Genomic DNA, 144,179 nt, shown 5'->3' with positions numbered 1-144,179 from the left:
CATATAGACAAGTATGTATGTCCTTACCTGTCAATAAGTAAAAGCTTCCTAGAGTGCAAACCAATCACAATTAGAAGACCTTCAGTAATGTCAGAGAACACCTAGTGTCACATCCCCCCAGCCGGTACCCTAACTGGCATACCCGGGAGTGTGATCCACAGCCCCGAAGATCAAGTATTGAGGAAATCATCCTCCCACATATACAATAACATAATCATAAACAAGAAATAATCATGGTTTAAATATTATAAACAAAAGATTTAAAGTCAAGAAATGAAAAATCAATATAATCAAAGTGCGGAAAATGATACCAGATGTAATCACATCAAAAGAAGTAGAGTGAGGCGGAAACTCACTCCACAGATACGGCGGAACGTAGCATAAGTCTAAAAGGAATAACAACTGAAAAAAAAGAAAATAAGAAAGACAACTAAACTAAGAGTCTTCTATCCTATAGATAACATCTTCAAAATAGTGGACTTCCTCAATCCAACAGAGATGCTCCAACTCCACGTTACGTCTAATCGTAGTACGCAACTTGATCACTTGAGGGATCATCAAAGTAATTTTGATTGTCGCCAACACATTGCGTGTAGTACGCTTCATCGGTTTGCGCTTCATCGTACTGTCCGTCATAGTAGTTAGTACCTGTAGAATAGTCTAACAAAAGATTGTACAAAAAGGAATGAGTTTCGAAAGAAACTCAGTAAGGCAAGTTAACTCATAACAACATAGATAACATATATCAAAAGATAACAAGATGCAATGCAGTATGAAACAAATAATGAATGTATGCATCTAAACTCTATGTATGCTGGTCTCTATTGGCAGACATGCTTTAAGTCGTAACACCATACTTCTTTGGGTAGGTCACGCGTATGGCTCTTGTTGGTAGTGGGTCCGGCATCCCTCTCGACATTCCATGGCTGGGGGTTAAGTCACCGCTCTTTCACATCACCATTTGGTCTAAGTACTGGCGCATGTCAAGGTAAAGCCTAGCCCAATGCAAGTCATCTACTCAGTTACATCAACTCATATTTAGATACCTCAATTCCTCCCCTCTCTAGATCCTTTCTGGTATCCTTCACACTAGAGTTAGCGTATCTGACTCTCTCAAATACGGACTTCAACCCTATTGGTTATCCACATATGGTAAACGGGAAGCTCTCATGTCCTCTCACGGATATAACTAACCGGTCTCGAGCGCCCATGAGCCCAAGTCTAGCCATATGCAACCCTCCAATAAATGGCCCCCACAATATGATTCCTGTCCTCTCACGGATATAACTCACCGGTCTTAAGCGCACGTGAATCACATTGCTACCACGGGTCGTTCGGTCTCAATACCCTTCCGTTTTAGGTCTGATATAACGGGGAGATCCTAGCCAAACACTGCTAGACAGCCCTAGGTATGACAACCAATGATTCGGGAAAGCGTCGATCGGCATCTTCGGAGAACATCCCATACTATTCCCTCCGATGTCCAAGGACAGAAGCTTCAAAAGGACACTTCCCAGTCCCAAACCATACTTAATCAAACACATTCTCAGATCAGTCATGACATACATAACCAACAATTCATCATATAAAAGGGAATGTAAAAGCATAATCTGATCAAGCAGTAATAACATCTCATATAATTGAATAATGAAAAGAATACATAAACAAGTGCTACTGTACTTACAGTAGTACATCAAAAGTATAAAGTACAAGAACAGTAAACAATCTCATAGTTTCATAAAGTAGAAACCAGAGAGTATGCGATCTATATCATTATGAAATAACTGTCCTTACCTTGATTATCGCCGAAGATAATCCAAAGATCAAAGAGAGCAACTCCAAACTTAGCAAATAAACTCCTAACAATCATAGATACAACATTAGGAAAGATGCCTAAAAGATCAGAGAGCAAACGAATCAAATCAGGCAAAAAATGAAGCTACTGACTCCTTTGATCGAGTGCTTGGTAGACTGGCCCAGTCGACCAATCAAGTCAGTACGGAATTGTATAGACTGCTTTGGCCATAACTTCCTCCTTTGAAGTCGGATTGATCCGAAATTTGAAGGGGAACTTCCTAGGACGTATTAGAATCATATGGGAAGGTAAAAACATCAAATCATGGTAAAAATATGGGTTCTTGATTTAACCCAAGAAATTAGGGTTTCAACCTTTATGGCTCCCCAGGAAAGGTTATGATCACTAGATGAAAGGGAATTAATGATTGACCAATTATAACAAGAAAATCATAGAAATTCTAGTTTAGGTTAATAGAAACATTACCCATGAGGTTTCCCTCGCATGGGAAGTCACCAAAGTTTTCCAAAAATCAAACAAGGGTTAGGGTTTCAAGAAAATAATTCGGCTAGGGTTGAGATCATGACGATGATCATAGATCTCAAAGAATAGGATGAGATCATGGAATAGATGGTTGCAAGGATGCAACATCTTCTTCCTGATCTCAATCAAGAACAAGATCGAAGAGAACAAATTCGCAATGTTGAAGCGATTACTAACCTGGAATTGTCAGAACAACGATGAGAGGCTTCAAATCTGCAGAGGAGTCTTCGAAATCACCAGAGAGAGTTTCGGAGAGGTGTTCTCATGTTCACAAAGTGTTTAGGAGGCAGCCGTAACAAAGAAACACGAAGTAGGGTTTAAATAAAAGTGAAAAACCCTAAAATTACAAATTGTCGGATTTCACACTCCTTTGGTCGATTGGTCAACTCGACCAAGGAGTCGACCAAGGTAGACAGTAAGGCCAAAATAGGGAATTGGAGGATCAATTGGGCTCTAAACCTTATGGGCTTTTGCACACACATCAAGTGACATGTCTAGTGTGAGGAAATACCTTCAAACCAAGTCAGATAATACTCCAAGTCCTTTAACTAATCTCATCTTCTTCAAGCTGCAGCTTCTTTTCCAAATCTGCATAGACATCCAAGTATGGAACTCCATCATCAACATCCATGGGTTCAGAGTCAAACACCATGTCTTCTACTGAGATGGCCCATAGTTGGCTTCTTCCTTTACTCTGGGTCTTTGGACCTAAAAACAACTGGGTTATCGGGTCAAGGTCAGGGTAAGGTTAGGGCTGGGTTTCACACCTAGACATAGGGTTACAAGATTATATAAAAGACATGAGTTAAATCGAGTAAAAGCCAAAAGTCACATTGCTACTGTGACCTAGCCGGTCGCTTGAGCCAAGCGACCGCCTTGAGCAACTGCCCCTAAAATAGACAAGCTTCAACTCCAAAATTCGACTTTTGATCATCCGATTTCAATCCGGTTTTGGGATGATCTCAATCCAAAATCCAAACTTAACAAGTCTATAACCAAGGACCAAAACAGAAACCCTAAATTTACAAAGATCCGTCACCCAAATCATCCCCCTTGATTAGATCCATCCTTTATTTGAATGCAGGGGTTCGTTTTCGGACAGGAGCTAATCAAGAACATTGAAAAGGGGACACAACCAATCATAATTAGGTTACCCCAACATGATGGAGATGGATCCAACACCAAACCAAAGTTGAAAGAAGAGAATGAGTGAATGGAGATTCACATACCTTAACCAGATTCACAGGACAAAGGGGGAATGGTTCTAGATCTCAATCTGCACTTCGTTCACCTTCCAACACGTCTCCACTGCTGCCAAATCATCCAAAATATCAATCTCAAATATAAGAATATGTTAATAGGGAGAGGGTTGCTATTTATAGAATAAAGGGGCAATTTCATGCAAGCAAGGACTGGCAGTCGCTTGGGGCGGTTGTTGGTCCAATCAACCGCCTTAAGCAACCACCCCCTGGTACATTGTTGTACTTGGGTTCTTTGCTCAAGGGGTTGACTCCCAACCTCAACCTAACCCTAATCATCACATAGGGGAGGTCTTACCTTCATTCTGAACATCTCCAAATGCCTCTTACCTTCCACCAGAGATCCAACTTCCCAGGAAGGCAGGTTCTTCATCAAGAGAATCCAGATCCATGGGTTTAGGGTATGGATCATGGACTTCTATCTAAACACTCCACAACTTAACCCAGCTTGACCTTCGGGTTATCAGACCTGGAATATGGATTCTAGGTTAGAATTATGGGGGTTGTTACAATGTCGACATCGATACCCACTGGTATCCACCAACATGAGTCCTCACTGTGTGGCACTTGGTGTCACACCCCACCTAGCCAGATCCGGTCATACCTGAATACCCATGGGGGTGATACACCGCAAGATTTAGGTTCAGTGAGAATTCCATACAATACATGATAAAGTAAAATTAAATGGATAGGAAGATAAATCAAGTTCAAGTATTTAATTATCAAATTGAAAAAGAAAGGATTACAATTACTGAAAACTTCTAATAAAAAACTGAACTCCAGAGTTCTAAGAAAAGAAAGAATGTCTAAAATCTGCAACGAAAAATCTAGGGAAACTCAAAGGAAAGGTAACTCCATAAAAGCAGTCCTGGCACGAACAAGAAGCATCATGTGCTTCCACTTCTTCTACGACTACGCCCTCCTGGTAGCCATTCGTTAAAGGATCCTCAACTTAAGTGAGGTCCTCATAACCTGTAGAGTAGTTTAAAGAACAAACAAAATAAAGGAATGAGTTCATAAAACTCAGTGAGGTAAACTAACATTCACATCATATATTCATCCATAGTCTATATCATAATTCATAAGACAATCATGTATTTAATAACATAAATAAATAGATGCATGGTGATGATATGGGGTTCCTAACTCTATAATGTAGTCTCTAAGGTAAACACACATTAAGTGTAAACACCAATCTTCTTTAGGCAGTCTCAGTCACTCTCCCTCAACAAGAGACGTCTATCGGGTTCTCTGCGGTTGTTGGGTAAAGTCTTATTGAGCCATGGTTGGGGATTTGGTCACCACTCTCTCACATCACCGTTGGTATAAGATCTAGCGCATGTCAAGGATAATCCTAAGCCTAGTGCAAGGTCATACGGTCTAGTACTACATATGGTCCGGATATCTCCCCTCACGCCTAGTGTTTTTTGGTTCAATACCTTCCCACCTATGAATGGAATACTCAACGAGAGGCATCGTTGGATCCCATTCCTTAACCTAGTAGTCATCCACATATAATGGGATGCTCTCCATGTCCTCTCACGGGTTGGTTACCGGTCTTAAGTGCACATGATCCCTTATCTATTATATGAACCCTACCTCTCTATGATGATAGTGGGCCTGCTCGATACTCAAGACCCAGCCACTAACATCATGGGTTAACTGGCTTCAATACCCCTACCAGAAGGGTAGTAGTACTCAAAGGGATTCCTAGCCCAACACTACTAGACACCTATCAATCATGCATTTGGGTTTAATGCCACCACATAGGGTTACTAGGGTAATGGGCGAACTCACAACCCTAGTAGAACAATACAAGGTAAGGAGAATAATATCATTTCACCTCTTTCATCTCCTATTTTATCATACCATTTCATATCAATAATTTAGGATTCAATAGTAAAGAGAAATATTCAACTATTAAACCTTACATTCCATTTGCACAAAGTCACACATAAGCATATCATGATAAATAGAAATTATAGCAATTTATATCCACAAGAGAAATTAAAATGGCAACAATTAATTAAATATAACATGGTTAGTTATTCCTCACCTTTCACTTGGATTCTCTTCTCCAAAGAGCAAAATTCACTCCCACAAGAAGGTGACAAAAAGATAATTAAACCTAATCATGCAAGAGGATTAACAAAAATAAAGTAAAAGTTAATTGGGGTTTAGAAAAATATCTCAAAATCTTCCCACAAAAACCCAAACTAAAAACTAAGTTAACAAAATGGAAGTTCCCAACCTCACTAGTGAATGGTCTCTATTTCGCCACCGATTCGAAGTTGAATTGAAACGAAACTTTGGGAAAGTCTAATTGGTAGTATAAGGATCATAAGGGTGCCTTCAATTTGGTACAATTCGATTTATATAAAAAAGCCCCAAATTGGCTCTCCTAAATCGCCCGTGGGCAACTCAGAGAGTTAAAATGCGAAAACCTTTGCAAGGGATCGCACAATTATCTCTTATACTAGGAAGGAATATTAAAACAAGAACTGAGGAATGAACAATGAACCTAACATGCTCCCACTACCACAATCTCATCAAAAAAGAGAAGAGAACTTCCCACAAAACTGTGTCTAAGAGAAGGGTTTAAGAATTCTAACATTCCCTAACATTTCTGCAAAGATCCGAGTCACAAAGCACCTTCAAATGGATGGGATCCGCTCTTCTCCTTGGTTTCTCCTCCTCCCATAGCCTCAACCACGCTATATCATTAAAAAATGCGTTTAGAGGTGAGTTAAAACATAAAATAGGGTTTTAAAACCTGAAATCCCAATTTTTGTCCCTGAGTAGAAAATCGGGTGGGGGGGTTGGTTCACCCAACCGGCCCAACTGACAGGTCCATGGTTGGACCCCCCCAAACGGACTCCGATTCTGGTAATTTTTGGTTTGATGGAAAGGTCTTTTGACGATTTTCGATTTGATACCTTAATCTCATCAATCAGATTCTCCGGTCTACAGACGTGCTTTTAAACCATCGTGATAGATCTTCTCTCTTCTCTTAAACTCTAGGAGAGTTGTCAAGTCATCACAAGGATCATCAACTATCATTAGGTCCTCTTTAGAAACTTTGGGTTCAACTCGAATAGCCCACAGTTGTTGCTGACTCGAGGCCTGGGTTCGCGGTCTTGATAACATGGGTTAACGGATTATAAATCCGAGGGATTGCACATTCCTCCCCAAAAAGAAATTTCGTCCTCGAAATTGACATACCTGAGGTACCAAAGAGGATAGGATACTTTGCCAACATTTCATCTTCTTTTTCCACGAGGTTTCTTCTACTGTGTGATTCTTCCACCTAATCTTCACCAAATGAATGGTTCGATTTCGGAGTTGCTTGTTCTTTCGGTCCAATATTGCAGCAGCCTCTTCTTCATAAGACAAAAATCTTCACTCAATCCTTCAAGGTCTTGTGGTAATAGGTGTTCTGGGTTCTCTATGCATTGATGAAGCATAGAAACATGAAACACATTATGTATTCCTGCCAAAGACGTCGGAAGTGCCAACCGATATGCAACCAGTCCAACTTTCTCTAGAATCTCAAAAGGACCAATATATCTTGGACTGAGCTTCCCCTTGATGTTGAACCTCATCAAACCTTTCATTGGTGAGACCGTCAAAAAAGCCCTTTCGCCTACCCGAAACTCAAAGTCTGTCCTTCTTTTTACTGCATAAGACTTCTGCCTAGACTAAGTTGCCTTGATTCTTTCAAATCAAGTCAACCATAGCTCCAATGTCTTCTATCAACTCAGGGCCCAAAACTCTTCATTCTCCAGCTTCATCCCAATAGAGGGGAGTTATACATGTTCGTCCATACAAATCCTTGAATGGTGCGATGTGAATAGTAGATTGATAGCTGTTGTTGTAGGTGAACTCCACCAGTGCTAAGTGTTCATCCTAGCTTCCACTCATGTCAACTACACAAGCACGTAGCATGTCTTCTAAGATCTCCAGATTGTGCATCCATTTGGGGATGATGAGTTGTACTCAAACTCAGCTGGGTACCCAAATCTTTTTGCAGACTCTTCCAAAATCTTGAAGTAAACCTTGGATCACGATCCGACACAATACTCACCGGCACACCATGTAATATCACCACGTTATCCACATATAACCTTGCCAATTTGTCCATGGCGAAAGTAATCTTCATAGGAATAAAGTGTGCCGACTTTGTCAATCTGTCAACTACTACCCACACTATGTCGTTTCCTTTATGGTTCGAGGCAAACCCGTGACAAAGTCCATCGTGATGTCCCCCCACTTCCAATTTGGCACATGAAGTAGTTGCAGAAGACCTGTAGATGGTTGTCGAACGGCTTTTACCCTTTGGCAAGTTCCACACTTTGCCACAAAGTCTTCCACATCATTTTTCAGACCAACCCACCAATAGTGCTCTTTCAAGTCTTTGTACATCTTGGTGCTACTGGGATGCACAGTGAACACAAAGTCATGTGCTTCACCCAAAATCTCTTTTCTAAGGTCTTTATTTGTCAGTACACATATTCTTCCTCTATATACTAGAGCATTTGTGAAATCCAGCCCAAACCTAGCCCGGGGCACCCTATTTGTTTTGGGTGAAGAAAGACTTGTTTGATGTTAGAACATAAAGTTGGACCTTGATTTCAATATTATTATCTTTGAAAACCTTAGGAAGCCATGCTAGACCTTTCCCTTAGGGTAGATCTGTAATATCCAGCATTACCCTAACCTTGACCCGGCCCAGAATCTGTTATGTTTGTGGGTCCAAAGACCTGAAGTGGGGGAAAAAGATACTTGTGGAACTTTTTGGTTGATGATTTGGTGTCGGAACCCAAGCCCTTGGACATTGACGATGATGCCCCTCACTTGAGAGCATTGTCAGTGTTAGTTTTGAATCTGCACACCGAAGAGGGGTGAATTAGTTGAAATACCTAATGAACTCATCTGCTCAATCCAAATATCTTTTCCGAAACTAGACTTCTTGATGGACTTTTAGGAGAAAACCCCACTCAATTTGACCCCATACAGCCCTCCAAATCCCTGTCCGAAGTTGCTGAACTATGTCTGGCCAACCCTGCCTGCACATCAATGAAGAATAAATTATTTAAAGTACCTAACGAGCTTCAATTCTTGATCAGAAGGTATTTCTGGAAACTAGACTTTTTCATTGACTTGTAGGAGAAAACCTTGCTCGATTTGACCTTGTATAGCCTCCTGAATCCACTCCTGAAGTTGTTGTCATGTCTTGGTCGACTGCATGGTCCACTGACAGTCAACCAGCCAGTCGACCAAGAGTAATGGAATTCTAATATTCACTAAATCACTTCCCATTTTTCCCCTACCTTTTTGGAACTCGTGAATGAGGACCTAAACTAAGCTTTGGCACTCCAGAGAACGAGGTTGGACACTCTCTTGAGCTTTTCTTTGTGTTTTTGAAGATCTTTGACTCTAATCATTAGTGTATACATTAATCATCAATCTAAGGTATGATTTCTTCTATTCTTCTTCTAATCTATTCATTTTCTATCATTTGATAATCTTGAAACCATGGCTGAAGTGCTGCAATCTTGCAAACACTCAACCATGAGTTCCCCTTTCCAATTCCTTAATCTTCCTCACTCATACTATGATTATGATTCAATTGAGATTAATTGCACTCCATCACTTTGATTCTCTTCAATTTAACCTATTTTGATTCAAATCTGATATGTAGATGCATGTTAAGCTTAGACTATAATGAAATTAAGATTCTAACTTGATTCTTAACATTCATTTGATTGATTCCCATCATCCTTTACAATTTCTATCAGTTCCATTTTGATTCTTGATAATTACCATATAGAACCTAAGATTTCGAATTGGGCATTTTTGATTGAACTGTTGGATCATCATGAAAATTAGTGTGTAGTATCCTCTTACTGTTATAAACTTGCCCTCCAAATTTTGTGATGATCGGAGTACCGGAAGGGCAGTTTCGGATCAAGTTTCCATTGTTGTCCTGAAGTTAACAAGTCGTGGTCGACTGCTTGGTCGACTGACAGTCGACCAAGCCAGTCAACCAAGAGTTGTTAATGCACTGTACTCAGCCGAATTGATCCGTTTGAACCCCGATTCGAATGTTTTCTTCTCTGATGTTACTTGTATGTTGTCTAGGGTACCAACACTGACTTTTGAGACTATTCTTGGTGATCATTGATTTTATTTACAACTTGATTAAGGTAAGGATGGTTATCTCCATAAACATATAAGTCTTCAACTTATGATTTGTGTTCTTATTTAAAAAATGAAATCTCTTGACTACTTTTAATCATTATAAGACTGTTATATATGTGTTAGGACAGTAGCATTGAAATATTTATACTCCTGTCATGTTACATTATTATTCTTGATTACTTATGTCTATGATGATTCATTTCAATATCATGATTTAACTTGTATTATGAAGATGTATTGGATACATGAAAGATGATGAATTTGAATATGTGATTGCCTACGTATAACTTGGGATTGGGGAGTGTCCTATTGACACTTCTGTCCTTGGGCACTGAAGGGAATAGTATGGGATGTTCTCCGAAGGTGCCTATCGACTCTTTTCTGGGTTATTGAATGACATACATAGGACTGTCTAGTTGTTTGGCTAGAATGTCCCTGTCGTATCAGACCCGAATCGGAAGGGCATTGAGACCGAACGACCCGTGGTAGCAGTGGAGATTTGTGGGCACTCAAGACCGGTAACCAATCCGTGAGAGGTCATAAATGTCATTGTGGGAGCCATTTTGTAAAACCCAGCCCTAACCTTGACCCGGAAACCTTGTTATTTGTAGGTCCAGTGACCCGAAGTAAAGTAAGAAGTCAGCTTTGGGCCATCCCAGTGGAGGACTTGGTGTCTGGCTTTGAATCCATGAGAGTTGATGATGAGGTTCTATTTATGGAAACTGAATCTTGATGAAGATCGGATTAGTTGATGGACTTGGAGTGCTCTCTATCATGGTTTGAAGGCATTTCTACCTATTAGGTAAGTCACTTGATATGTGTGCAAAACCCCTTTAGGTTTCAATTCCCTGTTTAGGAGTTGCTGAACTGATTGGTCGACTGGACCAGTCGACCAATCCACTCGACCAATGGGTGCTGTCTTTGGCAATTAGGTCTTGCTTGCTCTATTTAAGTCCAATCTCGAGTCTACTTCGTATTTGCTGCCTCCAAACTCTTTGGAACGAACCAGAGACCTCTTCAAGTCATCTCCCTTGCATCCTTGATGTTTTTCTTGACGGATCTTCGTCAAAACTCTTCCTTTTGCATCAAAGGTATGTCTACACTCTCTTCTTCTCCTCCATCTCTGTTTTTCTTTCTTTTTTGAGTTGAGACAGTAGAGGAGATGCTGCATTCTCTGTTGCAAACATCTCTGGACTTGTCTCTCATGATCTTCCTAAGGATTAATGGCTAATGCAATGATCTTAACCATGATCATTGCAAGCTTTTGAAGGAATCATGATCAAATCATGATCTTGTCTTTGTTTATCTTTTGATTTGAATTATGATCTCCTTAGATCTACTATATTGATCATGTTAGTAGACAATTGCTGTGTTTTCTTTTCATGATCCATGATCTATCAATCTCTAGTTGTTTCTCTTCTACCATACCATGTTTTTTTTATGAATCATGATAGTTACATATATGGTAGGTTTTGTTTCCTTATTTAGATTTATGCTCTTAGGTCTATTTTCTTGAAGATCTAAGTATGCCTTTCATGATACCTTTACCTGAATCAATGATTCATTCTCCTATTGTTCTTGTCTTTGATTTCTATCTTGAATTCTTCAAGAACCATGATTGATCTAATTATGGTAACTTTTTGTTTCCTAATTTGTATCTTGATGACTTGATTTGATTAGTGTTTTGAGATCCCCTATATGTTAGGATACTACTGATGTAGTTTACCCCTTGATTAGTACCCTTTTGAACCACCAAATTCGGATTTTATATCTTAAAACTCTGTTTTTTTTAGGCTACTGTCTGCATTGGTCGACTGATTGGTCGACTGGGGTAGTAGACCAATCCAATCGACCAATGAGTACAAAGAACTCCGAATGGTGGTCTGTTTTGGATGTTTTGGTATCTTTTCATTAGGGATCTTCCCTAATATGTTGTATACACTTGTTTAGGACCTTCTTCTCAAGTTTGTCAAGATCTTACTTGATTTCTTAGGATTCCTTTGCAAGTTATAAAAGGTAAGGATGGTTACTTCTTTAACAACATAAATTGCATATCTTAGTTTCTATATATGAATCTTGTTAATTTATTTCTTTAAATAGATTCTTATAATGTTATACTATCGTGGTACTGTCTTGATATCGTAGCATTACTTATTTATATTGAATTGACTCATGTATGATTTACTTACCAGTTATATACAAGTTGATTGTAATTATTGATTTCTTTCCATATATGAAGTTACCATATATGTGATGTTATGAATTGATGCTTGTGTATGCTTAAGTATGGTTTGGAAAGGAGAGGTGTCCTTTTGACACTTCTGTCCTTGGACAGCTACGGGAATATTATGGGATTTTTCCGGAGATGCCCTCTGGACACCTTCCTAAACTGTTGGATGACATATCTAGGACTGTCTAGTAGTGTTGGGCTAGGATGTCCCGTTATGTCAGACCCTAATTGGAGGGGTATTGAGACCGAACGACCCGTGGTAGCAATGGGGATTCATGGGCACTCAAGACCAGTAACCAACCCGTGAGAGGACAGGAATCACATTGTGGGGGCCATTTATTGGTAGGGTTGCATATGGATAGACTTGGGCTCACGGGCGCTCAAGACCGGTAACCAACCCGTGAGGGGACATGAGAGCTTCCCGTTTACCATATGTGGATAACCAGTAGGGTTGATGAGTCCGTAGTCAGGGACTATGAGGACTCTAGTGTGAAGGATACCGGAAAGGATCGTCAGGGACGAGGAATGGACGTATTTGGATCTGACTTAATGTAACTAAGTAGAAGACTTGCATTTGGCTAGGCTTTACCCTGACATGCGCCGGTACTTAGACCAATGGTGATGTGAGAGAGTGGTGACCTATACCCCCAGCCATGGAATGTCCCGAGGGATGCCAGACCCATTACCAACTGATGATGAGTGATTGAGACCTTCCTAAAGAAGTACGGTGCTATGACTTAAAGCATGTCTCGCCAATAGAGACCAAAGCATATGTAGAGTTAGATTCATACATTCATTGTTTGTTTCATACCATATTGCATTTACGTTTGTTCCGAAATCCTCGCCATTTATGTTATTATGGATTTAATCGCTTTACCGAGTTTCTTTGAAACTCATTCCTTTATTGTACAATATTTGTTAGACTATTCTACAGGTTCTGAATATCATGACGGCCCGTATGAAGAAGCGCAAGGAGAAGAGGCATATCTCCTGGAAGGTGATTGCGGTTACGACAATTACACTGAAGATCCCGCGAGTGGTTATGCTCCGTACGATGCTTAGTCCTACCATAGAGTGGAAGCGCCCTTGTGCCGTTTATGAGATTTATACTTATAGGGATATTGTCTATAAGATTGAGAACAATTTAGTTACCTATTGTACCTGCTATTGGGATTAGATCCTATCTTGCTTATTCTCTTTTAGAACTACTTTTCCGCTGGTTGTAGAGTGGGATTTCGCCTCACTTTACTAATCTGATTTAGACACTCTGATTATATCTAGTACTCTGATTTATATATGATTCATCCTTTTCTTATTTGGATCTATGGTTTATCTTCCGCACATTTATTATTATTGTTCATGATTATGTTATTGTTTATGTGGGAGGTTGATTACTCGATACCTGATCTTCGGGCTGTGGATCACACTCTCGGGTATGCCAGATAGGGTACCGGCTGGGAGGATGTGACACATTTATTGGTTGCAAATGGATAGACTTGGGCTTACGGGTGCTCAAGACCGTTAACCAACCCGTGAGAGGACGTGAGAGCTTCCCGTTTACTATTTGTGGATGACTAATAGGGTTGATGAGTCCGTAATCCGGGATTACGCTGACTCTAGTGTGAAGGATACCGGAAAGGATCGCCGGTGGTGAGGAATGGACGTATCTGGATCTGAGTTGATATGACTGAGTAGATGACTTGCATTGGGCTAGGCTTTACTGTGACATGCGCCAATACTCGTACCAAATGGTGATGTGAGAGAGCGGTGACCGATTCCCTTACCATGGTTTTTGAGATGACTTTACCAATATTCCCTGGGCATTCCCAAGATATGGAATGGGAGAGTGACAGACGACCCAGAGAAGTAAGGTGCTATGACTTAAAGCATGTCTACCTTAGAGACCAACATTCATAGAGTTAAACCATATTTGCATCATATGTTCCATATCATATTGCCTCATGTTATGGCTTGTATCATATGGTTTATATTTTATGGAATGACTACCTTGCTGAGTTCTTTTGAACTCACTCCTTTTTGCAACATATTTTGTTTTACTTTTCTACAGGTACTACCACCGTTGGATCGTGGCGATCCAACCCTCTAGAGGCCGAGTTGAAGAGTTGTATCATACTGGTGGTGATGAACCAGTTGATCAAGACGAGTAGACCGAGATCGGGACTTGTTTGTAGAAGTTCAGTATTAAAGTGTTAGGGATGGGATGTCGCCTCATCCCCTTTTTGACCTTTTATTTGAATTGTCGGGACTATAGCTTAATTGTTTCACTTGTTATTTGGTGAATCGGTTGTAACCTTTACTTTAGTCGTTTCATCTTCCGCTAATATTATAGGATGGGTTTTCTACCTCCTTTTCACACTTGATGGTTTATCCTAATTGAATCATTTCCGCACTTTGATGTTATTTGTGAATCTTTCTGAGATCTTTTATCAACTTTTATTATTAAATTAATTGAATACAAAGAATTGTTCTTGCTTACGATCATATTATTGTGCTAAGTGACTATGATCGTTCCTAAACTTGATCGACGGGACCGTAATTCACTCCCCAGGTAATCCAAATAGGGTACCCCCTTGGTGGATTTAGGTCGGGATGTGACAGATGGTATCAGAGCCCAAGTTTTCGGACAATCATAATCATGGAACATAGTGGTAAAGCATCCTTGAGTCATAGATCCAGAAGTGACTCAAACTTTCTTAGAATGGAATAATAGAAAACTTGGATTAGAAACTTGAATAAATGAAGCATAATACATCTTGGTCGAATAATACACAATAATTAAAAGTTTATGACTTGTACTTGGGTTGTAGTCATGGTTAGAGTTAAGTTGTCAGTTTTAAGTATTGTGTTTGTGTTGTGAGTCGTGAGTTGAGCCTTGAGTTGAAAGTTGTCGTTATGAGTCGTCCTTGTCAGTGAGTCATGTGTTGTCATGAGTCTGAGTTGTGTCATTGTCATGTGTTGTTATGAGTCTGAGTCGTATTGTCGTCATGTATTGTCATACGAGTCTAGTCGAGTGTTGTAGTTGGGAGAAATGGATGTGAGTAGTCGTCATGAGTCATAAGTCATAATTAAACATTAACAATTTCTAATGCAATAAAAGAAATGCGTAATGTACAATAACATAAGTGAAACCAACTTAATTTCATTAATCACATAAGAAATTTTTACAAGTCTAAAAAAGAAATACATCCAAGATAGCATAAAAGAAAATTCCTAGTACTATCTATATAGGTGATCGACTCCGATGATCTGTCTGATCCCTCCTAGATCTGAACTCCTCCTCCAGTCGTGTAAACCTCTCATCGAGGGTGCACATGTGTAATTCCATCCTCTCCTGTTGAGCCTCGATCCTCTCAAGTATAGAGTAAATCGATGACTGATGAGAAGCCACACCTGGAGCCTCAGAAGTCGTGTGAGATGGACCACCGACCTCAGTGAATCGTAGAGTGGGAACCTCCTCATGTCTCGGAGCCTCATCATGACCCTGATCCTCATCTCCTTGATTATCAATAACATCCTCATCCTGAACTGGAACCCCATCATGATCATCATTGTCTCCATGCTCATTCCCATCATCCCCATCATCATCCTCATCCTACTCATCACCATCGTCCTCTGCGCCATCAGCCTTGGCAATATTACCCTCATCCTCTAACCTAGCTGCATCACGAAGCCTCTGTGATGTCTTTACCAGCCAGAATCCACCAGCAGAAATCTCGTACAATCGGGACATCTAAGATGCGAGCCAGTGTCCTAGTAGTGAAACTGATCTCCCTACCTCCGACCATATAGTCCATGACAATCCTAGAACCATCCCGTGGATCATCCTCGATACGGTAAGTAGATTACTATAGAAGTACCTGACGAGACCTGGATAGACCGGATATGCTGTGGTGTATAAATAAAGTCAATCCATAGCCTCCAACCTCTCCTGAATGTGAAACGTCTCTAAATCATCCACAACAACCAACCGTCCATGCTCGATCGGTATATCATGAAAGTAGTACTCATGTAGAAACTCAGCCATAGGGGTAGTGAATTGCTCCTCGTCCATAACCTCTGACCAGGGAACATGTCCTCAACCTCTATCCACCCGTCGCCCTCCTCTAGGCATGATGAGTCTGTTGAAACAAAGAAAGAAATTCATTTAGATTAGTCCCAGTGTGTAATTGTTAGATGAAGGGCATTTTCGTAAATTTTTAGAAAATTTCGATCTGGGTAAAATTTTGATTTGATTATTCTAACATATTCATAAGACCTGTACAAACATGCTTAAATACTTCATTTGGTGAAAATCCATCTTTTAGACATATTCAAAGTAAAAATTCAGCAAGTAGGAGAGAGAAAATCCCTCCTTTGGCTTGCATTTGTGATTTTCGAAAAATTGGAGTTTGACCGAATGGAGAGTGGGAACACCTCCCCTATAGTAAATCAGTATTGTAGAAATTTATTTCATGTTAAAATTCATTTTGGTTTGAAAATGAGACAAGTTTTTGTAAAGTTGGGTTTTTGTGAAATGAATAGTGTTTTGGTAACCAAAATGAATGCAATCTTGTGTTTGGAGCTTAGTCTTACTTGAAAATTTTTGGAAACATGTTTCTAATCACTTACATGCATGATTCTAACCTTTAGCAACAAGCATTGTTCAGTTTTAATGAAAAACACATCAATGGTAAATGAAGTTTTCAAGAAAAGAGAAAAAAGAAAGAGAACCTACTTGTGTTGATGATCAAGAGAGGGTTGCAAGTGTTGTTGGAGCCTTGAATCAAGCTTGGAAACCCTTAGAAACCCTAGGGGGTCGTTTTCCCCAGAACTAAATTCGAAATGGTAGTGTGAGAAATGAAAATGAAATGAGAAGTGGGCCCTTTAAATTTGATTTTCGCGCAAACATTTTTGGTCGATCCTCTTTGGTCGATGCCATCGACCAAAGTGCATCGACCAAGAAAGTGAAAATTTGCTGCTTTGGCCTGTTTTGAAAAAAAAAAAAGAAAAGAACAAAAGAAAAAAAAAGTGATTGTCATTGCTTTGTTTGGTTTTTGATGACTTGTACAGTTGAAAGTAAGTATGTTTGTGATGTTGGAAGTATGATCTTTGAATTTGGACATTTTTCCTATAGATTTTTAATTTTTGTTTGGTTGTTAGAATGACCAGAAGAAGGAACTGCGGTGCTTCCTCAAGTCGGAAGGGGAAGAGAGTTGTCCCTAAAGTTGGAGCATCATCTGGAAATGTTGAAGTCCAAAACCCTCTGAAGGGTCAAGCTACCGGAAACCTATCCGGTGCTCCTCCAGTGGTCAACTACCAAGAAATCATTAATCTCATGGGGGATATGTTGCAACAGCAGAGTGTGCAGTTCAACCAAATTTTGACTGGGTTAATGGCCATGCACAGCGAGACCCGTGCTGCTACCCAGGCAGACCCTAACCTTGTTAATGTTGGAGAAGTGAAGTTAGGTCACCAGAAGTCCCTACCCAGCGGAAGTTCCAGCCACGCTAAAAGGACTGATAAAAAGTTCACTAGGCCTGCACCGTATCCCACTTCGACTTATCAGCCCCGAACTGTGGGACAAGGTGTTGGGGATGCAAACCTCAATTAAACTGCTGCAGACCCGAAGCCAGTGCATCAAAGACCTATAGAGCCGGTGCAACTTGTAGGACAGAGGGAACTCACTTGTTTCTACTGCCGTCAAAAAGGACACTTCGCCCGCTGCTGCCCTCACAAGCTAAGTCCTCAAGTTGCCTTGGCTGCAAAACCAGTTCAAGCCCCTCCTACCAATGAAGTAATTAGCATTGTTGAAAGTGAATTGGAACCACATCAGGATCTCCTAACCAGTACGTTACTCTTAACCTCAACTCTTGTTATTGACCTATTCTCTGATTTTTGCATTTGCATAAATACTACATGCACTATTGTGATTTATAGTTGCCTATGCATTGTATGAATACCACAGGCATTGTCCCGATTTATTCTTCACTTATGCATTACGTACATATCATATGTGTTGCTTGATTTAATCCTTACTGATTCATTGCATAAAGGCCATATGCATTATTTTTATTTATTCATGCTATATGAATTTGCCTAGTCCGTATGAAATACCTGTGAGTAGTGTTTGAATTCCTCTTAACTATTTAAGAAGTCAGCCAAGAATCCATGCTTCTCTACCTATTAGACCTATCTCCGGTTTGTTCTCCCCCCCCCCGGGGGAAGAGGGGGGGGGGCACCCCCCCCCCCGGAAAGGGTTCCCCTTTTTTGTGGGGGGCCCGCCCCGCCGGTACCCTATCCGGCATACCCGAGAGTGTGATCCACAGCCCGAAGATCAGGTATCGAGTGATCAACCTCCCACATAAACAATAACATAATCATGAACAATCATAACAAGAGTGCGGAAGATAAATCATAGATCCAATAATGAAAGAATGAATCATAAACGAATCAGAATAATAGATATAATCAGAGTATCAAACAGATAAGTAAAGTGAAGCAAAAATCCCACTTTACATCCAGCGGAAAAGTAGCTCTAAAGAATAAACTAGACAAAATCTAATCCCAGTAGCAAGTACATTGGGTAACTAAATTATTCTCCACTTTATAGACGACATCCTTGTATGTATAGATCTCATAGATAGCACAAGGACGCTTCCACTCAATGGTCGGACTAAGCATCGTACGGAGCATAACCACTCGCGGGATCTTCGGAGTAATTGTGGTAACCGCAATCACCTTCCCCGGAGATATGTCTCTTCGCCTTGCGCTTCTTCATAGGGACCGTCATAATACTCGCACTGCAGGATAGTCTAACAACATTGTACAATAAAGGAATGAGTTTCAAAGAAACCCAAGAAGGCAGTTAAAATCCATAATAACATAAATGGCAGATTCCGGAACAAACATAAATGCAATATGATATGAGACAAACAATGAATGAATGAATCTAACTCTATGGATGCTGGTCTCTATTGGCAGACATGCTTTAAGTCATAGCACCGTACTTCTTTAGGAAAGTCCACTCACATCCTCAACCATTTAAGATATCTTGGATTCTCTCACGGATCATTTCACCGGTCTTGAGCAGCCGATTGGTAATGGGTCCTTCATCCCTCAGGACAAACCTTGGCAGGGGGTTAAGTCAACACACTCTCTCACAACCATTTGGTATAAGTACTGGCGCATGTCAGGGTAAAACCTAGCCAAATGCAAGTCTTCTACTTGGTTACATCAAGTCAGATCCAGATACTTCCATTCCTCGTCCCTGACGATCCTTTCCGGTATCCTTCACACTAGAGTCAGCGTATCCTATGGCACCGACCAACTCGGACTACGGACTCATCAACCCTATTGATCATCCACATATGGTAAACGGGAAGCTCTCACGTCCTCTCACGGGTTGGTTACCGGTCTTAAGCGCCCGTGAGCCCAAGTCTAACCATATGCAACCCTACCAATAAATGGCCCCCACAATGTGATTCCTGTCCTCTCACGGGTTGGTTACCGGTCTTGAGCGCCCATGAATCCCCATTGCTACCACGGGTCGTTCGGTCTCAATACCCCTCCGATTAGGGTCGACATAACAGGACATCCTAGCCAAACACTACTAGACAATCCTAGATATGTCATCCAACAGTTTAGGAAGGTGTCCAGAGGGCATCTCCGGAAACATCCCATAATATTCCCGTAGTAGTCCAAGGACAGAAGTGTCGAAAGGACACCTCTCCTTTCCAAACCATACGTAAGCATACACATGCATCAATTCATATCATCACATATATGGTAACTACATATATGGAAAGAAATCAGTATTACAATCACTTGTATAACATTGGTAAGTAAATCATACATGAATCAATTCAATATGAATAAGTAATGCTACTGTAATCAAAGTTATGCAACAGTAGTATATCATTGTAAGAATCTAATTTAGGAAACATATTCATGATATTCAAATATAGAAACTAGATTCATGCTATCTATGTAATTAAGGAAATAACCATCCTTACCTTTTATAACTCGCAAAAGGATCCTAAGAAATCAAGTAAGATCTTGGCAAACTTGAGAAGAAGGTCCTAAACAAGTATATACAACATATTAGGAAAGATCCCTAACAGAAAATATATCAAAACATCCGAAAGCACCAATTCCGGAGTTGCTTTGTACTCATTGGTCGAGTGGATTGGTCGAGTGGTCCGATCGACCAATCAGTCGACCAATGCAGACGATAGCCTATAAAATCGGAGTTTTAAGATATGAAATCCGAATTTGGTGGTTCAAAAGGGTACTAATCAAGGGGTAGACTACATCAGTAGTATTCTAGCATATAGGGGACCTCAAAACACTAATCAAATCAAGGTATCAAGATCCAAATTAGGAAACAAAAAGTTACCATAATTAACTCAAACATGGATCTTGATGAATTTGAAATAGAAAACAAGGACAAGAACTATAGGAGGATGGATCATTGCTTTCGGTAATGAAAACATGAAAACATGCATAGGTCTTCATGGAATAAGGCTTAGAAGCATAAATCTAAATAAGGAAATAAAACCTACCATATATGTAACTATCATGCATCATGAAGAACACATAGTAAGGTAGAAGAGAACAACTAGAATTCTATGGATTATGGATCATGGAAAGAAAACACAACCATTAACCACTAACATGATCAATGAAAGAAGATCCAAAGAGATCAGAATTCAGATTAGAAGATTAATAGAGATTAAATCATGGTTTGATCATGAATCCTTCAAAAGCTTGCAATGATCATGGTTAAGATCATTGTTCTAGCCTTAAATCCTTAGGATGATCATGAGAACATGTTCAGAGATGTTTGCAACAGAGGATGCAGCATCTCTTCTACTGTCTCAACTCAAAAAGGAAAGAAAAACAAAGATGGAGGAGAAAAAGAGAGAGTAGACAAACCTTTTGATGCAAAAAGAAGAGTTCCGACGAAGATCCGTCAAGAAAACACCAAGGATGCAAGAGAGATGACTTGCAGAGGTCTTTGGTTCGTTCCGGAGGGTTTGGAGGCAGCAAATACGAAGTGGACTTGAGGTTGGACTTAAATAGAGCAAGAATCAACCTAATTGCCAAAGACAAGACTCATTGGTCGAGTGGATTGGTCGGCGGCCCGGATCGACCAATCGGTCGACCAATGCCGACAACAAGGCCAAAACAGGGGAATTGAAGGTCCAGATCAAATCCAAACCTAAAGGGGTTTTGCACACAAGTCAAGTGACTTACCTAATAGGTAGAAATGCCTTCAAACCAAGATAGAGAGCACTCCAAGTCCATCAACTAATTAGATCTTCATCAGGATTCAGTTTCCATAAATAGAACCTCATCATCAACTTTCATGGATTCAAAGCCAGACACCAAGTCCTCTACTGGGATGGCCCAAAGCTGACTTCTTACTTTACTTCAGGTCATCGGACCTACAAACAACAAGGTTTCCGGGTCAAGGTTAGGGCTGGGTTTCACATTGGAAGTCCAGGTATGCTTTCAATTTCGAGGACGAAATTATTTTAAGGAGGGGAGAATGTGAAATCCCGCCTAATCCTAACCTTGTTGTTGTACCAAATGCATACCTACTATATATATATATTGTTAAATTGATTCTCTGTTGTATGAGTTGCCTAGTTTCATTTGGTAGAAGTTTATCTCAAAGCTGATATTTTTCCCCTGCTAAATTCTTGCCTTTGATGAGAGGGTGATCTTAAGTCATTTCCATGATTGATTCTTCTATACATGTTGTTCTAAAGAGGATCTCCATACACTTTATAACCCTGTAAATTCCCCACATGATGATTTCGAAGAGAAATCGAGTGTGATATTCATGATTTGTTACTCCTTCTAATTGTTCCAAGACTTTAAGCCTTTCATCTCCTCTTCCTCAATCAAAGGTTAGTAGTCTCTCTTGTGTTGTATTGATTTGCTCTTACCATGTTTTATTCTTTGTGATTTAGATCTAGAAGAAGATGCCGCATTCTTGTAACCATTTGTTCTACAATCTCCTGTCATTCTTAAGGTTTTATGATCTTCATATTGGTCTTCGCCATGATCCTTGTGAAGTCTTCATGAAACCATAATCATACTTTTGATTTGATTTCAAAGCATGTTAGATTTATCCCTTGTTTCCTTACAAAAGACTTATTGTTATTTGTTTTCCGAAGACTTATTGTTATTTGTTTTCCGAAGATTTTGGGAGAAGAAAGTCAAGGTAAAAGCGATGTATCTCCATCTCTTTCGAAAGCCTAGTACTCTCCCAATTTCGAGGATGAAATTATTTTAAGGGGGGGGGGGAGAATGTGAAATCCAGCCCAAACCTAGCCCGGGGCACCCTATTTGTTTTGGGTGAAGAAAGACTTGTTTGATGTTAGAACATAAATTTGGACCTTGATTTCAATATTATTATCTTTGAAAACCTTAGGAAGCCATGCTAGACCTTTCCCTTAGGGTAGATCTGTAATATCCAGCATTACCCTAACCTTGACCCGGCCCGGAATCTGTTATGTTTGTGGGTCCAAAGACCTGAAGTGGGGGGAAAAGATACTTGTGGAACTTTTTGGTTGATGATTTGGTGTCGGAACCCAAGCCCTTGGACATTGACGATGATGCCCCTCACTTGAGAGCATTGTCAGTGTTAGTTTTGAATCTGCACACCGAAGAAGGGTGAATTAGTTGAAATACCTAATGAACTCATCTGCTCAATCCAAATATCTTTTCCGAAACTAGACTTCTTGATGGACTTTTAGGAGAAAACCCCACTCAATTTGACCCCATACAGCCCTCCAAATCCCTATCCGAAGTTGCTGAACTATGTCTGGCCAACCCTGCCTGCACATCGATGAAGAATAAATTATTTAAAGTACCTAACGAGCTTCAATTCTTGATCTAAAGGTATTTCTGGAAACTAGACTTTTTCATTGACTTGTAGGAGAAAACCTCGCTCGATTTGACCTTGTATAGCCTCCTGAATCCACTCCTGAAGTTGCTGTCATGTCTTGGTCGACTCCTTGGTCGTTGACGAGTCAACGACCCGATCGACCAAGAGTAATGGAATTCTAATATTCACTAAATCACTTCCCATTTTGCCCCTACCTTTTTGGAACTCGTGAATGAGGACCTAAACTAAGCTTTGGCACTCCAGAGAACGAGGTTGGACACTCTCTTGAGCGTTTCTTGGTGTTTTTGAAGATCTTTGACTCTAATCATTAGTGTATACATTAATCATCAATCCAAGGTATGATTTCTTCTATTCTACTTCTAATCTATTCATTTTCTATCATTTGATAATCTTGAGACCATGTCTGAAGTGCTGCATTCTTGCAAACACTCTACCATGAGTTTCCCCTTTCCAATTCCTTAATCTTCCTCACTCATACTATGATTATGATTCAATTGAGATTAATTGCACTCCATCACTTTGATTCTCTTCACTTTAACCTATTTTGATTCAAATCTGATATGTAGATGCATGTTAAGCTTAGACTATAATGAAATTAAGATTCTAACTTGATTCTTAACATTCATTTGATTGATTCCCATCATCCTTTACAATTTCTATCAATTCCATTTTGATTCTTGATAATTACCATATAGAACCTAAGATTTCGAATTGGGCATTTTTGATTGAACCGTTGGATCATCATGAAAATTAGTGTGTAGTATCCTCTTACTGTTATAAACTGGCCCTCCAAATTTTGTGATGATCGGAGTAACGGAAGGGCAGTTTCGGATAAAGTTTCCATTGCTGTCCTGAAGTTAACAAGTCTTGGTCGACTGCTTGGTCGATTGACAGTCGACCAAGCCAGTCAACCAAGAGTTGTTAATGCCCTGTACTCAGCCAAATTGATCCGTTTGAACCCCGATTCGAATGTTTTCTTCTCTGATGTTACTTGTATGTTGTCTAGGGTACCAACACTGACTTTTGAGACTATTCTTGGTGATCATTGATTTTATTTACAACTTGATTAAGGTAAGGATGGTTATCTCCATAAACATATAAGTCTTCAACTTATGATTTGTGTTCTTATTTAAAAAATGAAATCTCTTGACTACTTTTAATCATTATAAGACTGTTATATATGTGTTAGGACAGTAGCATTGAAATCTTTATACTCCTGTCATGTTACATTATTATTCTTGATTACTTATGTCTATGATGATTCATTTCAATATCATGATTTAACTTGTATTATGAAGATGTATTGGATACATGAAAGATGATGAATTTGAATATGTGATTGCCTACGTATAACTTGGGATTGGGGAGTGTCCTATTGACACTTCTGTCCTTGGGCACTGAAGGGAATAGTATGGGATGTTCTTCGAAGGTGCCTATCGACTCTTTTCTGGGTTATTGAATGACATACATAGGACTGTCTAGTTGTTTGGCTAGGATGTCCCTGTCGTATCAGACCCGAATCTGAAGGGCATTGAGGCCGAACGACCTGTGGTAGCAGGGGGGATTTGTGGGCACTCAAGACCGGTAACCAATGCATGAGAGGTCATAAATCTCATTGTGGGAGCCATTTATTGGTAGGGTTCCAAATGGATAGACTTGGGCTCACAGGCGCTCAAGACCGTTAACCAACCCGTGAGAGGACATGAGAGCTTCCCGTTTACTATTTGTGGATGACCAATAGGGTTGATGAGTCCGTAATCCGGGATTACGCTGACTCTAGTGTGAAGGATACCAGAAGGGATTGCCAGGGGTGAGGAATGGACGTATCTGGATCTGAGTTGATATGACTGAGTAGATGACTTGCATTGGGCTAGGCTTTACTGTGACATGCGCCAATAGTCATACTAAATGGTGATGTGAGAGAGCAGTGATCGATTCCCTTACCATGGTTTTTGAGATGACTTTACCGATATTCCCCGGGCATTCCCAAGATATGGAATGGGAGAGTGACAGACGACCCAAAGAAGTATGGTGCTATGACTTAAAGCATGTCTACCTTAGAGACCAGCATTCATAGAGTTAAACCATATTTGCATCATATGTTCCATATCATATTGCATCATGTTATGGCTTGTATCATATGGTTTATATTTTATGGAATGACTACCTTGCTGAATTCTTTTGAACTCACTCCTTTTTGCAACATATTTTGTTTGACACTTCTACAGGTACTACCACTGTTGATTGTGGTAGTCAACCCTCTGGAGGCCGAGTTGAAGACTTGTATCATACTGGTGGCGATGAACTAGTTGATCAAGACGAGTAGACCGAGATTGGGACTTGTTTGTAGAAGTTCAGTATTATATTAAAGTGTTAGGGATGGGATGTCGCCTCATTCCCTTTTTGACCTTTTATTTGAATTGTTGGGACTATAGCTTAGTTGTTTCACTTGTTATTTGGTGAATCGGTTGTAACCTTTACTTTAGTTGTTTCATCTTCCGCTAATATTATAGGATGGGTTTCCTCCCTCCTTTTCACACTTGATGGTTTATCCTAATTGAATCATTTTCGCACTCTGATGTTATTTGTGAATCTTTCTGAGATCTTTTATCGACTTTTATTATTAAATTAATTGAATACAAAGAATTGTTCTTGCTTACGATCACATTATTGTGCTAAGTGACTATGATCGTTCCTAAACTTGATGGACGGGACCGTAATTCACTCCCAAGGTAATCCAAATAGGGTACCCCCTTGGTGGATTTAGGTCGGGATGTGACAGCATTATCGGAGGATAAAGAAAAATCAGTCACCTCTTGAGGGTCTGAAGAAATCTTCTCTAACTTCTCTTGCAACAAAGGATCTGAAGGCTATAAGGTAATGATCCTATCTCTTAGGGTAGGCCTTGCTGTCAAAGCGGCAAGGATTACCTCAAAACCTTCCGGCAAAATCTCCAACTCCAACTTCATGATAGAGTTCAACAAAGGCTTGCTAAGAACCTTAAGAACAATCACTCCTTGAGTGCTCTTCCTACTCAAGGCATCGGCCACTGCATTTGCTTTACCCGAATGATAGTGGATATCGCAATCGTAGTCTGTTACTAACTCCAACCACCGACGTCGTCTCATATTCAACTCCTTCTGGGTGAAGAAATATTTCAAGCTCTTATGGTCGGTGAAAATGGCTATCTTCTCCGCATAAAGATAATGGCGCCTATCTGTGAAATTTTAAAAGTAACCGCAAGCGCACGGTATCATGTAGCTAACGGGTCGATCTCAAGGAGATATGCCACTTATAATTCAACTTCTTAATAGTAATGCGAGAGTGGAATGATTCAATTTTTGTTAACTAATTAACTAAACTAAACGATCCTAATCTATACATCTAATGCAATCAAATTGAAACGAACAATAAATTAAACACAATCAATGCATAAATAAAAGACAGGAAAATGCAGATGCAACACCACCCGTCACCAGAAGCAGAGGCACGATTGTAGGCTTGCTCGGTTATGTGGTCCGAGATTATGAATGAATAGGCAGAACAATAAATAATGCTGAAAGTAAATCCTAAATTAAGAATATGGAGGGGTAGATAGAAGCGGGAATGGAGGGAGGAGAGAAGATTAATAAAGAAGGTTACTTACTTGCGAATTGAACAAACGATTCGAATCTCAACCAACCGTAACAACTAGATCTAGATCTAGAATGATCTAAATCTGCAATTGCTAGACCCAGAGAAAAACGAATCTAAAAAAAATTGAAACTTGAACTTGAACTTGAAGCTTGAACTTGAATTGCATTACATAAAAAAATTAAACTTAAACATTTAATCTAGAAATTTAAATCTCACTAATGCAAGCAAAGAAAACTAAAGAAAACTTAAATAAACTGAAGAGAGAAGAAAGAATGCTTCTACTAAGCTCTAGAACATGTTCTCCTTTGATGGAATATGATCTCCTTTTATAGAGTTTACATGAGATATGAAGCACGGCTGAATTTGAATAAAACTCAGGGTTTCTATCAGACTCAGCCAATTAGGGTTTTGACGTAGTAATCGCGCCGACTTAGAGAGATCAGATGCATAATTCCACCGTTGGATTTGAGGTTTAAGTAGTCGTGAAGCTCTCCTCCAAAAATCAGCACGATCGGACATTGGATAACCGTTCGATGAAGGGTTTGATCGAAACTGGACAGAGGCATTCAAAAACGGGATTTTTCCTCTTTTTCTTTCTAAATATAATTCTTTTTCCTCTTTTTCTTTCTTTAATTAAATCCAAGATAGGAAATAAGATATTGAGGTATGCAAGGACTCTTTTCCATTTGGACTCTCTCAATAATATCTCTGTAGATTTGATTTAAAATCTCAGCCGTAGATCAGATTTGCCTTCTTTATCTCTTCAATATTTCGGAGTTGGCCCATAATCACACATTTCTAGCCCATCATGCTCCAGATCAGGCCCATTTTCGCATTTAAGAATTTGAATGAACTTCTTGACGTGTAAAATAGAATTATTCAAGCCCAAAACTCCAAATATTTGCTTAAATCTTGAAAAGTCCTAAAATCTGCAAAAACAACATAAAACCCAAGGTAACTCCACTCTAAGTGTAAAAAATGCATGCTTTATGCCCTAAGATTTCACACATAAATGTGCTCATCAGCGCCATATCTTCAAAGCAAAAACCACCGCAGCCAACTCAAGATCATGAGAGGGATATTTGTGTTCATAATCCTTGAGTTGCCATGATGCATAGGCTACCACTTTCCCATGTTGCATTAACACACAACCAAGACCAATCTTTGATGCATCTGTATAAACCATTAAGCCGCCAGAGTTATCAGGTACAGTTAGAACCAGTGCATTGGTCAATCTCTTCTTCAACTCTTGGAAGTTCTTTTCGCATGATCCACTCCACACAAACTTCATGCCTTTCTTTGTCAATCTTGTCATTGGGATGGATAACCTAGATAATTTTTCAATGAATCTCCTATAGTATCCGACAAGTCCCAAGAAACTTCGAATTTTAGTAACCAACTTGGGTTGATCCCAATCTACCACTGCCTTAACCTTATCTGGATCTACTTTGATTCCATCCGCAGATACAACATGACCCAAAAACACTACTTGTGAAAGCCAAAACTGACACTTAGAAAACTTCGCATACAACTTCTTTTCTCTTAACCTTTGCAAAGCAAACCTTAAGTGTTTGACATGCTCTTTCTCATCCTTAAGAGTAAATCAAGATGTCATCAATAAAAACTATGATAAATTTATCTAAGACATCATTAAATATCCTATTCATCAAATCCATGAAAGCTGTTGGTGCATTAGTCAGACAGAACGACATCACTTTGAATTCGTAATGGCCATATCGAGTTCTAAATGCCCTTTTGCATATGTCGTTGGCTTTCACTCTCAATGGATGATATCCTGACCGCAAATCAATTTTAGAGAAAATTGAGTCACCCTTCAATTGATTAAATAAAACGTCAATTCTTGGTAGAGATATCTATTCTTGTTGGTGAGCTTGTTTAACTCTCTATAGTTGATACACATTCTCATACTTCCATCCTTCTTCTTCACGAACAACACCGGAGCTCCACAAGTAGATACACTAGGTTGGATGAAACCTCTCCCTAGTAACTCATTTAGCTGGTCTTGAAGTTCTTTCAACTCCATGGGTGCCATCATGTACGGAGCTTTGGGCACAGGTGTAGCTCCAGGTAACAATTCAATGGCCAATTCCAACTCTCTTTTTGGGGGTATTCCGGGTAATTCATCAGGAAAAACATCCTTGAAGTTCCTCACTACTTCAAGGTCTTCAATGGACTTCACTTCCTTCCTTCCCTCTATAGAAGCACAAAGTTTAACACCTCCAACTAGTTCTTTGACTTGAAGTGCTGCCACTATAGTCTTCTCACATTGCTTTCCCAAATCACCTTGGAACTCAAAAACATGGATACCAACAGGATTAAATTGGACTTTATTCTTAGAACATAAGATGATTGCCTTGTGAGCTGTTAGCCAATATATGCCTAAGATTGCATCAAAGTCCTTCATGTTCAACTTCACCAGTTGAGCATCTAGGTCTTTTCCTTCCACAATAATAGGACAAGGTCCAACTACTTCGTCAAGTTTTACTAGAGACTGAGTAGGTGTTGTCACATCCACCCAGCCAGTACCCTATCTGGCACACCCAAGTGTGTGATCCACAGTCCACAAGATCCAGTATCGAGGAAATCAACCTCCCACATTCACAATAATATAATCAAGAACAAGACTAAATCAAGGTTAACAATATTATTTAGATGAATCAAAGCAAAGTAACGAAATAATCATCAGATTGCGGAAATAATCATCAGATTGCGGAAATGATACCAATATATATATATATATATATATATAATCAAAATGTAGAGTGAGGCGGAATCTCACTCCACGAGTACAGCAGAATGTAGATCGAAAGTCAAAAGGAGATTACAACTGATTCTAAAGATAAAAAAGAAAGATAAAATCAAACTAAGCTAAAGTCTATTCTACTTTATAAAGAACGTCTTCATAAACATAGACTTCATCAATCACGCTCAGACGCTCCCACTCCACGGTAGGGCTAATCATGGTATGAAGTATGATCACTAAAGGGATCATCAACGTAATCTTCATAGTTGCCAACAGCTTGCGTGTAGTACGCTTCTTCAGCTTGCGCTTCCTCATATTGGCCTTCATAGTCATCAATGCCTGTAGAGTAATCTAACAAAAGATATTGTACAAAAGGAGTGAGTTTCAAAAGAAACCCAGTAAGGCAAGTTATTCCATAATAGTATAAATAACATGAAAGCATAAACAAAGCATAATGTGATATGATATGAGACAGACAATGCATGTATGAATCTGACTCTATGTATGCTGGTCTCTATACGCACACATGCTTTAAGTCATAGCACCATACTTCTTTAGGAAGGTCAATCACTCCCCCTCAGCCATCTTGGCATCTTGGGTCTGCCGGTGGTAGTTGGGTCTTGCATCCCTCTTGGACATTCCTTGGTTGGGGGTTTAGGTCACCTCTCTCTCACATCACCATTGGTCTAAGTATTGGTGCATGTCAGGGTAAAGCCTAGCCCAATGCAAGTCATCTACTTAGTCATATCAACTCAGGTCCAGATACGTCCATTCCTCGCCCAGGCGATCCTTTCCGGTATCCTTTCCACTAGAGTCAGCATAGTCCCAGACTACGGACACATCAACCCTATTGGTCATCCACATATAGTAGATGGGAAACTCTCATGTCCTCTCACGGGTTGGTTACCGGTCTTGAGCGCCCATGAGCCCAAGTCTATCCATATGCAACTATTCCCGTAAATGGCCCCCACAATGTGATTCATGTCACCTCACGGGTTGGTTACCGGTCTTGAGCACCCATGAATCCCCATTGCTACCATGGGTGGTTCGGTCTCAATACCCTTCCGAATCGGGTATGATATAACAGGAAATATCCTAGCCAAACACTGCTAGACAAGTCCTTGGTATGACAACCAATAATCCGGGAAAGTGTCAAAGGGCAACATTGGAAATATCCCATACTATTCCCAATGATGTCCAAGGACAGAAATGTCAAAAGGACATTCCCCAATCCCAAGTCATACCTAAACAATCACAATCATAATTCAGTCATATCATCCACGACAGATATCTCATCGAATGAAAGAGTATAATAAGACAAGATCAAATGAATATGAAACATACATGAATAAGTATTCATACATGATCAAGTACATAAAGTAAATAAGGAAATAAGATCATACTGTACTTACATCATTCATATCGTAATAGAAACTATCATAATAGTAACAAATCTAAGTAGTTTCCAAATTAGAAACTAAATCTATGCAATCTATGTTAATATGGTAACAATTGTCTTTAGCTTAAATAGATTTGAATATATTCTAGACGGACAAGAGGATGAATCCAAAGTTAGCAAACAAACCCTAGAATAGCATCATACAGTCATTAGGAAGTAGTCCTAAAAGAATGAGCATCAATCGAATCGAAATGGACAAAGAAATCCAATTCTGTCACTACGGGTTGATTGATTCAGTTGACCCAGACAATCTGCCCAAGAGTAATCCGAATACAAAAATAGTATTTTGATCCGAAATCTATTCTATACAATCCGGAATGCTACGAAACTTGGAGAGAATATCAAACACAGTAGTCTAAGACTAAAAAGCATATTTTAGACATCAAACAACGATTAAAACCATTACTTACTAATTTGAAATCATACTTTCTATTTTGGTAAAAATCATGGTTTTCATTGAAAACATGCTATGAATGAAAGAGATGAACTAGAGATGATGAGATCTCATTCTAGTACAAGAACACAGTAAATCAGATGTATGAATAATCATGGAGAGGCATCTATAATGTTAGAAGAAATCAAAATAAGAATATGATCATGGATGCATGTAGAAAACATAAGAATCATGGTAAGAATTGATTATGATGATCATGGTATGAGAATGAATGGAGATTGTAGAAGATACAATTGCAGAGATGCAACATCTTCTTAATAATCTCAGATTAAAGAAGAGAAATATCATGGAAAGAATAAATCAAAATCATAGAAGGAAGATTACTAACCTTTGATTGAAGAACAAGAGAGAGAACTTGCAAGTTTGCAAGGTTTGGTCTTCTTCAACAATTTTGGAGGCTTGGAGATGAGTTCCCTTCGTTCTCTAAGTGTTTTGGAGGCTAGGGATACTAAAATCATGAAGTCATGAGGTATATATAGCAATATAACCTAAACGAAGATTCTGCTCGAGTTTAGCATCTTTGGGTCGATTGGCTGGGTAGACTGGCCCAGTCAACCCAAGCAGTCGACACAGGCTGACAGCAAAGCCTAAGTCAGGGATTTGAGGGCCTTTCGCTACTCAGAATCAAACGAAACTTTAAACACATATACTATAACTTACCTAGCATGGAAAAATGGCTTCAAATCATATCCCACCAAGCTCTAAGGTCGTCAACCAATCTTCTCTTCATCAAGGCATAGTCTCTTTTCTAAATCCAACACTGTCTTCAAGTATGGGGCATCATCTTCAATCTCCATAGGTTCGGAGTCGAACACTATGTCTTCTACTGATGTGGCCCATAGTTGACTTTCACTTCTACTTCGGGTCTTTGGACCTACAGACAATAGAGTATCCGGGTTAAGGTTAGGGCCGGGTTTCACAAGTGTACTAATCACTAATTCATGACACAATTTACTAAATGGTAAGAAGTATGCCTCACAAATGATGATGTAATGAATGAGTGTGAGGCTCCAGTGTCAAATAATAAAAATGTAGGAATTGAAACAATAAGAAGGGTACCTGTCACTACATCATGACTCTGGTCTATCTCAATCCTAGTCAAACTATATATCTTTCCCGCTTGAGGTTGCTGAGGTGGCCTAAAATAAGTATTAGGCTGATTTCCTTTCTGCAACTAGATCAAGTGCTAGAAGAATGCCCTATCCTTGTTTGTGGAAGAAATCTGAAATCCAATTTGGTGCTTCTTGATATGAAAGACTTCGATGTTATTCTGGGAATAGATTCGTTGACATCCCATAAAGCTGTAATTCTTTGTTCTATGAGAAGAGTTTAGTTCCAGACTAAAGGGAATTCAACTTTTGAATTTCAAGGAGACCATGGAAGAGTTAGTAAGAAGACTTTAACTGCATTGATGCAAGTAAGTGCATTAGTGGAAGGTGCTTCATCTAGAAGCAAGGTCAACGAAGGGAAGAAGCTTGAGGAAGTCAAGGTAGTTTGTGACTTCAAGGATGTCTTTTCGGAAGACTTGCCGGGTTTGCCTCCTGATAGGGAATTGGAGTTTTCCATTGAGTTAATTCCAGGAGCTGCTCCAGTATCAAAAGCCCTGTATAGAATGGCACCTACTGAATTGAAAGAACTACAAAACCAGTAGAATGAGCACTTAGACAAAGGTTACATACAGCCTAGTATCTCACCATGGGGAGCCCTGATTTTGTTTGTGAAGAAGAAAGACAGTAATATGCATCTATGCATTGATTACTGAGAGTTGAACAAATTGACCATCGAGAATAGATATCCGGTGCCCAGGATTGATGTTCTCTTCGATTAGTTGAAAGGTGCAATAGTGTTCTTGAAGATTGATTTGAGGTCTGGATATCACCAGCTGAAAGTGAAGCCTAGTGATATTTGCAAGACAGCTTTTAGAACACGCTATAGTCATTATGAGTTTAGAGTCATGCCCTTCGGTTTGACTAATGCTCCTGCTGCTTTCATGGACATCATGAATCAGGTATTTCATGATGTGCTTAAATTTGTGATTAGATTATTGATAACATATTGATTTACTCGAAGAATGAAGAAGAGCATGTGAAACATCTTCGTATCACCTTGAAAAGATTGAGAGAAAAACAACTTTTTGCTAAAATAACATACTAAGGCTATCTTTTGATGATCTAAACATCAAACAAGGCCAATGGAATAGAATTCCAATAAATCACCTAATAGGCTTGATTTGCAGATTCTCACGGAAAAGATAGAATGAATGGGGATTCATTCTAAGTATAAGAAAATAGTAGATCATGCTTAGAAAACAACCTAGGAATAGATCTAAGAATCAAATAATTACAGTAAGAGTAATTCATGGTCTCATGCTAGATCAAATCATTGAAAACACACCTTGTTGTCTAAGGAAAGAGTAGAGTGAATGGGGACTTACTCTAAGACTATGAGGATCAGAGACTAGGCCATTACAGTAGTGTAAGACCTTCCTCATAATCAAAACAACTAATAGATACAATAGAGAGAATAGATCAATGAAGTATAGGATTGAATACTAACCTTGTAGAAGAATAATCAATGGAGGACCTTTTCTTAGATGCTTGGAATCAACCTTGGGCTTGAAGAGGAGGCTCTAGGGTTCTCATGTTCTCCAAAAGTTAAGAGACAAAATGTTTAGGTTTCATCCGAAGTTACATATAAATAGGGCTACAAAACCTAAAACTTCCAAAAATATACAATTCTGCCCTGAACATGCTTTGGTCAATGCTCTTGGTCGATGGTATCAACCAAAGGGATCGACCAAAGGGTTCCCCCCTTGCAAATTGCTGAATTTTGGTCTCCAAAAGCCAAAATCACCACTTGGGTCCTCAACCAACTTCACTTCATAGGACCTTCCGAAAGGTATCCATACTGTACTCTAAGGCCACTTCCCAAGTCCAACTTCATTCAAGTCACCCCTTCTTCCAATCCATACGGGTTTCCACAATAGGATCTTTATTATAAAAAACTATGGGTTCTAGTTCAGACCTAATAGGTTCAAATTTGGATGGTCCTCAGTTGTCTTCTACCTTGACTTTGGGTTTTCGAATCTACACTATAGATTTCCGGATTAGGATTTTTTCGGGATTTCACAACCTCATTAGCATTAACCTCCACCAGTGTCAGGGAGGTAGGGCAATTCTCAGTCGAGTGGCCAAAGACATGATAGTGAGAACACAAGCGGGTGCCCACTCATATATAACTTTTTGGTAATGAATTTCACCTTCTTTTTCCCCAATAGCCATAGTCTTTGGCAAGCCATTCTCATTATCTACAAGGACATAACATTGGGCATAAAACACCCTCTTCCACCAAGTAGTACACCTGTCCATGCATATGGGAGTCCCAATGATATTGGCAATGGTGCATAACATCTTGTTGCCCCATAGGTCAAGGGGGAGGTTGTCAAGCCTGATCCAAATGGGTAGATACTTCTCATTGAGCTTATCTAGTGGTGTCGTGAGACCACGGGTGGAGGATGAGGTGGCTGGCATCAAAGCTCCAAGGTCCCTCATCAAGGACTTCCCTCCAAGCTCCCTCATCATGAATAACACTGTTGGTCCTAAAAACTTCAAGCTCACCACGATTTCCCTAGTTTTCCTTGACAAATTTCCTCATGCTGGTAAAGGAAGGTTGGGGACAAAGACGTACCCCACTGATGCAGCTTCGCATCTTTCCCCGTTGTCAATAATTTCAACCAGTTCATATTCAGCAATCCTCTCCCCCTAATCAACAACTAGAGGCATATAGTGCATTGCCGTGGAAGAATCCCTACTTCTATTATTTTGAGAAAGCCTGACCCATCAACTCCCTTGTGAGTTGCTATGTGTAAAAGAAGAAGGATCAAGACCTACCAGAGGAGGTCCATCGTGATCAATAGTACTATCATTGTTCCCTCTTAGCTTCTTTTCTTTTCTGACTGTAACTAAATCAATAAATTGCAAACCGACCGAATTACTTTCCTATGTGCTTCTTGAGATCTCAACTGCAACCATTGCTGCCTCATTTTAAACATCAAAAGTCAAGAGGTATGTTGGAAAAATGCCACATTAGCATTGCTACATTAACCTCTATTAGTTTTGGTGATAACAAGCACAAGGTACTAATATTCAAATTGAGTTGTGTCTATTTGGATCAAGCCAAGTTTAAAAAATCAAGAATATGGAATCAAGACACAATTGAAGGCCCAACCCAAAGTAGATGATCAAGATCCAATAAAAGGCCTAACTTAGACTTAATGCTTGAAGACAAAGTGAAGAATTTAATATTCAAGAGGAAGCATCAAGCTCAAGAAGAAGATAGAATGCACTTAGGACCTAGGACACCTTATACATGTATACATTGCAATTAGACTAACCTAGGACATGTTAGAAGAGTCATTTTGGACATCAAGGTGGTCAGGAGGACCAAAAACCCATGAAAAGACAAGTATTGACTTGTTGTCCAAAACGGCTCACCATTTCAGACATTACGGTGATCCATTTGGTAATGGCACAAGATATCAACCCAAATGGATCACCTTTGAGAATAGATTGCCAAATGTGCAATCGCAGCGGCCTAATAGATTGGTTCGATTTGGGTAATGGCCCACTGTCTTGGAATGGCAATCCGTTATGTCCAAGACAGCATGCCATTTGGTCCAATGGTTATGTTTCAATAGCTTTATTACCCAAACAGCCTGCCGTCTCACCATAACAGCTTGCGGTTTTAGTCAAAATTTGATTGTTTTCTAACTGTTGGTGTCACATCCACCCAGCCGGTACCCCATTTGGAATACCCGGGATGTGATCCACAGTCCAAGGATCAATGATCTGAGGTCCATGCCTCCCACATACACGGTAACACAATCATGAACAATAATAATCAATGGTAAAAACAGTTAATACTAAATATCATGAATAAGATAAGACTAAATAAATCAGAGTGCGGAAGGCAATAACATTAAAGCATAATCATAAGGGTGAGAGAAGGTATGACAACCACTCTCTCAGAACAGCGGAAAAGAAGTGTGATAACGTCAAATACATGTCTAAGTGTCAAAAGGGTAAACTCAAAGATAAGTTAGTTACAAGACCAATAGTTCCACAAATACACCAGGGGAATGGGGCACTATGCTAGGGTTTCTTCTATACTAATAGTAGTCTCCTCAACAGTACGGATGAAGTAAACCTAGTGCTGCCGCTCCCGCACAACTGTGGGGCTAACCCTGGTGCGAATAATAATCCTCCTCGGCTCCAATATACGAATCCTCACCGACGCCACTACCCGGAGGGTAGTATGTGGAATCATAGTCTGCCTCATAGGAGGTGCCATCGTAATCTTCGGTACCTGGAATGTAATCTAAAACATTTGCACAAAAGGAATGAGTTCGAAGAACTCAACAAGGAAGTTATTCCATAATTAGAAATCATACACATTCAGAACATATAATAATGCAATGTGATATGGAACATATGATGCAGATATGAGCCTAACTCTATGAATGCTGGTCTCTAAGGTAGACATGCTTTAAGTCATAGCACCGTACTTCTCTGGGTCGTCAGTCACTCTCCGATTTCCATATCTTGGGAATGCCTGGGGAAGATCGGTAAAGTCATCAAAACCATGGTAAGGGGAATCGGTCACCGCTCTCTCACATCACCATTTGGTCAAGTACTGGCGCATGTCACAGTAAAGCCTAGCCCAATGCAAGTCATCTACTCAGTCGGTCAAGTCAGATTCAGATACGTCCATTCCTCGCCCCCGGCGATCCTTTCCGATATCCTTCACACTAGAGTCAGCGAAATCCCGGATTTCGGACTCATCAACCCTATTGGTCATCCACATATAGTAAACGGGAAGCTCTCACGTCCTCTCACGGATTGGTTACTGGTCTTGAGCGCCCGTGAGCCCAAGTCTATCCATATGCAACCCTACCAATAAATGGCCCCTTTCAGGTATCCGTAGCATGGTTTATGTCCCCTACCGGATTGGCTACCGGCCTAGAGCGCCCATCCAACCATACACTACCACGGGTTGTTCAGTCTCAATGCCCTTCCGATTTGGGTCTCACACGACAAGGATGAACCTAGCCACACCACTAGACACTCCTATGTATGTCATCCAATAACTCGGGAGAGTGTCGATAGGCACCATCGGAGAATATCCCATACTATTCCCTCCGATGCCCAAGGACAGAAGTGTCAGTAGGACACCCTCCAATCCCAAGTCATACGTAAGCAATCACACATCAGATCTCATCATTTCTCATGCATCCAACGCATATTCATAATAGTACTCAAATCATGATATTGAAACGAATCATTATAAACATAAGCAAATCAAAATGATAGAGTAACACAACAATTGTATAATGATTTAAATATTACTGTTCTAACACATATGTATCAGTATCATAATGATTGAAAGAATTTAGGGACTTCATTCTTTGAATAAAGCATAGTTCAATATTTGATGATTTATATGTTTATGGATATAACCATCCTTACCTTGGATGAGTTGATGATGAATTGAGAATACCAAGAATAGTCCAATAGAAGTGTTGGGGCCCAAAAAAAAAAAAAAAAAAAAATAAAAAAAAAAGGGAGGAGAGGGAGGTCTTTTGGGCCAAAAGCGCCCGGGTTTTTTTTTTCAAGTTTATTTTTTTTTTGTTAAAAAAAAAAAAAAAATGTGACATCCAGCCCAAACCTAGCCCGATACCCTATTTGTTTTGGGATAAAGAAAGACTTGTTTAATGTTAGACCTTGAAGGTGGACCTTGATTTCAATGTTGTTATCCTTGAAAGCCTTAGGAGGCCATATCCGACCTTATCCTTACCCTGACCCGGCCCGGAATTTGTATTGTCTGTTGATCCAATGACCCGAAGTGGTGGGAAAAGTCCTTGTATACCCTTTTGGTTGATGATTTGGTGTCGGAGCCCAAGCCCATGGACATTGACGATGATGCCCCTCACTTGAGAGCGTTGTCAGTGTTAGTTTTGAATCTGCGCACCGAAGAGGGGTGAATTAGTTGGTAGACCTAATGAACACCTGTGCACAATCCAAAAGTATTTCCCGAAACTAGACTTCTTGATGGACTTGTAGGAGAAAACCCCACCCAATTTGACCCCATATAGCCCTCCAAATCCCTTTCCGAAGTTGCTGAACTATGTCTGGCAAATCCTGCTTGCGCATCGAAGAAGGTGAGCTTAGTTGGTAGACCTAATGAACTCCCATGCTTGATCCAAAGGTATTTCTGGAAACTAGACTTCTTTATTGACTTGTAGGAGAAAACCTCACTCAATTTGACCTTGTATAGCCTTCCGAATCCCTGTTCGAAGTTGCTGAACTATTCCTGAGAATTCTGTTGAAACTGCTGTTGGTCGATACTATTGGTCGATACTATCAACCAAAGGTATCGACCAAAACAAGCCCAGAATCGTGAAAAAGATGCTGTTTGGATATTCCTTTGTCCTTTTAAGTGAAACCTCGAACCTAAATCATTATTTCACTCATTTCAACATCTGAGAACGTGGGAAAGCTCCTCTAAGCCTCCTCCTTGGCTTGGGTGATGATCTTCTACAAGAATCATTGTTTCTCTTCTCTAATCTCTTCTCCAAGGTATGTAATCTCTCACTCTCTCTCTAATCTACTTCTACCTCATCTTGTTCTTGCTACTGAGTTCGTGGAGAAGGTGCTGCAACCTTGCAACCACCTCTTCTACAAGCTCTCTTGGGTTGATTAAACCTCTCTTCATTCCTTCCATGCTATGTTTCTTATACTTGATATTCTTGCTTTCTTATTTTGATTTCCTCTTCATGGAAACATGAGTTCATATTCTTAATCTGATTTTCTTTAGCAAATAGGTCTGATTATATGTTAGTAATTGTCTATATTTTGCTGCTCATCATTCTATTGATTAAATTCCTAAGTTCTCTTGCAATTTCAATTGATTCCATTGAAGAACATGATTCTTGCAAGTTTACACCTAGGACCTCAATTTGGGGGTTTTCAATTTGACCATTGGATCATGTTAATTCTTGCTACGTAGTCTCCTGCTACTATTCTTAAGCATCCCTCCAAGTTTCATACCGATCCGAGACCCGGAAGACCAATTTTGAGCCAAAACCCAAAGAAATAGCCAATGCCATGATTAACAACTCTTGAACTTGATATGCCAATTTGGGGATTTCTAATTTGACCATTGGATGATGTTAATTCTTTGATAATTAGTGTCTCCATATTGTGTTTGAACTGTTCCCCAAGTTTCGTATCGATCCGAGACCCGAAAGACCAATTTTGAACCAAAACCGAAAAAGCCAGCTTTTGTCCGAGAGTCTATTGGTCGATGCTTGTTGGTCGATACTATCGACCCAATGTATCGACCAACAAGGTTCTTTGTCGAAACTTTTTCCCAGTTTTGATCCATTCGATCTTCGATTGTTTTGATTTCTTCTCTAATCCTTCATGTATGTTTGTTTAGGGCTTTAAGACTATAATTGGACCATTCTCTTGTGACTTCGGATCATCTTCTTCACAATTTGAGGTAAGGATGGTTATTGCCATATAACATAGACTTGTATGACTTTTACATTGCTGTTGGTAACTTAGTAGACTTAACTTATTAATTGATTTTAGACATCATATGACTACTGTAGTTACCTTATGACAGGTAACACCATGCTTAGTTACTTGATTTATTATGTTTACTTATTCCTGTCATTTATTTATATCTTTGTATTATGAGATGTTATGACATGTTTTCAATATGATAATGTATTGTTGATATGTAATGGATGGAAATAAGCATGTGATTGCTTAGGTATGATTTGGGATTGGGGAGTGCCCTCTCGGTACTTCTGTCCTTGGACATCGGAGGGAATAGTATGGGATGTTCTCCGAAGATGCCCATCGACGCTTTCTGGATCATTGGATGACATACATAGGACTTGTCTAGATGTATGGCTAGGATGCCCTGTCATATCAGACCCGAATCGGAAGGGCATTGAGACCGAACGACCCGTGGTAGTAGTGTGGATTTGTGGGCGCTCAAGACCGGTAACCACTCCGTGAGAGGACATAAATTGCATTGCGGATACCCGGAAGGGGCCATTTATTGGTAGGGTTGCAAATGGCTAGACTTGGGCTCACGGGCACTCAAGACCGGTGAAATGATCCGTGAGGGGACGTGAGAGCTTCCCGTTTACCATTTGTGGATGACCAATAGGGTTGATGAGTCCGGTGAGTAATATCCGTGACTCTAGTGTGAAGGATACCGGAAAGGATCCCGAGAGGGGAGGAATGGACGTATCTGGAACTGACATGATATGATTAAGTAGATGACATGCATTGGGCTAGGTTATACCTTGACATGCGCCAATACTTAGACCAAATGGTGATGTGAGAGAGTGGTGACCGAAACCCCCAACCATGGATTTGTCCGAGAGGGATGCACGGGACCCAACTTCCCCCGGTGATGAGTGATCGAGACTACCTAAAGAAGTATGGTGCTATGACTTAAAGCATGTCTACCATAGAGACCAGCATACTTAGAGTTAGAATCATATTTGCATCTTATGTCTCATATCATCTGCATCAGTTCATGATTGATATCATATGGCTTATGTATTATGGAATAACTTTCCTTCTTTGAGTTCTTTTGAACTCACTCCTTTTTGCAACATATTTTGTTAGACTTTTCTGCAGGTACTCCTACTGTTGACTGTGACGGTCAACACTTTGAGGACTAAGTTGGTGACTCATACCACTTTGGCTACGGTGACTACATCGGTGAAGGCTATCGGTTCAAGACTCATATTTGTCGGGGAGTAGATCCGGCCTGGCTTAGTTTCTTATGATTATGTTATTGAGGAGACATTGTATAAGTTAGAAGAAAGCGTAACTTAGTTGCTTACCCTTTTTATTTTCCTTCTTTGGAGATTTGGTTGTAACCTTTACCTTATTTCGATCTACCTTCCGCATACAGTTGTCTTTTGATTTGGTACTTGTTATTCCGCACTCGATGTTCGTTGTGATCCTTCTGTGATCATTTCTTAACTTTTATTATTAGATTACTTGAATACTATAAATTGTTCTTGCTTTTGATTATATTATTGTGATAAGTGGATATGATCGTTCCTAAACTGGATCTGTTGGGCTGTGGATCACTCCCGAGTAGGGAGGGGAAGGGGGCCCCGGGGGGGGGGGGGGGGGGGGGGGGGGAGAAAAAAGAAGAGAGGAGGGAGGGGGGGGGAGGGGGGGGAGGGGGGGGGGGGGGGGAGGGGGGGGGGGGGGGGGAGGGGGAGAAGGGGGGAGGGGGGGAAAAAAAAGAAAGAGGGGAGGAAAAAAAAGAGAAAGAAAGGAAAAAAAAGGGGGGAAAAGAGGAGAAGAAAGAGAAAGGAAGGAGGAGGGGGAGAGAAAGAGAAGGGGGGGGGGGGGGGGGGGGGGGGGGGGGGGGGGGGGGGAGGGAGAGGGAGGGGAAGGGGAAGAAAAGGAAAGGAGGGGAGGGGGGGGGGAAGGAAAAAAAAAAAAAAAAAAAGAGGGGGGGGGGGGGATATCAAATGGTATGATGTTAATAGGTAAAGCATGGAATACATATGCTACGCATGAGATATAAGCATTAGCATCAATGAATGGCTAAGGGAATCATGGATTGAGCATGAGTAGGCACTTGGAGTGGTGGTTGCAAGGTTGCAGCACCATTCCAAATGTCCCATCAGCAAGATGACAATAGAAAGGAGTAGAAAATGGTAGGGTAGAGAGTGGAATGAAGAGTCTTACCTTAGTGTAGAAGATGAAGGCAAGAATCAATGATAAATTAAGTGTTATTGATGAGATACCTTTCACACTAACCAAGGAGCTGCTTTGGGAAGCTCTCCCCACGTTCCCAGGTGAGAAAAATGATTGCAAAAGGCTCAAGGCTCGAGGTCATATTAAATAGAAAAGGAATATTCCATGGAATCATTAACTTGGCAGACTGGGACATTTTGGTCGATGGTTTTGGTCGATGGTATTGACCAAAATGATCGACCAAGATGATTTCAGTAGAAAACTCAGGTTTAGAACAGCAACTTCAAGTAGGGATTTGAAAGGCTATACAAGGTCAAATTGAGCGAGGTTTTCTTCCACAATTCAATCAAGAAGTCTAGTTTCGGGGAATACCTTCGGATTGTGCACATGAGGTCATTTGGTACATCAACCATGTTAATCTTCTCCGATGCGCAGACTTTCCTTAAACACTGACAATGCATTTAAGCAAGGGGTATCATTGTCAATGTCCATGGACTCGGTCTCCAAATCATGATCATCAATCAGGATGGTCCATAGATCTCTTCTTCCACCGCTTCGGGTCCTCGGACCTGAATACAATAGTGGATCCGGGTCAGGGTCAAGGTTAGAATAGGGCTGGATATTATAGTTGGGACTTAACCAAGGGTTTCTTGGCATTCAAACCCAACCTCTCCACTCCCCCCACCCACCCACCACCGGAATTTGAGAGCCTCTACGAAGTGCAAACATTACATACTAATTGTATACTCTCAAGCTCTCAAATTTTACAAAACTTGTTGTATTATTGCCTCTCACCTATTACCCATTCCTTGAAGTTAATTCCAAGTAATAAAAGCAAGCATTTAGAATCAAGGCTGAGGTGATAGAAGGCATATTGAGGTTACAAACGTGGCACATTTGCTTCATTTGAGCATTCATTTCATTTGCATCACATTTACTCAAGGGGTAAGGTGTCACACTACTTGATAAGTAATATGTTACATTACTTCTTATAATATTGTTGTAATTTTAGTCTATGTAGATTAGAATTGTGAGGGTGCTCTTGCCCTAGGTAAACAAAGATTATAAAGGATGTGATGCGTCCAAAATCTGCTCAGCCCTTAGATCTCCTTATAATGACTTGCAAAACGAAAGCGTCAGATGTGGCCCGACTGCTGGGGTCAGGAGTCCACCTCCGAAGGCTAAGTCAATTGATGAACTTAATCACAAACGGCTCTGCTAGACGCACAGAGCTAAGGAATGAAAAACTGGGAATGTGATCTAGATCGTAAACATATGAGAGTTTACGTCCACCAGTGTGTGGATGGATCTGGTCCCCCTTACCTCGTAGGTAAGTAAGGTTTATATAGAGTGTACCTTCGAATCTTCTTCGTTGGATGCATTTGAGCCTTCTTCGGATAGTCGTTGGATTCTAACAGTTAGATCCGTTGAGCGATAGACTTCTACCAGTTTGAACTAGTAGAGGACTCCTGAGATAACCTCACGATTATCCGATGGTTATCCCTTCAATAGCGATAAGTGACAGCCGCCAAGTTGAGTTTGCCGTCAATAGGGTAATTAACCTAATCCATTAGCCAGATTAGGGCGTGCATGTGGCCGATTTAGTTTTCTTCCTCAGCAAGCTATCTCCTGGACTCGGCTCGCTCGGAAGCGAGTCGATTCCCTCCATCTCGACCGAGGTCGAGGGTCAAATCGATTACGAACCAGGTTCGATCATATTTCCTCCATATCACGAGCCCCCCAGACCAAGCGTTCGGTCGATCCCGAGGGCTTGGTTTTTAATTGGGTTCTTTGTCAGGCAATAGTCTCTGCGTATCCCACTAAATGTCATATCACATTTAATGCGGTGGTCACTTTTCCTCGAGTGTTATTAGGGCAATGCCACGTGTCCCATTACAGTTGAATGATCGTGGCTCACGTAACCCAAGCGACGGTTTCCGAACGCTTGTTTTGGATTCATGAGTTCAAAATTTCAAACCGACTCTAAATCTTGATCATCAACGCTGAATCAATCTCAATCGTTCACGTCTTCGAACACTCGTGCGGGTGCTTAAAAGCTGTTCATTGTCTTCGTAGGTTTCATTCTTCTTGTTTGGAATTTTGAAACTTCGTCGTCTGCTTCGCGCCTTCCTTTTCTCAAGCTTCTGCCTCACTGAATCAGTAAGTTTAATGATCCCTTTGCAAAAAACTCCTTGTCTCCAGTTTTTTTTTTTGTCTTACTAAAGCTAGTAATGGAGGATAGTAGGGTTTCTTCTTCCCTGGTGCCCAACATCAGTAATAGTAGTGGTAACGAAGCCTTTACTTCCCTTCCTTCTGAGCAGTCTGATAGTGATAATAAAACCCTAACCGTCCTCTGGCGTGAATTCGCAGAAGTTTCTCATAAAAGTTTAGAAAGGAAGGCCGAAACTCCTTCTGCCTTTCCTGAGGCTGGATCTTCCAAGACTCCTAGGGTGACCGCCGAGTCTTCTGGACAGTCAAAACAAACCTCCAGGTCCAAAGGTGGACCTGGCTCTGTTCCCTCCTCTTACAAGGAGAAAACCCTTCTTTCGGCCATCCAGGGTTTTGATTTTCCTTCTTCTTATCATCTTAGGGTTCCCCATCCTGATGAGAGGGTTGATTCGACCCTTCCGGGCGAATTTTCCCTATATATAGATGCATTGGAAAGCGGGGTTCGCTTTCCTTTTTTCAATCCTTTGTTTGCTGCCATCCTAAATCACTGGGACATTTGCCCTGGAATGCTCCTTCCCAATAGCTGGCATCTTATCGTCGGCTTCTTGGGTTTATGTTTTGAACTTGGCCTTACGCCCTCTTTGCTCTTTTTGTGCACTTTCATCTACTTTCTATTTCCCATCCTCCTGGCTGGGTTGTGCTCTCCAAGCGTAATAAGACTGAGCTTGACTGGAGGGGCAGCATTCTCGCCAGAGGAACTTGCCCTTCTAATCATAAACGATGGCGCGACTGATACTTTTTCTGTCGAGCGCCTCAGTCAGATCTCAACTTCCCGACCATCTGGAAACAATATACTTCATACTCTGAAAGTAACCGGGTCCTTCCTTTCTCCAAAGAAGACGAGACGGCTGTCAAGAAGATCAAATCAATTCCATGGTATCAGGAGATACATGGACTTGAGGTGGAGTACAACTCCATCCTTTAGTATTGGGGATTGGCTCATTGTGAGCTTCTTAACCATCATCCTTCAAATTAATAAGAGTGATATGTCTTTTCGCAATTCGATTCTTGTTCTTCTTTGCAGTGCCACCAAGAATGAATCTTGATCATCTTCGGGCAAAGGCTGCCAGGGCCGTTGTGACAGCTGAGCAACAGTCGCCCGAGCCTTAACTGTCGATCAAGAGGCTTCTGTTCCCTCTCCCGACCCTTCCTACAAGGGTATCAGGAACTTAAAGCCCGTGGTCGATGCTTCGGGAAAAGGGAAAAAGCCAATGGTGGAGAGGCCAAATATCTCCTCTGCCGCTCAAACCAAAAGGAAGCACGATGTAGTTGATGCTTCCTCCCATAAAAAATCCAAAAATATCGAAGATGGTGAGGAGGTCTTCATGGCTCAGTGGACACTGAAGCAAACTGATAGGGTGACTCAAGACCCTGAGAAAGCCGCAGAATGGAGTTCCCTCAGTCTTCTGCCTGCTGACTGTGGACTTTGAGGCCCTGAATGATGATACTCTTGTTAGTCAGTCCACCAGGTACCGGCCTTCTTGATCTTTCTCTAATTGTTTTTCATAATCTCTTATGATTTTTTCTGATAATCTCCTCGTCCCCAGGAATGCAGTGTTGAGCTTTTATCAACACATGGAAGCATTGAGCCGGGTTGGTCGTAATGGCTCCTTGCTGCAGACTTGTGAAGAGAATTTGGCCAAGGCCAATTCTGAAATAGACCGGCTGACGGCAGCTACCAAGGAGCTGCAGATGAAGCATGATGAGGAGGTGAACTCCTTAAAAAAGGCCCTCGACTCTTCAAAGGCTCGCGCTGTTGCTGCCGAGAGCAAGGCTAAGAAGCAGAAAGCAGCTGCCATGTTGTTCGGTGACAAACTTGAGCTTAAGTCCATGGAGAACGAAAATATTCTGAAGATGGCAGTCCCTAGCAAACCCGAGCATATCAAGCCGGAGCTTCGAAAGGATTGTGTTCGGAAATACCTGAACAGCATACCTTTCTCTAACCTGCTGAGTGCCTTCAACATCCAAGCTTACCGCTTGGGGCAGAATGACGTTTGGGAAAAGATCCTCTGTCACATCCACCCAGCCAATACCCCATTTGGAATACCCGAGAATGTGATCAATAGTCTAAGTATCAAGATTCATAGGTCCATGCCTCCCACATACACAATGACATAATCATGAACAATGATAATCAAGGTAAAAGCAACTAATACTAAGTATCATGAATAAGGTAAGATTAAATAAACCAGAGTGCGGAAGACAGATAATATCAAAGTGTGAACATAGTCATAAAGGTGAGAGAAGGTAAGATAACCACCCTCTCAGAGCAACGGAAAGAAGTGTGATAAAGTTAATTACATGTCCAAGTATTTAAAGATAATCCAAAAACAAGTTAATTACAGGTCCAAGTACTCCAAAAATACACCAAGGAAATGGGGTTCTAAGCTAGGGTTTCCTCTACTCTAATAATAGTCTCCTCAATGGTACGGATGAAGTAAACCCAGCTTTGCCGCTCCCGCACAACCGTGGGCTAACCCTGGTGCGAATAGTAATCCTCCTCGGCACCAACACTCGGATCTTCACAGACGCCACTACCCGAAGGGTAGTTTGCGGAATCATAGTCCGTCTCGAAGGGGGTGCCATCATAATCTTTGGTACTTGTAGGATAATCTAAAAACATTTGTACAATAGGAATGAGTTTGAAGAACTCAGCAAGGTAGTTATTCCATAATTAGAAATCATACACATACAGAACATACATAATGCAATGTGATATGGAACATATGATGTAGTATGATTCTAACTCTATGAATGCTAGTCTCTATGGTAGACATGCTTTAAGTCATAGCACCATACTCCTTTGGGTGGTCAGTCACTCCCCCTCAATCATACAAGATATCTTGGGTCTGCTAAGGAAGTTCGATAAAGTCATCTCAAAAACCATGGTAAGGGAATAGGTCACCGCTCTCTCAAATCACCGTTTGGTATAAGTACTAGTGCATGTCACAGTAAAGCCTAGCCCAATGCAAGTCATCTACTCAGTCGGTCAAGTTAGATCCAGATACTTCCATTCCTCGCCCTCGGCGATCCTTTCCGGTATCCTTCACACTAGAGTCAGCAAAATCTCGGATTTCGGACTCATCAACCCTATTGGTCATCTACAAATAGTAAACGGGAAGCTCTCACGTCCTCTCACGGATTGGTTACCGGTCTTGAGCGCTCGTGAGCCCAAGTCTAGCCATTTGCAACCCTACCAATAAATGGCCCCTTTCAGGTATCCGTAGTGTCACATCCCCCAGCCGGTACCCTAACTGGCATACCAGGGAGTGTGATCCACAGCCCCGAAGATCAAGTATCGAGGAATTCATCCTCCCACATATACAATAACATAATCATAAACAGGAAATAATCAAGGTTTAAATATTATAAACAAAAGGTTTAACTCAAGAAATGAATAAATAATATAATCAGAGTGCGGAAAAAAATACCAGATATCCGAAGATATCAAAAGAAGTAAAGTGAGGCGAAAACTCACTCCACAAACATAGCGGAACGCAGTATGAAAGTCAAAAAGGAAATTACAACTGAAACAAATGTACTAAGAAATAAACTAGGAACAAGAGTCTTCTGGTCTATAGATAACGTCTTCATAAGTGTGGACTTCATCAACCCAATGAATCTTTTCTAACTCTATGCTATTTTCAAAAGTAGTACGCAGCTTGATCCGCCGGGGGATCATCAGAGTAATCTTGATCGTCTCCAGTACCTTGCGTGTAATACACTTCATCGGCTTGCGCTTCATTGTCCTGCTCGTCATAATAATCTATACCTGCAGAATAATCTAACAAGAAAATATACAAAAAGGAATGAGTTTCGAAGAAACTTAGTAAGGCAAGTTAATCCATAACATCATAGATAACATGTTACAAAACATAACATGATGCAATGCAATATGAAACAGATAAAGTATGAATGCATCTAAACTCTATGTATGATGGTCTCTATGGTAGACATGCTTTAAGTCATTGCACCGTACTTCTTTGGGTAGGTCAGTCACTCCCCCTCAGCCATCCTGGCATCTTGGGTTTGCTGGGTAATTGGGTAAAGTCCTCATCAAACCATGGTATGGGATTTAGTCAACACACTCTCTCACAACCATTTGGCATAAGTACTGGCGCATGTCAGGGAAAAGCCTAGCCCAATGCAAGTCATCTAGTCAGTTATATCATCTCAGTTTCAGATACGTCCATTCCTCGTCCCTAACGATCCTTTTCGGTATCCTTCGCACTAGAGTCAGCGTATCCTATGGCACCGACCAACTCGGAATACGGACTCATCAACCCTATCGGTTATCCACATATGGTAAACGGGAAGCTCTCATGTCCTCTCACGGGTTGGTTACCGGTCTTGAGCGCCCATGAGCCCAAGTCTAGCCATATGCAACCTTCCAATAAATGGCCCCCACAATATGATTCCCGTCCTCTCACGGGTTGGTTACCGGTCTTGAGCACTCGTGAATCACATTGCTACCACGGGTCGTTCGGTCTCAATACCCTTCTGATTCGGGGGTATATCCTAGCCAAACACTGCTAGACATCCCTAGGTATGACAACCAATGATTCGGGAAAGCGTCGATGGGCATCTTCGGAGAACATCCCATACTATTCCCTCCGATGTCCAAGGACAGAAGTGTCAAAAGGACACTCCCCAATCCCAAACCAAACTTAAGCAAACACATTCTCAGATCAGTCATGACATATACAACCAACAGTTCATCATATACAAGAGAATTTAAAAGCAAAATCAGATTAGGTAATAATAAGTAATTCATATAACATGAATAATGAAAAAGATAATATAAACAAGCGCTACTGTTTCTCAAAAGAAGAGATCAGAATTAAATTACAATAATAAGAAGTAATCTCATAGTTTCATAAGGTAGAAACTAGAGAACAAGCAATCTATGTAGTTAAGGAAATAACTGTCCTTACCTTGATTATCGAAGAAGATGATCCAAAGATCAAAGTGAGCAACTCCAAACTTAGCAAATAAACTCCTAATAACCATAGATACAACATTAGGAAAAATGCCTAAAAGATCAGAGAGCAAACGAATCAAATCGGGCGAAAAACGAAGCTACTGACTCCTATGGTCGAGTGCTTGGTAGATCGCGCCCTGGCCGACTTAGCGATTGACCAAGCAAGTCAGTACGAAATTGTACAGACTGCTTTGGCCATAACTTCCTTGTTTGAAGTCGGATTGATCCGAAATTCGAAGGGGAACTTCCTAGGATGTATTAGAATCATATGGGAAGATAAAAACATCAAATCATGGTAAAAAAATTGGGTTCTTGATTTAATCCAAGAAATTAGGGTTTCAACCTTTATGGCTCCCTAGGAAAGGTTATGATCAAAGAATGAAAGGGAATTAATGATTTGCCAATTATAACAAGAAAATCATAGAAATTATAGTTTAGGTTAATAGAAACATTACCCATGAGGTTTCCCTCCATAGGAGGTCACCAATGTTTTCCAGAAATCAAGCAAGGGTTAGGGTTTCCAGAAAAATATACGGCCAGGGTTGAGATCATGATGGTGATCATAGATCTCAAAGAAACGAAGGAGATCACGAAGGGATGGTTGCAAGGATGCAGCATCTACTTCCTGATCTCAATCAAGAACAACATCGAAGAAAAGAAATTTGCAATGTTGAAGCGATTACTAACCTTGAATTGTAAGAACAGCGATGAGAGGCTTCAGATCTGCAGAGGAGTTTTCGAAATCACCAGAGAGAGTTTCGGAGATGTTCTCACGTTCACAAAGTGTTTAGGAGGCAGCCGTAACAAAGAAATAAGAAGTAGGGTTTAAATAAAAGTGAAAAACCCTAAAATTACAAATTCTCGGATTTCACACCCCTTTGGTCGAGTGGCCCACTCGACCAAGGCAGACAGTAAGGAATAATCAGGGATTTGGATGATCAAATGGGTTTTAAACCTTATGGGCTTTTGCATACACATCAAGTGACATGTCAAGTGTAAGGAAATACCTCCAAACCAAGTCAGATAATACTCCAAGTCCTTCAACTAATCTCATCTTCAGACAGCTGCAGCTTCCTTTCCAAATCTACACAGACATCCAAGTATGGAACTCCATCAACAACATCCATGGGTTCAAAGTCAAACACCAAGTCTTCTACTGAGATGGCCCATAGTTGGCTTCTTTCTTTACTCCGGGTCATCGGACCTAAAAACAACCGGGTTACCGGGTCAAGGTCAAGGTTAGGTTAGGGCTGGGTTTCACACGTAGTATGGTTTATGTCCCCTACCGGATTGGTTACCGGCCTAGAGCGCCCATCCAACCATACACTACCACGGGTTGTTCGGTCTCAATGCCCTTCCGATTTGGGTCTGACACGACAAGGATAAACCTAGCCACCCAACTAGACAGTCCTATGTATGTCATCCAATAACCTGGGAGAGTGTCGATAGGCACCATTGGAGAACATCCCATACTATTCCCTCCGATGCCTAAGGACAAAAGTGTCAATAGAACAGTCCCCAATCCCAAGTTGTACGTAAGCAATCACATATTCAAGTCCATCATCTTTCATGCATCCAATACATCTTATCATAAAAGTTAAATCATGATATTGAAATGAATCATCATAGACATAAGTAAACAAGAATAGTAATGTAACATGACGAGAGTATAAAGATTTCAACACTACTGTTCTAACACATATATAATAGTCTTATAAAGATTTAAGAGTAATCAAGAGATTCTATTCATAAACAAGAACATAAATCATAAGTTGGTGGTCTATATGTTTATGAAGATAACCATCCTTACCTTGTGTTAAATTGATGATGAATTGAGAATACCAAGAAATAGTCCAAAATAATTGTTAAGGCCCTAAACAAACATCAATAATAAGTTAGAGAAGAAATTGGGAAGATTGGATATTAATTGGATCAAAACTAGCCAAGGTTGCTGTCAGCAACAACTTTGGTTAATGGTATCAACCAAAAATCTCTTCGGGACAGAATAGTGAATTTTTGGGTGTTTTCATCAGAAATTGGTTTTCCGGTGTCCGGATCAATCTGACTTGGAGGAATGCTTAACAACAGTAGTAGGACACTATAAGTCAAGAAATTTACCCAATCCAATGGTCCAAACAAAAAGCCCCAAATTGAGCTAACAAGTTCAAGTGACAAACATCATGGCATGAGTTGGGATTGATTGCATTGACATGGAAATGGCATGTAGTAGCTAGGGGAACTAATAGAATTTCGTTTCGAATCATATAGTAGTGATAAACATGAACATAGCATGCCCTATAACTTAGTTTGGTATAAAATGGCATGATGTTAATAGAAAATTTAAGGAATACATATGCTAGGCATGAGATGGAGGCATAGCATCAATGGATGGTTAAGAAGATCATAGGTTAATCATGTGTAGACACTTGGAGTGGTGGTTGCAAGGTTGTAGCACCATTTCCAATGTCTCACCAGCAAGATAGGAATAGAAAAGAATAGAAAATGGTAGGATAGAGAGTGGAATGGTGATTCATACCTTGGTGTGAAAGATGTAGACAAGAATCAATAGTAAACAATGAGTTTTTGATGAGGTGCCCTTCACATTAGCCAAGGAGTTGCTTTGGGAAGCACTCCCCACAATTTCAGGTGAGAAAATGATTTTAATAGGGCTCAAGGCTCGAGGTTATAATAAATAGAATGGGAATATTCCATGGAATCATTAACTTGGCAGACTGGGAAACTTTGGTCGATGGTTTTGGTCGATGGCATCGACCAAAAGGATCGACCAAAATGTTTCTCAGTAGAAAAACAAGTTTAGTTTAGCAACTTCAAGTAGGGATTTGAAAGGCTATACAAGGTCAATTTGAGTGTGGTTTTCGTCCACAATTCAATCAAGAAGTCTAGTTTTGGGGAATACATTCGGATTGTTCACAGGAGGTCATTAGGTACATCAACTAGATTAATCTTCCCCGATGTGCAGACTTTCCTTAAACACTGACAACGCATTTAAGCAAGGGGTATCATCATCAATGTCCATAGGCTCAGTCTCTGAATCATGATCATCAATCAAAATGGTCCATAAGTCTCTTCTACCACCACTTCAGGTCTTCGGACCTAAATACAACAGTGGATCCGGTTTAGGGTCAGGGTTAGAATAGGGCTGGATATTACATCCTCGAATCTATCCCTTCCTTCGATACAACTCCCTTTCATGAGGTGTGTCATAGAGATGTCTTCGGGAAGCTCAAATTGGACCTCCTAACTGGGCTCTGGAAGAGGATGATCCTTTTCCAGCCGACCCAAAATATGAGGAGTATCTTGCTAACAAACCACCCCTCCTAGAAGAAAGTCACAGGCTGCCGTTGAAGAGGATCCTGACAATGACAATCCTGAGGAAGGCTCTTCAAAGGACCCTGAGAATGACGATCCTGAGAAAGGCTCTCCTGTGCAGGACTCTTCGGGCAATAATGAGGAAGAAGCGTAGACAATTACTCTTTTTTTTTTTTTGTAAAGATTGACTCTTCATTAATGAATAGAGACTTTTTCCATGTTTGCCTCAATATTTCCTCATCTCCTATCTAAAAGCTTGTCTTGAAAATAAAAAATAAATGAAATGATAAAACTTATCACTTAACTTCGTATACCTTGACGAGGGATAATCTTGTAGAGATATCATGAAGAGACGTTCGGGAAAGATGCTTTAACTTCCCCATTACTCCTTCATTTATTGCAAACTCCACACGTTTCCCTTCATTTGTTGCGAAGTCCAAACGTTTTCTTGCCTTTGTATATCATTCACTGTTTTCAATGAATTGGTAATACAACCATTATTTAAATGGTGGTGCGACGGTTGGAGGTATTCTCATATCAGGTGCCTACTTCCATGTGGCCTCCTTTTGACCGTTGATCTTGCTTGTTGAGGAATTCGAAGCGTTTCTTTGATCTGAGCCATTGGTTGCCTTTGGCTCCCAACCGTCGTCTTACCTAAGGCTATTTATGTCCTTCAAGGGTACTCTCCATCTATCCTGCTATCTGCAAGTTAGATTTGCAAAAACGACATTCCGTCTTCCTGCTCTGTGTCCGTATTCCTCGTACTCCGACAATAATCTCTGAACAAGTGAGCTTTAAGCTTTTTTGCCCTCTCCTTCCCCCTGAGTAAACTCCACAATAGTAATACTTGGGGTTTACTTAATGAGTATTTTGAGTAGTTCATATCTGACAGAGAACTAGGGTTTTCCCTTTTTCCTTATGTTGTTGGATTCTCGTACTGATACGGCTTTTTTTGTGCTTGCAGTGCCTCCCAAAATCGATCAGAACTTTATTAGAACGAAATCCTGCAAGAAAACTGTTCCAGCATCGACGGGGGTTTTGGCCAATAAGGTGATTTCATCTAGTGAATCCTCTAAGAGTAAGGAGACTGTTGTTGGTGAATCTTCAGGTCAGATCCCCATAGTTTCTACTGATGCCTCTCCCTAGCTCCCTCCGTCTGAAGAGATCACCCGGTCTTCCCAGGAAGATCTTGATCACTCCATCGCTGATGGTGCTGCTTGTCACATCCACCCAGCCGGTACCCCATTTGGAATACCCGGGATGTGATCCACAGTCCAAGGATCAATGATCTGAGGTCCATGCCTCCCACATTCACGGTAACACAATCATGAACAGTAATAATCAATGGTAAAAACAACTAATATCAAGTATCATGAATAAGACAAGATTAACTAAATCAGAGTGCGGAAGGCAATAACATTAAAGCATAATCATAAGGGTGAGAGAAGGTATGATAACCACTCTCTCAGAACAGCGGAAAAGAAGTGCGATAACGTCAAATACATATCTATGTGTCAAAAGATAATCTCAAAGATAAGTTAGTTACAAGACCAATGGTTCCACAAATACACCAGGGGAATGGGGCACTATGCTAGGGTTTCTTCTATACTAATGGTAGTCTCCTCAAAAGTACGGATGAAGTAAACCCAGCGCTGCCGCTCCCGCACAATTGTGGGGCTAACCCTGTTGCGAATAATAATCCTCCTCGGCTCCAATATACGAATCCTCACCGACGCCACTACCCGGAGGGTAGTATGTGGAATCATAGTCCGCCTCATAGGAGGTGCCATCGTAATCTTTGGTACCTGGAATGTAATCTAAAACATTTGCACAAAAGGAATGAGTTCGAAGAACTCAGCAAGGAAGTTATTCCATAATTAGAAATCATACCCATTCAGAACATATAATAATGCAATGTGATATGGAACATATGATGCAGATATGAGCCTAACTCTATGAATGCTGGTCTCTAAGGTAGACATGCTTTAAGTCATAGCACCGTACTTCTCTGGGTCGTCAGTCACTCTCCCATTTCCATATCTTGGGAATGCCCGGGGAAGATCGGTAAAGTCATCAAAAACCATGGTAAGGGGAATCGGTCACCACTCTCTCACATCACCATTTGGTCAAGTACTGGCGCATGTCACAGTAAAGCCTAGCCCAATGCAAGTCATCTACTCAGTCGGTCAAGTCAGATTCAAATACGTCCATTCCTCGCCCCCGGCGATCCTTTTCGGTATCCTTCACACTAGAGTCAGCGAAATCCTGGATTTCGGACTCATCAACCCTATTGGTCATCCACATATAGTAAACGGGAAGCTCTCACGTCCTCTCACGGATTGGTTACCGGTCTTGAGCGCCCGTGAGCCCAAGTCTATCCATATGCAACTCTACCAATAAATGGCCCCTTTCAGGTATCTGTAGCATGGTTTATGTCCCCTACCGGATTGGCTACCGGCCTAGAGTGCCCATCCAACCATACACTACCACGGGTTGTTCGGTCTCAATGCCCTTCCGATTCGGGTCTGACACGACAAGGATGAACCTAGCCACACAACTAGACACTCCTATATATGTCATCCAATAACTCGGGAAAGTGTCGATAGGCACCATCGGAGAACATCCCATACTATTCCCTCCGATGCTCAAGGATAGAAATGTCAGTAGGACACCCTCCAATTCCAAGTCATACGTAAGCAATCACACATCAAATCTCATCATTTCTCATGCATCCAATGCATATTCATAATAGTACTCAAATCATGATAAATCATTATAAACATTAGCAAATCAAAATGATAGAGTAACACAACAATTGTATAAAGATTTAAATGTTACTGTTCTAACACATATGTATCAGTATCATAATGATTGAAAGAAATTTAGGGATTTCATTCTTTGAATAAAGCATAGTTCAATATTTGATGACTTATATGTTTATGGATATAACCATCCTTACCTTGGATGAGTTGATGATGAATTGAGAATACCAAGAATAGTCCAATAGAAGTGTTAAGGCCCTAAACAAACATCAATAATAAGTTAGAAAAGAAGTCGGGAAGATCGGATGTCATTCGAGTCAAAACTGACCAAGGTTGTTGTCAGCAACAACTTTGGTCAATGGTTTTGGTCGATGGTATCGACCAAAATGATCGACCAAAATGATCGACCAAAATAGTCCTCGGGCAGAATAGTGGATTTTGGGGATTTTGGTCCGAAATGAGTCTTCCGGTGTTCGGATCAATCTGAAACTTGGAGGCATACTTAACAACAGTAGTAGGACACTATAAATCAAGGAATTAACCCAATCCAATGGTCTAATTAAAAAGCCCCAATTTGAGCTATCAAGTTCAAGTGATAAACATCATGGCATAAGTTGGAATTGATTGCATTGATGAGGAATAGCATGCAATAGCTAGAGGAACTAATAGAAATTCGATTGGAATCATATGGCAATGTTAAACATGAACATAATACACTTTATAGCTCAGTTTGATATCAAATGGTATGATGTTAATAGGTAAATCATGGAATACATATGCTTGGCATGAGATATAAGCATTAGCATCAATGAATGGCTAAGGGAATCATGGATTGAGCATGAGTAGGCACTTGGAGTGCTGGTTGCAAGGTTGCAGCACCATTCCAAATGTCCCATCAGCAAGATGACAATAGGAAAGAATAGGAAATGGTAGGATAGAGAGTGGAATGAAGAATCTTACCTTAGTGTAGAAGATGAAGGCAAGAATCAATGATAAACTAAGTGTCTTTGATGAGATACCCTTCACACTAACCAAGGAGCTGCTTTGGGAAGCTCTCCCCACGTTCCCAGGTGAGAAAAATGATTGCAAAAGGCTCAAGGCTCGAGGTCATATTAAATAGAAAAGGAATATTCCATGGAATCATTAACTTGGCAGATTGGGACATTTTGGTCGATGGTTTTGGTCGATGGTATCGACCAAAATGATCGACCAAAATGTTTTCAGCAGAAAACTCAGGTTTAGAACAGCAACTTCAAGTAGGGATTTGAAAGGCTATACAAGGTCAAATTGAGTGAGGTTTTCTTCCACAATTCAATCAAGAAGTCTAGTTTCGGGGAATACCTTCGGATTGTGCACAGGAGGTCATTTGGTACATCAACCATATTAATCTTCTCCGATGCGCAGACTTTCCTTAAACACTGACAATGCATTTAAGCAAGGGGTATCATTGTCAATGTCCATGGGCTCGGTCTCCGAATAATGATCATCAATCAGAATGGTCCATAAATCTCTTCTTCCACCGCTTTGGGTCCTCAGACCTGAATACAACAGTGGATCCGGGTCAGGGTCAAGGTTAGAATAGGGCTGGATATTACACTGCTAATGTCCCTACCGGAGACACCAATCGGGCTTCTTCGAAGGAGACTCTTCGGACATCCAAGGCAACTATGTTGGCATCTGATGAAGGCGCGGCACCAATAGGTGCTGCTTCTATTTCCAACTCTAGAGCTTGTTTGGCATCCTCTGCCTCTCCTTCTTTGGAGCCGGAGGATTTTGCCATTAGGAAGCGTCGTCGATTGGTGGATGATGCAACTCACCCTTTTCCTCCTTCGAGGAGGTCTGAATTAGTGTCAAACGAGTTTGACAAAGCGTTAGAGGGGTGTACTGTTGCTCAAATGTCTAGCTAGAGCAAAGTTCTTTCCAAACTTCCAGACAATGACTTTATGAAGTCACTGGTGATGTAAGTTTCTCTTCAGTTTTCTTTGATGCTGAAGATTACTCTTTTGCTCCTGACTAACTCGAAAGTTGTTTGCAGGAGTTAATGGGAACTTCCACAACCAAGTGGAAGCAGCCTCTAGACTCAGTAAACTGAGTAATGAAGTTTCTAGGCTTCGGGAAGACTCCGAAGCCAAAAACGCTGAGATTGCTCATCTTAGGAAAATAGCTTGGGAGGTTGCAGGAGAAAAGAACTCGGTGATCGAGCGTCTCCGTTCAGACTTGGATGATGCTAGGGAGAAGACCCAGCGACTGGAGCGAGAAGCGGGAAAGTCAGGGGCCCAGGGTTCTGAAGCGTTACCTCAAAGGCAAGTTGTCATTCCTTTGCCCGAATCCCTTCTAGATGACGTTCGCAGAGTCTGCATCTTCAAGTATTTACACAGTAAGCCCTTTGTTGACATGCTGAATGCTTATAACTTGCAGGCATACCGGGATGGCGAGAACGAAGAATGGGAATCAATGCTAAGGAAAGATCCTCATTTTGATACGACTCCCTACAACGCTGTTTGTCATCCAGAAGTGTTTACCAACCTGGGTCTTCCTTCTCCTGACTGGACCAAAGATAAGATCGACCCTCCCCCTTCTGATCCGGATATTATGCATTATCTTGAGGATTCTCTTGTTTATTCTCCCTTGGAAGGATTCAGTTATGAAGAGCTTGGCCTTAATGCAAGTCTGATTGAGGACCATACTTCTTTTGGTCAAGCTAGACAAAGAGTATGAAATTGCGGAGGATTTTGTTCATGCCGTAATGCTTTTCTAATCCCTGTTCCTCCTCTTTTTCTTCTTGAATCCGTGTCACTGCTCGACTCTTGTGTTGTTCTGGGCAAAGTTGTTCGATCTTGTTTGATTTCTTAATGGTCACCGATGATGACTTTCCTTTTTTGACTGAAGATTGTATCCCAACTCTTGTAATCTCATGTATACGTTTGATGTAAAGGTTGGCCTCTTCCGGTCTTTTGAAGAAATAAGAAATTAACTTTATCTTGAGCTTTGCCAGTCGCTTGAGTCGCTGTTGCACTAGGTCTTAGTTGTTCAAAACAATGCCTTTACTTAAAGATTTCCAGAGAAATACAATAAGTCTGAGAAGGAACTCACTCGGGTTTTAAACCGATGCCTTTAGAAGGAACTCACTCGGGTTTTAAATCGATGCCTTTACTTGAGGATTTTCTGGAGAAATACAATAAGTCTGAGAAGGAACTCACTCGGGTTTTTAACCGATGCCTTGTAGAAGGAACTTACTCGATTTTTAACCCAATGCCTTGTGGAAGGAACTCACTCGGACTTTCATCCGATGCCTTGACTTAAGAAATTCCAAAAAAATTCAATAAGTGTTGAAGGACCCACACGGATTTTCATCCGATGCCTTGTAGTTGGATCTTGTTCTTGAATGTGGTGTATGATGCCCCCCAATCAAAAGATAATTGTGGAAAACCAATAATTGCATTGATTGAGTTGAAATTGGTTACATCACGAACAAAATTGAAATCATCAAGGATAGAATTTCTTGAGATGCCTGGCATTCCACGAACGATCCAACTCTTTCTGGGTGGTGATGTTCTTCAGCTTGTACGCTCCTGAACCAACTGGTTTTACAACCATATAAGGTCCTTCCCAAGAAGGATCCAACTTTCTTTGATGGCGTGGATCTGAAGCTAAGGTATTTCTCAACACCAAATCTCCTGCCAAATATCGACGATTCTTTACTCGGGTATTGTAATGTGACGCTATCCTTCGTTGATAATGTTGAGTTCGTGCTATTGCCTTTGCATGAACCTTGTCCAACAAATCAAGGCTATCAAGCAATCCTTGCTCGTTCGCTTTTTCTTCGAACTCCCTGTCCTGCAATGTTCCTGCCATTATCTCTACAGGTGCCAATGCTTCAGATCCATAGGCTAACCTGAATGGAGTTTCTCCTGTGGGTGTTCGAACCATAGTTCGGTAGGCCCACAGTACATTATGTAGCTCTTCGACCCATAAGGCTTTATCCGCCTCAAGTCTTCTCTTTATCCCTTCAAGCAGCGTTCGGTTAGTAACCTCTACCTATCCATTGCTTTGGGGGTATGCCACTGAGGACATATGATGCTCGATCATATATGTTCCACAAAATTGCTCAAATTGTGGACAATCGAACTGGGTGCCATGGTCAGTGACGATAATCTTTGGAATCCGAAAGCGATATATGATTGACTCAGGCACAAATTTCTCCACTTTTTTCTCAGTGATTGTTGCCAATGCTTTTGACAACCTAAGTCCAGCTATCAGGGCTTCATATTCTGCCTCATTATTACTTGCTTCGAACGCAAATCTCAGTGCATATCGAATGACAAACCCCGCTGGACTTTTCAAAAGAATTCCAGCTCCTGCTCCGTCCTTATTGCTCAAACCGTCCACATATACTTCCCAAATGGTTGGTATAATGGGATCTTCAACAGTGTTCTCCACTTGTAATATCCAGCCCTATTCTAACCCTGACCCTAACCCGGATCCACTGTTGTATTCAGGTCCGAAGACCCGAAGCGGTGGTAGAAGAGACCTATGGACCATTTTGATTGATGATCATGATTCGGAGACTGAGCCTATGGACATTGATGATGATACCCCTTGCTTAATTGCATTATCAGTGTTTAAGGAAAGTCTGCACATCGGAGAAGATTAATCTCGTTGATGTACCTATTGACCTCCTGTGCACAATCCGAAGGTATTCCCCGAAACTAGACTTCTTGTTTGAATTGTGGAAGAAAACCTCACTCAAATTGACCTTGTATAGCCTTTCAAATCCCTACTTGAAGTTGCTGAACTAAACCTGTTTTTCTGCTGAGAAACATTTTGGTCGATCCTTTTGGTCGATACCATTGATCAAAACCATTGACCAAAGTTTTCGAGTCAGCCAAGTTAAAGATTCCATGGAATATTCCTATTCTATTTATTATGACCTCGAGCCTTGAGCCTTGTGCAATCATTTTCTCACCTGAAATCATGGGGAGAGCTTCCCAAGGCACCTCCTTGGCTAATGTGAAGGGCACCTCATCAAAAACTCATTGTTTACTATTGATTCTTGTCTACTTCTTCCACACTAAGGTATGAATCACCATTCCACTCTCTATCCTACCATTTTCTACTCTTTTCTTTTCCTTTCTTGCTGGTGAGACATTGGAAATGGTGCTGCAACCTTGCAACCACCACTCCAATTGTCTACACATGATTAACCTATGAGTTTCTTAGCCATCCATTGATGCTATGCCTCCACCTCATGCCTAGCTTATGTATTCCTCTATTCTTCTATTAACATCATGTCATTTTGTACCAAAATGAGTTTTAGGGCATGCTATGTTCTTGTTTATCACTTCTATATGATTCCAATCGAATTTCTATTAGTTCCTCTAACTATTACATGCCATTCCTCATTAATGCAATCAATTCCAACTCATGCCATGATGTTTATCACTTGAACTTGTTAGCTCAAATTGGGGCTTTTTGTTTGGACCATTGGATTGGGTAATTTTCTTGACTTATAGTGTCCTACTACTGTTGTTAAGTGTTCCTCCAAGTTTCAGATTGATCTGAACACTGGAAAATCAATTTAGGATGAAAACACCCAAAATCCATCATTCCGTCCCGAAGGAAATTTTGGTCGATCCTTTTGGTCGATACCATCGACCAAAACCATCGACCAAAGTTGTTGCTGACAGCAACCTTGGCCAGTTTTGATCCAATTGATATCCAATCTTCCTAATTTCTTCTCTAACTTATTATTGATGTTTGTTTAGGGCCTTAACAATTATTTCTGACTATTTCTTGGTACTCTCAATTCATCATCAATTCAACCCAAGGTAAGGATGGTTATCTCCATAAACTTATAGATCACCAACTGATGATTTATGTTCTTGTTTATGAATGGAACCTTTTGATTACTTTTAAATCTTTATAAGACTGTTATATATGTGTTAGAACAGTAGTATTGACATCTTTATACTCTTGTCATGTTACATTACTATTCTTGTTTACTTATGTCTATGATGATTCATTTCAATATCATGTTTTAACTTTTATGATAAGATGTATTGGATGCATGAAAGATGATGAACTTGAATATGTGATTGCTTACATATTGACTTGGGATTGGGGAGTGTTCTATTGACACTTCTGTCTTTAGGCATCGGAGGGAATAGTATGGGATGTTCTTCGATGGTTCCTATCAACACTCACCCGGGTTATGGGATGACATACATAGGACTGTCTAGTTGGTTGGCTAGGTTTATCCTTGTCGTGTCAGACCCAAATCGAAAAGGCATTGAGACCGAACAACTCGTTGTAGTGTATGGTTGGATGGGCGCTCCAGGCCGGTAACCAATCCGGTAGGGGACATAAACCATGCTACGGATACCTGAAAGGGGCCATTTATTGGTAGAGTTGCATATGGATAGACTTGGGCTCACGGGTGCTCAAGACCGGTAACCAATCCGTGAAAGGACGTGAGAGCTTCCCGTTTACTATATGTGGATGACTAATAGGGTTGATGAGTCCGAAATCCGGGATTTTGCTGACTCTAGTGTGAAGGATACCGGAAAGGATCGCCGGGGGTGAGGAATGGACGTATCTGAATCTGACTTGACCGACTGAGTATATGACTTGCATTGGGCTAGGGCTTACTGTGACATGCACCAGTACTTGACCAAATGGTGATGTGAGAGAGCAGTGACCGATCCCCTTACCATGGTTTTTGATGACTTTACCGATCTTCCCCAGGCATTCCCAAGATATGGAAATGGGAGAGTGACTGACGACCCAAAGAAGTACGGTGCTATGACTTAAAGCATGTCTACCCTAGAGACTAGCATTCATAGAGTTAGACTCATATTTGCATCATATGTTCCATATTGCATTGCATTATACTATGTTCTGAATGTGTATGATTTCTAATTATGGAATAACTTCCTTGCTGAGTTCTTCGAACTCATTCTTTTTTGTGCAAATGTTTTTAGATTATATTCCAGGTATCGAGGACTACGATGGCACCTCCCTTGAGGCGGACTATGATTCCACATACTACCCTCCGGGTAGTGGCGTCGGTGAGGATCCGTATATTGGAGCCGAGGAGGATTACTATCCGCACCAGGGTTAGCCCCACAGTTGTGCGGGAGCGGCAGCGTTGGGTTTACTTCATCCGTACTATTGAGGAGACTACTATTAGTATAAAGGAAACCCTAGCGTAGTGCCCCATTTCCTCGGTGTGTTTATGGAGTATACGGGCCTGAAATTAACATGTATTTGGATTCTTCTGGTGATAGTTGGACATGTACTTAACTACTTTTACTTTCCGCTGCTTTGAGAGAGTGGCTACCACACCTTCTCTCCCTAATATGATTTTGACCACATTCTGACATTATCTATCTTCCGCACTCTGATATATATTTAATCCTATCTTATACATATTGTTTAGTATTAATTGTTTTTACCATTGATTATTACTGTTCATGATTATGTTACCGTGTATGTGGGAGGCATGGACCTCAGATCTTTTATCCTTGGACTGTGGATCACATCCCGAGTATTCCATATGGGGTACCGGCTGGGTGGATGTGACACCACTGGTGCAATAGTTTCTACTACAAAATCGGCTAACGCTTGAGCTTTGATTGCCATTCTGGGCTTAAAGCTTACTTGGAACTCACTGAGTTCAGCCGACCAGGCCACCATTCTCCCCAATAAATCAGGTTTATGAAGAACTTTACTAAGAGGGAAAGTTGTAACTACCTCTATTGAATGAGCCTGAAAGTATGGACATAGCTTCCTGGCTGCTGTCATGAGAGCTAAAGCCTACTTCTCAATCTGTGAATATCGTGTCTCCGCATCAAGTAACACGTGGCTAACATAATAAATCGGCCACTGTTTCTTATCCTTCTCCCAAACAAGTACTGCACTGACCGCTGAAAGGGATGCTGCTAAATATAGCTATAAGATTTCCCCCTTCTCTGGTCGGGACAAAAGTGGTGGCTGTCCCAATGTTTCCTTCCATTCCTCAAAAGCCTTCTGGCACTCTTCAGTACAATTTGCTTCCTTTCTGCCCCTCAGATCTTTGAGTGCTTTGAAAAATGGTAGTGTGAAACCCAGCCCTAACCCTAACCCGGAAACCCTGTTATTTGTAGGTCCAGCAACCCGAAGTAAGGCAAGAAGTTAGCTTTGGGCCATTTCAGTAGGAGACTTGGTGACTGAATGGAAATCCTTGAGTGTTGATGTCAGTGTTCCATTTATGGAAACTGCACCCTGATGAAGATCGGATTAGTTGATGGACTTGGAGTGCTCTCTGTATTGGTTCGAAGGCATTTCTACCTACTAGGTATTTCACTTTAGGTGTGTGCAAAACCCCTTGATGTTTGGACTTGATCTGAGCCTTCATTCCCTGTTTTGAAGTTGCTGTCCTGATTGGTTGACTCATTGGTCGACTGGACCAGTCGACCAATCAATTGACCAATTGATTTTGTTTTTGTAAATTAGGTCGTGGCTACTCTATTTAAGTCTAATCTCGGGAATACTCCGCCTCATCTGCCTCCTAAGCCTCTGGAACGAGTTAGAACTTCATTCTAATCAATTCCCTTGCATCCGTGGTTGATATCTCGCAAGAACTCAAGTGATCTTCATCCTCCTGCATCAAAGGTATGTTTATAATTCTCTTTTCTTTTCTATCTCTGATTTTCTTTTCTTCAACCTTGTTCTTGATTGAGATCAGAAAGGAGATGCTGCATTCTTGCAACCATCTATTCCATGATCTCATTCGATTCTTTGAGATCTATGATCATCGTCATGATCTCAACCCTAACCAGTTGAACTCTTGAAACCCTAGCCAATTATTTCTTGAATCCCTAACCCTTGTATGACCTTTCTGGAAACTTTTGGCAACCTCCCATGTGAGGGAAACCTCATGGGTAATATTTATGCTAATCTAAATTTGATCTTTTTACAGTTTTTCTTGTTGTTATTGGCCAACAATGTACTTCCCTTTCCTCTTGTGATCTCAACCTTTTCATGGGAGCCAAAAAGGGGGAAACCCTAATTCTTGGATATATGTTATTGACCCTATTAATAGCCAATCAATGTGTTTTTCCTTACAAGAATTGTATCCTATCATCCTCTAATTCTTTATCCTTGATCATACTGTGTTTTCTTCATGATCCATGATTTAATCTAATTAGGTTAACCTTTTGGTTCCTAAGTTGTAACTTGGAAACTTGGTTTGGGTGGTGGTTTGATGTCCTCTATATACTAGGATGCTACCATTATAGTTTCCCCCTTATTTTGTACCCTTTTGAACCACCAAATTCGGTTTCTTATTCTAAAAATTCTGATTCTTGAAGGCCACTATCTCTGTTGGTCGACTCATTGGTCAACTGGGGCAGTTGACCAATCAATCGACTAATGAGTACAGCAACCTCATTCTTTGTCTGTTTTGATTGATTTGATATATTTCCTTCTATGTATCTTTCCTAACATGTTGTATACAGTTGTTTAAGACTTTCTTCTCAGGTTTAGTCAAGGTCTTACTTGATTTCCCTAAGTTCCTTTACGAGTTAAAAGGTAAGGACAGTTATTCTTTAATTACATAGATCGCATACTCTCTGGTTTCTACCTTATGAAACTATGAGTTTACCTACTGTTGTTGTACTTTATATTTCTGATTTACTACTGTGAGAACAGTAGCACTTGCTTATGTTTTCTTTTTATCATTTAAGCTTATGTGAATTGCTTATTACTATATTGTTTAACGATTAGATCACAACTGTATACTCTCTTGTATATGATGAACTGTTGATTGTGTATGTCATGTCTGATCTGAGATTGTGTCTGATTACATATGATTTGGGATTGAGAGGTGTCCTTTTGACACTTCTGTCCTTGGACATTATCGGAAATAGTATGGGATGTTTCCGGGGTTGTCCATCGACGCTTTCCCGAATTATTGTTTGTCATACCTAGGACTGTCTAGCAGTGTTTGGCTAGGATGTCCCCGTTATATCAGACCCAAATTGGAAGGGTATTGAGACCGAACAACCCATGGCAGCAATGGGGATTCGGGCGCTCAAGACTGGTAACCAACCTGTGAGAGGACAGGAATCACATTGTGGGGGCCATGTATTGGAGGGTTGCATATGGTTAGACTTGGGCTCATGGGCGCTTAAGACCGGTGAGTTATATCCGTGAGAGGACATGAGAGCTTCCCGTTTACCATTAGTGGATAACCAATAGGGTTGATGAGTCCGTATTTGAAAGAGTCGAATATACTGACTCTAGTGGAAAGGATACCGGAAAGGATCCCGAGAGGGGAGGAATGGAAGTATCTGGACCTGAGTTGATGTAATTGAGTAGATGACTTGCATTGGGCTAGGTTTTACCCTGACATGCGCCAGTACTTAGACCAAATGGTGATGTGAGAGAGAGATGACTTAACCCCCAGCCATGGAATGTCCGAGAGGGATGCTGTACCCACTACCAACAGGAGCCGTATGCGTGACCTACCCAAAGAAGTATGGTGCTATGACTTAAAGCATGTCTGCCAATAGAGACCAGCATACATAGAGTTTAGATGCATACATACCTTATCTTTTTTATACTGCATTGCATCTTGTTATGTTCTGCCACATGTGATTTATGTTGTTATGGATTAACTACCTTACTAAGTTTCTTCGAAACTCATTCCTTTTTGTACATTGTTTTGTTAGACTATTCTACAGGTACTGACTACTATGAAGAACCATACACTGAAGCGCAAGCCGATGAAGAGTACTACACGCAAGGTGTTGGCGACAATCAAGATTATGCTGATGATCCCTCAGTTGATCAAGGTTCGTACCACGATTAAAGGCAATGTGGAATTGGAACATCTCATCTGGATTGATGAAGTCCACTATTTTGAAGATGTCATCTATAGGATAGAAGACTCTTATGTTTAGTTTATCTTTCTTAGTTCCTTTTAGACTTACATACTACGTTCCGCTGTATTTGTGGAGTGAATTTTCTGCCTCACTTTACTTCTTTTGATATCTTCAGATATCTGGTATCATTTTCCGCACTCTGATTATATTGTTTATTCATTTCTTTATTTTGAACCTTGTTTTTAATATTAAACCTTGATTATTTCATGTTTCTGATTATGTTCTTGTATATGTGGGAGGATGATTTCCTCGATACTTGATCTTCGGGGCTGTGGATCACACTCTCGGGTATGCCAGTTAAGGTACCGGCTGGGAGGATGTGACAGGTAGACACTTTTCTCCAGATTTTGAGATGAAACAATTCAGAGCGGCAATTCTCCCCGTTAAGCATTGTACATCTCGAACAGTTTTTGGAGCTTCCATGTCAATAAGAGCCTATATTTTGGCTGGATTAGCCTCAATACCCCTTTGTGATACTATGAAGCCCAAAAATTTGCCTGACGAGACTCCGAAGGCACACTTCTCCGAATTCAGCTTCATCTGGTATTTCCGTAATACTGAAAATACCTCAGTTAAATCTGCAATATGATTTGCCCTTGTAATACTCTTTACCAACATGTCATTAACATAAGCCTCAACATTCCTTCCGATTAGGTCCTTCAATATCTTGTTGACGGCCCTCTAATATGTAGCTCCTGCATTTTTTAGGCCAAATGGCATGACTTTATAACATAAGCTTTCACGATCAGTCATGAAAGCTGTAAACTTCTTATCCTCCTTATTCACGAGGATCTGATTATACCCTGAGTAGGCATCCATTGTCACATCCACCCAGCCGGTACCCCATCTGGAATACCCGGGAATGCGATCCACAGTCCAAGGATCAAGATTCGTAGGTCCATGCCTCCCACATACACAATGACATAATCATGAACAATAATAATCAAGGTAAAAACAACTAATACTAAGTATCATGAATAAGGTAAGATTAAATAAATCAGAGTGCGGAAAACAGATAATATCAAAGTGTGAACATAATCATAAAGGTGAGAGAAGGTGTGATAACCACCCTCTCAAAGCAGCGGAAAAGAAGTGTGATAAAGTTAGTTACATGTCCAAGTATCTAAAAGATAAATCCAAACAAGTTAATTACAGGTCCAAATACTCCATAAATACACCAGGGAAATGGGGCACTAAGCTAGGGTTTCTTCATCGTAAGAAAGATCGGCACTAAGTCCTTCAGGTGCTTGCTGTAGTATGTGCTCCGGGTTCTCTATGTACTTTCGAAGCATCGAAACATGGAACACATTGTGAACTCCAGCAAGAGATGGAGGCAAGGCCAAGCAGTATGCTACATGTCCAACCCTTTCCAAAATCTCAAAAGGTCCAATGAAGTGGGGGCTAAGCTTTCCTTTCACATTGAATCTCGTCACCCCTTTCATAGGTGATACTTTGAGGAAAACTTTCTCTCCGATTGGAAATTCTAAGTCGGTTCTTCTCTTGTCGGCATAAGATTTCTGTCTAGATTGAGCAGACTTGATTATTTCCCTAATCATGTCAACCATATCACTTGTAGCTTCTATCATCTCTGGACCTAAGACTTTTCTTTCACCAGTCTCAATCCAATACAAAGGCGTTCTACAAGTGTTACCATACAAAGCCTTAAACGGAGCCATGCCTGTTGTTGCTTGAATACTGTTGTTATAGGCAAACTCAACTAAGGCTAAGTGTTCATCCCAATTTCCACCCATGTCAACCACACAAGATCTAAGTCTAGTATATGAATTGTCCGCTCAGATTGTCCATCAGACTGTGGGTGATGAGCTGTACTCAAATTCAATTGGGTTCCCAAGGCTTTCTGTAAACCATTCCAAAACCTTGAGGTGAACCTAGGATCACGGTCAAAAACAATCCTCACTGGCACTCCGTGTAGACGAACTACATTGTCCACATGAAGTCTAGCTAGCTTATCCAAGGTGTAAGTGATCTTCATAGGAATAAAATGGGCTGATTTGGTCAACCTATCAACAATCACCCACATAGTGTCATTTCCCTTACTCGTCCGAGGCAAGCTAGTCACGATGTCCATTGAGATATCTTTTCACTTCCAACTAGGAATAGGAAGGGGCTGAAGTAATCCAGATGGGGGTTGATGAACAACTTTCACACATTGACAAGTCTCACACCTGGCAACAAAGTCTTCAACGTCCGCTTACAAACCGTTCCACCAAAAATGTTCCCTTAAGTCCTTGTACATTTTGGTACTTCCAGGGTGTACTGTAAAGATGGATTGGTGTGCTTCTTTCAATATTTCCTTCTTGATTTCATCAACAGAAGGCACACAGAGTCTACCTCTAAACAATAAGGTACCATCCATAGATGTACTAAAAGCAGGGTCCATTTCGGAATTCAAGGCAATTTTATCAATCTTTTCTTTCAACTCTAGATTAGAACATTGCAAAGCAACAATTTTATCTCTAAGGGAGGATCTTGCAGTCATGGCATAAAGAATATAATCCAAACCCTTAGGGACCACTTCCAAACCAAATCTTTCTATCGAGGACAACAAAGGCCTACTCAAAGCATTTAAATCCAATTCTTTTCTTTGACTCTTTCTACTAAGAGCATCCGCCACTACATTTGCTTTACCCGGGTGGTACTGGATGTCACAATCATAGTCAGAGACCAATTCCAACCATCTTCTTTGTCTCATATTCAGCTCCTTCTGGGTGAAGAAGTATTTCAAACTTTTATGATCCGTAAAGATGGCGATCTTCTCACCGTATAGATAGTGTCTCCAAATTTTCAAAGCAAATACAACAGCTGCAAGCTCTAAGTCATGAGTGGGGTAGTTCCGCTCATAATCCTTTAGTTGCCGAGAGGCATAAGCCACTACCTTACCGTGTTGCATCAACACGCAACCCAAACCAATTTTAGAAGCATCAGTGTAGATTGACAATCCACCGGAATTATCAGGTATAGTCAAAACCGGAGCGCTTGTCAATCTAACTTTCAGCTCTTCGAAATTCTTCTCACAAGAATCGGTCCAAATAAACTTCTCTTCTGTTCTAGTTAGCTTAGTCATAGGAGCAACCAACCTAGAAAAGTTTTCAATAAATCTCCGGTAGTATCTTGCCAATCCAAGGAAACTTCTTATCTCAATCACGGTCTTCGATCTTTCCCAATCAGTAACAGTTTGAACTTTCTCTGGGTCAACACGAATACCCTCGGCTGAAACAACATGGCCAAGAAATACTACACTTGAGAGCCAAAAGTCACACTTGCTAAACGTAGCATAGAGTTTCTTTTCTCTCAACCTTTGCAATGTGAAGTTCAGATGCTCCACATGCTCTTCTTCATTCTTTGAGTATATCAAGATGTCATCAATGAAAACGATTACAAACTTATCCAGCACATCGTGAAATACTCGGTTCATGAGGTCCATGAACACGGCAGGGGCATTAGTTAAGCCGAAAGGCATCACTCTAAATTCATAATGTCCATACCTTGTTTTGAACGTTGCCTTAAAGATGTCACTTGACTTCACTTTCAACTGATGATATCCTGATCTCAAATCAATCTTTGAGAAGACAGCCGCACCTTTCAACTGATCAAATAGATCATCAATCCGAGGTAGCAGGTATCTACTCTTGATTTTCAGCTTGTTCAATTCCCGGTAGTCAATGCACACACGCATACTACCATTCTTCTTCTTTACAAATAAGACCAGAGCTCCCCAAGGCGATACACTTGGCTGCACGAAACCTCTCTCTAAGAGTTCATTTAATTGAGTTTGCAACTCTTTGAGTTCGGTAGGTGCCATTCTGTAAGGGGCCTTGGATACAGGAGCCGCTCCAGGAATTAAGTCTATAAAGAACTCAACTTCCCTATCAGGAGGCAAACCTGACAAGTCATCCGGAAAAACATTAGCAAACTCACTAGCAACTCTGACTTCTTCAAGTCTCTTCTTCTCTTTGACCTTGCTTCCAGACGAAGCACTTTCCACTAAGGCATGGACTTGCATTAGAGTGGACAAGGTCTTCTTGCTAAATCTTTCCTTCTCTCCTTGAAATTCGAAAACTGAATTCTCTTCTACACGGAACTGGATCTTCTTTGAGGAGCATAAGATCACGACATTGTAGAAGGTCAACCAGTCGATTCTCAAGATTACATCAAAATCTCTCATGTCAAACAAAACAAGATTTGCCTTCAGATTCCTTCCACAAATCAAAACAGAACAATCTTCTAACACTTTATCTAGTTTAACAGCAGACCCAACAGGGGTACAAATAGACAAATAACTAGATAAACATCGAGGTGTCAAGTTAGTCTTCAAGGCAAAAGTAGATGATATGAATGAGTGTGATGCACCCGTATAAAATAATACAAATGCAGGAAGAGAAGCAACTAACAGAGTACCTGTGACAACATCGTGACAGGGATCTTGCTCGGCACCAGTTATGCTAAACACTCTGCCAGAGGGAGGGGTAGAAGTAGTAGTAGGAGTACTCTTCACAACAGGAGCTTGAGGTTGCATTGACTTCTTGGGGCAGAAACGAGCATAATGGCCTGCTTGCTTGCAGAGGAAGCAAGTGGAGTCTTTCGGTCCAATAGGAGCTGCAGCAGGGGGAGGTCTCTGATATGTTGGCCTAGGATTCACCATCCTAGGTCTAGGAGGATAAGTAGATCCCTGAGGTCGGACTCCACTGGACTGACCATGGGAGCTCACAGGAAAAGAATTAGGATTCTGGCCAAAATTTCTCAGCTGAAAGGCGGGAGCAAGGTAAGGAGCAGGTCTAGCAAAATGCCAATTAGTGCGGTCTACAAAGCCAGGAGGTCTAGTGTAAAACCCAGCCCTAACCTTGACCCTGAAACCTTGTTATTTGTAGGTCCGGTGACCCGAAGTAAAGTAAGAAGTCAGCTTTGGGCCATCCCAGTGGAGGACTTGGTGTCTGGCTTTGAATCCATGAAAGTTGATGATGAGGTTCTATTTATGGAAACTGAATCCTGATGAAGATCTAATTAGTTGATGGACTTGGAGTGCTCTCTATCTTGGTTTGAAGGCATTTCTACCTATTAGGTAAGTCACTTGACTTGTGTGCAAAACCCCTTTAGGATTGGATTTGATCTGGACCTTCAATTCCCTGTTTTGGTCTTCTTTGTCGGCATTGGTCGACTGATTGGTCGATTGGACCAGTCGACCAATCCACTCGACCAATGAGTGCTGTCTTTGGCAATTAGGTTGTTCTTGCTCTATTTAAGTCCAATCTCGAGTCCACTTCGTATTTGCTGCCTCCAAACCCTCTGGAACGAACCAATGACCTCTGCAAGTCATCTCTCTTGCATCCTTGGTGTTTTCTTGACGGATCTTCGTCGAAACTCTTCTTTTTGCATCAAAAGGTATGTCTACTCTCTCTTCTTCTCCTCCATCTTTGTTTTTCTTTCCTTTTTGAGTTGAGACAGTAGAAGAGATGCTGCATTCTCTGTTGCAAACATCTCTGAACATGTTCTCATGATCATCCTAAGGATTTGAGGCTAGAACAATGATCTTAACCATGATCATTGCAAGCTTTTGAAGGAATCATGATCAAACCATGATTTAATCTCTGTTAAACTTCTAATCTGAATTCTGATCTCTTTGGATCTTCTATGTTGATCATGTTAGTAGTTAATTACTGGTTTTCTTTCCATGATCCATAATCTATAGATTTCTAGTTGTTCTCTTCTACCATACTATGTGTTCTTCATGATGCATGATAGTTACATATATGGTAGGTTTTATTTCCTTATTTAGATTTATGCTTCTAAGCCTTATTCCATGAAGATCTATGTATGTTTTCATGTTTTCATTACCGAAAGCAATGATCCATCCTCCTATTGTTCTTGTCTTTGTTTTCTATTTCAAATTCATCAAGATCCATGGTTGAGTTAATTATGGTAACTTTTTGTTTCCTAAATTGGATCTTGATATCTTGATTTGATTGGTGTTTTGAGGTCCCCTATTTGTTAGAATACTACTGATGTAGTCTACCCCTTGATTAGTACCCTTTTGAACCACCAAATTCGGATTTCATATCTTAAAACTCTGATTTTATAGGCTACTGTCTACATTGGTCGATTGGACCACTCGACCAATCCACTCGACCAATGAGTACAGCAACTCCAGATTTGGTCTGTTTCGGATGTTTTGATATCTTTTCAGTTAGGGATCTTTCCTAATATGTTGCATATACTTGTTTAGGACCTTCTTCTCAAGTTTGCCAAGATCTTACTTGATTTCTTAGGATTTCTTGCGAGTTATAAAAGGTAAGGATGGTTATTTCCTTAATTACATAGATAGCATGAATCTAGTTTCTATATTTGAATATCATTAATATGTTTCCTAAATTAGATTCTTACAATGATATACTACTGTTGCATAACTTTGATTACAGTAGCATTACTTATTCATAATAAATTGATTCATGTATGATTTACTTACCAATTATATACAAGTGATTGTAATTACTGATTTCTTTCCATATATGAAGTTACCATATATGTGATGATATGAATTGATGCATGTGTATGCTTAAGTATGGTTTGGGAAGGAGAGGTGTCCTTTCGACACTTCTGTCCTTGGACTGCTACGGGAATATTATGGGATGTTTCCGGAGATGCCCTCTGGACACCTTCCTAAACTGTTGGATGACATATCTAGGATTGTCTAGTAGTGTTTGGCTAGGATGTCCTGTTATGTCGGACCCTAATCGGAGGGGTATTGAGACCGAACGACCCGTGGTAGCAATGGGGATTCATGGGCGCTCAAGACCGGTAACCAACCCGTGAGAGGACGGGAATCACATTGTGGGGGCCATTTATTGGTAGGGTTGCATATGGTTAGACTTGGGCTCACGGGCGCTTAAGACCGGTAACCAACCCGTGAGAGGACGTGAGAGCTTCCCGTTTACCATATGTGGATGATCAATAGGGTTGATGAGTCCGTAGTCCGAGTTGGTCGGTGCCATAGGATACGCTGACTCTAGTGTGAAGGATACCGGAAAGGATCGTCAGGGACGAGGAATGGAAGTATCCGGATCGACTTGATGTAACCAAGTAGAAGACTTGCATTTGGCTAGGTTTTACCCTGACATGCGCCAGTACTTATACCAAATGGTTGTGAGAGAGTGTGTTGACTTACCCCCTGCCATGGTTTGTCCTGAGGGATGAAGGACCCATTACCAAACGGCTGCTCAAGACCGGTGAAATGATCCGTGAGAGAATCCAAGATATCTTAAATGGTTGAGGATGTGAGTGGACTTTCCTAAAGAAGTACGGTGCTATGACTTAAAGCATGTCTGCCAATAGAGACCAGCATGCATAGAGTTAGATTCATTCATTCATTGCTTGTCTCATATCATATTGCATTTATGAGTGTTCTGGAATCCTGCCATTTATGTTATCATGGATTTTTAAGCGCCTTCTTTACCGAGTTTCTTTGAAACTCATTCCTTTATTGTACAATGTTGTTAGACTATCCTGCAGTGTACCGAGTGTTATGACGGTCCCTATGAAGAAGCGCAAGGCGAAGAGGCATATCTCCGGGGAAGGTGATTGCGGTTACCACAATTACTCTGAAGATTCCGCGAGTGGTTATGCTCCGTACGATGCTTAGTCCGACCATTGAGTGGAAGCGTCCTTGTGCTATTTATGAGATTTACACTTACAAGGATGTTGTCTATAAAGTGGAGAACAATTTAGTTACCCAATGTACTTGTTATTGGGATTAGATTTTGTCTAGTTTATTCTTTTAGAGCTACTTTTCCGCTGGTTGTAAAGTGGGATTTTTGCCTCGCTTTACTTATCTGTTTGATACTCTGATTATATTTAGTATTCTGATTCATTTATGATTCATTCTTTCTTTATTGGATCTATGATTTATCTTCCGCACTCATGTTATGATTGTTCATGATTATGTTATTGTTTATGTGGGAGGTTGATCACTCGATACCTGATCTTCGGGCTGTGGATCACACTCTCGGGTATGCCAGATAGGGTACCGGCTGGGAGGGCGTGACATCTAGAATGCCAGGGTCTCTGAACTCAAGCATTTTCCTTCTCATTTTCTTCAAGCTTCTTCGAGTTTTGCACCACCTGAGCATATCCTTCAAGGGGCAAGACAATGAGGTATGCCTTGATAGAAGGTCGCAAACCCTTGAAAAACTTTTTCGCCTTGGCTTCATCAAACTTAATAGATTCGGGGGCGAAGAAGAAAAGTTCTTAAAATTTTTGATGATACTCAAGCACAGACAAGGTACCTTGTACTAAGGCCATGAACTCGGCCTCCTTTGCACCCTTTACAGCTTTCAGAAAGTAGTTATTGCAAAATGCTTCTTTAAACCTCTCCCAGGTGACAACACCAGCATTCAAGGTCTCAAGGATAGGCCTAGTGGAAGCCCACCATGCATCAGCTTCTTGCTGAAGCTTCTGCTCGGCAAACAACACTTTCAGAGCATCAGAACATTGCAAATGTCTGAAGGCCTTCTCCAATTCTCGAAGCCACTTGTTTGGAAAGAGGGTGTCCTTTGTTACTCCAGTAAAAGAAGGTACTTGTAACTTTAAGAAACTTTCCATCAAACGGGTGTGGGGTGTCCCGATGAATCTTTCCACAAGAGGGGCTGCGGCTTCAGAAGTTCCAACTCCGGCACGGTTCTCATTGCGAAGGGTAGCAAAACCAGTCATCATTTGATTAAATTGGGCAGCCTGCTGTTGCATCATGTTGGTCATGACGCTGGCGATATCTCTAAAGCTTCCGATATCGGGGGCACCAGGGATGCCATTCGTGGTGTGGCTATCTTCCTGTGTCTGCTGATCGGAGCCCCCAGCAGGGGTTTCCTCAATTCCGTTGCTGCCGGATCCGACGAAACGGTTTCTAAGTAAGACCATTCTGCAAGAATCAAGGATAAGGATACCAAAATTTCAAATCTGACAAAGACAACTTGATCAACGAATAGGATAACCAAATCATGGTTAGAATCATCAATATAGCAATCAAATAAATCAATATTGCTCAAAATCAAAAGGAGTTAAGTCAAAAATAAAAAATTCCCAAAAACAGCCCAAGGCAGAAAACTGACCAACTTTGGTCGATGCTTCTTGGTCGATGGCATCGACCAAAGTAAATCCTGCGTGAAAAATCAGATTTAAAGGGCCCACTTCTCATTTCATTTTCATTTCTCACTCAACCATTTCGAGTTTGGCTCTAGGGAAAACGATTTTCTAGGGTTTTCAAAGGTGCTAGGACTTGATTCAAGGCTTCAACCATTCTTGAAAGTCTCTCTTGATCATCAACACAAGTAGGTTCTCCTTCTCTTTCTCTTTTCTTGAAAATTTCATTCACCATTGATGTGTTCTTCATTAAAACTGAATAATACTTGTTGCTAATGGTTAGAGTCATGCATGTAAGTGATTAGGAACATGTTTCCATAATTTTTCAAGTAAGTCAAAGCTCCAAACACAAGATTGCATTCATTTTGGTTACCAAAACACTATTCATTTCACAAAAACCCAACTTTACAATAACTTGTCTCATTTTCAAACCAAAATGAATTTTAGCATGAAATAAATTTCTACAATACTGATTTACTATGGGGAAGGTGTTCCCATTCTCCATTCGGTCAAATTTCAATTTTTCAAAAATCACAAATGAAGTATTCGAGCATGTTTGTACAGGTCTTATGCATATGTTAGAATAATCAAATAAAAATTTTCACCAAGATCGAAATTTCCAAAAACTTACGAAAATGCCCTTCATATAATAATTATACACTAGGACTAATGCAAATGAGTCTCTTTCTTTGTTTCAACAGATTCACTATGCCTAGAGGAGGGCGACGGGTGGATAGAGGTCGAGGACTTGTTCCCCGGTCGGAGGTTACGAACGAGGAGCATTTTACTACTTCTACGGCTGAGTTTTTATATGAGTACTATTTCCATGATATTCCGATCGAGCATGGACGATTGGTTGATGTGGATGATTTAGAGGTGTTTCGCATTTGAGAGAGATTGGAGGCTATGGATTGGCTTCACTTATACACCACGACACAACCAGTCTATCCAGGTCTTGTCAGGTACTTCTATAGTAACCTGACTTACCGTATAGAGGATGATCCACGGGATGGTTCTAGGATTGTCATGGATTCTATGGTCAGAGGCAGGGAGATCAGTTTCACTACTAGGACACTGGCTCACATCTTAGATGTCCCGATTGTACGAGATTCCCGTTGGTGGGTTCCCGCCGGTACAGACATCATTGAGGTTCTTCTTCCCTACGAGGTATACGAGGTATGCATGACTCTATGGGATGACATTAACTGCTATATGCCCCGGTGTGGTACCGCGATGCGTCCTTCAGCTCGGGTTATCGCTCGCATCATCGAGTGAAACATCCTTCCGAAGGCAGGGCACCATAGCAAGGTGTCTGCGATGGAGGCATTGGTTATCTATAGCATGTATACTGGAGTGCAGATTGATTTAGTATACATCATGCAGAATGTTATGATTGATCGGATTGAGTTTCCTAGGGATAGGAACTTGGCTTTCGGTCGACTCTTGACTCGTATTTTTGAGCACTTTGATGTGGACTTGGAGCATACACCCATGATTCAGGGTCGAGACTTAGGTGAGAACATAGGCTCATGGTTGATCAGGAAGATGGGGCTCCATGATGCCGTCAGATCAGACGATGAGGATGACATCGATGATGCATCAGGGGATGATGACTCAGAGGATGATAGTACTGATGATGATGATGATGGTGATGATGGTGACGACGATGATGAGCATGGTGAGGATGATGATCAGGGTCATGATGAGGCTCCGAGACATGAGGAGGTTCCCACTCCATTATTCACTGAGGTCGGAGGTCCATCTCACATGACTTTTGAGGTTCCAGATGTGGCTTCTCATCAGTCATTGATTTACTCTATACTTGAGAGGATCGAGGCTCAACAGGAGAGGATGGAATTACACATGTGCACCCTTGGTGAGAGGTTTGCATGACTAGAGGAGGAGTTCAGATCTAGGAGGGATCAGATAGATCGCCGGAGTCGATCACCTATATAGACAGTACTAGGAATTTTCTTTTATGCTATCTTGGATGTATTTCTTTTTCAGACTTGTAAAATTCTCCTATAAGATTAATGAAGTTCAGTTATTTTGTTTATATTATTGTGTCTTATTCATGAATCAAATTATGCTTCAATATTTTGGTTTCTAATCCAGGTTATCTATTATTCACGTCTAAGAGCACTTGAGTCACTTTTGGGTCTGTGACTCGGAATGTTCCGTCATCGTTTCTGTGGTCGGGGTTCCACTTGATCTTGGGCTCTGATACCAATCTGTCACATCCACCCAGCCGGTACCCCATCTGGAATACCCGGGAATGTGATCCACAGTCCAAGGATCAAGATTTGTAGGTCCATGCCTCCCACATACACAATGACATAATCATGAACAATAATAATCAAGGTAAAAACAACTAATACTAAGTATCATGAATAAGGTAAGATTAAATAAATCAAAGTGCGGAAAACAAATAATATCAAAGTGTGAACATAATCATAAAGGTGAGAGAAGGTGTGATAACCACCCTCTCAGAGTAGCGGAAAAGAAGTGTGATAAAGTTAGTTACATGTCCAAGTATCTAAAAGATAAATCCAAACAAGTTAATTACAGGTCCAAATACTCCATAAATACACTAGGGAAATGGGGCACTAAGCTAGGGTTTCTTCTACTCTAATAATAGTCTCCTCAATGGTACGGATGAAGAAAACCCAGCTCTGCCGCTCCCGCACAACCGTGGGACTAACCCTGGTGCGAATAGTAATCCTCATCGGCACCAACACTCGGATCTTCACAGATGCCACTACCCAAAGGGTAGTATGCGGAATCATAGTCCGTCTCGAAGGGGGTGCCATCATAATCTTCGGTACCTGTAGGATAATCTAAAAACATTTGTACAAAAGGAATGAGTTCGAAGAACTCAGCAAGGTAGTTATTCCATAATTAGAAATCATACACATACAGAACATAACATAATGCAATGTGATATGGAACATATGACGCAAATATGATTCTAACTCTATAAATGCTAGTCTCTAGGGTAGACATGCTTTAAGTCATAGCACCATACTTCTCTGGGTTGTCAGTCACTCCCCCTCAATCATACAAGATATCTTGGGTCTGTCAGGGGAATATCGATAAAGTCATCTCAAAAACCATGGTAAGGGGATCGGTCACTGCTCTCTCACATCACCATTTGGTATAAGTAGTGGCGCATGTCACAGTAAAGCCTAGACCAATGCAAGTCATCTACTCAGTCGGTCAAGTCAGATCTAGATACGTCCATTCCTCGCGCCCGACGATCCTTTCCGGTATCCTTCACACTAGAGTCAGCGTAATCCCGGATTACGGACTCATCAACCCTATTGGTCATCCACAAATAGTAAACGGGAAGCTCTCACGTCCTCTCACGGGTTGGTTATCGGTCTTAAGTGCCCGTGAGCCCAGGTCTAGGTATTTGCAACCCTACCAATAAATGGCCCCTCTCGGGTATCCGTAGCATTGTTTATGTCCCCTACAGGATTGGTTACCGGCCTAGAGTGCCCATCCAACCATACACTACCACGGTTCGTTCGGTCTCAATGCCCTTCCGATTCGGGTCTGACACAACAAGGATAAACCTAGCCACCCAACTAGACAGTCCTATGTATGTCATCCAATAACCCGGGAGAGTGTCGATAGGCACCATCGGAGAACATCCCATACTATTCCCTCCGATGCCTAAGGACAGAAGTGTCAATAGGACACTCCCCAATCCCAAGTTATACGTAGGCAATCACATATTCAAGTTCATCATCTTTCATGCATCCAATACATCTTATCATAAAAGTTAAATCATGATATTGAAATGAATCATCATAGACATAAGTAAACAAGAATAGTAATGTAACATGACAAGAGTATAAAGATTTCAATACTACTGTTCTAACACATTTATAACAGTCTTATAAAGATTAAAAGTAATCAAGAGATTCTATTCATAAATAAGAACATAAATCATAAGTTGATGATCTATATGTTTATGGAGATAACCATCCTTACCTTGGGTTGAATTGATGATGAATTGGGAATACCAAGAAATAGTCCAAAAGAATTGTTAAGACCCTAAACAAACATCAATAATAAGTTAGAGAAGAAATTGGGAAGATCGGATGCTAATTGGATCAAAACTGGCCAAGGTTGTTGTTAGCAACAACTTTGGTCGATGGTCCTTGGTCGATGGTATCGACCAAAAGGATTGACCAAAATTCTCTTCGGGACAGAATAGTGGATTTTGGGGGTTTTCATCTGAAATTGATTTTCCGGTGTTCGGATCAATCTAAAACTTGGAGGAATGCTTAACAACAGTAGTAGGACACTATAAGTCAAGAAATTTACTCAATCCAATGGTCCAAACAAAAAGCCCCAAATTGAGCTAACAAGTTCAAGTGACAAACATCATGGCATGAGTTGGAATTGATTGCATTGATATGGAAATGGCATGTACTAGCTAGGGGAACTAATAGAAATTCGATTGGAATCATATAGTAGTGATAAACATGTACATAACATACCCTATGTCACATCCACCCAGCCGGTACCCCATTTGGAATACCCGGGATGTGTTCCACAGTCCAAGGATCAATGATTTGAGGTCCATGACTCCCACATACACGGTAACACAATCATGAACAGTAATAATCAATGGTAAAAACAGCTAATACCAAGTATCATGAATAAGACAAGATTAACTAAATCAGAGTGCGGAACATAGATAATAATAAAGTATGATCAAAATCATAAAGGGTGGGAAGGTGTGGTAGCCACCCTCTCAGAGCAGCGGAAAAGTATTAAATCAAGTTAGTTACATATCCAAGTGTCACCGGAATAATTCAAAGACAAGTTAATTACAAAATCCAAGGTTCCACAAATACACAAGGGGAATGGGGCACTATGCTAGGGTTTCTTCTATACTAATGGTAGTCTCCTCAATAGTACGAATGAAGTAAACCCAGCGCTGCCGCTCCCGCACAACTGTGGGGCTAACCCTGGTGCGGATAATAATCCTCCTCGGCTCCAATATACGAATCCTCACCGACGCCACTACTCGGAGGGTAGTATGTGGAATCATAGTCCGCCTCATAGGAGGTGCCATCATAATCTTCAGTACCTGGAATGTAATCTAAAACATTTGCACAAAAGGAATGAGTTCGAAGAACTCAGCAAGGAAGTTATTCCATAATTAGAAATCATACACATTCAGAACATATAATAATGCAATGTGATATGGAACATATGATGCAGATATGAGCCTAACTCTATGAATGCTGGTCTCTAAGGTAGACATGCTTTAAGTCATAGCACCATACTTCTCGCGGGTCGTCCAGTCACTCTCCCATTTCCATATCTTGGGAATGCCCGGGGAAGATCGGTAAAGTCATCAAAAACCATGGTAAGGGGATCGGTCACCGCTCTCTCACATCACCATTTGGTCAAGTACTGGCGCATGTCACAGTAAAGCCTAGCCCAATGCAAGTCATCTACTCAGTCGGTCAAGTCAGATTCAGATAAGTCCATTCCTCGCCCCCGGCGATCCTTTCCGGTATCCTTCACACTAGAGTCACCGAAATCCCGGATTTCGGACTCATCAACCCTATTGGTCATCCACATATAGTAAACGGGAAGCTCTCACGTCCTCTCACGGATTGGTTACCGGTCTTGAGCTCCCGTGAGCCCAAGTCTATCCATATGCAACTCTACCAATAAATGGCCCCTTTCAGGTATCCGTAGCATGGTTTATGTCCCCTACCGGATTGGCTACCGGCCTAGAGCGCCCATCCAACCATACACTACCACGGGTTGTTTGGTCTCAATGCCCTTCCGATTCGGGTCTGACACGACAAGGATGAACCTAGCCACACAACTAGACAATCCTATGTATGTCATCCAATAACTCGGGAGAGTGTCGATAGGCACCATCGGAGAACATCCCATACTATTCCCTCCGATGCCCAAGGACAGAAGTGTCAGTAGGACACCCTCCAATCCCAAGTCATACGTAAGCAATCACACATCAAATCTCATAATTTCTCATGCATCCAATGCATATTCATAATAGTAATCAAATCATGATATTGAAACGAATCATTATAAACATAAGCAAATCAAAATGATAAAGTAACACAACCAATGTATAAAGATTTAAATGTTACTGTTCTAACACATTTGTAACAGTATCATAATGATTGAAAGAAATTTAGGGATTTCATTCTTTGAATAAAGCACAATTCAATATTTGATGACTTATATGTTTCTGGATATAACCATCCTTACCTTGGATGAGTTGATGATGAACTGAGAATACCAAGAATAGTCCAATAGAATTGTTAAGGCCCTAAACAAACATCAATAATAAGTTAGAAAAGAAGTCGGGAAGATCGGATGTCATTTGAGTCAAAACTGACCAAGGTTGCAGTCAGCAACAACTTTGGTCGATGGTCTTGGTCAATGGTATCGACCAAAATTGTCACATCCTCCCACCCGGTACCCTATCTGGCATACCCGAGAGTGTGATCCACAGCCCGAAGATCAGGTATCGAGTAATCAACCTCCCACATAAACAGTAACGTAATCATGAACAATCATAATAAAAGTGCGGAAGATAAACCATAGATCCAATAAGGAAAGAATGAATCATAAACAAATCAGAATACTAGATATAATCAGAGTGTCAAACAGATAAGTAAAGTGAGGCAAAAATCCCACTCTACAACCAGCGGAAAAGTAGCTCTAAAAGATAATAAACTAGACAAAATCTAATCCCAGTAGCAAGTACAATGGGTAACTAAATTGTTCTCCACTTTATAGACAACATCCTTATAAGTGTAAATCTCATAAATGGCACAAGGACGCTTCCACTCAATGGTCGGACTAAGCTTCGTATGGAGCATAACCACTCGCGGAATCTTCAGTGTAATTGTGGTAACCGCAATCACCTTCCTGGAGATATGCCTCTTCGCCTTGCGCTTCTTCATAGGAACCGTCATAGTACTCAGTACCTGCAGGATAGTCTAACAAACATTGTACAATAAAGGAATGAGTTTCAAAGAAACTCAGTAAGGCAGTTAAATCCATAATATCATAAATGGCAGGATTTCAGAACAAACATAAATGCAATATGATATGAGACAAGCAATGAATGGATGAATCTAACTCTATGTATGCTGGTCTCTATCGGCAGACATGCTTTAAGTCATAGCACCGTACTTCTTTAGGAAGGTCTCAATCACTCATCATCAGTTGGTAATGGGTCCGGCATCCCTCGTGACATTCCATGGCTGGGGGTTAAGTCACCACTCTCTCACATCACCATTGGTCTAAGTACCGGCGCATGTCAGGGTAAAACCTAGCCAAATGCAAGTCATCTACTTAGTTACATCAAGTCAGATCCAGATACGTCCATTCCTCATCCCTGACGATCCTTTCCGGTATCCTTCACACTAGAGTCCTCATAGTCCCTGACTACGGACTCATCAACCCTATTGATCATCCACATATGGTAAACGGGAAGCTCTCACGTCCTCTCACGGGTTGGTTACCGGTCTTAAGCGCCCGTGAACCCAAGTCTAACCATATGCAACCCTACCAATAAATGGCCCCCACAATGTGATTCCTGTCCTCTCACGGGTTGGTTACCGGTCTTGAGCGCCCATGAATCCCCATTGCTACCACGGGTCGTTCGGTCTCAATACCCCTCCGATTAGGGTCTGACATAACAGGACATCCTAGCCAAACACTACTAGACAATCCTAGATATGTCATCCAACAGTTTAGGAAGGTGTCCAGAGGGCATCTCCGGAAACATCCCATAATATTCCCGTAGTAGTCCAAGGACAGAAGTGTCAAAAGGACACCTCTCCTTTCCAAACCATACTTAAGCATACACATGCATCAATTCATATCATCACATATATGGTAACTTCATATATGGAAAGAAATCAATAATTACAATCAACTTGTATATAATTGGTAAGTAAATCATACTTGAATCAATTCAATATGAATAAGTATTGCTACTGTAATCAAAGTTATGCAACAGTAGTATATCATTGTAAGAATCTAATTAAGGAAACATATCAATGATATTCAAATATAGAAACTAGATTCATGCTATTTATGTAATTAAGGAAATAACCATCCTTACCTTTTATAACTCGCAAAGGAATCCTAAGAAATCAAGTAAGATCTTGGCAAACTTGAGAAGAAGGTCCTAAACAAGTGTATACAACATATTAGGAAAGATCCCTAACAGAAAAGATACCAAAACATCCAACACAGACCAATTCTGGAGTTGCTGTACTCATTGGTCGAGTGGATTGGTCGATCGGTCCAATCGACCAATCGATCGACCAATGCAGACGATAAGCCTAAAAAAAACAGAGTTTTAAGATATGAAATCCGAATTTGGTGGTTCAAAAGGGTACTAATCAAGGGGTAAACTACATCAGTAGTATTCTAACATATAGGGGGCCTCAAAACACTAATCCAATCAAGCCATCAAGATCCAAATTAGGAAACAAAAAGTTACCATAATTAGATCAACCATGGATCTTGATGAATTCGAAATAGAAATCAAAGACAAGAACAATAGGAGGATGGATCATTGCTTCAGGTAAAGGTATCATGAAAACATACTTAGATCTTCAAGGTAATAGGCTTAAAAGCATAAATCTAAATAAGGAAACAAAACCTACCATATATGTAACTACCATGATTCATGAAGAACACATAGTATGGTAGAAGAGAACAACTAGAGATTGATAGATCATTGATCATGAAAAGAAAACACAGCAATTAACTACTAACATGATCAACATAGAAGATCCAAGGAGATCAGAATTCAAATCAGAAGTTTAACAAAGATTAGATCATGGTTTGATCATGATTCCTTCAAAAGCTTGCAATGATCATGGTTAAGATCATTGTTCTACCCTCTAATCCTTAGGATGATCATGAGAGACAAGTCCAGAGATGTTTGCAACAGAGAATGCAGCATCTCCTCTACTGTCTCAACTCAAAAAGGAAAGAAAATAAGAGATAGAGGAGAAGAAGAGAGTGTAGACATACCTTTTGATGAAAAGGAAGAGTTTCGACGAAGATCCTTCAAGAAAATCACCAAGGATGCAAGGGAGATGACTTGCAGAGGTCTTTGGTTCGTTCCAAAGAGTTTGGAGGCAGCAAATACGAAGTGGACTCGAGATTGGACTTAAATAGAGCAAGAAAAACCTAATTGCCAAAGACAAGCACTCATTGGTCAAGTGGATTGGTCGACTGGTCCAGTCGACCAATCAGTCGACCAATGCTGACAGCAAATCCAAAACAGGGAATTGAAGACCCAGATCAAATCCAATCCTAAAGGGGTTTTGCACACATGTCAAGTGACTTACCTAATAGGTAGAAGTGCCTTCAAACCAAGATAGAGAGCACTCCAAGTCCATTAACTAATCCGATCTTCATCAAGAATCAGTTTCCATAAATAGAACTTCATCATCAACTTTCATGGATTCAAAGCCAGACACCAAGTCCTCATTGGGATGGCCCAAAGCTGACTTCTTACTTTACTTCGGGTCATCGGACCTACAAATAACAAGGTTTCCGGGTCAAGGTTAGGGTTGGGTTTTACATTCTCCCCCCCTTAAAGAAATTTCGTCCTCGAAATTGAAAGCGTACCTGTACTTCCAAAGAGGTAAGGAAACTTCTCCTTCATGTCTTCTTCCTTCTCCCAAGAAGCTTCTTCAGGGGTATGGTTCTTCCACCGAATCTTCACCAAAGGGATGGTGCGATTCCGCAGCTGCTTGCCCTTCCTATCCAAGATTTCGGCCGGTTCTTCATCGTAGGTCAAATCAGCACTAAGTCCTTCAGGTGCTTGCTGCAAAATGTGTTCCGGATTCACTATGTATTTTCGGAGCATCGAAATATGAAACATATTGTGAACACCAGCAAGAGGCGGAGGTAATGCTAATCGATACGCAACAGGTCCAACCTTTTCCAAAATCTCGAAAGGTCCAATGTAACAAGGGCTAAGCTTTCCCTTAACATTGAATCTCATCACACCCTTCATTGTTGAAACCTTCAGAAAGACTTTCTCTCCAACTTGAAATTCCAAATCGATCCTTCTCTTGTCAGCATAAGATTTCTGTCTTGACTGGGCAGACTTAATCCTTTCTCTTATCATATCTACCATAGCACTCGTAGCTTCAATCATTTCAGGACCTAAGACTTTTCTTTCACCTGTCTCAGTCCAGTACAAAGGTGTCCTACAAGTACTGCCATACAAAGCCTTGAATGGAGCCATGCCTATTGTTGCTTGATAACTGTTGTTATAGGCAAACTCGACCAAAGCTAGGTGTTCATCCCAATTTCCACCCATATCCACCACACAAGATCTGAGCATGTCTTCCAATGTTTGAATTGTCCGCTCGGATTGTCCATCGACCGTGGATGATGAGCTGTACTCAAGTTCAATTGGGTTCCCAAGGCCTTCTCGCAAACTATTCCAAAACCTTGAGGTGAACCTAGGATCACGATCCTAAACAATACTCAATGGCACACCATGCAAGACGAACCACATTATCCACATAAAGCCTTGCTAGCTTATCCGGAGTATGAGTGATCTTCATAGGAATGAAGTGGGCTGATTTGGTCAACCTATCAACAATCACCCACACAAAGTGTCATTGCCTTTACTTGTCCGAGGCAAGCTAGTCACAAAGTCCATAGAGATATCCTCCCACTTCCAACTAGGAATAGGAAGAGGCTGAAGTAATCCAGATGGAGGTTGTCGAACGGCTTTCACACGTTGGCAAGTCTCACACTTGGCAACAAAATCATCAACATCAGCCTTCTAGACGAATCCACCAAAAATGTTCCTTCAAATCCTTGTACATCTTGGTGCTTCCGGGTGTATAGTAAAGACCGATGGTGTGCTTCCTTCAATATTTCTTTCCTAACTTCTTCATTTGCAGGCACACACAGTCTTCCTCTAAACAACAAAGCACCATCCATGGATATACCAAAGTCGGGGTCCGACTCAGGATTCGAAGAAATCTTCTCAACTTTGATCAAAAGCTCTTGATCAGAACTCTGCAGAGCAACAATCTTATCTCTAAGACCAGATCTTGCCGTCATGGCGGAAAGAATAAAATCAGAATTCTCGTGGACGATTTCCAAATCAAAACTCTCAATAGAAGACCACAATGGTAAACTCAAAGCATTCAAATCCAAAATCTTCTTCTGGTTCTTCCTACTAAGAGCATCAGCAACAACGTTTGCTTTCCCGGGTGATACTTTGAATATCACAATCATAATCGGAGACTAGTTCCAACCATCTCCTTTGTCTCATGTTCAACTCCTTTTGGGTAAAGAAGTATTTCAAACTCTTATGATCCGTGAAAATGGCAATCTTCTCACCGTAAAGGTAATGTCTCCAAATCTTCAAAGCAAAGACAACGGCGGCAAGTTCTAGATCGTGAGTGGGGTAATTCCGCTCATAATCTTTCAATTGCCGAGAAGCATAGGCTACGACCTTGCTATGTTGCATTAGTACGCAACCCAATCCAATCTTTGACGATCGGTATAAACTGTCATACCACCGGAACTATCGGTATAGTCAAAACCGGGGCACTTGTCAATCTATCTTTCAACTCTTGGAAATTCTTCTCACAGGCGTCAGACCAAACAAACTTTTCTTCTTTCTTGGTCAACTTAGTCATAGGAGCAGCCAACCGAGAAAAATTCTCAATAATCCTTCTGTAGTAACCCGCCAATCCAAGAAAACTTCTTATTTCCGTTACTGACTTCGGTCTTTCCCAATCAGCCACAGCTTGAACCTTTTCAGGATCGACACGAATACCTTCGGCTGAAACCACATGACCAAGGAATACCACTCTCTTAAGCCAGAAATCACACTTGCTAAACTTAGCGAACAACTTCTTTTCTCGCAACCTTTGCAAAGTGAAACTTAGATGACTCGCATGCTCTTCCTCGCTCTTCGAATAGATCAAGATGTCATCAATGAAAACAATCACAAACTTATCAAGCACATCGTGAAATACTCGGTTCATGAGGTCCATGAACACCGCAGGAGCATTGGTCAATCCGAAGGGCATGACTCTAAACTCGTAGTGACCATGCCGCGTTCGGAAAGCTGTCTTGAAGATATCACTAGACTTCACTTTCAATTGGTGATATCCGGATCTTAAGTCAATCTTTGAGAACACAACTGCACCCTTCAATTGATCGAAGAGATCATCAATTCTGGGCAGCGGGTATCTATTCTTGATAGTCAGCTTATTCAACTCACGGTAGTCGATGCACAAGCGCATACTACCGTCTTTCTTCTTGACAAACAAGACCGGAGCTCCCCAAGGTGAAACTCCCTTCTCTTCTTTAACTTTTCCCACCTAGTGTATCACCTTGGTTTCCAAATCAAAAGCAAGATATCCAAGAACATCATCAACAACTTGCTTCCACTCTTTACTTAAAATCATCAAAAATCCACTTGACCAAATGATTGGAAATCTTAAATCATGCTTAAATATATCCATATAGTCATCAAACAATAATCCATAAGCAAAAATCACATTTTCCAAAAATTCAACAGCAAATGAGGTCTTTGTGACCATTGGTCGAGTGATTGGTCGACTGACCCAATCGACCAATGAGTCGACCAATGCAGACAGAATGCGAAAATTCGCATTATAAGCCTCATTTCCACATCCCAACTTCATTCTAACTTCTTCCAAAGGTGAGAGAGCTCTAGGGAAAGTCTCCAAAGGTTCTCACAAGTGTTCTTGAGGTGTTTTGGTGCTTCAACAACAACACACAATCTTCACAAACAAGGTAAATCTCTCATTCTTTCTTCCATTTTCATCTTCTCATGCTTGCATTTCAACAAAACCATGCTTTGCTTGTATCCAATGCTAGAAATCATGCTTAGGAATGCTTAGAAACATATTCCCTAGGTTTTAAACACAATGCCATGCATAGACAACAAGTTTTAACATATTGGTGTTCATCTCGCAACGTTTTCATACCGAAATCAATATCTTTAGAAAAATCTTGTTTTCTCTCAAACCGCTTGAAATTTTCGCACGAGATCAAATGCTACATGCTCAAGATGACATTGTAAATAGGTCCATACAATTTGATTTAACCAATTTCAACTTTTCAAAAATCCAATTTTGACCTAAATTGCAAAATCCCCAAATTTCCTTCTTGCTGAATTTTCCGCTTTAATCCAAGTTTTCGATCGATTTTCATCAAACAAACATCATAGACCTGAAATTCCAAGTATTGCGCACATGCTAGTATGTTCAAATCAAATTTCCCCCAAATTTGAAATTTTCCGAAAAATTACGAAAATACCCTTTTGGCTCAAATCTTAAGGTAGCACTAATCGGAATTGTCTCTTGTCTCTTTCACGATATCCACTATGCGAGAGGGGAGGGCGAGGACGAGGTAGAGGTCGTGGTCGCATTGTAGGTGCACTTAGGGGCAGAGGTCAGGTTCCTTCAGAGCCTAGACAGGAGGTTAGGAGACCAGACATGTTTGACACCCCTCAGGCCGAGTTCCCGTACGAGGCCTACTTCGCCATCGCAACATTGAGATGGGACGTCTACTTCACTTACGCCAGATCAGAGCCTTTAGGATTCGGCAGAGATTCGACACATTGCAGTGGACTCATCTCTTCACCGAGGATCTGCCGGTATATCCGGAACTAGTGAGGTTGTTCTTCGACAACCTTACCTACACAGAGGAGGCTCGAGGTCAAGGACATCCACTTAGACTTGTCCTCGGGAGCAGGGGTCTTCCGGACTCGCATTCGCTTCTCCACCCGGACATTGGCTGAGATCTTGCAGGGTTCCTTACTATCCACAAGCAGTTTGTGTGGATACTTGCAGGAGCAGATCCGGACAGCCATTTGATGCCGTACGAGCTTCGCGAGATATGCTCTACGCTATGGGATAGCCGTCGATGCTTCACTCCGTGGACCAGCGGACGGATGACGGATTCTCGCACGGATTATTGGTCGCATAGTCAGCCGAAACATTATGCCGAAAGCCGGTCATCACCATCGGGTCACGGTGATGGAGGCCTTAGTCATCTACCACATCTACATGGGCTTCGAGATCGATCTCTCCTACATCATTCGACAGGTCATGCTTGGACTTAGTTCTCGCGGCCTAGCATGCGGAACCTTTGCTATGGGAGGCTACCGACCTTGATCTTCGGGCATTTCGGGGTGAGTTTCGAGGATACACCGGTGGACACCGGTTCACGGGGATACTCTATTGGGACTCGGACCATTCGTCGGATGAGACCGCAGCGATCGGAGAGATCTCCTGGTCCGGAGGGTGAGGATGATGAGGAATCGGAGGATGAGGATCGGGGGTCGGGAGGATGGAGGAGAGGATATCGGTCCCGACAGTGATGATCGGGCCAGAGATGATGCAGATATGCACGAGGCTGAGCCAGTGCATCACGAGTTTCCTTCATCACACTTTGAGGCAAGTGGCCCTTCACATGCAGTTCCAGAGACTTCAGATCTTGGGGCACAAATGAGATCGATGACTTCCATGCTAGAGAGGATGGAGGTCGGACAGAGCAGATGTATGAGAGGATGGAGTCACGACAGGATAGGATAGAGCATCGGGTGACTCAGCTAGCGGAGGAGTTCGAGCATACGAGAGATCGGAGAAGATCACCTAGATAGACTGTACCCTAGGATTTTCATTTATGCATTTCAGATGTAATCGTTGTAAAAACTTTTGAAATTAATGAAGTTCATTTTGTTTCACTTAATTATTGTATATTATGCACCTTTCTTTTCCTTGCATTAGTGACATTTGTTCAAGTATAATTATGGTATGTTATTCGGAAATGTTTTGTTATGCTTCATAGGTTAAGTTTCTAATTCAGTGTTCTATTATTCACTTCTAAGAGTAGAATAGTCATTTAAGATCAATGACTCAGGAATGTTCAGTTATCGTCTTTTGTGGTTAGGATTTCCTCGAACCTTGGGCTCTGATACCAATCTGTCACATCCTCCCAGCCGGTACCCTATCTGGCATACCCGAGAGTGTGATCCACAGCTCGAAGATCAGGTATCGAGTAATCAACCTCCCACATAAACAGTAACGTAATCATGAACAATCATAATAAAAGTGCGGAAGATAAACCATAGATCCAATAAGGAAAGAATGAATCATAAACAAATCAGAATACTAGATATAATCAGAGTGTCAAACAGATAAGTAAAGTGAGGCAAAAATCCCACTCTACAACCAGCGGAAAAGTAGCTCTAAAAGATAATAAACTAGACAAAATCTAATCCCAAGAGCAAGTACAATGGGTAACTAAATTGTTCTCCACTTTATAGACAACATCCTTATAAGTGTAAATCTCATAAATGGCACAAGGACGCTTCCACTCAATGGTCGGACTAAGCATCGTACGGAGCATAACCACTCGCGGAATCTTCAGTGTAATTGTGGTAACCGCAATCACCTTCCTGGAGATATGCCTCTTCGCCTTGCGCTTCTTCATAGGAACCGTCATAGTACTCAGTACCTGCAGGATAGTCTAACAAACATTGTACAATAAAGGAATGAGTTTCAAAGAAACTCAGTAAGGCAGTTAAATCCATAATATCATAAATGGCAGGATTTCAGAACAAACATAAATGCAATATGATATGAGACAAGCAATGAATGGATGAATCTAACTCTATGTATGCTGGTCTCTATCGGTAGACATGCTTTAAGTCAGAGCACCGTACTTCTTTAGGAAGGTCTCAATCACTCATCATCAGTTGGTAATGGGTCCGGCATCCCTCGTGACATTCCATGGCTGGGGGTTAAGTCACCACTCTCTCACATCACCATTGGTCTAAGTACCGACGCATGTCAGGGTAAAACCTAGCCAAATGCAAGTCTTCTACTTAGTTACATCAAGTCGATCCAGATATCGTCCATTCCTCGTCCCCGACGATCCTTTCCGGTATCCTTCACACTAGAGTCCTCATAGTCCCTGACTACGGACTCATCAACCCTATTGATCATCCACATATGGTAAACGGGAAGCTCTCACGTCCTCTCACGGTTTGGTTACCGGTCTTAAGCGCCCGTGAGCCCAAGTCTAACCATATGCAACCCTACCAATAAATGGCCCCCACAATGTGATTCCTGTCCTCTCACGGGTTGGTTACCGGTCTTGAGCGCCCATGAATCCCCATTGCTACCACGGGTCGTTCGGTCTCAATACCCCTCCGATTAGGGTCGACATAACGGGACATCCTAGCCAAACACTACTAGACAATCCTAGATATGTCATCCAACAGTTTAGGAAGGTGTCCAGAGGGCATCTCCGGAAACATCCCATAATATTCCCGTAGTAGTCCAAGGACAGAAGTGTCAAAAGGACACCTCTCCTTTCCAAACCATACTTAAGCATACACATGCATCAATTCATATCATCACATATATGGTAACTTCATATATGGAAAGAAATCAATAATTACAATCAACTTGTATATAATTGGTAAGTAAATCATACTTGAATCAATTCAATATGAATAAGTATTGCTACTGTAATCAAAGTTATGCAACAGTAGTATATCATTGTAAGAATCTAATTAAGGAAACATATCAATGATATTCAAATATAGAAACTAGATTCATGCTATTTATGTAATTAAGGAAATAACCATCCTTACCTTTTATAACTCGCAAAGGAATCCTAAGAAATCAAGTAAGATCTTGGCAAACTTGAGAAGAAGGTCCTAAACAAGTGTATACAACATATTAGGAAAGATCCCTAACAGAAAAGATACCAAAACATCCAACACGGACCAATTGGAGTTGCTGTACTCATTGGTCGAGTGGATTGGTCGACTGGTCCATCGACCAATGCGACCAATGCAGATAAGAGCCTAAAAAAAACAGAGTTTTAAGATATGAAATCCGAATTTGGTGGTTCAAAAGGGTACTAATCAAGGGGTAAACTACATCAGTAGTATTCTAACATATAGGGGACCTCAAAACACTAATCAATCAAGCCATCAAGATCCAAATTAGGAAACAAAAAGTTACCATAATTAGATCAACCATGGATCTTGATGAATTCGAAATAGAAATCAAAGACAAGAACAATAGGAGGATGGATCATTGCTTCAGGTAAAGGTATCATGAAAACATACTAGATCTTCAAGGTAATAGGCTTAAAAGCATAAATCTAAATAAGGAAACAAAACCTACCATATATGTAACTACCATGATTCATGAAGAACACATAGTATGGTAGAAGAGAACAACTAGAGATTGATAGATCATGGATCATGAAAAGAAAACACAGCAATTAACTACTAACATGATCAATATAGAAGATCCAAGGAGATCAGAATTCAAATCAGAAGTTTAACAAAGATTAGATCATGGTTTGATCATGATTCCTTCAAAAGCTTGCAATGATCATGGTTAAGATCATTGTTCTACCCTCTAATCCTTAGGATGATCATGAGAGACAAGTCCAGAGATGTTTGCAACAGAGAATGCAGCATCTCCTCACTGTCTCAACTCAAAAAGGAAAGAAAATAAGAGATAGAGGAGAAGAAGAGAGTGTAGACATACCTTTTGATGAAAAGGAAGAGTTTCGACGAAGATCCGTCAAGAAAATCACCAAGGATGCAAGGGAGATGACTTGCAAAGGTCTTTGGTTCGTTCCAAATAGTTTGGAGGCAGAAAATACAAAGTGGACTCGAGATTGGACTTAAATAGAGCAAGAAAAACCTAATTGCCAAAGACAGCACTCATTGGTCGAGTGGATTGGTCGATCGGTCCAGTCGACCAATCGGTCGACCAATGCCGACAAAGAAATCCAAAACAGGGAATTGAAGACCCAGATCAAATCCAATCCTAAAGGGGTTTTGCACACATGTCAAGTGACTTACCTAATAGGTAGAAATGCCTTCAAACCATGTTAGAGAGCACTCCAAGTCCATCAACTAATCCGATCTTCATCAAGATTCAGTTTCCATAAATAGAACTTCATCATCAACTTTCATGGATTCAAAGCCAGACACCAAGTCCTCTACTGGGATGGCCCAAAGCTGACTTCTTACTTTACTTCGGGTCATCGGACCTACAAATAACAAGGTTTCCGGGTCAAGGTTAGGGCTGGGTTTTACAAAAATTGTCCTCGGGCAGAATAGTGGATTTTGGGGATTTTGGTCCGAAATGAGTCTTCCGGTGTTCGGATCAATCTGAAACTTGGAAGCATACTTAACAACAGTAGTAGGACACTATAAATCAAGGAATTAACCCAATCCAATGGTCTAATTAAAAAGCCCCAATTTGAGCTATCAAGTTCAATTGATAAACATCATGGCATGAGTTGGAATTGATTGATGAGGAATAGCATGCAATAGCTAGAGGAACTAATAGAAATTCGATTGGAATCATATGGCAATGTTAAACATGAACATAATACACTATAGCTCAGTTTGATATCAAATGGTATGATGTTAATAGGTAAATCATGGAATACATATGCTAGGCATGAGATATAAGCATTAGCATCAATGAATGGCTAAGGGAATCATGGATTGAGCATGATTAGGCACTTGGAGTGGTGGTTGCAAGGTTGCAGCACCATTCCAAATGTCCCATCAGCAAGATGACAATAGAAAAGAGTAGAAAACGGTAGGGTAGAGAGTGGAATGAAGAGTCATACCTTAGTGTGGAAGATGAAGACAAGAATCAATGATAAACTAAGTGTCTTTGATGAGATACCCTTCACACTAACCAAGGAGCTGCTTTGGGAAGCTCTCCCCACGTTCCCAGGTGAGAAAAATGATTGCCAAAGGCTCAAGGCTCGAGGTCATATTAAATAGAAAAGGAATATTCCATGGAATCATTAACTTGCAGATCGGGGACATTTTTGTCGATGGTCCTTGGTCGATGGTATCAACCAAAATATTTTCAGCAGAAAACTCAGGTTTAGAACAGCAACTTCAAGTAGGGATTTGAAAGGCTATACAAGGTCAAATTGAGTGAGGTTTTCTTCCACAATTCAATTAAGAAGTCTAGTTTCGGGGAATACCTTCGGATTGTGCACAGGAGGTCATTTGGTACATGAACCATATTAATCTTCTTCGATGTGCAGACTTTCCTTAAACACTGACAATGCATTTAAGCAAGGGGTATCATTGTCAATGTCCATGGGCCCGGTCTCCGAATCATGATCATCAATCAGGATGGTCCATAAATCTCTTCTTCCACCGCTTCGGGTTTTCGGACCTGAATACAACAGTGGATCCGGGTCAGGGTCAAGGTTAGAATAGGGCTGGATATTACATTCTCCCCCCCTTAAAAGAATTCTGTTCTCGAAATTGAAAGCGTACCTGTGCTTCCAAAAAGATGAGGAAACTTCTCCTTCATGTCTTCTTCTTTCTCCCATGAAGCTTCTTCAGGGGTATGGTTTTTCCATCGGATCTTCACCAGAGGGATGGTGCGATTCTGCAACTGCTTGTCCTTTCTATCTAGGATCTCGGCTGGTCCTTTATCGTAAGAAAGATCGGCACTAAGTCCTTCGGGTGCTTGTTGTAGTATGTGTTCCGGGTTTTCTAGGTATTTCTGAAGCATTGAAACATGGAACACATTGTGAACTCCAGCAAGTGACGGAGGCAAGGCCAAGCGGTATGCTACAGGTCCAACCCTTTCCAAAATCTCAAAAGGTCCAATGAAGCGGGGACTAAGCTTTCCTTTCACATTGAATCTTGTCACCCCTTTCATAGGTGATACTTTAAGAAAGACTTTCTCTCCAATTGGAAATTCTAAGTCGGTTCTTCTCTTGTCGGCATACGACTTCTGTCTAGATTGGGCAGACTTGATCCTTTCCCAAATCATGTCAACCATATCACTGGTAGCTTCAATCATCTCTAGACCTAAGACTTTTCTTTCACCAGTCTCAGTCCAATACAAGGGCGTTCTACAAGTGTTACCATACAAAGCCTTAAACGGAGCCATGCCTATTGTTGCTTGATAACTATTGTTATAGGCAAACTCGACTAAGGCTAGGTGTTCATCCCAATTTCCACCCATGTCAACCACACAAGACCTAAGCATGTCTTCAAGAATATGAATTGTCCGCTCAGATTGTCCATCAGACTGTGGGTGATAAGCTGTACTAAGATTCAATTGGGTTCCCAAGGCTTTCTGCAATCCATTCCAAAACCTTGAGGTGAACCTAGGATCACGGTCCGAAACGATACTCACTGGTACTCCGTGTAGACGAACTACATTGTCCACATAAAGTCTAGCTAGCTTATCCAAAGAGTAGGTGATCTTCATAGGAATGAAATGGGCTGATTTAGTCAACCTATCAACAATCACCCACACAGTGTCATTTCCCTTACTCGTCCGCGGCAAGCTAGTCACAAAGTCCATTGAGATATCTTCCCACTTCCAACTAGGAATAGGAAGGGGCTGAAGTAATCCAGATGGGGGTTGGCGAACAGCTTTCACACGTTGGCAAGTTCCACACCTGGCAACAAAGTCTTCAACATCTGCTTTCAAACCATTCCACCAAAAATGTTCTCGTAAGTCCTTCTACATTTTGGTACTTCCAGGGTGTACTATAAAGATGGACTGGTGTGCTTCTTTCAATATTTCTTTCTTGATTTCATCAACAACGGGCACACAGAGTCTACCTCTAAACAATAAGGTACCATCCATAGATGTACTAAAAGCAGGGTCCATTTATGAATTCGAGGCAATTTTATCAATCTTCTCTTTCAATTCTTGATCAGAACTTTGCAAGGCAACAATTCTATCTCTAAGGGAGGATCTTGCAGTCATGGCATAGAGAATACAATCCGAACCCTTAGGGACCACTTCCAAACCAAATCTTTCCATCGAGGACAACAAAGGCCGACTCAAAGCATTTAAATCCAACTCTTTTCTTTGACTCTTTCTACTAAGAGCATCCGCCACTACATTTGCTTTACCCGGGTGGTACTGGATGTCACAATCATAGTCAGAGACCAACTCCAACCATCTTCTCTGTCTCATATTCAACTCCTTCTGGGTGAAGAAGTATTTCAAACTTTTATGATCCGTGAAGATGGCGATCTTCTCACCGTATAGATAGTGTCTCCAAATTTCCAAAGCAAATACAACAGCTGCAAGCTCTAAGTCATGAGTGGGGTAGTTCCACTCATAATCCTTTAGTTGTCGAGAGGCATAAGCCACTACCTTTCCATGTTGCATCAACACGCAGCCCAAACCGATTTTAGAAGCATTAGTGTAGACCGTCAATCCATCGGAACTATCAGGTATAGTCAGAACCGGCGCGCTTGTCAATCTAACTTTCAGCTCTTCGAAGTTCTTCTCACAAGAATCGGTCCAGACAAACTTCTCTTCTTTTCTAGTTAGCTTAGTCATAGGGGCAGCCAACCTAGAAAAGTTTGCAATGAATCTCCGGTAGTATCCTGCTAATCCAAGAAAACTTCTTATCTCGATCACGGTCTTCGATGTTTCCCAATCAGTAACAGTTTTGACTTTCTCTGGGTCAACACGAATACCCTCGGCTGAAACAACATGGCCAAGAAACACTGCACTTGAGAGCCAGAAGTCACACTTGCTAAATTTAGCATAGAGTTTCTTTTCTCTCAACCTTTGCAACGTGCAGTTCAGGTGCTCCGCATGCTCTTCCTCATTCTTTGAGTAAATCAAGATGTCATCAATGAAAACGATTACAAATTTATCGAGTACATCGTGAAATACTCGGTTCATGAAGTCCATGAACACGGCAGGGGCATTAGTCAAGCCGAAAGGCATCACTTTAAATTCATAATGTCCGTACCTTGTTCTGAACGCTGTCTTAAGGATGTCACTTGACTTCACCTTCAGCTGGTGATATCCCGATCTCAAATCAATCTTTGAAAAGACAGCAACACCCTTCAACTGATCAAAAAGGTCATCAATCCGAGGCAAAGGATATCTATTCTTGATTGTCAGCTTGTTCAATTCCCGGTAGTCAATGCACATACGCATACTACCATCTTTCTTCTTTACAAACAAGACCGGAGCTCCCCAAGGTGACACACTTGGCTGCACGGAACCTCTCTCTAAGAGTTCATTTAATTGAGTTTGCAACTCTTCGAGTTCGATAGGTGCCATTCTGTAAGGGGCCTTGGATACAGGAGCCGCTCCAGGAATTAAGTCTATAGAAAACTCAACTTCCCTATCAAGAGGCAAACCTGACAAGTCATCCGGAAAAACATTAGGGAATTCACTAACAACTCTGACTTCTTCAAGTCTCTTCTTCTCTCTGACCTTGCTTCTAGACGAAGCATCTCCCAAAAAAGCATGGACTTGCATTAGAGTGGACAAGGTCTTCTTGCTAAATCTTCCCTTCTCTCCTTGAAATTCGAAAACTGAATTCTCTTCTACATGGAACTGAATCTTCTTTGAGGAGCATAAGATCACGGCATTGTAGAAAGTCAACCAGTCAATTCCCAAGATTACATCAAAATCCCTCATGTCAAACAATACAAGGTTTGCCTTCAAATTTCTCCCACAAATCAAAATGGAACAATCTTCTAACACTTTATCTAGTTTAACAGCAGACCCAACAGGGGTACAAATAGATAAATGACTAGATAAACATCGAGGTGTCAAGTTAGTTCTCAAGGCAAAAGTAGATGATATGAATGAATGTGATGCACCCGTATCAAATAATACAAATGCGGGAAGAGAAGCTACTAACGAGTACACTGTTACAACATCGTGGCAGTGGGTCTTGCTCGGTACCAGATATGCTAAACACTCTGCCAGAGGGAGGGGCAGAAGTAGCAGCAGGAGTACTCTTCACTACAGGAGCTTGAGGTTGCACAGACTTCTTGGGGCAAGAACGAGCATAATGGCCTGCTTGCTTGTAGAGGAAACAAGTAGTATCTTTCGGTCCAATAGGAGCTGCAGCAGGGGGAGGTCTCTCGATAAGCTGGTCTAGGATTCACCATCCCGGGCCTAGGAGGATAAGTAGCTCCCTGAGGTCTGGCTCCACTGGACTGACCATAACAGCTCACAGGAAGGGAATTAGGATTCAGACCAACATTTCTCGGCTGAAAGGCGGGTGTAGGATAAGGAGTAGGTCTAGCAAAACGCCAATCAGTGCGGTCCACAAATCCAGAAGGTCTAGGTTGCCAGGGTTTCTGAACTCGAGCATTTTCCTTTTCATTCTCTTCAAGCTTCTTCGAGTTTTGAACCACCTGAGCATATCCTTCAAGAGGCAAGACAGTGAGGTATGCCTTAATAGAAGGTCGCAAACCCTTGAAAAACTTTTTCGCCTTGGCTTCTTCAGACTTAATAGGCTCGGGGGCGAAGAAGAAAAGTTCTTCAAAATTCTGCTGATACTCATAGACAAAGTACCTTGTACTAAGGCCATGAACTCGGCCTCCTTTGCGTCCTTTACAGCTTCCGGAAAGTAGTTCTTGCAAAAAGCTTCCTTAAACTTCTCCCAAGTAACAACACCACTATTCAAGGTCTCAAGGATGAGAAATGAAATGAGAAGTGGGCCCTTTGAATCGCTTTCTCCAGAGCTAAACTCGAAATGGTTGAGTGAGAAATGAAAATGAAATGAGAAGTGGGCCCTTTAAATCTGATTTTCGCGCAGAATTTATTTTGGTCGATCCTTTTCGTCGATACCATCGACCAAGAAGCAACGACCAAAATCCTTCATTTTTCTGCATTGGGTTATTTTGGGAGTTTTTGATTCTTGGACTCATTTCCTTTGGATTTTGATCAATACTGATTTATTTTACTGTTATATTGATAATTCTAACCATGATTTGGTTATCCTATTCGTTGGCCAAGTTGTCTTTGTCAAATTTGAAATTTTGGTATCCTTATCTTTGATCCTTGCAGAATGGTCTTAGAAATCGTTTCGTCGGATCTGGAAGCAACGGAAATGAAGAAACCCCTGCTGGGGGCTCTGATCAACAGACACAGGACGATAGCCACACCACGAATGGCATTCCCTGTGCCCCCGATATCGGAAGCTTTAGAGATATCGCTAGCGTCATGACCAACATGATGCAACAGCAGGCTGCCCAATTTAATCAAATGATGACTGGTTTTGCTACCCTTCGCAATGAGAACCGTGCCGGAATTGGAACTCCTGGAGCCGCAGCCCCTCTTATGGAAAGATTCACCGAGACACCCCACACCCGTTTGATGGAAAGTTTCCTAAAGTTACAAGTACCTTCCTTTACTGGTGTAACAAAGGACACCCTCTTTCCGAACAAGTGGCTTCGTGAGTTGGAGAAGGCCTTCAGACATTTGCAATGTTCTAATGCTCAGAAAGTGTTGTTTGCTGAGCAGAAGCTTCAGCAAGAAGCTGATGCATGGTGGGCTTGTTTAGTTCAGCAACTTCAAGTGGGGCTTTGAAAGGCCATACAAGGTCAATTTGAGTGAGGTTTTCTTCTACAATTCAATCAAGAAGTCTAGTTTCGGGGAATACCTTCGGATTGTGCACAGGAGGTCATTAGGTACATCAACTAGATTAATCTTCTCCGATGCGCAGACTTTCCTCTAACACTAACAATGCATTTAAGCAAGGGGTATCATCATCAATGTCCATAGGCTCGGTCTCTGAATCATGATCATCAATCAGAATGGTCCATAATTCTCTTCTATTCACCGCTTCGGGTCTTCGGACATAAATACAACAGTGGATCCGGGTTAGGGTCAGGGTTAGAATAGGGCTGGATATTACATCCATGAAACTCAAGGTTTCATATCCCGCAGTTGCATCTATCAAGAGGTCAATCCGTGGCAACGGATAGCAATCTTTAGGGCAAGCCTTGTTGAGGTCAATGTAGTCTATACACATCCTCCACTTCCCATTCGACTTTTTGACCATCACTACGCTGGCCAACCAGATTGGGCATTCTATTGGTTCTATGAAACCAGAACTCTTCAGTTCTTCGACTTCGCCCCGAATGGCTTCGTACTTTTCAATGGAGAAATTTCTCCTTTTCTGGATAACTGGTTTCATCTTTGGATTTATCCAGAGTTTATGCTCTGCGACAGTCCGATCGATTCCTGGCATGTCTTCGGCAGACCATGCGAATACATCTCTATTTTGTTGAAGAAAAAACTTCAACTCTTCCTTGAACTCCTCCAGCGGCTCAGACCCAATATAAGTAATATTTTTCTCATCCTCGGTACACAGCTGGATTTGCTCCAGCTTTTCTACTGGTTCGGGCCTCTGCATCTCTGCTTCTTCCCGATCATCTCGAACTTCTATTGGTAGGGCAGTCACTTTCTTGGGGCCCTCCTTGTCTTTCAAATAGGCAACATAACATTGCCGAGAGATCCTCTGGTCAGAGGAAACTTGACCAATTCCCATGTCAGTCGGGAATTTTATCTTCAGGTGCTTTGTTGAAACAATAGCACCTATCTTGGACAAAGATGGCCGTCCAAGGATAACATTATAAGCTGGAAGTTCCCGAACCACCAAAAAATTGATTCGGACAGTAGTCTCCTTTGGAAAACTCCCAATAGATAGATCCAACTGGATAGATCCTTCCGCTATTGCAGACGATCCTGCAAAACCATATAGATGTGTGGATGAAGGTTTCATCAAGTCCTGATCCACCTTCAATTTTTGATACACTTCATAAGATATTAGGTCAGCTACAGACCCTGTATCAACTAAAACTCTATGTACATCCCGGCGCGCAATCTCTACCTTGATGACTATGGCATCATCATGAGGTAGACAAACGCCTCTTTCATCCTCCTCACCAAAGGTGATGGAATCTTCACCATTTGGCCTCTTACGCTTCTGCGTCTCTCCAGTCCCAACAAATTTAGATTTTGTCTTTAACCTCCGGAGTGATTCGGGTTCTGGGCCTTCGAAAATTGTAAGGATCGGTGACTGAGTAGCATCAATCACCTCATTACCTTTTTTAGACTTCGGAGCCTCCTTCGGTCGTTCTGAACTAACCGAACGATCCCTTTTGGGGCCAGCTTCACGTGGCTCCTCTCTTCTTCTACTAACAAAATTGGACAAATGTCCCTGAGATATTAATCTCTCAATATATGCTTTTAAATGACGACAATCATTAGTATAATGACCGTAATCCTTGTGGAAACGACAATATTTTTCTCGATCCTGCTGCTCTCCAGGCTTCAAAGGAATTTTGGGTGGCCACTTCAAAATATTTCGCTTCTTAATGATATTCAAAATATCAGCCCGAGGAGCATGCAATGGAGTATACTAAATTTTACCGGGAGATCTCTGCCGCCAAGCCTGAGGCTTTCCAACCCTATCTCAAACATTCTGGCTTTGGCTTCGCTTTGGCTCAGGAGCCTTTTGTTCTTTGGTGAAGGCTTTATTGTCTCCTTGGCACGCATCTAAGATCTCCATGACTTCAGCCTGCTTTTGGCTTCTCTGTACCAACTCAGCATAAGTTGTAGGCATATCCTGTAGTAATAACTCCAGGAGTCTTCGGTTAGTGAGTCCAGTGAATAGAGTAGTTTTAGCTACTTGCTCATCCAGATTCTCTATCTCCATTGTTACTCTATTGAATCTTTTCAGATACTCTCTAATCGATTCGCTCTTTCCTTGCCTGATGGTAAACAAGGTTTCTTCTGTTTTCTTGACTTGGATTCCACTCTCGAATCGCCCTATGAATTTGCGTGCCAACTCATCAAAATTTACGATCCTTCCGGACGGGAGGTTCGAAAACCACTTTTGTGCTGCTCCGGTTAAAGATGAACCAAAAACCCTGCAGAGAATTTCGTCAGAATTACCTGCAACTGCCATAGTCTGCTGATAATAGCCGATGTGGGCCATAGGATCTCCGGAGCCATCGAATGTAGAAAAAGTTGGCAAACAGAAGTTGTGGGGAAACTGATATCCCGCAATTGGCTCGGCAAAGGGGGTTTTTCGAATAATTGAATAAATATCATCAGTTATCCTTCCTCTAGCCAATTGTCCCAGTTTCTGATTGATATTGGCCAATTTCTGACCAATATGAGTCGAATGATCTTTTGCTACAGAATCACGACCTCGAACAACACGATCATCACGAGCTATGCGATCATCACGAACGGCCCGTTCGTCACGAACATTCCGCTCATCGCGAACTGCTAGATCATCACAAACAGTTCGTCTAACAGTTGGTGAGTGAGTCTTCACTCCTGTATCCAACCTTGTATTTGAATCGGTTGTACTTTCCTGTGGTCTGTCAAACCGATCGTCCCGCCTAGGTAGATCGTCGACTCTCCTAGGCCCTTGGTCACCTTCGCAAAAGTTCTGACCGATATTCCGATCTTCAGTCAATCTTTGATCTCGTGGTAATACACGCTTCCCTGAATCGCGATGATCAGGTTCTTGTGGTAATACCACTCATCTGGTTAGCACGCGAAGTGCTTGACTCACCTCCAAAAGTTGAATCTTTACCTGATTCAATTGATCTTGGAATGTCTCCGGAGGATCATGCCCTCCTTGACCACCATCTACTTCAAGAGGTGGTAAACTTCCCTAGGGAATATCTGGATTATTTTCTCCAGGAATTTGAACACCAGTATCACGTTGTGCAGCGGCTGCTGCTGCAGCTGCTACCGATCTAGTCACCATAGCTTTCTAAGTCTTTCCCACAAACGGCGCCAAATGATGCGTCCAAAATCTGCTCAGCCCTTAGATCTCCTTATAATGACCTGCAAAACGAAAGCGTCAGATATGGCCCGACCGCTGGGGTCGGGAGTCCACCTCCGAAGGCTAAGTCAGTTGATGAACTTAATCACAAACGGCTTTGCTAGACGCACAGAGCTAAGGAATGAAAAACTAGGAATGTGATCTAGATCGTAAGCATATGAGAGTTTACGTCCACCAGTGTGTGGATGGATCTGGTCCCCCTTACCTCGTAGGTAAGTAAGGTTTATATAGAGTGTACCTTCAAATCTTCTCGTTGGATGCATTTGAGCCTTCTTCAGATAGTCGTTGGATTCTAACAGTTAGATCCGTTGAGCGATAGACTTCTACTAGTTTGAACTAGTAGAGGACTCCTGAGATAACCTCACAGTTATTCGATGGTTATCCCTTCAATAGCGATAAGTGAGAGCCGCCAAGTTGAGTCTGCCGTCAATAGGGTAATTAACCTAATCCATTAGCCAGATTAGGGCGTGCTTGTGGCCGATTTAGTTTTCTTCCTCAACAAGCTATCTCCTGGACCCGGCTCGCTCGGAAGCGAGTCGATTCCCTCCGTCTCGATCGGGGTCGAGGGTCAAATCGAGTACAAACTAGGTTCGATCATATTTCCTCCATATCAGGATGTTCTTGCTTAGACCAACAAATATTGTAAGAGTTTGATTCTCTACTCATTGTATTGAAAGAGATCACACTAGTGAAAATTTCTTTTGAAATCAAGAAATGAGTGGACATAGACTTTTCAATTCTAACCACTATAAATTTTTTGTTTGTGGTTGGTTGCAATTGATCAATTTACTTTCATTTTTCAGTTTAATTTTGAATTTGCAATAAATCGAGATATTTACCTAAACCAGCTAGTAGTAACCTATTTAAGCCCCCCCCCCCTCCCCCAAGGTGACATTTACAAGGTACTAATATATTAACAAATCTCTTGAGGCGTCAATGTATTAAGCTAATGTAATTAGGGTTGCCTCAACATTTAACCCTTTATAATATGGTATATTTTCCCTTTTTTTTGGTAATATGACATTTTTCAAAGTATACTACTACTACTATTGATACAATTAAATTATTGAAAAGAATAGAGTCCTATGCTTAGCAATTGAAAAGAGAGAGAGAGAGAGAGAGAGAGAGAGAGAGAGAGAGAGAGAGAGAGAGAGAGAGAGAGAGAGAGTTAAAATTGAAAACTTATTATTTTCTAATTTTAATTTTTGGGTTAAAACTAATCAATAGTGGAGGGCTGTTTGGAAACACATAAAAATGATTGTGAAAACATATCTAAGGTGAAAGAGTCAATTTCATACAGAATCCTCTATTAAAAGAAGTCTTTATAACTTTCAGAAGTGAAAGAGTTCAAATTTTTTTATCTTTTTTTATTTTTTATTTTTTTAAATTGAGATCCGCTCTAGTTTACTTGCACCTTAAACATCCTTAGGATGGTAGCTTTTTACATTTAATTTTTAATATAAGGCAGGGCTTCACATTTGGCCCCGAGGAGATTTGAATCTTGACCTCATAGTTATGAGGAGTTGGTCTTGACAATTGAGCAAACCCTCAGGGTTCAAGAGGTGAAAGAGTTATTAAAATTTATGTCTTTCATTAGGTTTAGCTTTTCGAATTGTTGCTTATCCAATCCACACTCAATAGCCAATATTTTATGTCAATTCCGCGATAGTTTTGGCATGTACTAAATGGTTTATTATTAAACATTGGGAAATCTTCAATGCCAGCCCCTGAGTTATGCAATTTAAAAGTCATACCCCCTATTATTAACATTGTTAGCCTTAGTTCACCTTTATTTATCCATTTTCAATATTACCCTGCATTCCAAGTTTAAAATACTATCCATGGGCCATATCTCCCATACTTTATAAGGATTTATAGTTGGGAGAGGAAGAAGTCGCAGAGGGAAAAAGGAGATGAAGAAATGAGTAGATCATAAGGCATTTTCAAGGTGATTCTTGTCCTTCTGAAAAAAATTAACTTGCTTACATTAACACTTAAATGTGATTTTCTAATGGTGGGGGTTCCCTTTGATATATTTTCACCCTACAGGGTCGGATTGATCAATTAGATAACTCAAGGGGTGCATTAATTTTAATGGGCGGTGTTGAAAATTTGATAAATCATGGAGTCCTTCAATGGTATTGATGCGTCCAAAATCTACTCAGCCCTTAGATCTCCTGTGGATGACCTACAAAAACGAACGTCAGATGTGGTCCGACCACTGGGGTCAAGAGTCCACCTTCGAAGCCTAAGTCAGTTGATGAACTGATCATAAACGGCTCTGCTTAAGCACAGAGCTAAAAAATGAACGATGAGAATACGATTCAGATTGTATGTATTTTTTATCTCTACCTTGTGGGTAGGTGATGTCTTATATAGTGTGTACCTTCGAATCTCCTTCGTTGGATGTATTTGAGCCTTCTTCGGATAGCCGTCAGATCTTAACGAATAGATCCTTTAATGATAGATCCATTTGAGGTTTGGCTAATAGATAACTCCTTTGATAATATGATCCTTATATGGTAGTTATCCATATGATAACGATCGGTATCTTATGCAAATGTTGCTAACCATTTCCTTGATGATTAATCCATTCCGATTATAGCGGATTCGGGCGTATCTGTTGACTAAGTCAGTTGACTTCCTCCGCAAGCTACCTTTTGAACCCGGCCCGCTTGGAAGCGAGTCGATTCCTTTCGTCCCAACCGGGGTCGAGGGTCGAACCAAGGATGAACCTGGTTTGATTATATTTTCTCCGTATCACGAGCCCCCCAAACCAAGCGTTCGTGCAATTCCGAGGGCTTGGTTTTAAACTTGATAACCTGTTGAAAAAGGGCCTTGCATAATCCTTAGCTTTTTAAATGTCGTATCACATTTAATGCGGTTGTATTGCTTTTTCCTTGAGCATCGTGAATATTTTCACTTTTTGTGGGGGTGACGCCACACGTCCCCTATAGCCGTAATCATCATTGCTCATGAAATCGAAACGACGGTTTCTGAACGCCTGTTTTTTATTCGTGAGTTCAAACTTTCGAACCGTCTTCAAATCACAATCATTGATGTTGAATACATCTCGATCGTACACGTCCTCGATCATCCGTGTGAGTGCTTAAAAGAGGTTCGTTGTCTCCGTAGGTTTAATTCTCTTTGTCTAGAATTTTGAAACTTCGTCGTCTTCTTTGCGCTCTAACGATCTTCTCACTTTTAAGCATTCTGCTTCGGTGATTCCGTAAGTCTACTGACTCCTTTGTAACCTTTTCTTCCGTCTCTGTTTTCTTTTTTGTTAAAAACCACAACCAGACCTTTATAGTAATGGAAGGCGGTAGGGTTTCTTTTGAAATTCCTTCTGAACATAGCGCCGGTAAGGGTGACTCTGGTGATGAGGCCTTTGGTTTTGTCCCTTCTAAGCAATCAAATAGTGACAAGAAAACCTTAACTGCTCTTTGGCTTGACTTCGAAGAAGTTAGCCAACAGAAAAGAGTAGAAGAAAGTGCTGAGGTTCCTTCTGCGCTTCCTGAGTCTGGACCATCCAGAACTCCAAAGGTGACTACCGAATCTTTTGGGCAGTCCAAACAACCTATCAAGCTGACTGATGAACCTGGTTCTGTTCCCTCCTCCTTTACTGAGGAGAACCTTCCTTCGGCCATCGAACGCTTCGACTTTCCTTCTTCGTACCACCTTAGAGCCCCTACTCCTGATCAGAGGGTTAATTCGATCCTTCTTGGCGAATTTTCCCTGTATATAGATACTCTGGAAAGCGGAGTTCGCTTTCCTTTGTTCAATACTTTGTTTTCTGCCATTCTAAATCACTGGGAGATTTGTCCTAGCATGCTCCTTCCTAATAGCTGGTGCTTTATCGTTGGCTTTCTGGGTTTATGTTTCGAAACTTGGCATCACACCTTCTCTTCCTCTTTTTGTACATTTTCATGTCCTGTCTCTTTCCCACCCTCTGGGCTGGGTTGTTCTTTCCAAGCGCAACAAAGTTGAGCTGACTGGTCGGGCAGCATTCTTGCCAGGGGAACCTGTCCTTCCAATCACAAGGGGTGGCACAAGCGGTATTTCTTCTGCCGAGCGCCTCAATCAGACCTTAACTTCCCAACCACCTCGAAGCTGTTCACTTCATATTCTGAGGGCAACCGGGTCCCTCCACTATCCAAGGTAGATAGAGCAGCTGTCAGGAAGATCAAGTCAATTCCATGGTATCAAGAGATACATGGTTATGAGATGGAATACACCCCCATTCTTCAATATTGGGGGCTAGCTAAATGTGAGCTTTCTAACTGTTATGTTTCATCCTTCTTGAGTGTACTACAGCCTTATTTAACTTTCTGACTTTTCTCCTTCTTTGCAGTGCCTCCAAGAATTAACCCAGACAACCTTCGGGTTAAGGCTGCCAAGGCCGTTGTGACTGCAGAGCAACGGTCTCCTCGAGCATTGACTGCAGACTAGGTGGCCTCTATGCCTCCTCCAGTGTGAAACCCGGCCCTAACCTTAACCCGAATACTCTTTGATTGTAGGACCGAAGACCCGAAGTAGAAGTGAAAGTCAACTATGGGCCATATTGGTAGATGATATAGTGTTCGACTCCGAACCTATGGAGATTGAAGATGATGCCCCTTACTTGAAGTCAGTGTTGGATATAGAGAAGAGACTGCACCTTGATGAAGGGAAGATTTGTGAAATCCAGCCCTAACCTTGATCCGGAAACTTTGTTATTTGTAGGTCCAGTGACCCGAAGTAAAGTAAGAAGTCAGCTTTGGGCCATCCTAGTGGAGGACTTGGTGTCTGGCTTTGAATCCATGAGTGTTGATGATGAGGTTCTATTTATGGAAACTGAATCTTGATGAAGATCGGATTAGTTGATGGACTTGGAGTGCTCTCTATCATGGTTTGAAGGCATTTCTACCTATTAGGTAAGTCGCTTGATATGTGTGCAAAACCCCTTTAGGATTGGATTTGATCTGGGCCTTCAATTCCCTGTTTAGAAGTTGCTGAACTGATTGGTCGACTCATTGGTCGACTGGACCAGTCGACTCATTGGTCGACTGGACCGGTCGACTCATTGGTCGACTGAACCAGTCGACCAATCCACTCGACCAATGGGTTCTGTCTTTGGTAATTAGGTCTTGCTTGCTCTATTTAAGTCCAATCTCGAGTCTACTTCGTATTTTCTGCCTCCAAACTCTTTGGAACGAACCAAAGACCTCTGCAAGTCATCTCCCTTGCGTCCTTGGTGTTTATCTTGACGGATCTTCGTCAAAACTCTTCCTCTTGCATCAAAGGTATGTCTACACTCTCTTCTTCTTCTCCATCTCTGTTTTTCTTTCCTTTTTGAGTTGAGACAGTAGAGGAGATGCTGCATTCTCTGTTGCAAACATCTCTGGACTTGTCTCTCATGATATTCCTAAGGATTAATGGCTAATGCAATGATCTTAACCATGATCATTGCAAGCTTTTGAAGGAATCATGATCAAAACATGATCTTGTCTTTGTTCATCTTTTGATTTAAATTCTGATATTCTTAGATCTACTATATTGATCATGTTAGTAGTCAATCGCTGTGTTTTCTTTACATGATCCATGATCTATCAATCTCTAGTTGTTTCTCTTCTACCATACCATGCTTTCTTCATGAATCATGACAATTACATCTATGGTAGGTTTTGTTTCCTTATTTAGATTTATGCTCTTAGGTCTATTTTCTTGAAGATCTAAGTATGCCTTCCATGATATCTTTATCTGAATCAATGATTCATTCTCCTATTGTTCTTGTCTATGATTTCTATCTTGAATTCTTCAAGAACCATGATTGATCTAATTATGGTAACTTTTTGTTTCCTAATTTGTAACTTGAAAACTTGATTCGATTAGTGTTTTGAGGTCCTCTATATGTTAGGATACTACGAGTGTAGTTTACCCCTTGTTTAGTACCCTTTTGAACCACCAAATTCGGTTCTTTATTCTTAAAACTCTGATTTTGTAGGCCTATCGTCTCCATTGGTCGATCGATTGGTCGACTGGGACAAGAGACCAATCCAATCGACCAATGAGTACAGCAACTCAAGATTTGGTCTGTTTTGGATGTTTTGATATCTTTTCTGTTAGGGATCTTTCCTAATATGTTGTATACACTTGTTTAGGACCTTCTTCTCAAGTTTGTCAAGATCTTACTTGATTTCTTAGGATTCCTTTGCAGGTTATAAAAGGTAAGGATGGTTACTTCTTTAACAACATAAATTGCATATCTTAGTTTCTATATTTGAATCTTGTTAATTTATTTCTTTAATTAGATTCTTATAATGTTATACTACTGTGGTACTGTCTTGATATCAGTAGCATTACTTGTTTATATTAAATTGACTCATGTATGATTTACTTACCAGTTATATACAAGTTGATTGTAATTATTGATTTCTTTCCATATATGAAGTTACCATATATGGGATGTTATGATTTGATGCTTGTGTATGCTTAAGTATGGTTTGGAAAGCAGAGGTGTCCTTTTGACACTTCTGTCCTAGGACTACTACGGGAATATTATGGGATGTTTCTGGAGATGCCCTCTGAACACCTTCCTAAACTGTTGGATGACATATTTAGGACTGTCTAGTAGTGTTTGGCTAGGATGTCCCGTTATGTCAGACCCTAATCGGAGGGGTATTGAGACCGAACGACCCGTGGTAGCAATGGGGATTCATGGGCGCTCAAGACCGGTAACCAACCCGTGAGACGACAGGAATCACATTGTGGGGGCCATTTATCGGAGGGTTGCATATGGATAGACTTGGGCTCACGGGCGCTCAAGACCGGTAACCAACCCGTGAGAGGACGTGAGAGCTTCCCGTTTACCATATGTGGATAACCAATAGGGTTGATGAGTCCGTAGTCAGGGACTATGAGGACTCTAGTGTGAAGGATACTGGAAAGGATCGTCAGGGGCGAGGAATGGAAGTATCTGGATCTGACTTGATGTAACTGAGTAGGAGACTTGCATTTGGCTAGGCTTTTACCCTGACATGCGCCGGTACTTAGACCAATGGTGATGTGAGAGAGTGGTGACCTATACCCCCAGCCATGGAATGTCCCGAGGGATGCCGGACCCATTACCAACTGATGATGAGTGAATGAGACTTTCCTAAAGAAGTACGGTGCTATGACTTAAAGCATGTCTGCCATTAGAGACCAGCATACATAGAGTTAGATTCATACATTCATTGTTTGTCTCATACCATATTGCAGTTATGTTTGTTTTGTAATCCTGCCATTTATGTTATTATGGATTTAACTGCCTTACTGAGTTTCTTTGAAACTCATTCCTTTTTGTACAATGTTTGTTAGACTATTCTACAGGATCTGAGTATCATGACTGCTCGTATGAAGAAGCACAAGGAGAAGAGGCATATCTCCAGGAAAGTGATTGCGGTTACGACAATTACACTGAAGATTCCGCGAGTGGTTATGCTCCGTACGATGCTTAGTCCGACCATAGAGTGGAAGCGCCCTTGTGCCATTTATGAGATTTATACTTATAGGGATATTGTCTATAAGATTGAGAACAATTTAGTTACCTATTGTACCTGCTATTGGGATTAGATTCTATCATGTTTCTTCTCTTTTAGAACTACTTTTCCGCTGGTTGTAGAGTGGGATTTCGCCTCACTTTACTTATTTGATTTAGACACTCTGATTATATTTAGTACTCTGATTTATATATGATTCATTCTTTCCTTATTTGGATCTATGGTTTATCTTTCGCACATCGATTATTATTGTTCATAATTATGTTATTGTTTATGTGGGAGGTTGATTACTCGATACCTAATCTTCGGGCTGTGGATCACACTCTCGGGTATGCCAGTTAGGGTACTGGCTGGGAGGATGTGACAAGATTAGTTGATGACCTTAGAGCTTGGTGGGATATGATTTAAAGCCATTTTTCCATGCTAGGTATATTATAGAATATGTGTTTAAAGTTTCGTTTGATTCCGAGTAGTGGAAGACCCTCAAATCCCTATTTTTGGCTTTGCTGTGTCACTGGGTCGAGTGCTTGGGTCGAATGCCCAATGCTACCCAGCCAATCGACCAGGAGTTGCTGAACTCAAACAGAATCTTCTGTTTTGAGAATCTTGCTATATATACCCCATGACTTCGTGATTTTAGTATCCCTAGCCTCCATAACACTTAGAGAACGAAGGGAAACCATCTCCAAGCCTCCAAGAGTGAAGAAGAAGACCTAATCTTGCAATCTTGCAAACTCTCTCTCTTGTTCTTCAATTAAAGGTTAGTAATCTATCTTTTATGTTAATGATTTATTCTTTCCATGATCACTCTCATCTCTGAACTGAGATTATGATGAAGATGCTGCAACCTTGTAGTCATATCTTTACAATCTCTTTTCATTCTCTTGTACTATGATCATCTCATTCATTCTTGACACGATTCTTTTGATTTCTTCTTAAACTATGATAGTATTTCCTATTTTGATTCATTCTAGCATTATAGATGCTTCTCTATGATTATTCATACCTCTGATCTACTGTGTTCTTGTACTAGAATGAGATCTAATCATCTCTAGTTCATCTCTTTCATTCATAGCATGCTTCCAATGAAAACTATGATTTTTACCAAAATAGAAACTATGGTTCTAAATTAGGAAGTAATGTTTTAATGGTGGTTTGATGTCTAAATTATGCTTTCTAGGCTTAGACTATTGTGTTAGACAATCCCTCCAAGTTTCGTCGCATTCCGGTTTGTGAAGCATAGGTTTCGGATCAAGATTCTATTTTTACTTTTGGATTTGCTCTTGGGCGATCGCCTAGGTCGATCGGCCAATGCTACCCAGCCAATCAACCCGCAACAGCAGAATTTGTTTTCTTCGTCCGATTTGATTCGAATCATGCTTATTCTTTTAGGACTACTTCCTAATGATTGTGTGATGCTATTCTAGGGATTATTTGCTAACTTTGGATTCATCCTCTTGTCCGTCTGGAATATTCTCGGATCTATTTAAGGTAAGGAAAGTTGTTACCATATTAACATAGATTTGCATAGATTTAGTTTCTAATTTGGGAGCTACTTAGATTTGCTACTGTTATGTTAGTTTCTATTATGATATGAATGCTGCAAGTACATTAGGATCTTATTTCCTTAATTACTTTATGTACTTGATTATGTATGAATACTCATGTATGTTTCCTTATTTATTTAATCTTGTCTTATTATACTCTTTCATATGATGTGATATTTGTCGTGGATGATATGACTGAATTGTGATTGTGATTGCTTAGGTATGATTTGGGATTGGGGAATGTCATTTTGACATTTCTGTCCTTGGACCTCATTGGGAGTAGTATGGGATATTTCCAATGTTGCCCTTTGACGCTTTCCCTGATTATTGGTTGTCATACCTAGGACTTGTCTAGCAGTGTTTGGCTAGGTTATACCCCTGTTATATCAGACCCGAATCGGAAGGGTATTGAGACCGAACGACCCGTGGTAGCAATGGGGATTTATGGGCACTCAAGACTGGTAACCAACCTTGGAGGGGACATAAATCACATTGTGGGGGCCATTTATGGGTAGAGTTGCATATGGATAGACTTGGGCTCATGGGCACTTAAGACCTGTAACCAACCCGTGAGAGGACATGAGAGCTTCCCGTTTACTATATGTGGATGACCTATAGGGTTGATGAGTCTGTAGTCTGGGACTATGCTGACTCTAGTGTGAAGGATACAGGAAAGGATCGCTGGGGGCGAGGAATGGACGTATCTGGATCTGAGTTGATGTAACTAAGTAGAAGACTTGCATTGGGCTAGGCTTTACCCTGACATGTGCCACTACTTAGACCAAACGGTGATGTAAGAGAGAGGTGACTTAACCCCTAACCAAGGAATGTCCAGGAAGGATGCAAGACCCAACTACCACCGGCAAACCTAAGATGCCAAGATGGCTGAGGGGGAGTGATTGACCTACCCAAAGAAGTATGGTGCTATGACTTAAAGCATGTTTGCCTATAGAGACCAACATACATAGAGTTAGACTCATACATACATTGTTGCCTCGTATCATATCATCTTATGCTTTGTTTGTGATACTATATTATTTATGCTATTATGGAATAACTTGCCTTGTTGAGTTTCTTTGAAACTGAATCCCTTTTGTAAAATATCTTTTGTTAGACTATTCTACAGGTTTTGATGGCTATGAAGCGCAATATGAGGAAGCGCAAGATGAAGAAGCGTACCATACGCAAAGTGCTGGCTATTACGAGGATTACTTTGAGGATCCCTCGAGTGGTCTCTCTTGTTACCAGGATTAGCCCTACTGTGGAGTGGGAGCGTCTGAGCATCATCGATGAAATCTATGTCTATGAGGACATCCTTTATAAAGTAGAAAAGACTCTAGTTTAGTTAGATTATATCTTTCTTTCTTGTCTTTAGAAACGGTTGTAATCCCATTTGATTACCGAACTACATTCAGCTGTACTCGTGGAGTGAGATTCCGCCTCACTCTACTTTTGATTTATATATCTATTGGTATCTTTTCCGCACTCTGATGAATATCTCGTTACTTTACCTTGATTCATTTGAATAATATTGTTAACATTGATTTAGTCTTGTTCTTGATTATATTGTTGTGAATGTGGGAGGTTGAGTTCTCTAACTACTGGATCTTGTGGACTGTGGATCACACACTTGGGTATGCCAGATAGGGTACCGGCTGGGTGGATGTGACAGAGTGGTATCAGAGCCCACAGTTCCAAGTGAAATCCTAACCACGGAAACAATGATAGAACATTCTCGAGTCATAAATCCAAAAGTGACTCAAGTATTCTTAGAAGTGAATAATAGAACACTTGAATTAGAAACTTAAAAGTGAAGAATAATATACTCTGAATAATACACAATAATTCTTATTTAACAAACATCACTTAATACAACAAAGGAAATGCATAAAGGTACAATAAGATGGTGAAACAAAAGTGAACTTCATTAATTTTAGGAAAGTTCTACAACAAGTTACATTTGAGAAACATAAAAGGAAATCCTAGTACAATCTATCTAAGACTACTGTCTCTGCTCTCTAAGTGCTCTAACATCCTCTACAACCTGAGTCAACTGTGACTCCATCCTCTCCTGTCTCGCCTCTATCCTCCCTAACATGGAAGTCATAGAGCGCAATCCGGCACACAGCTGGCGGACTGGGTTAGTGAAGGGCCTCCGGTCTCAAAGTGTGATGATGTGGGAATATCCCGATGACCACCCCGATCCGCCTCACACATCTCAATGTCATCTCCTGCCACGCGTCATTCCTACCGGACCTGCATTCTGATCACCATCATCTGACTCATCATCATCATCATCCTCATCAATCTCAAGACCATCATCATCATCTGACCTCTCGGTCCGAGTTACTCGCTCCGCCGAATAGTCCTGGTCCCGATGGCATAGCCAAGCAATCGTCTCTGCATCGGTGTATCCTCCAGCCTCACACCGAAATGCCGGAAGACAAGTGTGAGTAGACGACCAAAGCAAAGGTTCCTTACGCCCGGTGACGTCACGATCTCTAGCATGACGTTCTGGATGATGAAGGAAAGATCAATCTTGAAACCCTGTATATGCGGTAAATCAGTAGAGCATCCATCACTGATACTCTCTCGTGATGCCCCGCCTTTGGGATGATGTTGCGGCCTACAATGCGACCGATGATTCTAGCCGAATCTATGAAACCCGACCCAAACCTAGCCAGGTCACCCTATATGTTTTGGGTAAAGAAGGGTTAGTTTAATTATTGAGTTTGAAGTTGGACCATGATTTCAGTTTTGTTTAATGTTGATTTTGAAGTTTGACCATGATTTCAGTTTTACTATCTTTGAAAATCTTAGGAAGCCATGTCAGACCTTTCTCTTAGGGTTGATCCAATGTCCTAAAATGAGGGATGATGTCTTCGTGAGCCATCTCAGTAGAAGATATGGTGTTTGACGCAAAACCCATGGATATTGATGATGGTGTTTCCTTATGGAAACCTTAATTGATTTGGTATTGAACTACTCACTAGTGAAGAAGAACTCGGTTGATGGACCTAAAGCTTAGTTGGACCTGGTTTGAAGACATCCCTCCATACTAGGTAAGTAGTATGATGTGTTGAAAGAAGCCCATCCAAAAATATTGAAGTTAGGCCCATTAAATCCCTATTTTTGAACAAGCTGTCTAGGCAGTGGCATTTTCGTAATTTTCTGTTTTGAAGGTTTTTAAAAGCTTTATTTCTTTTAATTTCGTGGTAAACAATCCCACTAGGTTTCTAACTCTCTATGGAACATGGAAAGGACCTTAGATCTTCCTCTTTGGCAACCAATCAATCAACAGGTCGGTTTGGTCAGTTTGGTGAAATCCTAGTAATTCTTGGACTCTGTGTGCTATTTAAAGAGGGGGGAACTCCATGTTTTTCAATCCCAATCTGTTCTAAACCTTTGGAGAACGTGGGAAGAGCCCTAGATCCTCTCCTTCAAAGCCAAGGAAGACCCTCAAGCATCTGTTCAGATTTCTTCATCAGTTTCTCTTCTAAAAGGTTGGTATTCAATTTGTTTCTTCTTTAATTCATTCTTTCTTCTCTACTTCTGATATTCTGATTATGAGAAGGTTATTACACTACTGTAATAACCTCTTCTCTAATTCTTTTAGCCTTAGAGTGAATTCCCCAATTCACTCTATGTTCTTGAAGCCATATGGCGATGATTCTTGAATTTGATTCCACCAACGATCTTGATGATACTTTCCCTAAGTTTTCCACCTATCTTTATGATTGTGGGGAAGGTCTCATACTATTACCATGACCTTCCCTTGTGTCCTCATGACTGAGGAGTTAATCCTTGTTTTTTTTCTTGGACCAATTGGCAACCCTTCTAGTTTCTATTAATTCATTGGATCCTCCCCAAGACTTTCTTTATTATGATTTCTTTATCTTTATTCCCTAGGGTGAATCTTTATTCTCCCTAGTCTTCCCATGGGATATTAGGATTTCTTTCCTTTGAATTTATTTACATTCTTTTCTCTCATTGGTAGACCCTTCCTAATTCCATTCTTGATTTTGAAATATTAATGAGATGTTCCTTTATCTATCTTGGGTTGTTTTTGTAAGAGTTAATTATGGGTAACTCTCATGGGAGGTAACCAACTCTTTTGAGAGGTAACCATATCTGAGACCCTAATGTTCTTTTATCTGTTGGAAACTTCCCAACACCTTTTCATATTGTGCATTCTTTGTTTCTCTTTTCCTAGGGTGAATCTTGATTACCCCTAGCCTTGCCATGAGAGCCATCAGTTTTGTTCTGAATCTGCGCACCGAAGAGGGGTGAATTAGTTGAAATATCTAATGAACTCCTGTGCTCAATCTGATTATATTTCCCGAAACTAGACTTCTTAATGGACTTCCAGGAGAAAACCCCACTCAATTTGACCCCATATAACCTTCCAAATCCCTGTCCAAAGTTGCTGAACTATGTCTGTCAAATCCTGCTTGCGCATCAAAGAAGATGAGCTTAGTTGGTGGACCTAATGAATTCCAATTCTTGATCTGAAAGTATTTCTGGAAACTAGACTTCTTGATTGACTCATAGAAGAAAACCTCATTCAATATGACCTTGTATAGCCCTCCGAATCCCTGTTTGAACCTTGCTGTTCTGCTTGGTCGACTGATTGGTCTACTGGACCACTCGACCAAGCACTCGACCAAAGGGTTTGCCAAATCCGAGAAATTGTAATGTTAGGGTTTTTCACTCTTATTTAAACCCTACTTCGAGTTTCTTAGTTACGGCAGCCTCCTAAACACTTTTTGAACGTGAGAAGATCTCTTCGAAACTCTCTCTGGTGATTTTGAAGATTCCTCTACAGATCTGAAGCCTCTCTTCTCTATTCTTACAATTCAAGGTTAGTATCTCTTCTGAATTATTAATTCTCTTTTCTTGATCTTGTTCTTGATTGAGATCAGGAAGTTGATGCTGCATCCTTGCAACCATCCCTTCGTGATCTCCTTCGTTTCTTTGAGATCTATGATCATCATCATGATCTCAACCCTAGCCGAAGATTTTCTTGAAACCCTAACCCTTGCTTGAGTTCTGGAAACTCTTGTTAACCTCCCATGCGAGGGAAACCTCATGGGTAATATTTCTAGTAACCTAAATTAGTTTTCCTATGATTTTCTTATTGCCTTTGGCCAATTATTTAATTTTCTTTCATTCTGTGATCTCAACCTTTTTATGGGAACCATAAGGTTGAAACCCTAATTTCTTGGGTTAGATCAAGAACCCATATTTTGACCATGACTTGATGATTTTATCTTCCCATATGATTCTAATACATCCTAGGAAGTTCCCCTTCGAATTTCGGATCAATCCAACTTCAAACGAGGATGTTATGGCCAAAGCAGTCTGTACAATTCCGTACTGACTTGCTTGGTCGACTGGGCCAGTCTACCAAGCACTCGACCAAAGGAGTCAGTAGCTTCGTTTTTCGCCCGAATTGATTCGTTTGCTCTCTGATCTTTTAGGCATCTTTCCTAATGTTGTATCTATGATTGTTAGGAGTCTATATGCTAAGTTTGGAGTTGCTCTCTTTGGTTTTGGATCATATTTTTCGATAATCAGGTAAGGACAGTTGATTCCTTAACTACATAAATTGCTTGTTCTCTGGTTTCTACTTTATGAAACTATGAGATTACCTACTGTTGTTGTATTTTAATTCTGATCTCCTACTGTGAGAACAGTAGCACTTATTTATATTATCTTTTTCATTATTCATGTTATATGAGTTACTTATTACTGCTTAATCTGATTTTGCTTTTACATTCTCTTGCATATGATGAACTGTTGGTTGTGTATGTCATGACTGATCTGAGAATGTGTTTGCTTAAGTTTGGTTTTGGGAATGGGGAGTATCCTATTGATGCTTCTGTCTTTAGACATCGGAGGGAATAGTATGGGCTGTTTTCCGAAGATGCCCATCGACGCTTTCCCGAATCAATGGTTGTCATACCTAGGGCTGTCTAGCAGTGTTTGGCTAGGATATACCCCTGTTATATCGGACCCGAATCAGAAGGATATTGAGACCGAACCACCCGTGGTAGCAATGGGGATTCGTGGGCGCTCAAAACCGGTGAAAAGATCCGTGAGAGGACATGGATCACATTGTGGATACTCGAAAGAGGCCATTTATTGGAGGGTTGCATATGGCTAGACTTGGGCTCATGGGCGCTCAAGACCGGTGAAATGATCCGTGAGGGGACATGAGAGCTTCCTGTTTACCATATGTGGATAACCAATAGGGTTGATGAGTCCGTAGTCAGGGACTATTAGGACTCTAGTGGAAAGGATACCGGAAAGGATGGTCAGGGATGAGGAATGGAAGTATCCGGACTCGAGTTGATGTAATCGAGTAGATGACTTGCATTGGGCTAGGCTTTTCCCTGACATGCGCCAGTACTTATGCCAAATGGTTGTGAGAGAGTGTGTTGACTTAACCCCCTACCATTGTCACGCCCTCCCAGCCGGTACCCTATCTGGCATACCCGAGAGTGTGATCCACAGCCCGAAGATCAGGTATCGAGTGATCAACCTCCCACATAAACAATAACATAATCATGAACAATCATAATAAAAGTGCGGAAGATAAACCATAGATCCAATAAAGAAAGAATGAATCATAAATGAATCGGAATAATAGATATAATCGTAGTGTCAAATGAGATAAGTAAAGTGAGGCAAAAATCCCACTTTACAACCAGCGGAAAAGTAGCTCTAAAAGAATAAACTAGACAAAATCTAATCCCAGTAGCAAGTACATTGGGTAACTAAATTGTTCTCCACTTTATAGACAACATCCTTATAAGTGTAAATCTCATAAATAGCACAAGGACGCTTCCACTCAATGGTCGGACTAAGCATCGTACGGAGCATAACCACTCGCGGGATCTTCAGAGTAATTGTGGTAACCGCAATCACCATCCCCGGAGATATGCCTCTTCGCCTTGCGCTTCTTCATAGGGACCGTCATAACACTCAAGCACTGCAGGATAGTCTAACAAACATTGTACAATAAAGGAATGAGTTTCAAAGAAACTCAAGAAGGCGATTAAAATCCATAATAACATAAATGGCAGGATTCCGTAACACTCATAAATGCAATATGATATGAGACAAGCAATGAATGAATGAATCTAACTCTATGTATGCTGGTCTCTATTGGAAGACATGCTTTAAGTCATAGCACCGTACTTCTTTAGGAAAGTCCACTCACATCCTCAACCATTTGAGATATCTTGGATTCTCTCACGGATCATTTCACCGGTCTTGAGCAGCCGATTGGTAATGGGTCCTTCATCCCTCGGGACAAACCATGGCAGGGGGTTAAGTCAACACACTCTCTCACAACCATTTGGTATAAGTACCGGCGCATGTCGTGGTAAAACCTAGCCAAATGCAAGTCTTCTACTTAGTTACATCAAGTCAGATCCAGATACGTCCATTCCTCGTCCCTGACGATCCTTTCCGGTATCCTTCACACTAGAGTCCTCATAGTCCCTGACTACGGACTCATCAACCCTATTGATCATCCACATATGGTAAACGGGAAGCTCTCACGTCCTCTCACGGGTTGGTTACCGGTCTTAAGCGCCCGTGAGCCCAAGTCTAACCATATGCAACCCTACCAATAAATGGCCCCCACAATGTGATTCCTGTCCTCTCACGGGTTGGTTACCGGTCTTGAGCGCCCATGAATCCCCATTGCTACCACGGGTCGTTCGGTCTCAATACCACTCCGATTAGGGTCTGACATAACAGGACATCCTAGCCAAACACTACTAGACAATCCTAGATATGTCATCCAACAGTTTAGGAAGGTGTCCAGAGGGCATCTCCGGAAACATCCCATAATATTCCCGTAGTAGTCCAAGGACAGAAGTGTCAAAAGGACACCTCTCCTTTCCAAACCATACTTAAGCATACACATGCATCAATTCATATCATCACATATATGGTAACCTCATATATGGAAAGAAATCAATAATTGCAATCACCTTGTATATAATTGGTAAGTAAATCATATATGAGTCAATTCAATATGAATAAGTAATGCTACTGTAATCAAAGTTATGCAACAGTAGTATATCATTGTAAGAATCTAATTTAGGAATCATATCTACGATATTCAAATATAGAAACTAGATTCATGCTATCTATGTAATTAAGGAAATAACCATCCTTACCTTTTATAACTCGCAAAGGAATCCTAAGAAATCAAGTAAGATCTTGGCAAACTTGAGAAGAAGGTCCTAAACAAGTATATACAACATATTAGGAAAGATCCCTAACAGAAAAGATACCAAAACATCCAACACAGACCAATTCTGGAGTTGCTGTACTCATTGGTCGAGTGGATTGGTCGACTGGTCCAGACGACCAATCAGTCGACCAATGCAGACAGTAGCCCAAAAAAAACAGAGTTTTAAGATATGAAATCCGAATTTGGTGGTTCAAAAGGGTACTAATCAAGGGGTAAACTACATCAGCAGTAATCTAACATATAGGGGACCTCAAAACACCAATCAAATCAAGATATCAAGATCCAAATTAGGAAACAAAAAGTTACCATAATTAGATCAACCATGGATCTTGATGAATTCGAAATAGAAATCAAAGACAAGAACAATAGGAGGATGGATCATTGCTTCGGTAATGGTATCATGAAAACATACTTAGATCTTCAAGGAACAAGGCTTAGAAGCATAAATCTAAATAAGGAAATAAAACCTACCATATATGTAACTATCATGATTCATGAAGAACACATAGTATGGTAGAAGAGAACAGCTAGAGATTGATAGATCATAGATCATGAAAAGAAAACAAAGCGATTAACTACTAACATGATCAATCATAGAAGATCCAAGGAGATCAGAATTCAAATCAGAAGTTTAACAAAGATTAGATCATGGTTTGATCATGATTCCTTCAAAAGCTTGCAATGATCATGGTTAAGATCATTGTTCTAGCCTCAAATCCTTAGGATGATCATGAGAACATGTTCAGAGATGTTTGCAACAGAGAATGCAGCATCTCTTCTACTGTCTCAACTCAAAAAGGAAAGAAAAACAAAGATGGAGGAGAAGAAAAGAGAGTAGACATACCTTTTGATGCAAAAAGAAGAGTTTCGACGAAGATCCGTCAAGAAAACACCAAGGATGCAAGGGAGGTGACTTGCAGAGGTCTTTGGTCTGCTCCAGAGAGTTTGGAGGCAGCAAATACGAAGTGGACTCGAGATTGGACTTAAATAGAGCAAGAACAACCTAATTGCCAAAGACAAAGACTCATTGGTCGAGTGGATTGGTCGACCGGCCCACGACCAATCAATCGACCAATGCCGACAAAGAAGACCAAAACAGGGAATTGAAGGCCCAGATCAAATCCAATCCTAAAGGGGTTTTGCACACAAGTCAAGTGACTTACCTAATAGGTAGAAATGCCTTCAAACCAAGATAGAGAGCACTCCAAGTCCATCAACTAATCAGATCTTCATCGAGGATTCAGTTTCCATAAATAGAACTTCATCAACAACTTTCATGGATTCAAAGCCGACACCAAGTCCTCTACCGGGATGGCCCAAAGCTGACTTCTTACTTTACTTCGGGTCACCGGACCTACAAATAACAAGGTTCCCGGGTCAAGGTTAGGGCTGGGTTTTACATTCTCCCCCCTTAAAGAAATTTCGTCCCCGAAATTGAAAGCGTACTCCGTGCTTCCAAAGAGGTAAGGAAACTTCTCCTTCATATCTTCTTCCTTCTCCCAAGAAGCTTCTTCAGGGGTATGGTTCTTCCACCGAATCTTCACCAAAGGGATGGTGCGATTCCGCAGCCGCTTGTCCTTCCTATCCAAGATTTCGGCCGGTTCTTCATCATAGGTCAAATCAGCACTAAGTCCTTCGTGTGCTTGCTGCAAAATGTGTTCCGGATTCTCTATGTATTTTCGGAGCATCGAAATATGAAACACATTGTGAACACCAGCAAGAGGCGGAGGTAATGCTAATCGATACGCAACAGTCCAACCTTTTCCAAAATCTCGAAAGGTCCAATGTAACGAGGGCTAAGCTTTCCCTTAACATTGAATCTCATCACACCCTTCATTGGTGAAACCTTCGGAAAGACTTTCTCTCCAACTTGAAATTCCAAATCGGTCCTTCTCTTATCAAGATAAGATTTCTGTCTTGACTCGGCAGACTTAATCCTTTCTCTTATCATATCTACCATAGCACTCGTAGCTTCAATCATTTCAGACCTAAGACTTTTCTTTCAACTGCCTCACCAAAGACAAAGGTGTCCTACAAGTACTTGCCATACAAAGCCTTGAATGGAGCCATGCCTATTGTTGCTTGATAACCGTTGTTATAGGCAAACTCAACCAAAGCTAGGTGTTCATCCCAATTACCACCCATATCCACCACACAAGATCCGAGCATGTCTTCCAATGTCCGAATTGTCCGCTCGCATTGTCCATCGACCGTGGATGATGAGCTGTACTCAAGTTCAATTGGGTTCCCAAGGCCTTCGCAAACTATTCCAAAACCTTGAGGTGAACCTAGGATCACGATCCGAAACAATACTCAAAGGCACACCATGCGGATCGAACCACATTATCCACATAAAGCCTTGCTAGCTTATCCGTAGTATGAGTGATCTTCATAGGAATGAAATGGGCTGATTTGGTCAACCTATCAACAATCACCCACACAAGTGTCATTGCCTTTACTTGTCCGAGGCAAGCTAGTCACAAAGTCCATGGAGATATCCTCCCACTTCCAACTAGGAATAGGAAGGGGCTGAAGTAATCCGGATGGAGGTTGTCGAACGGCTTTCACACGTTGGCAAGTCTCACACTTGGCAACAAAATCATCAACATCCGCCTTTAGACCAATCCACCAAAAATGTTCCTTCAAATCCTTGTACATCTTGGTGCTTCCCGGGTGTATAGTAAAGACTGACTGGTGTGCTTCCTTCAATATTTCTTTCCTAACTTCTTCATTTGCAGCACACACAGCCTTCCTCTAAACAACAAAGCACCATCCATGGATATACCAAAGTCGGGGTCCGACTCAGATTCGAAGAAATCTTCTCAACTTTGATCAAAAACTCTTGATCGAACTCGCAGAGCAACAATCTTATCTCTAAGACCAGATCTTGCCGTCATGGCGTAAAGAATAAAATCAGAATTCTCGTGGACGATTTCCAAATCAAAACTCTCAATAGAAGACCACAATGGTAAACTCAAAGCATTCAAATCCAAAGTCTTCTTCTGGTTCTTCCTACTAAGAGCATCAGCAACAACATTTGCTTTCCCAGGATGATACTGAATATCACAATCATAATCGGAGACTAGTTCCAACCATCTCCTTTGCCTCATGTTCAACTCCTTTTGGGTAAAGAAGTATTTCAAACTCTTATGATCCGTGAAAATGGCAATCTTCTCACCGTAAAGGTAATGTCTCCAAATCTTCAAAGCAAAGACAACGGCGGCAAGTTCTAGATCGTGAGTGGGGTAATTCCGCTCATAATCCTTCAATTGCCGAGAAGCATAGGCTACGACCTTGCCATGTTGCATCAGGACACAACCCAAACCAATCTTTGACGCATCGGTATAAACTGTCATACCACCGGAACTATCGGGTATAGTCAAAACCGGGGCACTTGTCAATCTATCTTTCAACTCTTGGAAATTCTTCTCACAAAGCGCCGGACCAAACAAACTTTTCTTCTTTCCTGGTCAACTTAGTCATAGGAGCAGCCAACCGAGAAAAGTTCTCAATAAACCTTCGGTAGTAACCCGCCAATCCAAGGAAACTTCTTATTTCCGTTACTGACTTCGGTCGTTCCCAATCAGCCACAGCTTGGACCTTTTCGAGATCGACACGAATACCTTCGGCTGAAACTACATGACCAAGGAATACCACTCTCTTAAGCTAGAAATCACACTTGCTAAACTTAGCGAACAACTTCTTTTCTCGCAACCTTTGCAAAGTGAAACTTAGATGACTCGCATGCTCTTCTTCGCTCTTCGAATAGATCAAGATGTCATCAATGAAAACAATCACAAATTTATCAAGCACATCATGAAATACTCGATTCATGAGGTCCATGAACACCGCAGGAGCATTAGTCAATCCGAAGGGCATGACTCTAAACTCGTAGTGACCATACCGCGTTCGGAAAGCTGTCTTGAAGATATCACTAGACTTCACTTTCAATTGGTGATATCCGGACCTTAAGTCAATCTTTGAGAACACAACTGCACCCTTCAACTAATCGAAGAGATCATCAATTCTGGGCAGCGGATATCTATTCTTGATAGTCAACTTATTCAACTCACGGTAGTCGATGCACAAGCGCATACTACCATCTTTCTTCTTGACGAACAAGACCGGAGCTCCCCAAGGAGACACACTAGGCTGTACGAAACCTTTATCAATGAGCTCATTCAACTGATTTTGCAACTCTTTCAACTCAGTAGGAGCCATCCTGTACGGAGCTTTAGATACCGGAGCGGCACCAGGGACGAGATCAATAGAAAATTCGACATCCCCGTCCGGAGGCACTCCCCGATAGATCATCGGGAAGACATCAATAAAGTCGCAGACAACTCGACTTCATCGACTCTTTTCTCCACTATACCCTTGCCTTCGGATGAAGCATCATCCACTAGGGCATAGACTTGCATCGGTGCAGACAAGCACCTTCTTACAAACCCTTCTCTTTTCACCCCGAAATTCAAAGACCGGACTTCCACAAATATGGAACCGAATCTTCTTTGAGGAACAAAGGAACACAGCTTTGTGGGCCGTCAACCAATCAATTCCCAAAATAACATCGAAGTCCTTCATGTCAAGAATCACAAAATTGGCTTCCAAGTTCCTCTCACCAATCAACACAGGACATTTAGATAACCCCTTATCTAGTTTCACAACAGACCAGTAGGTGTACTAATCAATAAACAACTAGACAACTTCTCGGGGATTAGGTTAGTCTTCTTGATGAATGCAGATGACATGAACGAATGAGATGCACCCGTATCAAATAAGACAAATGCGAGAAATAGAAGCGACTAACAATGTACCCGTAATCACTTCATGGCTTGGATCCCGCTCAAGACCGGAAATACCGAAAACTCTACCGGAGGGAGGAGCAGGAGCACTCTTCATCACCATTGGGGCAGGCTGCGGGCGTGCCGCTTCGGACAGCACGAGCAAAATGACCAGCTTGCTTGCAGGTAGAAACAAACAGGATTGCTGGAACCAACAGGGGTGGCTGCAACAGAGGGCTTCCGAACAAAAGGCCTTGCACTTGCACTTGCCTGGTGGTCGGTTTCCGCCATACCGTCTAAACCGGCCGGGCTGCTGAAAACCCGTGTTCCGACCTACACTCTTAGCCCGAAAGGTAGGAGTGGGGTAGGGTGTAGGTCTCACAAAACGACGGTCATTACGATCCACCAAACCAGAATTCCTTGACCGCCAAGGCTTTTGCACACGAGCACTTTCCTTCTCTCGTTTCTTCCAACTTCTTCGAGTTCGACCACCACTTGAGCATAGCTCACTATAGGCCGGATTGTGAGGTAAGCTTTAATGGCGGGCGCAGTCCTTTGAAGAACTTCTTTGCTTTCGCGAGGTCATCCTTCGCAGAATCTGGAGCAAAGAAATGAAGCTCCTCGAACTTCTATTGGTACTCCAACACAGACAGAGTTCCTTGAGTCGGAATCATGAACTCGGCTTCCTTCGCATCCTTCACCGCCTCGGGAAAGTAGTTCATACAAAAAGCCTCTTTGAATAACTCCCAAGTTACAACTCCCGCATGCAAACCTTCCAAAACAGACGAGTGGAGATCCACCATGCATCGCCTTCTTGTTGCAACTTCGTGCTCAAGCAAACAAAATCTCTCCGAGCTTCCGAGCAATGCAGATGTCGGAAAGCCTTCTCCAACTCACGAAGCCACTTGTTAGGAAACAAAGGGTCCTTGGTAACTCCAGGTGAAAGTGGGTACTTGCATCTTCGTAAAACTCTCCATCAAAGTAGTATGAGGAGTTCCAGCTAAACCTCCCGCATTCAGGATCTGCGGCATGAGGATTCACATTAGCACCAGCCCGGGTCTCATTATGCGTAGTCATGAAACCCACCAACATCTCGGTTGAATTGAGCTGCTTGCTTGTCGCATCATATTGCCCATAATATTGGCAATATCTCGAAAACTTCCAACATTCCGGGCACCAGGTATCTCATGAGTACCCTGATCAACATTTGGTATCTCACCACCTCCATGAGGTACTTCACCACCTCCCTGAGGTATTTCACCACGTCCATGACCACTGGATTCACCACGCCCACTTCTCGGAGTAACCATTCTCGCAAAACCGAGAACATCAAAATACCGAATTTCGAAGATTCAACATAAACCACAAGTCCAAATGATTTGAAAACTTAAATCATGCTCAAATATATCCATATAGTCATCAAACAATATTCCATAAGGCAAAAATCACATTTTCCAAAAATTCAACAGCAATTGAGGTCTCTGTGACCATTGGTCGAGTGATTGGTCGATCGACCCATCGACCAATGAGTCGACCAATGCAGCATGTAATGCCGAAAATTCGCATTATAAGCCTCACTTTCACATTCCAACCTCATTCTAACTTCTTCCAAAGGTGAGAGAGCCCTAGGGAAAGTCTCCAAGAGTTCTCACAAGTGTTCTTGAGGTGATTTGGTGCTTCAACAACAACACCACAACACACCATCTTCACAAACAAGGTAAGTCTCTCATTCTTTCTTCCATTTTCATCTTCTCATGCTTGCATTTCAATAAAACCATGCTTTACTTGTATCCAATGCTAGAAATCATGCTTAGGAATGCTTAGAAACATATTCCCTAGGTTTTAAACACAATGCCATGCATAGACAACAAGTTTTAACATAATGGTGTTCATCTCGCAAAGTTTTATACCGAAATCGATATCTTTAGAAAAATTCCGTTTTCTCTCAAACCGCTTGAAATTTTCGCACGAGATCAAATGCTACATGCTCAAGATGACATTAAAGATAGGTCCATACAATTTGATTTAACCAATTTCAACTTTTCAAAAATCCAATTTTGACCTAAATCGCAAAATCCCCAAATTTCCTTCTTGCTGAATTTTTCGCTTTAATCCAAGTTTTCGATCGATTTTCATCAAACAAACTTCATAGACATGAAATTCCAAGTATTGCGCACATGCTAGTATGTTCAAATCAAATTTCCCCCAAATTTGAAATTTTTCCGAAAATTACGAAAATACCCTTTTTGGCTCAAATCTTAGGATAGCACTAACTGGAATTGTCTCTTGTCTCTTTCACAGATACCCACTATGCAGAGGGGAGGGCGAGGACGAGGTAGAGGTCGTGGTCGCATTGTAGGTGCTCTTAGGGGCAGAGGTAAGGTTCCTTCGAGCCTAGACGAGAGGTTAGGAGACCCAGACATGTTTGACACACCTCGGGTCGAGTTCCCGTACGAGGCCTACTTCAGCCTATCGCAATATCGAGATGGGACGTCTACTTCACTTACGCCAGCTCAGAGCCTTTAGGATTCGGCAGAGGTTCGACACATTGCAGTGGACTCATCTCTTCACCGAGGATCTGCCGGTATACCCGGAACTAGTGAGGTTGTTCTTTAGCAACCTTACTTACACAGAGGAGGCTCGAGGCCAAGGACATCCACTTAGACTTGTCCTCGGGAGCGGTGGTCTTCCGGACTCAGATTCGCTTCTCTACCCGGACACCGGCTGAGATCTTGCGGGTTCCTTACTATCCACAGCGCAGTGTGTGTGGATACCTGCAGGAGCAGATCCGGACAGCCATCCGATGCCGTACGAGCTACGCGAGATATGCTCTACGCTATGGGATAGCCGTCGATGCTTCACTCCGTGGACCAGCGGACGGATGACGGATTCGCACGGATTATCGGTCGCATAGTCGGCCGAAACATTATGCCGAAAGCCGGACATCACCATCGGGTCACGGTGATGGAGGCCTTAGTCATCTACCGCATCTACATGGGCTTCGAGATCGATCTCTCCTACATCATTCAGCAGGTCATGCTGGACTTAGTTCTCGCGGCCTAGCATGCGGAACCTTTGCTATGGGAGGCTACCGACTCGATCTTCAGGCATTTCGGGGTGAGTTTCGAGGATACACCGGTGGACACCGGTTCACGGGGATACTCTATTGGGACTCGGACCATTCGTCGGATGAGACTACAGCAGTCGAGAGATCTCTCTGGTCCGGAGGGTGAGGATCACGATGAATCGGAGGATGAGGATCGGGGGTCGGAGGATGGAGGAGAGGATATCGGTCCCGATAGTGATGATCGGGCCGAAGATGATGCAGATATGCACGAGGCCGAGCCTCGTGCATCACGAGTTTCCTTCATCACACTTCGAGGCGGGTGGCCCTTCACATGCAGCTCCGGAGACTTCAGATCTTGGAGCACGAGATGAGATCGATGACTTCCATGCTAGAGAGAATGGAGATCGACAGGAGCAGATGTACGAGAGGATGGAGTCACGACAGATAGGATAGAGCATCGGGTGACTCAGCTAGCGGAGGAGTTCAGAGCATACAGAGATCGAGAAGATCACCTAGATAGACCGTACCTTAGGATTTCCATTTATGCGTTTCGGATGTAATCGTTGTAAAAACTTTTGAAATTAATGAAGTTCATTTTGTTTCCCTTTAATTATTGTATATTATGCACCTTTCTTTTCCTTGCATTAGTGACATTTGTTCAAGTATAATTATGGTATGTTATTCGGAAATGTTCTGTTATGCCTCAAGGGTCAAGTTTCTAATTCAGTGTTCTATTATTCACTTCTAAGAGTAGAAGAGTCATTTCGGATCAATGACTCAGAATGTTCAGTTATTGTCTTTTGTAGTTAGGATCTCCTCGAACCTTGGGCTCGATACCAATCAATCACGCCCTCCCAGCACGGTACCCTATCCGGCATACCCGAGAGTGTGATCCACAGCCCGAAGATCAGGTATCGAGTGATCAACCTCCCACATAAACAATAACATAATCATGAACAATCATAATAAAAGTGCGGAAGATAAACCATAGATCCAATAAAGAAAGAATGAATCATAAATGAATCGAATAATAGATATAATCGTAGTGTCAAACAGATAAGTAAAGTGAGGCAAAAATCCCACTTTACAACCAGCGGAAAAGTAGCTCTAAAAGAATAAACTAGACAAAATCTAATCCCAGAGTAGCAAGTACATTGGGTAACTAAATTGTTCTCCACTTTATAGACAACATCCTTATAAGTGTAAATCTCATAAATAGCACAAGGACGCTTCCACTCAATGGTCGGACTAAGCATCGTACGGAGCATAACCACTCGCGGGATCTTCAGAGTAATTGTGGTAACCGCAATCACCATCCTGGAGATATGCCTCTTCGCCTTGCGCTTCTTCATAGGGACCGTCATAACACTCAACACTGCAGGATAGTCTAACAAACATTGTACAATAAAGGAATGAGTTTCAAAGAAACTCAAGAAAGGCGCTTAAAATCCATAATAACATAAATGGCAGGATTCCGAACACTCATAAATGCAATATGATATGAGACAAGCAATGAATGAATGAATCTAACTCTATGTATGCTGGTCTCTATTGGCAGACATGCTTTAAGTCATAGCACCGTACTTCTTTAGGAAAGTCCACTCACATCCTCAACCATTTGAGATATCTTGGATTCTCTCACGGATCATTTCACCGGTCTTGAGCAGCCGATTGGTAATGGGTCCTTCATCCCTCGGGACAAACCATGGCAGGGGGTTAAGTCAACACACTCTCTCACAACCATTTGGTATAAGTACCGGCGCATGTCGGGGTAAAACCTAGCCAAATGCAAGTCTTCTACTTAGTTACATCAAGTCGGATCCAGATACGTCCATTCCTCGTCCCCGACGATCCTTTCCGGTATCCTTCACACTAGAGTCCTCATAGTCCCTGACTACGGACTCATCAACCCTATTGATCATCCACATATGGTAAACGGGAAGCTCTCACGTCCTCTCACGGGTTGGTTACCGGTCTTAAGCGCCCGTGAGCCCAAGTCTAACCATATGCAACCCTACCAATAAATGGCCCCCACAATGTGATTCCTGTCCTCTCACGGGTTGGTTACCGGTCTTGAGCGCCCATGAATCCCCATTGCTACCACGGGTCGTTCGGTCTCAATACCCCTCCGATTAGGGTCTCGACATAACAGGACATCCTAGCCAAACACTACTAGACAATCCTAGATATGTCATCCAACAGTTTAGGAAGGTGTCCAGAGGGCATCTCCGGAAACATCCCATAATATTCCCGTAGTAGTCCAAGGACAGAAGTGTCAAAAGGACACCTCTCCTTTCCAAACCATACTTAAGCATACACATGCATCAATTCATATCATCACATATATGGTAACCTCATATATGGAAAGAAATCAATAATTGCAATCACCTTGTATATAATTGGTAAGTAAATCATACATGAGTCAATTCAATATGAATAAGTAATGCTACCGTAATCAAAGTTATGCAACAGTAGTATATCATTGTAAGAATCTAATTTAGGAATCATATCTACGATATTCAAATATAGAAACTAGATTCATGCTATCTATGTAATTAAGGAAATAACCATTCTTACCTTTTATAACTCGCAAAGGAATCCTAAGAAATCAAGTAAGATCTTGGCAAACTTGAGAAGAAGGTCCTAAACAAGTATATACAACATATTAGGAAAGATCCCTAATGAGAAAAGATACCAAAACATCCAACACGGACCAATTCTGGAGTTGTCGTACTCATTGGTCGAGTGGATTGGTCGATCGGTCCATCGACCAATCAGTCGACCAATGCAGACAGTAGCCCAAAAAAACAGAGTTTTAAGATATGAAATCCGAATTTGGTGGTTCAAAAGGGTACTAATCAAGGGGTAAACTACATCAGCAGTAATCTAACATATAGGGGACCTCAAAACACCAATCAAATCAAGATATCAAGATCCAAATTAGGAAACAAAAAGTTACCATAATTAGATCAACCATGGATCTTGATGAATTCGAAATAGAAATCAAAGACAAGAACAATAGGAGGATGGATCATTGCTTCAGGTAATGGTATCATGAAAACATACTTAGATCTTCAAGGAACAAGGCTTAGAAGCATAAATCTAAATAAGGAAATAAAACCTACCATATATGTAACTATCATGATTCATGAAGAACACATAGTATGGTAGAAGAGAACAGCTAGAGATTGATAGATCATAGATCATGAAAAGAAAACACAGCGATTAACTACTAACATGATCAATCATAGAAGATCCAAGGATCAGAATTCAAATCAGAAGTTTAACAAGATTAGATCATGGTTTGATCATGATTCCTTCAAAAGCTTGCAATGATCATGGTTAAGATCATTGTTCTAGCCTCAAATCCTTAGGATGATCATGAGAACATGTTCAGAGATGTTTGCAACAGAGAATGCAGCATCTCTTCTACTGTCTCAACTCAAAAAGGAAAGAAAAACAAAGATGGAGGAGAAGAAAAGAGAGTAGACATACCTTTTGATGCAAAAAGAAGAGTTTCGACGAAGATCCGTCAAGAAAACACCAAGGATGCAAGGGAGGTGACTTGCAGAGGTCTTTGGTTCGTTCCAGAGAGTTTGGAGGCAGCAAATACGAAGTGGACTCGAGATTGGACTTAAATAGAGCAAGAGCAACCTAATTGCCAAAGACAAAGACTCATTGGTGGAGTGGATTGGTCGATCGGCCCAATCGACCAATCGGTCGACCAATGCCGACAAAGCAAGACCAAAACAGGGAATTGAAGGCCCAGATCAAATCCAATCCTAAAGGGGTTTTGCACACAAGTCAAGTGACTTACCTAATAGGTAGAAATGCCTTCAAACCAAGATAGAGAGCACTCCAAGTCCATCAACTATTCAGATCTTCATCAGGATTCAGTTTCCATAAATAGAACTTCATCATCAACTTCCATGGATTCAAAGCCAGACACCAAGTCCTCTACTGGGATGGCCCAAAGCTTACTTCTTACTTTACTTCGGGTCACTGGACCTACAAATAACAAGGTTCCCGGGTCAAGGTTAGGGCTGGGTTTTCAACCCAGGTTTTTTCCGGGGGTGTTCCTCCTTTTTTTACCAACCGGCTGCTCAAGACCGGTGAAATGATCCGTGAGAGAATCCAAGATATCTTAAATGGTTGAGGATGTGAGTGGACCTTCCCAAAGAAGTACGGTGCTATGACTTAAAGCATGTCTACCATAGAGACCAGCATACATAGAGTTTAGATGCATACATACATTACTTGTCTCATATTGCATTGCATCTTGTTATGGTTTGTTTCCATGTTATTTATGTTGCTATGGATTAACTTGCCTTACTGAGTTTCTTTCGAAACTCATTCCTTTTTTTGTACAATCTGTTGTTAGACTTCTCTACAGGTTTGGATTTCTTTGACGGTACGTATGAGGAAGCACAAGGTGAAGAAGATGAAGACTGAAGAGCAATAAGAGCTGACTGAAGATGTGGATTTGATTTGTTTTGTTTCTTCTAGACTTATCTTTTACTTTACTTGTATTAGCTTAGAGCTTTATTTAGATTTCGATCTACCTTCCGCATGTGTTTGTAGGGTATATTTCCGCTATACTCTACAGTTGTCTTTTGATTTGGTATCTTGTTATTCCGCACTCTGATATTCTATAGTGATCCTTCTGAGATCCTTTCTTGACTTTTATTATAAATTACTTGAACATTATGATTTGGTCTTGCTTTTGATTATGTTATTGTGCGAAATGGATATGATCGTTCCTAAACTTGATCTTTTGGGCTGTGGATCACACTCTCGGGTATGCCAGATAGGGTACCGGCTGGGAGGATGTGACAGAATCTATCATCTGTGCACTAGTCCGTGGCATATAGCATCTGTCATCTCTCCAGAGTGTGATGCAAATCTCATGAAGCTCATGTGGTAGTAAGAAAGCATCTATCTCTGCCCCTACCGGTATCCATACACACTCATGAGGATAGTGTGGTACTCTGAAGATCTCGGCCAATGTGCTAGTAGAAAATTGAATCCGTGTCTCTCGAACTCGACTCTCTAAGATCAACTCGAATGGACCTCGTCTCCGACCCTCCTCGACTGATGTAAGGTTGCTGTAGAACAACCTCACTAAATCCGGATAAACTGGAAGATCCTCAGTGAAAAGATGCGTCCACTCCATCGTATCGAATCTCTGATGGATCCGAAATGTGGTAAGCTGTCGTAGCCTGAGTAATCTGCCATACTCAATGCGGCACCGCTCAAAGAAGGCCTCATATAAGTACTCCACTCGGGGTGTACTGAATAAGTCTCTGCAGTTAACTTCGTCTCTCGGCTCCAAAAGTGGAACCTGACCTCTAGCTCTGCCTCTCCTCCCACCCTGTCGTCCTCAAGGAGGCATGATGTCAATATAGCTGTTGATGCGTCCAAAATCTGCTCAGCCCTTGGATCTCCACGTAATGTCCTGCAAAACAAAAGCGTCAGATGTGGCCCGACCGCTGGGGTCGGGAGTCCACCTCTGAAGGCTAAGTCAGTTGATGAACTTAATCACAAACGGCTCTGCTAGAAGTACAGAGCTAATGAATGAAGAAACGGGAAAGGTGATCTAGATAGCAGGACGCTGATAATTGAGGTCTATCAGTATGTATCTGAACCTGAGTTTCAGATAGTATTCTCCTTGATCAATTGATCCGTCCCTCACCTTGTATAGTAGTGAGGTTTATATAGAGTGTACCTTCGAATCTCCTTCGTTGGATGCACTCGAGCCTTCTTCGGGTAGTCGTTGGATCTTATCAATAAGACCCGTTGAGCGATAGACTTCTACTAGTTTGGGCTAGTAGAGGACTCCTGAGATAACCGTTAGGTTATGCGATAGTTATCCCTTTGATGATGATTATCCGCAGCCGTCAGTTTGAGTCTCGTTGTCATCGGGGTAATTACCCTAATCCATAAGTAAGATTAGGGCACGCTTGCGACGAGAATAATCTTTCTTCTTCGACAAGCCATCTTCGGATCCGGTTCGCTCGGGAGCGATTCGGTTTTTCTCCGTCTCGACCGGGGTCGAGGGTTGGACCAGGTGTGAACCCGGTCTGATCATAAACTCTCCATATCACGAGCCCCCCAGACCAAGCGTTCGGTTGATCCCCGGGTTTGGTTTTTAACTGGGTTCGTCGTCGAGTGATGATCTCTGCGTGCTTCATTAAATGTCATATCACATTTAATGCGGTGGTCACTTTTCCTCGAGCGTTGTGAGTGTAAGGCCACATGTCTCCGTTGCGGTTGATGCGCCGTGGCTCACGTCATCCAAGCGACGGTTTCCGAACGCCTATTTCGGATTCGTGAGTTCAAACTTTCAAAACGTCATGCAATCTTGATCGTCAATTTTGAATCAATCTCGATCGTTCAGATTCCCGAACACTCGTGCGGGAGTTTTAAAAGCGGTTCGTTGTCTTCGTAGGTTTCATTCTTCCTGTCTGGAATTTGAACCTTTGTCGTCACCTTGCGCGCCTTCCCGCTCTCAAGCTTCCGTCTCCTTGAATCGGTAAGTTTCCTGATCTTTTCATTTTGTAGTTTCTTGAAACGAGTAATGGCGAACGATAGGGCTTCTTTAGTACCCCATGCTGGTGATAGCAGTGATGCTTTTGCTTCTCCCCCCTTGAACAGTCGGATAGTGATAACAAAACCCTAACCGTCCTCGCGGGGAGTTCGCTGAAGTTTCTCAAAAAGGTTTTGAAAGAAAAACCGAAACTTCTCCTGTCTTTGTCGAGTCTGGATCTTCCAAGATCGTTGATTCCTCTAGGCAACCTCAAACCTCCGGGTCCAATAGTGGGCCTGGCTCGCATTCCCTCCATTTATAATGGAGAAACTCTTCTTTCCGCTGTCCAAGATTTTGACCTTCCTTCCTCATATCGGGTTAGGGCTCCGCACCCCGATGAGAGGGTTGATTCATCCCTCCGGGTGAATTTTCCCTGTATATAGATACACTGGAGAGCGGGGTTCGCTTTCCCTTTTTTAATCCTTTATTTTCCACAGTTTTGAATCACTGGAACATTTGTCCCGGAATGCTCCTCCCCAATAGCTGGCGTCTCATCGTCGGCTTCTTGGGTTTGTGTTTTGAGCTTGGCATCACGCCATCTCTTTCTCTTTTTGTACATTTTCATGTTCTTTCTATCTCCCATCCTCTCGGATGGGTCTTTCTTTCCAAACGCAATAGGGCTGAACTTGATTGGAGGGGCAGCATCCTCGCCAAAGGAACTTGCCCTTCTAACCACAAAAGATGGCGCGAACGATATTTTTTCGTCGAGCGCCTCCATCGGATCTTAACTTCCCGACCACCTGGAGGAGGTTTACTTCTTCGTCCGAAAGTAACCGGGGTCTTCCCTTATCCAAAGAAGACGAGGCGGCCATTAGGAAGATCAAATCCATTCCGTGGTATCAAGAGATACATGGATATGAAATGGAGTATAACTCCATCCTTCAGTAGTGGGGCTTGGCTCATTGTGAGCTTCTAACCATCATCCTTTGATTTGACTGAAGTGATATGTCTTGAATTCTGATTCTTGTCCTTCTTCTTTGCAAGTGCCTCCCGAGAACGAACCCCGAAAGCTGCGGGTGAAGGCCGCTAGAGCCGTTGTGACAGCCGAGCAACGATCGCCCAGGGTCTTGACTGTAGATCAAGAGGCTTCTCTTCCCTCTCCCGACCCCTCTTACAGGGGTATCAGGAATATCAGGCCTGCAGCTGATGCTTCGGGTAAAGGGAAGAAACCAATGGTGGAGAGGGCCACCGTCTCCTCCTCCGTCCGAACCAAGAGGAGGCATGACACAATTGATGCTCCCTCCAACAAAAAATCCAAAGCTTCGACGGATAGTGAGGAAGTCTTCCTCCCTCAGTGGACCCTGAAGATGACCGACAGGGTCACTCGGGATCCTGAGAAAGCTGCTGAGTGGAGCTCTCTCAGTCTTGCTCCTTCTGATCGCCAGGAGTTTGAAGCCCTGGATGACACTTCCCTTGTGAGTCAATCTACAAGGTAACGGTCTTCTCGCTTATTTATGTTCTCATAATTTCTTATGACTTCTTCTGATATCTTCTGTCTTCCCAGGAATGCTGTGTTGAGCTTTTATCAACACATGGAAGCTTTGAGCCGTGTTGGTCGCACCAGCTCTTTGCTGCAAACTTGTGAAGAGAAATTGGCCAAGGCCAATTCTGAAATAGACCAGCTGACTGCAGCTACTGTAGAGTTGCAGAAAAAGCATGAGGAAGAAGTGACTTCCCTCAAGGAAGCCCTTGAAGCTTCAAGAATTCGCGTCTCTGCTGCCGAGCGCGAGGCCAGGAAGCAAAAGGCAGCTGCCACGTTGTTTGGTGACCGCCTTGAAGTTAAGAGTAGGGATCTCGAAGATCATCTGAAGTTGGCAATCCCTAGCAAGCCTGAGCATATCAAGCCAAACCTTCGGAAGGAGTGCATCCGGAAATACCTGAACAGCATGGGGCGGTAACGACGTTTGGGAGCAGATCCTTGGAACGATCCCCGACTTCGACACTTGCTCCTTTTCGTGAGGTATGCCACCCGAGGTCTTCGGGAAAGTTGGTATGGATCTCCCGAGGTGGGCCCAGGGAGTAGATGATCCTTTTCCAGCTGACCCTCAATATGAGGCATATCTAGATGACGAGCCGGCACTTCCAGAGGAGAAATCACAAGCCGAGTCTCAAGTTGTTGCTGTAGAGGATTCAGCCGATGACATTCTTGAGGAAGGCTCTTCTAAGGATCATGAGAAAAGTCATCCCGACCAGGGTCCTTCGGGCAACAATGAAGAAAAGGCTTAGGGCGTTGTCCTTTTGTAAAGATGTACCCTTATTTTAATGAATAGATATTTCTTTACTCATATTGGTCTCAAAATTTCCCCATCTCTTGCCGAAGTATTGCCTTGAATATCAAAGTATTAATGATAAAACTTATCACTTAACTCTTCATTCCTCGCCGAATAATAATCTTGTAGAAATATTGTGAAGATACGTTTCGGGAAGATGCGTTAATCTTCCCCACTTCTTCATTTATTGCAAAGTCCGCACGTTTCCCTTCTGCGAAGTTCAAACGTTTTCCTGGTTTTGTGTTCCATTCACTGTTTCCAATGAATCGGAAATACCTCCATTATTTTAATGGCAGTGCGACGATTGGAGGTTTCTCTGCATCAGGTGCTCGCTTCCACATGTTTCCATTTGGCATCCCTTCGACCGTTGATCTTGCTTTTTATGGATTTCGAAGCGTCGTTTCGATCTGGGTCGTCGGTTGTCCTTAGCCTTCAACCGTCGTCTTATACCTGAGGCTATTTAAAGCCTTCGTGGGTACCCTCCATCTATCCTGACTCTGCAAGATAGATTTGCTAAAGTGCCAAAGCAACCTTTCGTCCTTCGGCCTGCCTCCGTATTCCTCGTACTTCAACGACAGCTCTATCCATTTCTGAACAAGTGAGTTTTTTGATTTCTCATCTCTTTCCCCTCTTCCCCCCAAAGTAAACTGCACAGTAGTTATACTTGGGGTTTAGTTTGTTGGTCTGTCAGAAGCTTTAGAAAACTAGGGTTTCCCCATTGTTGCTGTCGTTTTATTTCTGTGATCGATACGGCTGTTTGTTTTTTGTATAGTGGCTCCCAAAAGCAACCCAGACTTTATCAGAGCAAAATCTCGCAAGAATATCGTTCCGTCGGTGGTTATTGGGGCCAGTGCGGTGGTTTCAGCTAGTGAATCCTCCAAGCGTAAGGCGATCGCTAGCGGTGAATCTTCAAGTCGATTCCCGCAGCTTCGTTGATGCCGTCCCTGCGCCTCCTTTGCCCGAAGTGACCGCTCGTCTTTCCCAGGAAGATCTTGATCACTCCGTTGCCGATGGTGCTGCCGGCAATCCCGCTGGTGAGCTTTGTTGGTGCACCCCCGAAGAAGACTCTTCGGGCATCCGAGGCAACTATGTTGGCGTCGATGAAGGTGTGGTCCCAGCAGAGTGCTGCTCCTATTTCTAATTCAAGTGCTTGTTTGGCATCCTCCTCCTCTCCTTCGAGTTGGAGGATTTTGCCACCAGGAAGCGCCGTCGGGTGACAAGTGATGAAGCTCAGCTTTTGCTTGGTGTAGTTCATCCTTCTCATCCTTCGCCGAATTAGTGTCAAACGAGTTTGACAGAGAGCGTTGGAATGGTGTCTCTGCTGCTAGAATTACTTCGAGAGCGCAGTTCTTTCCAAACTTCCGGATGAAGTCTTTACGAAGTCACTGGTGATGTAAGTCTTTCTTCATTTTTCTCTCGATTTGGAAAAATTACTTTTTCTCGCTCCTTGCTAACTCGAAAGTTGTTTGCAGGAGTCTTCTTTGTAACTTCCACAACCAAGTGGAAGCAAGTTACTAGACTCGGGAGGTTGAGCAATGAAGTTTCTAGGCTTCAGGGAATCTCTGAAGCTAAAGATGTTGAGATTGCTCGCCTGGAATCTAGCTTGGGAGGTGGCGGGAGAAAAGAATTCGATGATTGGTCGTCTTCGGTCAGATTTGGATGATGCCGGGGAGAAGATCCGGCGACTGGAACGGACAGTTGGAAAGTCGGGAGCTAAAGGATCTGAAACATTACCCGAAAGGCAAGCCGTCGTTCCTTTGCCCGAATCCCTTCCAACCGATGTTCGCAGAGCCTGTGTCTTCAAGTATTTACACAAGAAGCCTTTTATTGATATGTTGAATGCTTACAACTTGCAAAGGCGTACCGGGATGGTGAGAACGAAGTATGGGAATCAATACTAAGGAAAGATCCTCATTTTGATACGACTCCCTATAGTGCTATTTGCCATCCCGAAGTATTTACCAACCCGGGTATTCCTCCTCCCGACTGGACCAAGGATAAGATTGATCCTCCACCTTCCGATCCAGATATTATGCAATATCCCGGAAGATTCTCCCTGTTTATTCTCCGCTGGAAGAAGTCAATTATGACGAGCTTGTGCCGAATGCGAGTTTGGTCGAGGACCATTCTTCTCCTGGACAAGCTGGGCAAAGAGTATGAAATTGCAGAGGATTTTCTGAATATTGGAATATTTTTGTAATCCTCATTGCTTCTCTTCTTTTCCTTGACTCTTCTCAATGGTTGACTCATATGTTTGTTCTAGCAAAGTCGCATCGATCTTGTATAACTTGTTGACAACACTGTAATGACCTTCTTCTTTGATCGAGATTGTCTCCAGCTCTTGTAATTGTTTTGATACTGGCCTCTTTGGATCTTCTGAAGAAATAAGAAATTACTTTATCTTGAACTTTGCTAGCCACTTGAATCGTCGTTGTATTAGGTCTTAGTTGTCTGAAACAATGCCTACACTTAAGGATTTCCGGAGAAATACAATAAGTCTGAGAAGGAACTCACTCGGGTTTTAAACCGATGCCTTATACTTAAGGATTTCCGGAGAAATACAATAAGTCTGAGAAGGAACTCACTGGGGTTTTAAACCGATGCCTTATACTTAAGGATTTCCGAAGAAATACAATAAGTCTGAGAAGGAACTCACTGGGGTTTTAAACCGATGCCTTATACTTAAGGATTTCCGGAGAAATACAATAAGTCTGAGAAGGAACTCACTCGGGTTTTAAACCGATGCCTTATACTTAAGGATTTCCGAAGAAATACAATAAGTCTGAGAAGGAACTCACTCGGGTTTTAAACCGATGCCTTATACTTAAGGATTTCCGGAGAAATACAATAAGTCTGAGAAGGAACTCACTCGGGTTTTAAACCGATGCCTTATACTTAAGGATTTCCGGAGAAATACAATAAGTCTGAGAAGGAACTCACTCGGGTTTTAAACCGATGCCTTATACTTAAGGATAATTCAAAAATTCAATAAGTCTCGAAGGAACTCACTCGGGTATCAAACCGACGCCTTGCAAAAGGAACTCACTCGGATTTTCATCCGATGCCCCGACTTAAGAAAGTTCGAAAAAATCTTCATAAGCGTTGAAGTGTTGAAGGACCCACACGAATTTTCATCCGATGCCTTATAGTTGGATCTTGTTCTTGAATGTGGTGTATGATGCCCCCCAATCAAAAGATAGTTTGTTGAAAACTAAAAGTTGCATTGATTGAGTTGAAAATGATTACATCACGAACAAAATCGAAATCATCCTCAAGGATAAAACTTTTTGAGATGCCTAGCATTCCATGAACGATCCAATTCTTTCTGGGAATCAATGTTCTTCAGCTTGTAAGCTCCTGAACCGACCGGTTTCACAACCATATAAGGTCCTTCCCAAGAAGGGTCCAACTTTCTTTGGTGACGCGGGTCGAAAGCTAGGGTGTTTCTCAACACCAAATCTCCGGCTAAGTACCGACGATTCTTCACTCGAGTATTATAATGAGACGCTATCCTTCTTTGATAATGTTGAGTTCGTTCTATTGCCTTTGCTCGAACTTCATCCAACAAATCAAGACTATCAAGCAGTCCTTGTTCATTTGCTTTTTCCTCGAACTCACGATCCCGTAACGTCCCCGCCATTATCTCCACAGGTGCCAATGCTTCGGATCCATATGCCAACCTGAATGGAGTTTCTCCTGAAGGTGTTCGAACCGTAGTTCTATAAGCCCACAGTACATTATGTAGTTCTTCGACCCAAGAAGCTTTGTTAGCTTCGAGTCTTCTCTTTATTCCTTCTAGTAGCGTTCGGTTAGTAACCTCTACCTGGCCATTGCTTTGGGGGTATGCCACTGAGGACATACGATGCTCGATCATATATGTTCCACAGAATTGCTCAAATTGTGGACAGTCGAACTGAGTACCATGGTCAGTGACAATTATCTTTGGAATCCCAAAGCGATATATGATTGATTCAAGCACAAATTTCTCCACTTTTTTCTCAGTAATTGTCGCCAGTGCACTAGCTTCTACCCATTTCGTAAAGTAATCAATTGCTACTATCAGATATTCTTGTCCGCCCGATGCCTTGGTGAATTTGCCCATGATATCAATTCCCCACATTGCAAAGGGAATGGGATTTAGAATTGAAGTCATAATCTCCGCCGGGCGCTTCGATCATCGTAGCATGAATTTGACAGTTACTACATCGACGAACGTAGTCCATAGCAGCTTCTTGGATCTTAGGCCAATATAACCCCAATCTTAGAATTTTGTGGGGCCAGGGCTCGCCACCCATGTGAGCGCCACAAATTCCTTCATGAACCTCAGCCAAAGCTGAGTTTGCTCCTTCGGGGCCTATACATCTCATAAGGGGTCCAGCATAAGATCTTTTATATAGTCTCCCATTCTGAATGACAAATCTAGCTGATCGAATCTTGATCAACCTTGCTTCTACTGGATCCTCCGGTAACTTGTCATCTCTTAGATATTCAATTATTGGATCCATCCAAAGCAACGTTCGCTTCAATATAAGAAATTTCTTTCTCATGATAACTTGGAAAAGTTACCTCTTCAATATAGACCGAAGGGTCTAGATTCTTTTCCTTGGCATTGGCTAGTCGGGATAGCTCATCTGCCACTGAATTTTCATTCCTCGAAATCTGAGATATCTTCAAATTCCGAAATTGGTTCTGAAATGCCTGCACTATCTCCCGATATTTTTGCAAGCGTGGTTCCTTAATGCCATACTCCCCTTGGACTTGGTTGACTATAAGCTGAGAGTCACTATAAATAGTAACATCTGCAATAGCTAATGCCTTTGACAACCGAAGTCCTGCTATTAGGGCCTCGTACTCCGCTTCGTTATTACTCGCATCAAATGCGAATCTCAAAGCATATCGAATAATGAATCCCGCCGGACTTTTTAATAGAATTCCAGCGCCTGCTCCATCTTTATTACTCGAACCATCGACATATACCTCCCAAGTGGTTGGTATAATGGGAACTTCAATGGTGGGTTCCATTGGTGCAAAGTAGTTTCTACTACAAAGTCGGCTAATGCTTGAGCCTTGATTGCAGTCCTGGGCTTAAAGCTCACTTGGAACTCACTTAGCTCAACCGACCAGGATACCATCCTTCCAGACAAATCAGGTTTGTTAAGAACTTTACTAAGAGGAAAAGTTGTAAATACCTCAATTGGATGAGCCCGAAAATATGGCCTTAGCTTCCTGGCGGCCATCATGAGAGCCAGAGCCCGCTTCTCAATCTGCGAATATCTCGTCTCCGCATCCAGCAACACGTGGCTTACATAGTAAATCGGCCACCTTGTTTCTTATCTTTCTCCCGAACAAGTACTGCACTGACCGCGGAAAGGGATGTCGCTAGATATAGCTGTAATATTTCCCCCTTCTCTGGCCTGGACAAGATCGGTGGTTGTCCAAGTGCTTCTTTTAATTCTTCGAAAGCTTTCTCGGCACTCTTCATCCACTTTGCTTCCTTGCTGCCCTTCGAGGTCTTTAAGTGCCTTGAAGAAAGGCAAACATTTTTCTCCGACTTGGAGATAAATCGATTTAAGGCAGCAACTCTCCCTATCAAACATTGTACATCCCGAAAGGTTTTGGGAGCCTCCATATCAATCAGAGCTTGTATTTTGGCGGGATTTGCCTCAATTCCCCTCCGTGATACCATGAAACTCAAGAATTTGCCCAAGGAGACTCCAAAGGCACATTTTTCGGGGTTCAACTTCATTTGATGTTTCCTCAGGACTGAGAAAACCTCAGTTAAATCTGCAATGTGATTTGCTTTTGTAAAGCTTTTCACCAAAGCATGTCGTCAACATATGCCTCAACGTTCTTTCCTATCAGCTCTTTGAAAATCTTGTTGACGGCCCTCTGATATGTTGCTCCTGCATTCTTCAGGCCAAAAGGCATGACCTTGTAATAATAGCTTTCACGATCAGTCATAAAAGCCGTATACTTCTCATCTTCCTTATTCATAAGGATCTGATTATACCCTGAGTAGGCATCCATGAAACTTAAAGTTTCTTATCCTGCAGTAGCATCTATCAAGAGGTCAATCCGAGGCAACGGGTAGCAATCTTTTGGGCAAGCTTTGTTTAGATCCGTGTAGTCTGTACACATCCTCCACTTCCCATTCGCCTTTTTCACCATCACCACGTTGGCCAACCAAGTTGGGCACTCGATTGGTTCTATGAAACCAGAATTCTTAAGTTTTTCAACTTCATTCCGAACGGCTTCATACTTTTCAATAGAGAAATTTCTTCTTTTCTGTATCACTGGTTTCGCCTTAGGGTCTATCCAGAGTTTGTGCTCTGCAATGGCATGATCGCTCCCAGGCATGTCCTCAGCAGACCACGCGAATACATCTTTATTCTGTTGAAGAAATAACTTCAATTCATCTTTAAACTCTTCCAGCTGTTCAGACCCGACATAAGTAATCTTTTTCGCATCTTCGGTACACAGCTGGATTTGCTCTAGTTTCTCCACCGGTTCGGGCCTTTGCATCTCTGTCTCTTCCCGATCATCTCGAATTTCTATGGGGAGAGCAGTAACCTTCTTCGGACCCTCCTTGTCTTTTAAATAGGCAACATAACACTGCCGAGAGATCTTTTGGTCAGAGGAGACTTGACCGATTCCCATATCAGTCGGGAATTTTATCTTCAGGTGCTTTGTCGAAACAATAGCACCTATCTTGGATAAAGATGGTCGCCCAAGAATCATATTATAAGCTGGTAGTTCTTGAACCACCAGAAAGTTGATTCGGACAGTTGTTTCTTTGGGAAAACTTCCAATGGAAAGATCCAACTGAACCGATCCTTCCGCCACCGCAGATGACCCCGCAAAGCCATATAGGTGTGTTGATGAAGGTTTCATCAAATCTTGATCCACCTTCAATTTTTGATACACTTCGTAAGAAATTAGGTCAGCTGCAGACCCTGTATCAATCAATACTCTATGCAC

Source organism: Hakea prostrata, chromosome 3, assembly GCF_041222555.1.
Source record: "Hakea prostrata isolate BN-2017 chromosome 3, UWA_Hpros_2, whole genome shotgun sequence".
NCBI lineage: Eukaryota > Viridiplantae > Streptophyta > Magnoliopsida > Proteales > Proteaceae > Hakea > Hakea prostrata.
The sequence above is the reverse complement of the archived record's forward strand: the minus strand, read 5'-3'. Positions refer to the sequence as shown.